General features: G+C 56.6%; 7 protein-coding genes and 6 long non-coding RNA genes across 17 annotated transcripts; 6 read left to right on the forward strand and 7 right to left on the reverse strand.

Annotated features, from left to right (window-relative positions):
* Positions 1 to 1,314: 1,314 nt before the first annotated feature.
* LOC132661848 (uncharacterized) lies at positions 1,315 to 7,591 on the reverse strand. Its single transcript, XR_009602433.3, has 2 exons — positions 4,368 to 7,591; positions 1,315 to 4,226 (listed from the first exon to the last, which is right to left on the reverse strand). It is a non-coding gene; the product is annotated as an uncharacterized LOC132661848 (long non-coding RNA).
* Positions 7,592 to 7,826: 235 nt separating this feature from the next.
* Positions 7,827 to 21,310, forward strand: SLC15A3 (solute carrier family 15 member 3). The gene is made up of 8 exons (XM_060606837.3): positions 7,827 to 8,564; positions 11,731 to 12,020; positions 13,877 to 14,024; positions 15,693 to 15,803; positions 16,501 to 16,669; positions 18,992 to 19,150; positions 20,389 to 20,544; positions 21,005 to 21,310. Exons 1-8 carry the CDS (start codon positions 8,025 to 8,027, stop codon positions 21,157 to 21,159), a joined length of 1,728 nt encoding a protein of 575 aa, XP_060462820.3. The 5' UTR covers positions 7,827 to 8,024; the 3' UTR covers positions 21,160 to 21,310.
* TMEM132A (transmembrane protein 132A) lies at positions 21,228 to 33,358 on the reverse strand. 2 transcript variants are annotated; one of them, XM_060606836.3, is made up of 11 exons: positions 33,096 to 33,358; positions 30,504 to 30,718; positions 30,061 to 30,279; positions 28,951 to 29,282; positions 27,478 to 27,627; positions 26,009 to 26,204; positions 25,780 to 25,923; positions 24,481 to 24,683; positions 23,469 to 23,748; positions 22,916 to 23,107; positions 21,228 to 22,504 (listed from the first exon to the last, which is right to left on the reverse strand). In XM_060606836.3, exons 1-11 carry the CDS (start codon positions 33,193 to 33,195, stop codon positions 21,476 to 21,478), a joined length of 3,060 nt encoding a protein of 1,019 aa, XP_060462819.3. In that variant the 5' UTR covers positions 33,196 to 33,358; the 3' UTR covers positions 21,228 to 21,475. The 2 variants fall into 2 exon arrangements, with proteins under 2 accessions (XP_060462819.3, XP_060462818.3); XM_060606835.3 differs by having other exon boundaries at positions 26,009 to 26,207.
* Positions 33,359 to 34,459: 1,101 nt separating this feature from the next.
* On the reverse strand, positions 34,460 to 42,657 carry TMEM109 (transmembrane protein 109). 2 transcript variants are annotated; one of them, XM_060606839.3, is made up of 4 exons: positions 42,548 to 42,657; positions 37,591 to 37,823; positions 36,592 to 36,694; positions 34,460 to 36,135 (listed from the first exon to the last, which is right to left on the reverse strand). In XM_060606839.3, exons 2-4 carry the CDS (start codon positions 37,813 to 37,815, stop codon positions 35,744 to 35,746), a joined length of 720 nt encoding a protein of 239 aa, XP_060462822.1. In that variant the 5' UTR covers positions 37,816 to 37,823; positions 42,548 to 42,657; the 3' UTR covers positions 34,460 to 35,743. The 2 variants fall into 2 exon arrangements, with proteins under 2 accessions (XP_060462822.1, XP_060462823.1); XM_060606840.3 differs by having other exon boundaries at positions 42,482 to 42,600.
* Positions 42,658 to 46,039: 3,382 nt separating this feature from the next.
* PRPF19 (pre-mRNA processing factor 19) lies at positions 46,040 to 56,586 on the forward strand. Its single transcript, XM_060606834.3, has 16 exons — positions 46,040 to 46,284; positions 47,964 to 48,113; positions 48,302 to 48,378; positions 49,110 to 49,251; positions 49,335 to 49,408; positions 49,528 to 49,590; positions 50,459 to 50,500; positions 50,625 to 50,699; positions 51,032 to 51,107; positions 51,267 to 51,376; positions 52,694 to 52,849; positions 52,975 to 53,044; positions 53,275 to 53,360; positions 53,724 to 53,894; positions 54,038 to 54,143; positions 56,067 to 56,586. The coding sequence occupies exons 1-16, from the start codon at positions 46,266 to 46,268 to the stop codon at positions 56,162 to 56,164; spliced, it is 1,515 nt and encodes a 504-aa protein (XP_060462817.1). The 5' UTR covers positions 46,040 to 46,265; the 3' UTR covers positions 56,165 to 56,586.
* A 2,683-nt stretch (positions 56,587 to 59,269) lies between these two features.
* LOC132661841 (uncharacterized) lies at positions 59,270 to 61,142 on the reverse strand. The gene is made up of 3 exons (XR_009602430.3): positions 60,432 to 61,142; positions 60,141 to 60,236; positions 59,270 to 59,737 (listed from the first exon to the last, which is right to left on the reverse strand). It is a non-coding gene; the product is annotated as an uncharacterized LOC132661841 (long non-coding RNA).
* Positions 61,143 to 61,165: 23 nt separating this feature from the next.
* On the forward strand, positions 61,166 to 65,770 carry LOC132661842 (uncharacterized). The gene is made up of 2 exons (XR_009602431.3): positions 61,166 to 61,343; positions 63,678 to 65,770. It is a non-coding gene; the product is annotated as an uncharacterized LOC132661842 (long non-coding RNA).
* A 1,061-nt stretch (positions 65,771 to 66,831) lies between these two features.
* Positions 66,832 to 81,419, reverse strand: ZP1 (zona pellucida glycoprotein 1). 2 transcript variants are annotated; one of them, XM_060606827.3, is made up of 13 exons: positions 81,300 to 81,419; positions 80,535 to 80,650; positions 72,614 to 72,735; positions 72,080 to 72,392; positions 71,769 to 71,912; positions 70,755 to 70,942; positions 70,578 to 70,675; positions 69,184 to 69,311; positions 68,912 to 69,101; positions 68,674 to 68,818; positions 67,496 to 67,577; positions 67,268 to 67,387; positions 66,832 to 67,040 (listed from the first exon to the last, which is right to left on the reverse strand). In XM_060606827.3, exons 2-13 carry the CDS (start codon positions 80,599 to 80,601, stop codon positions 66,886 to 66,888), a joined length of 1,752 nt encoding a protein of 583 aa, XP_060462810.3. In that variant the 5' UTR covers positions 80,602 to 80,650; positions 81,300 to 81,419; the 3' UTR covers positions 66,832 to 66,885. The 2 variants fall into 2 exon arrangements, with proteins under 2 accessions (XP_060462810.3, XP_060462808.3); XM_060606825.3 differs by lacking the exons at positions 80,535 to 80,650; positions 81,300 to 81,419 and adding an exon at positions 74,022 to 74,343.
* LOC132661840 (uncharacterized) lies at positions 73,471 to 77,475 on the forward strand. Its single transcript, XR_013550246.2, has 4 exons — positions 73,471 to 73,881; positions 75,383 to 75,486; positions 77,001 to 77,145; positions 77,248 to 77,475. It is a non-coding gene; the product is annotated as an uncharacterized LOC132661840 (long non-coding RNA).
* A 71-nt stretch (positions 81,420 to 81,490) lies between the features above and the next one.
* On the forward strand, positions 81,491 to 85,883 carry PTGDR2 (prostaglandin D2 receptor 2). 2 transcript variants are annotated; one of them, XM_078433534.2, is made up of 3 exons: positions 81,567 to 81,667; positions 82,404 to 82,470; positions 83,744 to 85,883. In XM_078433534.2, exon 3 carries the CDS (start codon positions 83,752 to 83,754, stop codon positions 84,934 to 84,936), a length of 1,185 nt encoding a protein of 394 aa, XP_078289660.1. In that variant the 5' UTR covers positions 81,567 to 81,667; positions 82,404 to 82,470; positions 83,744 to 83,751; the 3' UTR covers positions 84,937 to 85,883. The 2 variants fall into 2 exon arrangements, with proteins under 2 accessions (XP_060462814.2, XP_078289660.1); XM_060606831.3 differs by lacking the exon at positions 82,404 to 82,470 and having other exon boundaries at positions 81,491 to 81,667.
* Positions 81,554 to 83,192, reverse strand: LOC145712462 (uncharacterized). Its single transcript, XR_014135285.1, has 2 exons — positions 82,069 to 83,192; positions 81,554 to 81,790 (listed from the first exon to the last, which is right to left on the reverse strand). It is a non-coding gene; the product is annotated as an uncharacterized LOC145712462 (long non-coding RNA).
* An 849-nt stretch (positions 85,884 to 86,732) lies between the features above and the next one.
* Positions 86,733 to 92,750, reverse strand: CCDC86 (coiled-coil domain containing 86). Its single transcript, XM_060606832.3, has 4 exons — positions 91,817 to 92,750; positions 88,967 to 89,096; positions 87,224 to 87,298; positions 86,733 to 87,029 (listed from the first exon to the last, which is right to left on the reverse strand). Exons 1-4 carry the CDS (start codon positions 92,620 to 92,622, stop codon positions 86,910 to 86,912), a joined length of 1,131 nt encoding a protein of 376 aa, XP_060462815.3. The 5' UTR covers positions 92,623 to 92,750; the 3' UTR covers positions 86,733 to 86,909.
* A 342-nt stretch (positions 92,751 to 93,092) lies between these two features.
* LOC132661839 (uncharacterized) lies at positions 93,093 to 100,663 on the forward strand. The gene is made up of 2 exons (XR_009602428.3): positions 93,093 to 98,337; positions 98,419 to 100,663. It is a non-coding gene; the product is annotated as an uncharacterized LOC132661839 (long non-coding RNA).
* Positions 100,664 to 109,954: the final 9,291 nt, after the last annotated feature.

Here is a 109,954-nt window from a genome sequence, read left to right on the forward strand (position 1 = left end):
TGCAAATGAGATCACCCTCATCCAACATCAGCAACCCCTTTCATAAATTCTCCATGTGGCAACTTGAACCTTAGATTAGAACATTCGATGTTGAGAAACACTCACTGATGATGTATGTCCTCTGTTTTCGTTTCCTGGGGCTGCTGTTAACAAAGGACCACAAATCAGGTGACAGACAACAGAAATGTATGCTCTCACGGTTCAGGAGGCCAGGAGTCTGACATCAAGACGTTGGTAGGGACGCACTCCCTCCAGAGGCCCTCACAAAGTGTGTCCCTTGGGTGCCTGGGTGGCTCAGTTAGTTAAATGTCCGACTTGGCTCAGATCATGATCTCTGATCTCGCCATTCGTGGGTTCAAGCCCTGCATCGGACTCTGTGCTGACAGCTTAGAGCCTGGAGCCTGCTTCGGATCCTGTGTCTCCCTCTCTCTGCCCCTCCTCGCTTGCACTCTGTCTCTGTCTCTCTCTCAAAAGTAAATACAAACATTAAAAAAAACACAAAAAACAAAGTCTGTCCCTTGCCCCCTCCCTGTCTCATGGTGGCAGGAGTTCCTTGGCATTCCTGGATTTGTGGCCACATCATTCCACTCTCAGCCTCTGTCTTCCCAGTGCCTTCTTTTCTGTGTGGCCCTGTCTCACCTCCCTCCGCCCTGCTCTTACGAGGACACTTGTCGATGGCATTTAGGGCCACCGGGATAACCCAGGATAAGCACCCCCTCTCAAGATCCTTAATTTGCTGACATCTTTTGTCATATCAGACAATATTCATAGATTCCAGGGATTAGGATGTGGACACATTTGGGGGGGGGCCACCCATCAGCCCGCCATACCCTTTAACCGCAGACATTTGCATATTGGCAGTTCTCAACCAGGAGATGTTTGGTAATGTCCGGGGACAGTTTGATTGTTACAACTGAGGGGGAGGAGGACAGCTAGCATCTTGTTGACAGAGGCCAGGGATACTGCTAACTACCCCCCCCCCCCAATGCATAGGACAGGCCCCGCAGCAAAGAAGCATCTGGTCCGAAGCGTCAATAGTGGCAAGGTTGAGAAAAGACTTTATAATAAATTATTATTTTCTACCCCGTCTAAGAAGCCTCCACTGTCATCCCTGTGTCTTGCTGCAACTTTATGTTTCACTGCAGCCTTTGTTACATGTGACATTAAATGCACCCCGTTCTGACTCCCTTCTCTTCGCCTGCTCCCTGTCTGTCTCCCCCAGCACTGGAGCATCCCCACTGTCTCCATTTGCTTCCCTGTTGTATCCTCAGCCCCGTGAACAGCACTCAGCACATAGTAAACGATCTCTACACATTTGTTTTTATTTATTTATTAGTTCATTAAGGTGCAGACATTTCCTGAGCTCTTACGATATGCCAGCCGCCGGGCTGGGTTATCTCATTTGGATACTCGAAGAAAAACCCGTACGGTTAAGTATTTTCATTCTCCATTTTGCAGATAAAGAAACCGAAGAGGTTAAGGGACTCGATGAAGATCACTTAGCTCTCGAGAGGTCAAGACAAGGCCTTTTGTCGGGCATCCAGCCTCAGGGTGGATCCCCTTGGGGAGGGTAGACCTACTCTACGCCCAGCACGGTGGCAGGCCCTGGGACACAGATGAAGACACAACCCCTGTCCTCAGACGGTACTGGTCCAGTGGGGGAAATAGCTAAGTAAGCAAGGCCTTTGTGACATGAGTCCCTGCAGGGGACTCTGGGGGCTAACCTGAACATGGGAAACCGGGGGAGACTTCTCGGAAGAGGTGACAGCTCAGTCAAGTCCTGGGGGAGCAGGATTCGTTAGTCATGGGAGGCAATAGGCTGGGGGAGCAGCCTGTGGCAAGTTCCAGATGACAGACAGGACTGGAAGCTGACAGCGGCCGCGCGGCATCATGGGAGCAGGAGGTACGGAGAGGGAGATGCCAGGGATAAGGCTCAGGGACTGGCAGGGGAAGGGACTGAGGAGTTTGGACAACGGGGGACCCCCCCCCTCCCACCGCAGGGTTTCAAGCACTCTGTCCTCAGTGGTCCGTGCACTGAAAGGTGCTGCTGCGGTGGTCCAGGCAGGGCAGGATGGCTTCCTGGATGGGACAGAAGTGGGTGGACACGAGAGACAGTTGCCAGGCAAGACCAATGACTTGGGGGCAGGACCCTCGGGGATTCTGGAACAACGGCAGGCATGCCGGCCAGCCATTTTTCTAAAAGGTTGGTGGGCGTGGGCATTTAGTAAAAGGAAATAATATGTAACAACGATCGCTGGTGGCACATTACCACCCCACGGCCATCCCCAATCTGCGGATGTTCTCACTCCTGGCTGCTAAGGGGGCAGGGAAGGCAATGTGGAACACGTCCCCTACTGCCATCTCCCCCTGCGGCCCGTCCACAGTCATGCCCCACATTCTGCTGGGGCCCTGGGAGTGTCCTGCTCATTCATTCTGGCCTCATAGGCTTGGAAAGGTGTCTGCTCTGTTCCTCGCCTTTAAAGGCACCCGGCTTCCCTGGAATGAAACAGAACAGCCGTGTCCTGCAACAACACGGCCGAGGAAGGGCACTGCGCGTGCGGCCGCCCGCCTCCTCAAGCACGGGGGTCCAGCACGGACATTTCAGCCACCCGGATGTGCAGTTCCCGGCCACCTGCACACACCAGCATGTGCCCGGACTGGCCGCCCTTGGCACAGAAGACTGCCGCGGACGGCCACCTGCACAGTGGTGCGGGGTTGCCCTGGGCTGTCCTTGTCCCTCCCTCTGCTAGGTCCCTTTCCACTCCATGGCTGTCATAGCTTTCGTCCAAGCGGCTCTATGTCGTGGTTTCCCCCTATCTCCAAGCCCAGGAGCCCCTACAAGTACAGGGAGTAGGTTGGCCACGTATAAGAGAAACCCACGTTGTCCCACATGTTCGAGGCAGGACTTGGGTAGACCTGGGAGATCAGCCGGTGCCACTTCAGGGGCCACGCCGTGGCCATCCTTAACGAACTTGCAGGGAGAGGCTGTACCTGTACACTGTTGACAGAGACCCTGCGGTCTGTGGGCCATGTGACAGGACGGCCCTGGGGCGTTACTGAGAAACGGTACCTGGAAACTAGGAGCGAGATCTAGGTGTCACTGCCCGGTGACAAGTAATTTAGAAGGTGAGGCTGGGGGCCTGAGGGGTTAGGTAGGGACTTCCCACAGCCTGGCACCTCTCGCTGGCCCTGCAGGGTGCTGTCCAGAGGATCGAGGAGAAGCCACTGCCAGCAGACGTCCCTAGCTCGCTCCCAGGACAGCCCTTGCGTTTCTCGAACTCAGCGGTAGCAAATGTGTAGGCGAAAAGACTCATTTCACCAGCTCTGAAGGAGGCGTCTACAGGGCCACTTCAGCACATGTCCTACTAGACGGGGCGGCTGCTACTCGGCTCCGTGTAAGGGTGCCAGCCCAGAGTTCCCAGACCCCCTGCCACCCCCCCCCCCCCCCGATTTCAAAAGTAGCTGGAAATCTAGATTTTCACGTGAACATTTCTTTTTTTTTTTTTTTTTAATGTTTATTTATTTTTGAGAGAGAGAGAGCAGGGAAGGGGCAGAGAACGGGGGGCAGGGTACAGAGGATCTGAAGCAGGCTCTGAGCTGACAGCAAAGAGCCTATGCGGGGCTCGAACTCATGAACCATGAGATCATGACTTGAGCTGAAGTTGGACCCTCAACCGACTGAGCCACCCAGGATCCCCCACACGAACATTTCTTAATGTTTAAAGGAGATAATTAAAATTATTTTATTTTTTCAAAAAATTTTTTGAGCATTTATTTATTTTTGAGAGACACAGTGAGACAGAGCATGAGCGGGGGAGGGGCACAGAAAGAGGGAGACACAGAATCCAAAGCAGGCTCCAGGCTCTGAGCTGTCTGCACAGAGCCTGATGCAGGGCTCGAACCCACGGACTGTGAGATCATGACCTGAGCCGGAGTCCGACGCTTAACCGACTGAGCCACCCAGGCGCCCCAGGAGATAAATAATTTTTAAAAACGTTTTGAATGAAAAAACAATAATGGAAACAAAGACAAAAACTTCACGCCATGTGGCCAAATTCTCTCTGGACCCAGCTGCCTCTGTTTGTGGGTCATGGTCATGGGCCGCCAGCTCTGGGTCTCCTCAGTACTGAAAGTCTACTCTCCAGCTCCCTTAAACACGGGTGATCGATGTTTAACCCGTGTTCAGGTGACAGTCATGTCTCTGTTCAGAATGCTGCTTCCTCTGCCTGCAAGAAGCAGTTTGTCCCCACGGTCTCCCTAAGTAAGCAGGTCCCGGGACCTTCTCTAGTCACCCCACCCCCACTCCCCAGTTCCTGGCCCCCAGGCACCTCGGGAGCAGGGACTGGACAGAAAGGAAGAAACTTCACCTGTCTCTTCTTTGATGCTTCCTTCTCTTGGCTCTTCTCTGCTGGCCACATTGCTTGCGGGGGACTTGCCCTTCATCCTCCAGTGCCTGAAGGTCACTGACAGCAGATCAGTACTCTCGTCTGCAAAGCTCAGCCCCCTGGGGCTGATGCTTGTCAGATCCGCCACCCTAGTGACCTTGCCAAGAAAGGTCACAGCTGAGTCTGATGTGACATGCGCTTTCTCATCACACCCTGACGATCCCAAGCTTCCTCCACGTAGAGGCAGAGGCAGCTTCACTGGAGCCTCGGGAAGAGGCTAGGAGACCCCGGGGTCTGGCCGCCCCATCCAAAGCACCTGTCCCTGACCGCAGGGGCTGAAAGAGAATCCCGGGTGAAGAGCGCTGTCTTTTCTCTGCCACCCTGCATCACACCTTACCCTGTGTGGACTTGTCCATCCATCCCAGCGTGGCTTGTCGCCTGATAGGAAGCTTAAGAACCCAGTCTTCGGTGGCCATCTACAGCTGTTTACTTTGGCTTTCAGCCTTTCTGATGCTATTCTTACAAATCTTGGCTTGGGAGCCTCTTTCCATTCCTCCATTCAACCAGTGTTTATTGAGCACCTACTAGGGGCCAAACACTAGACACTCACGGGGAATAAAACAGTGAAAGACTAGGCAAGCTCAGGAGGTTAAGTGGCCGACTCTTGATTTCAGCTCGCGTCATGATCTCACGATTTGTGAGTTCGAGTCCCGCGTCGGGCTCTGTGCCGATAGTGGGGAGTCTACTTGGAATTCTCTCTCTCCCTCTCTCGGTCTCTCTCGAGATAAATAATAAATAAACATTTAAAAAATGAATCCAGACGCACACTTTACGTACTTCACAAAAATTAACTCAAAATGGATCATAGGCTTAAATGTAAAACACAAGACTATGACATTCCCGGAAGATAACAGGAGAAAGCCTGCATGACCTCGAGTATGGTGATGACTTTTTAGATGCAACGCCAAAGATGCGATCCACAGAATAAATCATTGATAAGCTGGATTTCATCAAACCAACAGCTTCCGCTCTGTGCAAGACCACATCAAGAGAATTAGACGACAATCACAGTGTGGGGGAAAATATTTGCAAAAGACACATCTGATGCAGGACTGTTGTCCAAAATATACCAAGAACTCTTAAAACTCAACAATGAGAAAACAAGCAACCTGATTAAAAAAAAAAATCCAAGGACCTTAACAGACATTTTGCCAAAGAGAAACAGATCAGAAATAAGCATATGAGAGGCGCCTGGGGGGGGTTCAGTTGGTTCAGTGTCCAACTCTTGGTTTCAGCTCAGGTCACGATCTCATGGTTTCGGGAGTTTGAGCCCCATGTCAGGCTCTGCGCTGACAGTGCGAAGCCTGCTTGGGATTCTCTCTCTTTCTCTCTCCCTCTCTCCCCCTCTCTCTGCCCCTCCCAACTCACGCTGTCTCTGTCTCTCTCAAAATAAATGAATAGTCTTTTAAAAAAAATAAAAAGCAAGCAAGCCAGCAAGCACAGGAAAAGGCGCTTCAGATCCTGTCATCAGGGAAATGCAAATCAAAGCAACAATGAGATGCCACTACACGCCCATTAAAATGGCCAAAATCCAGAACACTGGCAATACCAAACGCCAGCAAGAACTGGGAGCAACAGGAGCTCCCCTTCATCCCCGGGGAGAATGCAAAACGGCACAGCCGCTTTCGAAGACAGTTTGGCAAGTTTCTCGCACAACTCTGCATACTCTTACCATATGATCCAGCAATCGCGCTCTTTGGGATTTACCCAAAGGAGTTGAAAAATGACATCCACGTGAAAACCTGCTTAAAGATGCTCAAAGCAGCTTTATTCATAATGGCCCAAACTTGGAAGCATCCAGGGCGCCTGGGTGGCTCAGTCCGTTAAGCGTCGGACTTCGGCTCAGGTCGTGATCTCGTGGTGCATGGGTTCGAGGCCCGCGTCGGGCTCGGTGCTGACAGCTCGGAGCCTGGAGCCTGCTTCAAGTTGTGTCTTCCTCTCTCTCTCTCTCTGCCCCTCACCCACTCATGCTCTCTGTCTCTCTCAAAAATGAACGAACATTTAAAAAAAATTTTTTTTAATTAATTCTTTAAAAAAAAAAAAGACAATGTCCTTGACCGAATGGAACTTCTACTCTATTGGGGAAGACAATAAACCAGTAATGGAACAAGTATTCTGTGCTCTGAAGACAGGAAAACAAGACGGTGTGACAGATGGAGGGTGCTGGGGATCCAGCAGGCAACTACTGAGGACCGTCAGGAAGGTCTCTATGAAGAGGAGACATTTCAGCTGAAATCCAAATAAAGAGAAGAGGCCGGCCATGCAGAGCTCCGGAGGGAGAGCAGTTCTGGCAGGAAGCAGAGCTCAGCAGTTGGGGGGAATGGAAAGAAGGTCCCCGGGGCTGTTGTGAGATTGGAGGAGGGCGGGAGTGAGAACTCTCTGGGCTTTTAGGCTGCACCTGAGGGCCAGCTCTTAATCTCAGTGCATCGCAGGTCTCTGAGCAGGCCGTGCTGAGGCCCGGTTTGGATTTGGTCTGAGGTCCAGACCACTCTAAATCTCGACTCACTCGTGGGCCCTCTGTGGCACCACATGCTTCCTGAAGGTGTCCCCGCTTCCTTCCTCCTGATGGCAGTTACACAATCTGAATTGCATTCCGAGAGCTTCCCCTGTCACTCACGAGCCCCTACAGTGGTTCACCCTTGGTTCAGTTAGCACGAGCCGAGCTGGTAATCCCCACCCTCTCTGCCTACAGGTCCTCCCTCTGGGTCTCTGGTCTCTGCATCTGTAAAGTGGGCGGGGGCAGGGGTGGGGACCACATGACGCAAATGGCTTTGGTAGTTCCCTCACTGTAGCTTTGGATAGTGACTGAAAGAGGATGCAGCCAAAGTGGGTTCCAGGGAAGAAGCGAAAGTGAAAGATGGAAAAGAGTCCTCCGGGCTCCCGGGCTCCCGAGGTGGGGGTGGGAAGAGTGGTCTGGAGAAGGAGGGAGGTTTTTAGAAAGCCAGGCCGGCAGAGACCCTGTGACCCAGGCTTTCATTTCTCCCAAGCACCCCCAGCACCATGTGACCCAGCCTGGCCAGAGAAAGGGGAAGCGAGAAGAGCCCAGAATTTCTCAAGAAGCACAAAGCTGGTCGGAGGCGGCCTCAGCCGAGCAGGGAGCCAGAGCCAGAGGGGGCCAAGGAGGAGGGGAGGCAGGGAGGGAGGGGGCAAGGAGGAGGTGGAGGAGACAGCAAGGCCGGTGGGGGCAGAGCGAGCCCTGTGCGAGGGCCACCTCCCCCAGAGGACACGCCAGGTGTCACAGGGGGAAGGGACGACAATTCAGACGGGGCGAACGACTGGGAGACCCACAGGAGAGGAGGAGGAGGGGCGGAGAAGTGGGGCGAAAAGGGGTCGGCAGGGGGGCCTGAGGGGTGGAGAGGAGGGGGAAAAAGAGCCGCGGGAGGAAGGAGGGAGAGTCAAGGGTGGGTGGAGGGGACAGGGGGAGAGTTGAGGGTCAGGGACGGGGAGGCAGAGACCGGGTAGCCGCAGAGGCGGCAAGGGGAAAACCAGGCAGAGGGGTCAGGGAGACAGAGGGGGAGAGGGGGTGAGCCACAGCGGGTGAGAAGGGAGGGCCGCCCGTTCGGGGGCCGCAGGTGGAGGATGCCCCCGCCGCGCGCCCGGGAGGAGCGCCGGCCGCTGCTGGCGCGCAGGCCGCGGGGGCCCCGACGGTGGCGGCGGACGGCGGCGGCCGCGGTGCTGCTGGTGGAGGCGCTGGAGCGCGCCGCCTTCTTCGGCGTCTCGGCCAACCTGGTGCTCTACCTCAACAGCGCCCGCTTCCACTGGGACGGGCAGCAGGCGTCCCGCGCGGCGCTCGTCTTCCTGGGCGCGTCCTACCTGCTGGCGCCCGTGGGCGGCTGGCTGGCCGACGCCTACCTGGGCCGCCACCGCGCCATCGCGCTCAGCCTGCTGCTCTACCTGTCCGCCTCCAGCCTGCTGGCCGCCACCGCCTTCCTCGACGGCCGCCGCTCCTTCTGCGGGGAGGTGCCCGAGTCGCCGCTGGGGCCCGCCTGCCCGTCGCCGGACTGCCCGCGCGCCTCGCCCACCCTGTACTGCGCGCCCACGCTCTACTCGGGGCTGCTGCTGCTCGCCCTGGCCGCCAGCTCCATCCGGAGCAACCTCACCTCCTTCGGGGCCGACCAGGTGAGTGGCGGCGGGCGGAGGCCCAGGCGACGCGCGGGGCCCGCGGGGTTCGTGGGGGCTGAGACCGGGAGCCAGGGGAGACCTCGGGCAAACCACTTCCCCACTCTGCGCCCGGTTTCCTTATTCGAAAGAAAAGGGGCGGGGGGAGCCAACTCTAACAGTCACGATGGCCACGATGGCGATAACCGTAGCGGGTAGTTGCTTTTCTCCACGAGCCACCTTCACTGTTGTAACTCCTTTAATTCTCTTAACTATCCCGGAGGTAGGTGGTATTATTGTGTCCATTTTACAGGTGAGGACACTGAGGTTTGGGGATATTGATCAACCTGTCCAAGGTCACACAGAGAGCAGATCAAAGAGTGGGAAGCTGGACTTCAGGCCCCACCATGAGCCCCATATTTTTTTAAAGTTTATTTATTTATTTTGAGGGGCGGGGGGAAGGGCAGAGAGAGAGGGAGAGAGAGAATCCCAAGTGGGCTCTGTGCTGTCAGCGCACCCTCCGTTATGGGGCTCGAACCTACGAAGCTGTGAGATCATGACCTGAACAGAAACCAAGAGTGGGAGGCTTAACAGACTGAGCCACCCAGGCGCCCCCATGAGCCCCATCTTTATGTGTTATAGGGGTGGGGGGGGGGGTTAGGGAAGGAGAAAGCCTCTACCTCACCAGCAGTGCAAAGGTTGGTTCAAGCCAGTTTGTCCAGATCCCAGCTCTGCTACTCACTACCCAGGAGCATTGGGGCAAATATTTTAACTGATGAGTGTTTCTCTGTATGCTTTTGGACAGAGCATGGCACATAGGAGAAATTCAGTAAATATTTACTAAACAAATGAGTAAATGCCTAACCACGTGGCTATGTTTTCATAGCTTTCCTCAGTAGGATGTTAGACAATAATTTTAAGTAATATGTAATATGATTAAACCAGCTATGGTGTTAGTGAGCCAAATCGAGGCAGAACTGCATGCAGAATGTGATTATAGCCCGGAGGGCAGCCTTCCAGCCCTTCCATAGGAAAAAAGACCAGGAATCAGCTAAAATGGGAAACAGGAAAAAAAACTGTAGCAGTGGTCAGGCCACTGGGCTAATTGTACTTTTCCCTCATTGTCTCTGTTTTTCAAATGTTCTTTCATTGTATGTATTCACCACCATAAAGGGTGACATTTTAAAAAGAATCATTGCATCCAGCTGGCATCCACAATTCCAGTGTCCTTGCCAAGGACTTCCTCATCCGGCCTGTTTGGATTCTTTGGTGATGGGGGACTCAGTGCCCCCTGGGCAGCCTGTCCAGTCCTTGGATGCTGTCGACCTGCCTTCAGACTAGGAGATCCCCAACATCGACCAATAGGAATCCCTCTTCTTCCCTTCGTTGTACTCTTTCACTGACATCTGGTATACTGCCAGGGGCCCTTAATCTGTGCCCTTGACCTCACTGACCTCCAGAGAGCCTCAGCCATCCAGTGCCCCCTGTCTCTCCTTCCACCTGGTGGCAGAACTCCAGTGACATCAACAGTGATAACTGCTCTCGAACATTCTCCTGTTTTCTGAGCTTGGCCTTTGGGTGGGGCAAAGCCAGACTGGGAGGCTGCCCCCTGGGGTCCAAACCTGACGTAGGACAGGCTGGAAACACTGAAATGGTTTCAGGCAGGGGTGGACCTCACTGGATTTGAGTTCTTTAAAAATGTCTCTGGCTGCGGTGGAGAGTGGATGGGGGTGACAGGAGTAGGTACATCAGAGCGGTAAGGGGCTGCTGCAGAATTTAGGGGGGCGGTCAGATGAAGGATGTGTGGGTGGGAAAAGTTGGCAGCATCTGGCAGACAGCCATACCCAGGAGCTGCGGTTTGAACACCCTTGCTGATTTCAGAAAGGGCCATCCATCATTCTTGACAAAGTGCTCATTTTGGGAGAGCTCATTTATATCCTGAATGGGCTGCTGGTCTTCCCCTTAGAGTTGCAATTGTCGTATTCATTTACTTCCAATGACTAAATGGAAGTGGCTGCACGTAATAGGACTTATTTAATTTTCTGCTTGAAAGTCGACAGCAAAAATTCTCGTTGAGTGGACAGGCCCCTCCTTCTCCATTGCCGAGAGGACCCCTCAGAACCTCCGAGGGGATGCATCCGTATGGACTCTAATTTTATATTTGGAAAAGGAACAAAATACATACTTTTTCCCCCCACGCAGTTACAGAAAGTAAAGCTTGACAAAAAGAGCTTTTTTTTGGGTTTTGAGATGTGGCGGTTTGTTGAAAGGGCGACGGGTATAATGTGCACAGAATCACCTAGAGAACTGACCTCTAGTCCTCACTGCCTTTTAGAAATGCAGACGCCTGGTCCCTGCCCCAGATCTACAGAGTCAGAACTGGGACCGGGGTCTGGGAGAGGTGGGATCAGTCAGTGCAGCTGACCCGAGCCAGCAGACCGGAAGGGGGCCTGGGGCCTGACTGTTGCAGATTGATCCAAATCCTGGGTAAAGACTTTCAGTCCTTCTGCCCTTGCTGGGGGGCCTGGTTTTGTTTTTTTGTTTTGTTTTGTTTTGTTTTCTCACCAGGCCAGAACCCTCTGTTGGGGCTGTGTCCAAGCCCACCTCTGTTTTCGCTGATATGCCAACCTTGTTTGACTGCCCGTATACCAGAGGGAGCGAGTCGAGGGGAAGGGATGAGCCAGAATAGAAAACTCTGCATCTCCAAGTTGCAGAGGAGATTCTCAATTAGACTTTTAACTGTTTTTTCAGTAAGATGCGTACATCATATTTAATAATGCGGAACAGACCTGATCTTTATTGGCCTTCTTCCGATTACAAAGGTGATGCGTATAAAGGTTGTTCAGTCAAAGACAAAGGGAGAAATCAACCGGAAACGAGCAAAGTGGCATCAGACATCTGTTGTGTGCACTACTTGGTGAACATAAAAAGGCGCCGTGAGCCGTGAGCATGAAAAAACAGCTGTGCCAAATGTCCTGGTCATTAACAAGTGACTCCCAAGGGAAAGGTTTATTCATTCAATGCATAGATATTTATTGAGTGTCTAGTTAGTGATCCGGGGGTAGGAAAGTGCTGGAATGTTCACCCACTGACCCAGGAAGTGCCTCTGTGGGAAAGGGGGCGCAGGCACATCGTGGTGGGGTGCCCCTGGACCTCCTGGGCCCTTACCCTCACGCCTGCCCAGCAGGTGATGGATCTTGGCCGCCATGCCAGTCGCCGCTTCTTCAACTGGCTTTATTGGAGTATCAACGTGGGTGCCGTGATGTCGCTGCTGGTGGTGGCCTTTATCCAACAGAACGTCAACTTCCTGCTGGGCTACGGCATCACCGTGGGCTGCGTGGGCCTGGCCTTCTTCATCTTCCTCTTTGCCACCCCCATCTTCGTCACCAAGCCCCCCACAGGCAGCCAAGTGTCCTCCATGCTTAAACTTGCTCTCCAAAACTGCTGTCCCCGGTTGTGGCACCGACACTCCACCAGGTGAGGAGAGGGCTCGTGGCGAAGGGGGCCGCGGAGCCTGGGGAAGGGCGGGGCTTCTCCCGGGGAGGCGCAGTCCAGTTGGAAGAACATTCCGCTCCACCTCCCACGGTAACCCTTTATGACAACCTGCTCTCCGGGGACCAGAGCTGCCCACTGTGACGGAGGTCAAGGTGCTGGGTGGTGATACTGCAGTGGGTGAACTGTAGAAAGTGAGAGGATGTTAATGGTCCTGACGGTGACGGTGCCTGTGAAGGTAGAGGTGGCGGTGTTTGTTAGCGAATCAATGGCGACCGACCGTGGCAGTGGAGGCGGTGATGACGGAGATAGTATCAGCAAAGGCTGTTGGGATACAACACCACCCTGACATTAGGTATGAGAACGTCTAAGAAGTCAGCCAAACTTGCTCCTACTCCACTAGCCGGCATCCCAGGGAGGGAGGTTCTTGATCTTGCAAATGCACGATGCCTTCCTTTTGCTCTTCTCCTTCCTAAGTTAATTGGCTGCTTACGCCAAGCCGACTTGGAGGCCTTGGAGCCAGTTACAGATCCTGTCGGTGGGATCGAGGCGGGAAAGGTGCGGAACATGTTTTTCCAAGCTGGTGCATTGCTGTGGGGTTTTGTTTTAAAATTAAAAAAAAAAAAAATTAACGTTTATTTTATTTATTTTAGAAAGGAGGGGTGGGGCAGAGAGAGAGGGAGGCACAGAATCCGAAGCAGGCTCCAGGCTCTGAGGTGTCAGCACAGACATGGGGCCTCACGCCTGTGGCTGGAGCTTGCCACAACAAGGTGTCTGGGTTGCCAGAGGAGGGAGCTTTCCAAGAGAGAATGTTCCAAAGGGAAGGAAGCAGGAGCTGTTGGTCCTTCAGGAGGCTTGAAATCCCAGAGCATCACCTCTGCTCATTCCTTTGGTCAGCACAGCTACACGGCTGGCCCAGATTCAAGGGCAGGGGAACTAATCACCCATTAGTGGAAGAGTGTCATCACATACTGGGAGGGGAGAAGGTGATGGTGGCCCTTCTTTGGAAATGACCACACTGGTGTTATCCCTTTTGGCATCTCAAAGGCTCAGATCTTGCGGTTCGTGGGTTCGAGTCCCGTGTCAGGCTCTGTGCTGACAGCTCAGAGCCTGACCCGGCTTCGGGTTCTCTGTCTCCCTCTCTCTTTGCCCCTCTCCACCCCCCCCCCCAAATAAATAAGCATTAAGGAAAAGTTTTAATTTTCAAAGGATGCGGCAAAGGGCAAAGGTCATAGCAGTGGTTGATCTATCCTGTTTCCCCGATCACTTCCCTTGCACCCCTACCTCTCTGCTCCCTCCCTCCTCATCCGGTAGGGAGAGGGCTGTAATGTTGCCTGTGGAGGAGTCTGGACTTGGAGACAGCAAGCAGGGGGTTTTGGGGGGCGTATCAAACCTGGGCCAGCCTCTCTGAGTCAGGCTTGGACAGGGACTTCCCTGCTTCCCACTGAAAACTGATGCTGCGAGCCAAAAATCCCCCAAGACTCCGCTCGCCACAGTCACTGGTCTACTTTCTCCGGGACCACGGGGCCACGGCTCGGGTGGGATGGGTCTTGATCAGCCACCTGCGCGAGAGAGGAGGTAATAGGGAGGACGGTGACTGGGAGTGTAGTGAGCACTGCGGGAGGCTGGCTCTGCTGGGCGATCGTCTCCCTAATGACGATAATGGTGAGGATGCTGAGGCTGGGGAAGGTGGTGCTCCTGGTGGAGGGAGGAGATGGGTCATTTTGGAGGTGATGGCTACGGTCACTGGTGAGAGGGGAGCAAGATTAAATTAGGGGCTGGTGATGGCCGTGGCGGTGGTGATGACGGCTGCTATTTTATTTGCTGCCATGGCCCCACAGAGACTCTCAAGGCACCCAAACGCTGCCTGCGCAGAGGTCTCCCCAGCCCAGCCCCACCCCGCAAGAGGACATGGCCAACTTCCAGGTTCTGGTGAAGATCTTGCCCGTCATGGTGACCCTGGTGCCCTACTGGATGGTGTACTTCCAGGTGAGTGTCCTGACCTTTCGTCCTGGCGACACTGGCTCCCCAGTCCCCCAACTGGGCTCGGCTCTCACGGAGCATGTGAAAAGGGGGTCAGGGGTTCACAGAGTGAACTGGGGCTACGTGTGGCCTGGCGCAAAGCCATCTTGATAATTTTTAAATGTTTATTTTTGAGAGAGAGAGAGAGAGAGAGAGAGAGGGGCAGAGAGAGAGGTGGGGACAGAGGATCCAAAGTGGGCTCTGTGCTGACAGCAGAGAACCTGATGTGGGGCTCGAACTCACAAACCACAAGATCATGACCTGGGCCGAAGTCAGATGCTCAACCAACTGAACCGCCCAGGTGCCCCCCCCCCCCGGGCCCACCATCCTGATAATTAATAGCATGAGGAACTCTGGAGACAGGTCTGAGGCCCCATGACGCGAATGTCACCCCCATCTGTCTGGGCCTCATGTATAAAACAGGTGGCTTCGAGGCTGTAACAGCTCTACGGCATTCAGATTCTCGGCCGTGGCATCTGAGGCCCAGAGAAGGTGTGCCCGTTGCTCAATGCCTCCCGGCCAGCTAGGGGCGAAGGTTGAATACATGGCAGCAGTGATCCCCCACCCCAGTGGTCTCACAACCACCTGCAGAGCTTTAAAAAAACGGATTCCATGTCCTACCCCAGACCCCTGAAAGAGAACCGCTGGGGGAAGTCTCTAGAATAAGAAACTGATGCTGGTACTCAGCCAGGTTAGAGAGCTACTACTCCCCACCATTTCCTGAGGGGAAGGTTAGCAGTGTGTGTGTGTGTGTGTGTGTGTGTGTGTGTGTGCATGTGTGTGCGCACAGGGCGGACAGCAGCCTACCCCAGCCTCTACCCTCCAGACCACAAGGTCATCGCCTTCCATATCCCCTTCGTAAGAAGCTTGTTTTGAGTTACAGAAGATGGGGGCTGTGCAGGGCCAGCCTGCTACTTGGGGGTGGCACAGAGAAGGTGTCCATGATGGGACAGGACATGGGGTGCAGGTGCCCGTGGCTGACTGTCAGTCATACTGGTTGTCAGAATATTGACATCCTACATACCACCAGGTAAATAGCCGCGGTCCTGAGCGACCCAAGTGCCCTCCCCTGCCCCTCCTGTGGGATTGTGTGTTATACAATCCCCTGTGTTATATGGCAACCAAAGGGGTGATACCTGTGGGTATCAGTGGGCGGTGGGCCCCCCCCGGGAGCCTGCTCCTGCACCCGTGTCCAGTGCCATTCTGGTGGGTTTGTGCCTATGCGGCGTCTGTGCTGTGTCAGCCTGTGGGACTCAGCCTGGCCTCGGTGTCAAATGCCAGCTCCCCGCGGGGACAGCCATGTCATTATCTTCCCTACGTCAACAACCACTTATCCACGCCCGCTCTGTGCCAGGCCCTGGAGACACAAATGTGAGTCGGACCAGCTGTGCCCAGGCTCTGGGACAAGGCTGCACACGCAACGCACAGGCCTGGGAGCAGAGCGCAGGAAGGCAGGAAGCTCCCCTACGGGACCTGGCTCCCCGAGGAGGATGGAGGGGAGGGAGATCAGCTCCCCGCTCCCCTCCCCCCAACCCAGGCTGGGGGAGGGGACCGCGGGGAGCTCGGCTGCAGAATGGCCATCTGGGAGCTGGGAGTCTCCCGGCCTGAAGGTGAGGCCTCCACCTCTCTTGGCAGATGCAGTCCACGTATGTCCTGCAAGGTCTTCACCTCCACATCCCGAACATTTTCCCTGAGTACCCGTCTAACAGTTCCGTGGCTCTGAGAGCCGAGGGCAGCAGCTACAAGGTAAGAGACCACGTGGGCGTCCAGCCCCCCACTTCAGGCCCCGCTGGGTGCCTCCTCCTCCGAGAAGAGAAGGAAACGAAGCAGCTTCCACACCCAGGGTGCAGGGGGTCCTCAGGGAACGGGAAAAGCGCCTGGGGGATGGGTAAAGCTGTGCCCCAGCCCAGGCATCCTGCCAAGATGCTCAACTGCTCGGAAGAATTCAGGCCGGCTTTGCTCCCACCCGTCTCCGCCAGGCCCTCAGACGCGCCGGGGACCCTCAGTTCTATCCTGAGTCCCCTCACTCTCGGGGACCCCCGGATGCCCAGATGTCTGCCTTCTACCGGGACTTTCCAAACCAGTTCTTTGGCATCCCAAAGACTCATCAAAGGTCCTAGGAACTGGCAGCTAAATGACATTGGCCGCTATACCTTTGTTCCCTGCCCAGGGAAGACATCACTGATGAACCTTGACATGTTTTCGTGCTGGGCCCAAGAATGTACCAGGCAGCCGCTCCCCATTGGTAGACTTAGAGGAACCCATCTGCCCTCCCTGATCTAACCCCATCAGCGATTTCCACAGCTGAGGAATGTGCATTTCAGAGAGGGGAGAGGGCCGACCCTGGCCCACCCAGGGACAGTCTGGAGGCCAGTTCTCCCAACTCCGGCCCAGAGCCCTTTCTGCTCCGCTAGCCTGCCTTGCTTGGCTCCCTCTCGCCCAGATCCCGGAAGCCTGGCTCCTCCTGGCCAACGTCGTGGTGGTGCTGATCCTGGTGCCCGTGAAGGATCATTTGCTCGACCCTTTACTGCTGCGTTGCAAGCTGTTGCCCTCGGCCCTGCAGAAGATGGCACTGGGGATGTTCTTTGGTTTTGCCTCCGTGGTTGTGGCAGGTGAGTGGAGGGACTCTGGGAGGGAAGCTGGCCTTTGTCTGGGGTCGGGGGAGGCTGGCTCCATTTCGGGCTAATGCTGGAGCCGTGGGCCCGGGGCCAAGAACACCTTCCTGCCACGGATGCCACCTTGGCTTCCCAGAGGGCGTGAGCTGAAGGGGACCCTCCTCCTCCAGTCCAGCCTCCCCTCGTCCTGACGAGTGAAGAAACTCAGGCCAAGAGAGGGAATAAGGTGTTCAGTGGGATGGAAGTTCCCTAAAGCCAGGGTTCTTTCTTTCTTTTTCATTTGGTGCCCATGGGCACCCAGTCAATGGGCTCGATGAATGTTTCAGACACTCAGCCACTTAAAAAAAAAAAGAAAGAATTTATCATTTATTCTCTCCTTTCCTCCAGTTCTAAAGGATTTGCAGCCATTTATAAAATGGTCAAGAAGCCTTTTGTGCTACTGCACAAACCTGAGTCCTTTTCAATTAGAAACTGAATGGTTCTGAAGTTACTTAGCGTCTGTGAGTGCCATCTTCTCAATGGGGATACAATGGGGATTCAGCCCTGGTGCAGGACCGGGCCTCCGCCCTCACGGAATGTAGTCTAGCAGGAGTGTTCTGGGGAAACCCCCAGTACTGTGCCTGGGTCACAGGTAGGAGGCAGGGGGGAATTCAAGCTCGATAAACAGTATCGTGTTAACAAGGATGAAAACCAAACCACGTTTCTTTTCGGTGCCGTGCTTTAATGCACCCTGTCCTGTTTCATCGTCAAAGCAACCCCGGGAATTTTGTTCTCACTCCTTGCACGTGAGCACTGGGTCTCAGAGAGCTTACGTGGTTTACCCAAGGTCACACAGCTAGCCAGCGTGGCAGGGCCAGGATTGGAACCTGAGTCACCCAACACCACATCCAGCGTTCGTTCCACTACAGCACAGCTGCCTCCTAAGCAGAGAAGGGGAAGGAGAGAAAATGAAGCTTTGCAAGCCAGGTTAGAAAACCATTCTGTAACACTTGATCCTGCAAGTGGACACAAGTTGTGTGGTCGCACGGAAACGGGGCCAGCAGCGAAATCAGACACACCGGGGCTCTCAAATCCAGCCCTAGCTACTCATTAGCTGCGTAACTGTGGGCTGGGTGCTTAACCTCCTTTTTTTTAAATTTTATTTTTTATTTAATTAATTTTATTTTATCTCATATGCAAGACTGCATATTATTTTTTTTAATACGAAATTTATTGTCAAATTGGTTTCCATACAACACCCAGGGCTCATCCCAACAGGTGCCCTCCTCAATGCCCATCACCCACCCTCCCCTCCCTCCCACCCCCCATCAACCCTCAGTTTATTCTCAGTATTTAAGCATCTCTTATGCTTTGCCTCCTTCCCTCTCTGTAACATTTTTCCCCCTCGTTCTCCTCACCCCCGGGTCTTCTGTTGAGTTTCTCAGGATCCACATATGAGTGAAAACGTATGGTATCTGTCTTTCTCTGCCTGACTTATTTCACTTAGCATAATACTCTCCAGTTCCATCCGTGTTGCTACAAAAGGCCAGATTTCACTTTCTCATTGCCAAGTAGTATACCATTGTATATATAAACCAAACTTCTTTATCCATTTGTCAGTTGATGGACATTTAGGCTTTTTCCATGAATTGGCTATTGTTGAGAGTGCTGCTATAAACGTTGGGGTACAAGTGCCCCTATGCATCAGCACTCCTGTATCCCTCGGGTAAATTCCTAGCAGTGCTATTGCTGGGTCATAGGGTGGATCTATTTTTAATTTTTTGAGGAACCTCCACACTGTTTTCCAGAGCGGCTGCACCAGTTTGCATTCCCACCAACAGGGCAAGAGGGTTCCCGTTTCTCCACATCCTCACCAGCATCTATAGTCTCCTGATTTGTTCATTTTAGCCACTCCGATCAGGGTGAGGTGATATCTCAGTGTGGTTTTGATTTGTATTTCCCCGATGAGGAGTGATGTTGAGCATCGTTTCATGTGCCTGTTGGCCATCTGGATGTCTTCTTTAGAAAAGTGTCTATTCATGACTTCTGCCCATTTCTTCACTGGATTATGCCTAGCACATAACAGGCTCTCAATTAATGCAAGTTGTCCCTGTGAATGACTACAAAACCTCTTCTGAGCTTCCTAGCAGCCAAGGCAAAAATCAAAGGGTTGAAACTCAGATCTGGGACCTCCACCCTGCCCCTGGGCCAGTATCCTCTTCCTTACCTGCTGCTCAGTCTTCGGCTACCTAGTGAATACCTACTACATGCCAAGCTCTGCCATGGGCTAAGCTGCCCACAGTGGGCCTGACTCCAGTCCCCCCCTTCCCCCCACTCCAGGAGGCCTAGAGATGGAGCGTTTACAGTACATCCATCGGAACGAGACGGTGTCCCAGCAGATCGGGAAGAATGTGTACTACGCAGCACCTCTGTCCATCTGGTGGCAGGTCCCTCAGTACCTGCTCATCGGGATCAGTGAGATTTTTGCCAGTATCCCAGGTATGCTGGACCCCTCCCCCTGCTCTCGCACCAGTGATGGGCTCTGCCTGGTGCCGCCTCGGGCCAAGTCAGCGGCCTCACGGCCACAGCTTCTCGGGTTCGTGTGGGTGGAGGAAGGCCAGGTTCCCTAAGTGGGGCTGCCTTCACCCAGTGGGGACTTCCCAGCACCTGGTTTGTGCCGGGCACCGTGATGGGCACTGCAGATTTGGAGGGGATTAAGACGCTCCCGTAAGGACTTCCCACACGGTCCCTGGTGCCGTGTTCCTCATCCCCCGGGTCTGCGCATTTGCTGTTCCCTCTGCCTCAGGTTCACAGTGAACAACCGTTTCCCCTTCCCTTCTAAGCCTAAATGCCAGTTTCTCCGTATGGCCTTTTCCGAGGCCCCCCAGGCAGAGGGAGTCGTTCTCTCCTCCTGTTGCCAATGTCTGTCCCGGCACATGGGGTGCTGCGTTGTCAGAAAGGCAGCACGTGTTTGTCTCCCCGGCCGGGCTGTGAGCCAGAGCCGTAGGGTGGGTGTGGGCTCTTCACTCAGCCAGGGAGCAGCTTACTCAGCTGCCGGCCAGGGCTAGGCTCGGGGAGGGGACTCAGAATTGGGAGGCATCACCCAGACGGTAAACCCAGTGGAGGACTGTGGAAGGGACCCTAGGGTGTTGGGAAAGCCCGGGGACGAGGTGGGGAGGAGGCAGGTGGGCAGCGGGGGCAGGACTCAGCAGGTGGCAGGAAGGAGGTCACAGGCAGGGGAACAGCATTGGCAAAGAGCTGAGCTTTGTGGGGAGTATCCGGAAGGCTGGGAGGTGCAGGGCCAAACCTGGATGTTGAAGTTTCTTCTGGGGGCCATAGTCTCACACACACACACCCAGTGTAGGAGACTTTTGCAGGGAAAGGATCCCATTAGACGTGTTTTAGACCCATCTGAGTGTGTGAGGAGGAAGATAGGAGGCAGGGGAGTTTAAGAGGCGTTTGCAGAGGCTGGGCAGGAAATAACCATGTCTGCAGTTTGGTCCAGGGCAGAGGGAAGAGGAGGAGGGGAGACAGAGCAATGTGGGGGCGTCCAGGTGGAGGGGAACAGACGAGCAGGGCGGAGGCAAGGGGTCGGTGGTGCATGGGTGTCGTCCTAGCCACGTAGGGGGCGGTCCTGCCAGGGAGGCCAGGGTGGGGGCTTGTTGAGTGTGGGCTGGGGGCCTCGGACCCCGTCTCTGCCTCTCCACCGGCCTGATCCCACCCCCCTCCCTCTGCAGGCCTGGAGTTTGCCTACTCGGAGGCTCCTCGCTCCATGCAGGGTGCCATCATGGGCATCTTCTTCTGCCTGTCAGGAGTGGGCTCACTCTTGGGCTCCAGCCTCGTGGCACTCCTGTCACTGCCAGGGGGCTGGCTGTACTGCCCCAAGGACTTCGGTGAGTGTGGGGCCCTCCCTGGGGGTGGGAGGCTCAGAAGGGTCGTGGCAGCTGCTAAGTGACTTGACCCCGGGCAGAATGAAAATTCGCAGGCTGGACTCGGGAGAACCGGGTTCTAGCCCAGACTTGGCCAGTCGCCCACGATGTGGCTTCCCCACGTTGGGCCTCAGTTTCCCTAACTGTCAAAAAGGAACCCGTGTACTCAGCAGGCCTCCAAGGCTCCTTCCTGCATCTGGAAGTCTGTCATTCTGGCTGAAGGGCCACCTTTACCTTTCCCTGTTGTGTTGGTGTTTTAAGCCCCGTAAAGAATAGCTAGCAACCAGGGAGTTACAGAAGCCACAGGAAACAGGCCAGATGCTAGAGGGCTGTCTGCCCGCCCACTGCCCGCACCTTCTCAGCGGCCAGTCCCAGGGGAGCCCTGCCCGACCCAACCCAAATGCCAACCCCTCCTTTTCCCCAGGGAACATCAACAATTGCCGAATGGACCTCTACTTTTTCCTCCTGGCCAGCATTCAGGCTGCCACGGCCCTCCTGTTTATCTGGATCGCTGGTCGCTACGAGAGGGCAGCTCAGGGCCCAGTCTCTCAAAGCTGTCCCAGCAGGGATAGGGGCTGAGCACGCCGCCCCCCTCCCCCCCGACCCCTCGCTTCTCTCCCCAGGACACAGACAGCAGCAGTCCCAGGTGGGGGTTCCTTGAGTTTATTCTGTACCCGACATTAGGATGAAATGGTTCCCATAAATAAGGGGCATAAGCCCTTCCTCACGAGCATGGTCCATGATGGGGGGGCAGGGCAGAGGGGGCCTGGGTGGGAGTCCATTCGAGTGACCAGGCGGGGGACTTGGATCAGCGAGCACCAGAGGGTGGGCAGGAGGCTGCCGGGGCTGGCGGCCGATGGTGCTGGGCCGGGCAGGCCGGGCAGGCGGGGAGGGGTCAGGAGCTGCCCCGGATCCTCTCCATGTAGCTGCGCAGCTCCTCGGGGTCCTTCAGTCCCATGTCCTCACATACCCAGCGGATGTCCTCCTCGCCGGCCACCAGGATGGACTGCACGGCAGGGACCCCCACGGGCTCCTCAGGCGGCTGGGCTGGGGGGGCTGGCGCAAACGTCACAAACTCCACGCGCTTCCGCCGCCCCCCGGCTTCCTTCCGGGCCAGGGTGCTCGAGGAGCCGGCGGTGCCCCCGGAGGGGGCCTGGGCCAGGATCAGGGCCTCCCCTCCTCCCCCACTCTCGCAGGGGCAGCCCCCCTCCCCCTTGGGCAGGCCGGGGGACTGCCGGTCCAGCTGGCGGCTCAGTTCCTCCTGGTCAGTGCCCAGCCAGACCCAGTTGTGGGGCTGGGGGGAGGCGGGGTCGGCGGCGCCGTCGGGGGGCTCCTTGCGCTGGTAGCGCAGCACGAAGACCACACCGTTGACCAGGAAGATGAGGATGGCCAGACAGAAGATGCCCAGCAGAGCGTACATGCCCAGCTCTAGGTCGGTGACCCGCTGAGGGGCGGGGACCATCTCCTCCGCTTCCTCCTCCTCCTCCTCCTCCCCTCTGGCCTCCTCCTCTGCCAGCTCAAACTTGCCCCTCACGCCCCCCCTGTCCCCAACACCGCCCGCCTCCCATCGTTTACGGCCCGTGCTGGCCTCCGTGGCTGGAGAGCTCCGGGCAGGGCTGGATGGGAGGGCGGGGGCCAGGGTGGGAGCAGGGGGCAGCCCCAGCCAGGCGGTGCCGGAGGCCAGCGGCACACGGTGGCGGCCCCGGCGGCAGGGCTCCGGCGGGTGCAGAGCCACGTGCAGGGGCAGCCCCTCGGCACCCGCCCCACTCACCACCACCCCGAGCAGGGCGCCCCGCTCCTCGGCTGGCAGGATGGCACCGGGCTCCTCAGCTGAGACAGACAGTCCCAGGTCATGGTGGTCGTAGAGCTCAGCGGGGGCCAGGGTGCGGTCAGAGAAGGACAGCCAAAGGGAGAGGGCCACCTCCTGTGGGGCACACGGACACAGGCAGAGACATGCGAGGGCACGCACGCATGCACACAGAGACCACTCCCACAGAGACAGGCCACACGGAGGAGAGATCAGAGAGAAAACAGACACAGGCAAATGGACAAAACACAGGGAGAGAGGGGACGTGCGTCAATCACCTGTCTGCCACTCAGCCCTGGGGTCTGAGTCATCGGGAGGGTCCTCAGAGCCATCTAATCAACCTCCCACTGCCACACTCCAGCCAGCCACTGCTTGGTCACCTCCAGCTGCAGAGAGCTCACTACCTTATAGGGCAGTCAGACCTCATTCTGAAAATGCTAAGGTGAGGGGTCCAGGTACCTCCCACCCCCCTGTCATTAGCCCCCATCTGGAGATGTTGACCTCATCCCCCTGACCCCCAGCTGTCACCTGCTTTGGGGCGGGAAAGGCTGACTGTGCCCAGCACGTGGCTGTGACCTCCCCGGGGTGGGCAGTGCCTCGGCTCAGGGCCAGTGAGATGCCCATCACCGGCTGCACCCGCAGCTCCAGCACCGAGACCTTGTCATCCGTCACGGCCAATGCCTGCTCCCCCAGGATGGAGTCAGACAGTGGGGAACGCACCTGAGGGTGAGAGGGAGCTACAAGTTGTGGGGGGTGGTAGGTACACAGACAGGTCTGAGTCAACGGAGGGTCCTCCCTGGGCCCTCCGCCCTGGGCCCAGCATCTGCACGGGCTGCTTTTCCCCACCCTTTGCACTCCATATGCCCTATACATACCTGGACCCCAATCCCATGCCCAGGGACAGTTTCCTCCTCTCTCAAGACCTGGCCCCCACATACCCACCCCTAGCCCTTCATTCTTGGAGGATATCCCCCATTACAGGGCCACCCTATTTTCCCCCAGCCCCCAATCCCACTGGGCTCATACCTGCCCATGAACACTCCCGGGGGGCACCTCCACCCTTGCCAGGGGGTCTGCTCACCTCGATGGAGGTGACACCGGGCTCCCGGCCCACCAGGACGCGTCCGCCCTCCAGTGAGGCTACACGCGGGTCCTGCACGCGCGCGTGCGGCGCCACAAGGTGGGACACGTCCAGCAGCCAATCGGGGCCGAGCAGGTAGGTGAGGCGGCGGCCGCCGTCCAGCGGATGGGCCGCAAAGGGGACAAGGAAGCGCACGCCTGCGCGCTGGTACTGCAGGCGGCAGCCTCGGGCGCGCCGCTCCGCCTCCTCTGCAACCGCGGGAGCTTCGGGCTCCGGCACCCTGTGGGGAGGGGAGGGCCCGGGGGCGGGGCGTCAGCTCGGGCTCCGCCCCCAGCCTCTGAGGGCCCCGCCCACTGGAGAGCAAGAGAGGGACAGAGCGAGACACACACACACACACACACACACACACACACACACACACACTGGTGGCACCATTCTTCGAGCACAGCCACACTTCTCCCCGCTGGCGAGGCGCCACAACCCCGTTCCTAACTGGTGCCTGTGCCTGTCCATCAAGCCACTCTTGCCCTCTTGCTCCTAACTGGAACTCTTGGCTCCTGGGGAGGCGAGGAGGAGCCTCACCTTTGGCTCTGGCGGGACTCTCAGTATTCACTGAGCTAGGGGCCATCTCAGGCTTTGAGGACACAACAGTGAACGGGCTAGACAAAAACCTTTGCCTTCAAGTCTTAATCGCGGGGAGGAGCGTGAAGGGGGTGGACAGACCACAAACAGATGAACGAGGTTCTACAGTCATTAGAAAGTGATAAATCCTTCAGAGAAGTGAGGCGTGGAAGAGGGAGAGGGAGGCAAGGAGGGTGGAGGTCTGCAACTACAAATGAAGTGGTGAGAGGCTGGGTGGTGAAAGGCGGGTGGGTAGGAGGAACCGGAAGCAACCGGGTAGTTTTTTAGACACCCCCCCCCCCCCCCCCCCCGCCCCGGTGCGTGGGACCAAGGCCACATTCCCTACAACCTCTCTCGGTCCCAGAGCGACTTCGCCAAGGCCTCCACTCACCCTTCGGCTGGGCCGGGGACCCTCCAGCCTCGGACCTGCTCCAGGGTGGTGTCGGTCAGCTCGATGCGCAGGGGCAGCAGCGGGGCCCATACCGTCAGCCGCAGCGAGGCCCGCAGCCGGCGCCACCAGAAGTCCACCCGCACCCCGCGAGCGCCTTGGCTCTCTTTGCCAGCCACAAACACAGCGTCGCAGGTCTCGGACACCTACGGGAGGGCAGGAGCTGGGCTAAGTCGTGGGAGACAGGTGTGGACCACAGAGGGCTGCCCTGACCCCTCGCCGTGAGAAGGGGCAGGGCTGAAATTCGTGGTGCATGTCACTGGCATGTTTTAAGATTACGAAGATTTCGCCATGCAGTCAAGATCCGCTCTGGAGGAACCAGCCATCCCCCAAGTTCACCCCGGGGGTTCAGCTGGGGAAACTGGCTATCCGCGTATAACAAAGTCTTTCTCCTGGCCGAGGAGCATTGGAGCCCACAGATTTGGCTCCTCATTAGTGCTGGCCTCTGGCTTTCCTGCTGGAGCCACCTGGCAACCCACCACAGGAAGGAAGGCAGAGAGCCAGGCCAGACCTACCCACCCCAGAGCCCTCAGGAAGGAACCGCACACAGGGCCAAAGCGGCGTCATAAATGGCAAGACGCCTTTTCCAGGCAGGCAGCAAGGAGTTAGGAAACACGGGCTCTGGGCTTCTCCTCTTTGAACTTCAAAGTGTGGAAAGTCACCCTCCCCTTTTTGTCTTTTTACCTCATGGATCGTTACCAGGCTCTAATAATTATCACTGATGCTTTTAATTCTTGCAACGGAATAACATATTCCCGTTTTAAAGCTTAGAAAACCGAGGCTCAGAGAGGTTAAGAGACTTGTCCACGATCACACAGCTAACCGATCACACAGCTAACTGATAACAAAAATGGCTTTCAAACTAAAATCTGTCGATCTCAAGGTATATACTCTTTAAGTGGGCTTTATGTAGAACGCGGCTAAAATTCACACACCTGGGATCGAGAGTCGCGTGTTCTACTGACTGAGCCAGCCAGGCGCCCCCAAAGTGCTCTGAGCTCTCCCAGCTCAGTTCATCTGTCAGTGCAGTAATGAACGAGAAGGTGCCTAAGCTGGGGCTGCTGGGGTTACACAGCTCCCACCTGACTGTGCACAGAGGCAGTGGGAACAAAGGAAGTTGAATCTGGGGTTCCCCCGCTGAGGTTTCTGGTGTCACTAAGAAACTTCTCTCGGGGACCTGAGTGGGGAAGGCGTAGGTCCATCACTGGGCACACTCACACGGGGTCGGCGTGTGCCACTCACCTGCAGGACCTGTGTGTTGGCCGACTCGCAGCCGATGTGCTCGGTCACCTCCACCAGGGCACCCCCACCGTCCACAGTGACGAGGCGCACAGGCACACGCTGCGGCTCTCCGGTCAACGGAGCCGTGTTCACCAGCTCCTCAGCCTGGGGGTGCGGGAGGAGCTTAGCCCCAGCCTCTTTGCCTCACTTGGCCGCGGGCCTGGCCAAGCACGGGTGGGGGACTCCTTACCTTGGCCAGTGGGACAAGGGCTCTTATGTCCCGCTCCGACACCAGGATCTCCCACACCATTTTGTCCTTCTCTGCTTCGGGGGCCTGGCCTGGGTACTCCAGCTGCCATGTGACAGGGCGAGTGACCCCCACACCCCCACTAGTGCCATTCTCCACCAGAAAGTCCACCGACAGGAACTCGGATAGTTCAAGGGGGCTGCTGGCCAGAAGAGGGGGAGAGAGAGAGAGAGACAGACAGACAGACAGACTGAGTGCTTGCTAGTGGCCACACGCTATTGTAAGCACTTGCTATATTCATGAGGTGGGTCCTAAGACAATCCCCGATTTACAGATGAGAAAACTTAAGTACAGAAGTTCTAGAACTTGCCCAAAGTCACAGAGTGAAAGGCGGCAGGGCTGGGATTAAACTCAAGCATCCTGGCTCCAGGGCCCAAGCTCTTACATGCTCTTGGCTTCTGGAAGGTCCGTGTAATCACTTCACCACCCCCCTGGAAAGCTTGCTTGCTCTCCTGCCTTCCTGGGCCCTCTCCACTCAGACTTCTGCTTTCCATGGCCATTCAGGTGGCAACAGCACCTGTGTCAATTTCTACCAAGCAGGAAGAGTCACTTCGAAGCCCCAGGACCGGCACTCGACCCCCTGAATAATAACCCTCACAGCTTCCTTCGACCAAACGCTTGCTGGGGAGCCTGGGTGGCTCAGTCGGTTGGGCGCCTGACTTCGGCTCAGGTCATGATCTCACGGTTCGTGAGCTTGAGCCCTGCGTGGGGCTCTCTGCTGTCCGCGCAGTGCCCACTTCAGATCCTCTCTTCCCCTCTTTCTCTGCCCCTCCCAGCTTGTGCTCTCTCAAAAATAAAGAACACATTAAAAAAACAGACAAAAAAACCACTTGCTGGATGCTTGCCATAGAGGATCTTATTTCATGTTCACAAACCCCGAGGGATGCATTATTAGCCCCATTTTGCAGGTGAGGAACCTGAGGCTTGGGGGGGGGGGGGGTGGTAAAGGCGGAAGTGAACTGGCTTGCCCGTGATTATTCACCCAAAAGTGTCAGAACCAGGACTCAAACAGGCGTTACCATGCTGACGGCCTCGGCCCAGGCTCAGAGAGTAAATCAGAGATCATGTTAACCACAGCTGAGCTTTTTTGGAACTATCAATGGCCCAGAAAAAGGGCCCCACTTGGTGGTTGCGGGAGGCAGGGTAGGGGCTGTGAGGGCTGGAACTGAGTGGCCGGGATAGGCTGGCATCACGTGACTAAGACTCACGGACACTCACTGCAGGTAGCTGCAGCTAGACACGGATACGTAGGAGCTCGACGAATGACTGTCTGCTTTGTGCTGCTTCCTTGAAGGAGTCTGTTCTGTGCTTGCTCCCGTGGGGCTACGGAGGCGGCGTGGCAGCCCCCTTCCCTTGGGCCCCAGAAACCCGCTCACTCCTTCCCCTGCTCCTCCGGGGAGGGAGTTGCCCACCTGGAGTCTGGCCCCGTGGGCCCGGCACGGTGGCTGGTGATGAGAGTCGTGTGGTGCTTGGAGGCCTTGAAGCGGTCCAGCTTGGCAGTCCACAGGCTGGGCTGGGCGGGGCGGGCAGCCGTCACGTGCAGCCCCTTCTTCACCTTGATCCTGGGGAGAGGACGCAGGCCCAGTGTGTCGAGGCGGGTGCCAGACTATGGACCGAACGAGGAGCAACTCAAGGGGCTCCAGGCACCGGCCTCCTGTCTGGCCTCCCTGACTCCCGTCGGAACCTCCTGCTCACCATCCTCCCATCCACAAGGACCCCATCTCGATGCGCGTCATGCCACACAGCTCTCCCCAGCACCCAAAGACCCCAGCACCCAAAGACCCGCTGCCCCCAGCGTCAAGTCTAATCCCGGCATCGAGGCCCTCCAGGATCTGCTCTGGTTTTGTCTTGGCCTGTAACATCTCTGTCACCCTGCCCCAGCTACACCGAAAGTTCTTCCCCCACCCACAGCCCATTTATGCCCGAGTCTTTGCTCAGGCGGTGCGTTCAGCCTTCTACCTCTGCTCGTTCTTCAAGCCTCCAGCAACTCGAATAGTTTCCTTTAGGAAGCTCTTCCGGGGGCAGGATGGATTTCTCCCTTGCTCCGCCCCTAATGCAGGCCCCCACCGCGCCTTGTGCCTCCACCAGAGCATATCCCCCAGCGCATGCCGTACAGCTCCCTTCCCTACCCGTTGGTCCCCTTAGTGCCAGGTGGGGACCGGGCCTTGCTACTCTCTGTAGCTCCAGAGTGGAGACACAGGGCTTGCATATTTTAAGTGTCTACGAAAGATCTAACGAGTGTGCAGGTGAGCACAGGACAGTGTGACAGACGGGGATGGGACAGGCACTTGGGAGACGCACAGGGACAGGACACACACAAACCCAAATATGAGAGAGAGGCACGTCATACTCTGCAAATCCTCATCAGTGGAATGGGGGTGGGGGGGGCTACTTTGGGGAACTTCCTGTAGAAGGGGACACAAAAAGGAGAGCCTTTCTGTGGGGGAGGAGCAGGCTCTGTCCAAAGGTGAGGGGCAGGCAGGAGAACATGCAGATGAACGTGACTGGGGCAAACATCCCATTAGAGCATTAACCACCCCCAGGCACCGCACTTTCCAGTTTCCAAGTCGTCTCCTGTTTTCCCTCCCTAAAGCCCTCACAGCTGCCCTGTGAAGAAGGCATCGTCAGCCCCACTGGACAAGGAGTCTCAAGGAGGTGACAGGGGAAGGGGAGCTTCCTATTCTGACTCCAAGTTCAGGGCTGTGCCCGCTGCTGGGTCCTGCCTGCTGCCAGGACAATCACGGCTCTTGGCCTGGAGGGGTTTTGGTGGGCTCGTGTTTGCAGAGATCAAGGGTTCCAGTAAGGACCCCAGAAGGAGAAGGCACCTGCCCTGTCTTCCTGCAGAGGCCCCTGCCTCCAGCCCACCCCAGGAGCCCCGTTCTCACCGCAGGGTCAGGACACTGGCTGTGAAGTTGTGCCGGAGCAGGAGGGTGGCACTGAAGAGCTGGCCGGGCCGCACGGGCACGTCGGGCACCCGCAGAGTCACCGCCTCATCCAGGGGCACCTCCTGGTACCGCGGGGGGTCCGCGGGGCGCAGCTCCACGCTGCCCACCGGAAGAGCCTGCTCCCTGGCGTCCTCCTCCCCGCCGGGGCCACAGCCCCCAGAGCCCTCAGCTGCGGGCTCCAGCGTGTAGGCCAGCTCGGCCCGCGTGCTGGAGCCCTGGGAGAACCAGTGGGAGGGAAACTCCAGCTCCACCACGCAGGCGCCTAGGGATGGCTGCAAACACACAACAGCCAACGGTTGGCATGGCGGGGGCTGGGGGGGGGGGGGGGGCGGGGCGAGTCCCAGCATCCACGATAGGAGATGCAGAGCTAGAGGGGTCCTCCTGCTGCAGGACCAGCAGCGGCCACAGTGACACAGCCAACCAGTCACGTGACTGGGGCCAGGTCTCGGAACTCATTCAAGAGCCACGCTTCTGCCTGTGGGAACAGCCTCATTCCAAAGTGAGCCAATCCCAGTGCCTCCCCCCTAATTACGCCCTGGGACCACCCTGACTACACCCCAGCCTTCTAAGAATCCCAAAGCCCTCAAAATACCTCTTTCCAGTGGATCCCTGTGCTAGACCCCCCCAAAACAGTGGAAGTTGCCATTATAAAAGTGATATTAACAACAGCGTGAACGCTTGCTGGGTGATCACGCTGTGCCAGGCGCTGGCGCTGGGCTAAAAGCTATTCTTGCGTTCATTTCATTCATTCTTTATTCTAGCTCCGCACGAGGTAGGCATCGTTATTACTCCATTTTATAGACGGGGAAGCTGAGTCCCAAGAAAATTAAGTTACTTGCCCAAAGGCATCACCAACGGACTGACTTCCTTAAGGGTCCCTAAACCACCCTCTCAAAGGGTCCCCATGAAAGCTAGCGGAGCAGGAAGGGAGTCAGGTGGTCTGTGACTCCCACACCAGCCGGGGGTGGTAAGCCCTCTCTTCCCTACCCCAGGGCCGTCCTCTGGTCGGCACAGCAGGCCGGGCAGCTTAGGCAGGGCCCGCCCACTCACCTGGAAGTGGCAGGCTCGGTGAGCAGTGCCTGCAGGGTGAATGGCGTGGAGCCGGGCACAGGGCAGGCTGCCAGGCCCCGGCGGCCAATCCTGCCCTTTGAGGTGGAAGAGGACGCGGGCGTGGGGCTCTGCTGGGGTCACAGCCGCTTCCACTGACACAGCCCGCACATCCCACGGCACTGGCCGTTGGTGGGGCTCAGTGACCCGTGGAGGGACCACCTGGAGGGAGAGAATAAGGGTGTTCACAAAGCAGGGGGTTGAGGGAAGCAAGATCTGGAAAGATGGGATGCCAGGCCTCCAGCCCCAGCTTGGCAGGAGAGGGCATTTGCAGGCCTCCGGATGATGGGGAGCACAGCTGGGGCTGGGGGGACTCCGGAGCCACATACAGCAGCCCTCAGCTCTGAATCCTTTTAGCCGGGGAGTCCCTGGTGCCGTCTCCTTACCTGCTGCGTCGCAAAGGGCGGGTAGGAGGCCCGGAGAAGTGGCTGGGCCCTGGGCCACGGCTGCAGGAGCAGGAAGGTCTCAGATCTGGAGCCCAGAGAGGAGTTGGCAGGTGGATAGCGGTCCACCTGCTGCACCCGGAAGTGCTCAGGGGCATCAAGGAGCTCTAGGGCCGCAGGCAGGTAGACAGGATCCAAGGGGTCCTGTTCACAGTCCACTGAGGAAGAAGGGATAGGGATGGTGACAGCTCCAGAGCTGGCAGGGCTGAACTGAGCTCCGTTCTGGGGCACAGTTGTCCCATTTCACAGATGAGGAAACTGGGGGCTCAAAGAACCTCACACAGGTAGCACGTGACAGGGCCAGGATTTGAAGGTATATCCCAGACAGGATGCCAGCTTCCAAACCATTCCTCCTTCTACCTTCCATAGACTCAGACCTTCCTCCCTTGAGCAGAACCTTCTCAGCATTTCACCCTCATTCCTGCCCCCTTACCTACTTGCCTCTGATATCGAGGCATCTGTAGGGTACAGTTCTCCCTAGACAGAGCCTGCGCAGTAAAAGGTGGCGACAAGGTGGACTTTGTAGAAGCAGAGATGCTGTCTGTCCCTGAGCCCTTGGCCAGACTTGTCTGGGCATCCACCCAGCCTTCCCCTCCATCATCACCATGGCAACCCTGCACGGGTTGCCTCTGTACCCAGTACTGGGTACTGGAGTGCAAAAGTAGGATTGGGGCGGGGGCAGGGGGCCCATGAGCCTGGGGAGAGAGTCAAAATATTCAGTGACTAGAGGGGCAAAGGACCCCGGAGACCATATTGGGTTTGTACCGACTATTAGTCAGCCCCAATAAGAATAAATATTTTTGTACACTAACTACATGCAGACTACTATTTAAAACGTTTTACGTATATTAACTCTTCAGTTTGTGTACTAACTCTGAGACCCAAGCCCTGTCACTATTATTTCCACGTTACGGGTGTGGGAGATGAGGCTGAGGTCGAGGGACTTGCCTTGGGGTCACCCGGCTGGAGACAGGTGTTGCCGGGAGTCAGAGCTCAGGCATTACACCCAGAGGGATACTTCACCTCCGCTCCCTGTGCTGCTTGCAAGGGTGACCACTGCCGGCTGTGCTCCCTGGACTGTGGGTCTCTCCCTCCTCCCTTAGAGTCCGGGGTGAATGTTGCCTCCTCCTTCAAGGAAGCCCTTCTTGATTGCGGGACCTCTCACCAGTACCCTCAGTCTTTCCCCGGCTAGTCGCCTCATCTGAATTAGTTGTCTTCCTGTCTATTCACAGGGGGACTTGTTCTACTCATTCCAGAATCCCCCAAGCTGGGCAGCTCTCCCTGGAGATGATGCTCTGGGAGCCTGGAGGACTGCGTGTACATCTTAATTCTGACTCCGTGAAGCTTGGGTCCATCATTTAACATCTCAGAGCCTGAGTTTCCTCACCTGTAGAATGAGCATTTAGTGACACCGTGAAGAGGGGAGGGCTTTGTAAAGTGCGGAGTGCTGTCTGGGGGGAGAGGGGTTATTGCTACTGAATAATGGATGTGACAAGGCCTTCCTCATCTCTTAGAAGGGGTTATTAGGGCTCCTGCTGGGTCCCCTGGGGAGGGGAGCAGGTGGCTGAAAGCAGCCCCGGAGCCAGCTTCCTCCGTGCCCCATCCTGGGCTTGAAAGATGGTTTCAACCTCTCTCCAGACCCTCCCCACCAAGGAGCGTGTGTCTGAGAGGCTCCAGCCGTCCTGCCCCCAAGTGTAACAGGTAAGTGACTAGGGCTTCCCGGGGGGCAGCCCCTGACCTCCAGTCCTCCTCCTATTTCACTGCCAGGATAATTATAAGATGCTATGTGGCCTGACTCCCACGGACTTCCAGCACCCAGAGCTCAGCTCTCACGGGGAGGGTGAGGGGGGTAGTGAATGCCTCACTATCCCTCCCCCACCTCCACTCTTCTGTGGTGTCATCCACCTAGCAGCCACAGCCCTGCCAAGGGCAGTCTGACCCCCCACCCCGGGCACAGGAGAGTCGCTGCTCCTTCCTTCAGTGATAGGGATCGCCGCAGGATTCAGGAAGGCACGGATGGGGCAATCCCTGGAGACTCCAAGGTCAGCTTGCTCTTTGGGGCAAGGGGAGGGCGGCTGCGCACCTCGCAGGTCCCAGGCATAGGGGCTGCTCCCCGTTCCCGTGGGGGCTGGGTTGGTGGGGGGAGGAGGGTAGGAGCCACTGGGGTGCAGCCGTGGGCACCGCAGATTAGGGAGCCGGCGCGCCTGGGTCAGGGGCAGCCGGGTTAAAAGCCCGGGCGGCAGGGGAGCTCGCGGAAGGTGCGGGGACCCGGCGGGGGTGGGAGGGCTGGCGGTGAGCGCCCGGGGCCCGGCCGATCCCGGGTCAGGAAGAGTTGCCGGGTTCCGCGAGTGCGGGAAGCCACAGAGGAGCGCGGCTGGGGGGGCAAGATCCTGGGGGTGAGACCTCCAGCCCTCAGGGCACAATGTGGGGCGACCCGGCTCGGGGCTCAGTCCGGGAACCCGCAGCTCCGGGCTCTCCGCATCCCTCCAGCCCGGCCCCGGCCGCCCCTCGCCCCGCCCCTCCCCTCCCGCTGACCTCTCACGACGTCCAGGGCCAGGGCCACCAGGAGGCAGAGCCAGGGGCCGCCGGGCCCCCGGGGAGCAGCTGCCGCGCGCCCCGCCATCCCGGCGCACATCCGTCCCGTGGAGGGCGGGCACTAGGCGGGCGGCTCAGGTGGCCCCCGCCCGCCCGGCATCTCCCGCGCCCGCTCCGCACCGCCCCAACCCGGCCGGCTGGGTCCTCGCCGCCGCCCGCCCGGCCGCCCGCCCGCGGCCGCAGCTCCCAGACAATGGAGCGGGAGCTGGATGGAGCAGCAGGGTGGGAGGGAGCGAGCGCGGCACATGGGCTGCCCCTCCGCCCCGCCGGGTCCTAGTGCCCTACGGATCCCCAAGCCCCGAGCGCCCCCGTGCACCAGGTCGGGGAGAAGGCCGCTTCCCTGGGGGACGGAGCCACAGGGGCTGACCCGCCGCTACCGAGAGGGACTCGAGGCGTTCCGGTCGCTCCCTCTCGGAAGCTCCTGCCCGTGGGGGAAACGGCCACTTCCTCCGCCTCACGCCCGCCCCACAAGCAACTCACCTGTAGAGGCATCCACACCTGAATCAGGAATTCAGGGATGTGCGGAACTGAGCTGCAAGGGTGGAAAGGGGGAGAGAGGGGCCAACAAGGCCCAGGTGACCATCACCTGGGCCTTCGCTGCTAGAGCCCTGGACCACTCCTGTGGAAGAAGTTCTCAGGGGCGGACAGCTGGAGTTTCCTGCCTAGCCCCAGCTCTGGGAGGGGTCTGTGGGCCTCAGGAAGGGCGAGGGCCCCTCTGCTCCTGAAGGAAGTCCTTCCTCCCAGGTCCTGGCCTCCTGGCCCAGCCTTGCCTGCCAGGCAGTTAGGAGAGGTCCAGACCAGAGCACCTGGCTGCACATTAGCATCTCCCGGACAGCTTAAGAAACCGGGGGGGGGGGGGGGGGGGGGGGCAGAAACGACATGCCTGTAACCCTCTACAAAACAACTGATCTAACATAGGCCAGGTTGAGAACCATAGTGCAGGAAAATCCCATCTGATGAGGGGAGGAGGGAGGACAGGCAAATCTCCTGGCTGCCAGCCCACCAGCCTTTCCTATTCTTACACTCAATGGGGGAAGGGGTATCTTCATGGCCCTCCCCCACATCCACGCTATTCCACCCGAGCGGTTGGTCAGTTCCCGGAAGTTTTGTAAAGGGCGCATGCCTTCCTCAGGAAGGAATGGTCTACGAGGGAAGGGTACCCAGTACTAACAATTCTGTTTTGCCCCCCTCCTCTCCCTCCTTCTCTACCAGCTTCACACTGCCCCTGCAGGGACAAGTCAAGAACACGGAGCGGCTCTACAGGAATGGATTTAGCCCGAGGGAGAAATGAAAGCAATCCAGACTTTGAGTAAATACATTTTATATGGAACAAGATAATAAAATAGCGTGCATTTTATTTAAAACCAACCAAGCGCTGATAAAAATATATCTCACTGCAGCGGTGATTCCACATCAAACCTTAACAGTTAAGAACTGGGCGTTTAATTCATTCTTCACATCACGTGCTGGGCCTGGCGGAGGACACCCACCTCCCCCGGAACCTCAGAGAGGAAGAATGAGAGCCCTGGAAGAGAGGGCTCGGGTGGCAGGCTCACGCTGCCCCTCTCAGAGCTTGTGAAGGGAAGAGGCCCCGATGTGCGGCTCTAGTGTGTCTGCTCCGCACGCCTCCGGGGCCACCAGGGTGGACCCTGATCGGCAAGTCCTTAGTGGCAGGAGTGGAGGGAGAGGGAGGGGTGGAGAACAGTCTGGAGCTGTGCAGACAGGTGAGTCCTCCTTTCTCCTCCAGTGTCTCTGAAATCCCCACAGGGGATCTGATGGCCACCGCAGGGTCCAACTTGCAGGCACAGGCCTATGAAGCAGTCACCTTTTGCTTTGGCTGAAGGGGAATCAAGAATCTGAGAGGGAAAACTCTCTTCTTGACACAAAGCAGCCACAGTGCACTTTCCTACATACAGTACAGTGGCGGGCAGGCAAAGGGCCCTGCTGGCTCGGATTAAGGCACTTAGAACAGACTCCATGTACATCCTTGCTCCCAGCCCCGGGTGGGAACTTCCCCCTTGCCTTCCCCTCAGGTCCCACATGCCCTGCCTCTTCCCCAGAGCTAGGCAATGAAGAGCATGCCTGGAGGGATTGTGGTTTGGGTGGAGCGCAGGGCCGGAAGGAGACACACGAGGAAGGAAGCTTGGGGACTTGGCAAAGGAGGAGCTAGGAGAGTATCAGGAGGAAGGCAAGGCAGCAGCAGAGGGGAGCCAGCTGAGTCACAGGGGACCGGGGCAGTGATGTTCACTGAGAGCAGACGCACAAGCCATGGGGAGGCTGTTCCAACCTGCCCCGACTGAGGCAGGCTGGGAGCAACGAAAGGGTTAAGAGACAGACAGAGAACCCAATCCCAGACAGAGAACCTCAGAAGGCAGGGCCCCCGGGACATGCATGGGGAATGGTCTTCCTCTTTCTCAGCCGGGGGTGGGGGGTGGGGGGTGGGGTCCGGTGAAGACAGGAAGGTTCTGACAGTTCAGAGACGGGGCAGGAAAGGGGCAGGGTACTGGAAGGGGGGCTGTGCGATCCAGAAGCAGTGCAGCTCTTTGGTACGACGAGGACGACGCAGGCGGCCTTGTCCCGGCGCCCCCTCACTCCTCCTCCACACCCCGGGGCCCCTTGGCCGCCCGTCTCTGTCGCCAGCGCAGCTCTTCCACCTGGCGCTCCAGGCCTCGAACCTTGGCCTCCAGTTGGGCCCCTGAGGCCCGGGTGCCAGTGAGTCGGCTCAGCAAGGCGTAGAGGGTCAGCAAGGCCAGGAGGAGCAAGGCCCGGGTGGAAGGGTCGGGCACTGACCTCACCAGGGCCACAAAGCCGGCCAGGAAGAGGACAAGCTTCAGGCCCCACAGGATCCGCCCCAGCAAGGCCAACACCAAGCCAAGGAGCAGGGACAGAAGCCAATAGACAACTAGGGCCCCTGCTCCCCACAGCAGGAAGGTCTGGACCTGGCTGGGACTGAGCTTCAGGCCCTGGGTGAGGTGATCTCCTGGAAGAGGGAGAACCACAGAATCAGCCAATCTGGAATGGTGAGGGCACGGGGTGGGGGGGGGGGGGGAACCAAAAAAGGAGCTAAAACTCCCTGCAAAGGAAAAATCCTTCCTCACAGGGTCACAAAGGTAGGAGCTTGAATGTCAGTCCGCTCCTGTTCCTGCTGGCTGGGGGCAGATTACTTCCCTCGCCTGGAACCCGGTTCATCTACAAAATGGGAGTGATGCTCTGGGCCGCGGGTAACAATTAAATGAGATACTATGGCTTAGCCAGACAGGAAGCAAACACCTGGTAAGTAGGGGCAACCATTAGCCTGCTCTTATGTTTGCCTCTGGGGACACCTGGCAGGGGTTAAGCACCTGGGGAAAAGTCTGCGCCCTGAAAAGATAAGCTCCCACAAATAGGAAGTGACAGGCTAAGCTCCAGGGGACCGAACCAGTACTCTGCCACTCACCATCTAGCCCCAAGGCATTCAGCAACTGCGCAGCAATCCCAGACAGCGCGAAGAAGGCCACCGAGATGGCTGATGAGATGGCCCACATCACCTGAGACAAGGTCTGTGGAAAGAGCGGGGCAAGGAGATAAGCTTATAATCAATCATGCCCTTCTCCTTTAAGCCTCCAACCACTGCGCAGGCAAGGCCAGGAGGGAACGTCCCTCACCTCCTTCTCAGCCAGAGGTCTGCGAACCAAGCCTGGACGGCAGGCCGTGTCTCCTTCCAAAACTGGAACTCAGGACATCTGGGCCCTAATTCAACCGATTTGCTAGAATATTTTGGTGATGGTAGTAGGTGAATGTGTGTGTATGGGGGGGGGGGGGGGTGGTCGTCAAATCTCTATAGTTGTCACCCTGTAGAACAGGGTCCTCCCACGGAATCATGAAGTCGTGGAAGCAACATCTGTGAAGGGCTAGGATGTTTCAACGGAGGAGGAGTCCCTCAGGTCTACTAGATCATGGATTTTATAAATGATCGTCTCAAGTGTTTAGAATGACCTATCAAAAGCATGTGATGCCACACCTAGGATGTCATTAGCTGGCAAAGACAGCTCTGTCTTAAGCCCCTGAGTCAGGCCTACCTCTACCTCTAGAGGGGAAGGAATTTTCAGGTCTTGACATTTTGCCAATTTAAGACTTTAGGTCAGATTTAGACCAAAGTCAGACTATGTCGTCATCCAGTGACATGGGTTTATAAAGACTGGCCCGTTTCCTAGTCTTTCTGACAAGAGAGGGCAGGAATAAGGGAAAGGGAGAGCTACAGGCCCTAGGGTAGGAATCGAACAATGGGATTGCGAAAAAGCGAGAACTCTCTGGCTGCATCTTGTACAATGTGGGGCTCTCTGCAGCAGGGATTATGACACAGAGAGGATGTGGACCCAAGACGGGGTGGCCATGAATGTCTCCTCCTTTGTCTTTCTTCGGTGTGTGTAGTCACAGCAGGAAGCACCTTCCTTACCTCTGAAACCAGGTGAATGGTCTCTGGCCCGAGCCAGGCCTCCAGCGTTCCCCGCACAGATCGACCTATCTGGCTCAAGAGATCAACCGGGGCCTCCCTCTTCTGCTGGCCTGGTGGCGCGAAGTCTGCGTGGGACTGGGATGATGCCGAGTGGAGGAGGATGAGGGCCACCAGGACCGTCAGGATGACTTTGAACACATGCTTGCCCCGCGGTGGGCCTGCCATGGCTGGGTCTGTTGGGAGAGCAGCACAGGGTGAGCGGAGCACCAGAACGGGCACGGACACCCCCGAAAGCCCTCCTCTAACCCCACCCTGTTAGGCGAGAAAGGCAGAAGTGGGCCTTTTAACTTCAGCTGAGCTCGACCTTTTGATTCACCGGTTCCTCTTTCACATTCTTTACCACTTGCACGTTCGTTAACCGGCAAGTATTCTCCAATGCCTTAGGGGAGACTAGATCTAGGATTGTTCCAGTTCTAAAAATCTGAAGGCCCGTCTCTGGGTCTTAGGTGTTACGGGCATAAAACAAATATAAGGCTTTGTCCCCAGGGAGGTTATAATCTACTTAAGATCAAGCAGACATAAAAAACAACTTAGGAAATAGCACACAAATAAGATTCCTGCCGTGTAAAGATGTAAAGAGAAGTGCTCAGGTATGTGCTCAAGCAAGAGAAAACTGCATATGTGCCTCCTGTCCTGCAGGACCATCACAGGAGGTGGTATTAACCTCCTACTGGTAACAGATGAGAAGAAACAGACTCAGGGGTTAGGCACTGCCCCAGGTCACTGGGCTAAGTAGAAAGGTCAGGGTTTGAAGCCAGGCTTCTACTTCCAAATCGCACACTTATTTGGGAGAGAAGGTTAACACCGTGGATCTCAACTGTGGCTGCTCTTTGGAGCCACCGGGGAGCTTCACAAACTATTGATGCCTCTGTCCCAAGTTCAGACTTTCTGGTGTCACTGTCTGGGAGTGGTTTAGGCTTGAACCTGCAAAAGCTCCCCGGGTAATTTCGCTGTGCCGAGCTGAGACCCACTGACACAGAATGACCTCAATCAACTCCCCAGCCCCCAATGCAGGCAAAGGGTTAGAGCACAGCCTTTAGGGAAAGATATTATTAATAAAAAGCTAACCATGTGCCCCCTATCTCATACAATCGCCACCATCAGGTAGGCATTGTTACTGTTCTCCATTTTACTGAAGAAGAAACCAAGGTAGGATAAGCAATAAGGGGGGGGGGGGGGGGGGGAAGCCAGGATTTGAACCCAGGTGCGTCCGATATCAGACCCCTCACACATACTGCCCTGCCGTATCATCTCCGAAGTCAGTTTCAAAAGTGATTTAGGGGGCGCCTGGATGGCTCAGTCAGTTAAGCGTCTGACTCTTGATTTCGGCTCAGGTCATGATCTCACAGTCGTGAGATAGATCCCGAGTTGGGCTCCGTGCTGGGCATGGAGCCTGCTTAAGATTCTCTCTCTCCCTCTGCCTCTCCCCTGCTCACTCAAGAGTACTCGCTTGCTCACTCAAAAAAAAAAAAAAAAAAAAAAAAGGGATTTAGAGAGTCACACAATAGATTATTCATGGGCTAAAATAAACTTGGCATCTAGCAATCATCTCCGTGAATGACTCCTGGTGACAATTCACTTACCCACTTTGTGTTTTGTACTCTGAGCTCATCTGTAATATGATGCCACAGGCAAGTTAAGACCCAACACGCACAGATTCATTGAAGCAGGTGTGGACCAGCCAAAAAAAATGTTTGCAAGTTCGCTATTTACCACTGTGCTTGAGAAATGTCAAACAGCACCAGCAAATCCCCTGTTCTCTCCCAGGGTCAGAAATGAACCTGTAGCTCCAGGGAGTTTCCATGATTCAGACCCAATGATCAGAGGCTAAGCCATGCCCCTGATGTAGGAGCAGCCAGGCGTTTGAAGTTTTTGCAGGTTACCAGATCACTCTGGGAGTTACCCAGAAATCAGAGCCATCAGGGTGGAGAGGGATTCTTACTTTGTAGAAAGGAGAAGAGTCCAAGAAAGAGTTATAAAAATATCCTATCCGGGGTACTTTCTGGCCTAGAAACACCTGCCCTGAGTTCCTCTTGAGGTCTGTGGAATCAAGCAGGGCTGCAAAACCATGCATTCATGTGGAGCGGCCTCAGGCTGGGAAGGCTTTTACTCTTCTCCCCTCTTTGGCAGAAATCAAGAACCAGATGGTTCCTGCCTGCCAGTGGTCAGACAGGAGGGAAGCACAGGTCAGTTCCTGAGCTATCTGGGTCATAACCACACTGGGGACTTAAAGAGCAGGGTTGCTATCTTAGGTTGGATCCTATATCCGAGGACCTCCACCAGGAGGGATCAGATGTCGTCTCCTCGGTTCTAGAAGGTCAGGGTGATGTGAGCTGCTCCCCCCACGGCGGCCTCCTGCATTCTGTGCCAGCCTCGACTTTCAAGCAGACATCTGCCTCAGTCAACAGGAGCTGGGGGACCTTGGAATAAACCCTCCACAGTGAGGCCATCACTGGCTCCCCAGCTGACCTTCTGAAGTGCACCAGAAACCAAATCTAACAGGATTCTAGAGGGTGCCCTTTGCAGAGGAGACTGAAGATCATTGGCTGGTCCGTTTCTTCAAATTGTTTTATTTAACAGGATCCCTTCTCATTTCTTCCAGGTTCTTTCTGCGCAGCAGGAACCAGACTCACTGTCATCACACCTCCTCACTGCAGCCCAACCAAATACTTTTCATAAAGAGAAACCATGGCAGTCAAGAGCCTGAGCAGCCTTGAGCTCTGAGAGGAAGTAGGTCTTAAACATATTCACCTCCCGCAGTGTCTGGCCTCAAATGGTGGCACTCAACAAATTGTGTGTGTGTGTGTTCATATTCACACATACAAGCAGCCATCTGCCCCGGTTCAGTGTGTATGTGAATGATGTGAAGCATAGACGTTTATTTCTTGCACGTGTGTGGTGCTTTATAATTTACAAAATGCCTGTTACTTCGCTCTCTCACTGAACTCTTCCAACAATCTTACAAGGTACTACTATTCTACATTTTACTCAGAAAACCATGGCTTAGAGAGGTCAGGGGAGTTGTTCAAGCTCGCACGGCTGAACTGGGTGAGACTTGCCTCCAGAACCCAGGATCTAAATCTCGCCCTTCTGCTTGTTCCAACCCCTGTGCTGCCTCAGAAACACATGGCCCTCAAGGCACTTAAGAGTTCCACCAAGTATGAATGAGCTCAAAGTGAGAGGATATGCAGAGTCCCGCCAGGAGCTGACCCACCTGCGGCACGTGGTTTTGTACCAAGAGGTATGAGGACAGCAAAAGATTGGGGCCAGCCCTGCCACTTCCGTCCAGGTACCTGGAAGATGGCTCGGGCAGGGCCAAGAGAACCCGGCTCAGCTGGGGAAACTGCTCCACTTAACTATGGTAGTGAGAAGGCACTATATGTTTAGCTGTGGTTTGCCAAGAGGGCAGGGTGGGGCAGTCCATACACCCCCTGCCAAGGCTCCTTCCTCGGGATAGCTTCCTTTCCCACCGTGAATCACTACGTGGCAGGAGGGGCAGCTGACTTAGTGCCCTCTGCTGGCCCTGATTTCCCCCATCATTGCTCAGAGCTGCCCCAGTGGAGCAGTGGTTCTCGGCTCTGGTCGCCCAGCAGAAAAGTCTGTAGAGCCTGTTTAAGCAAGGATGTCTGTCCCAATCGGGGCCATCTTAGACGCTCCCAAATAGGGGCTCAGGATTTTGTTTGTAGAGCCCCTTGAGGATTTCTGATGCATAACCAGACAGCTGCCAGAAATGATCAGCAGCAAAGGAAAAAGTCTATTCTAGGCAAAGTCTCTAAAGTGTGGCAGCGCGCGTAGGGACCTAGACTTCCATCCCAGGCTCCATTCTGCCACAAACTAGAAGCCACCGCCTTATGCCTATGACTTAACCTGAGTTTCAGTCTCCTCAGTGTCAAATGGGGTTAAGCAGGCTTAAGAATCATTACGTGTTTCTGCAAGAACTTTCTAAACCTTAAGCGTCAGTAGGAATGTTGCCGTTCACAAACTGCCAATACACCGTTCATTACATTGTAGCATAATTCAGCAGGTTTACACGCCGGCCTACCCCACCAGACTTCCCGCGCCTCCGGTTGAACTTCACTTTTTTTGGAATCCCCAGTGCCTAGCGCAGAACGATGACTAATGGGTGCTTGTTAAATGAATATTAGAAACTCGCCAAGGTAGCAAGGGAGAAGCGGGGAGAGGAGGCTTATTTTAAAGTTGATCCAAATACGCAGCGGCCGCCGGAGCAGCACAGCTGCGTCGAAAGGAAGCTCCTTGACCGGGCGAAGCTGCCACTGAGGAAAATGAAGTCAGCGTCCCGGCAGGTGGGGGCAGCCCCCGCTAAACCCCTGGCAGCTGCTGCCCAGCAACTGTTTGGGGGCAGGGCGACGGGCAAAGGGGCAGCTTCCTCCCCAGGGCCCAGCCTCCCCCCAGACAGGGTGTCAGTCGCATGTGCTATTTCGAACAGCAAGTCCCCTGCCAAGCCCTGCTGGGTGGCGTCGCTGGCAAGGGACGCGGCGCGGCCCAGGGGTTCGAGGTACCCCAAGGGGCTCGGGATACCCCAAGGGGCTCAAAGCGAGGCCGCGGGAAGCTGGGCCGTGGGGCGGGGGCGACCCGTTCAGCGCTAGCCTCCTACCCCAGCCTGACAGCCGCCCCGCCCCTGCCGGACCTCTGAGCAGCGCTCGGAACCCTCTTCACCCCGGAAACGCGCGCCTCCCCTGTTACCTAGTAACGACGCCCCCTGTTGCATAGCAACGAGGATTCGGGTCCCCCGTTTGTTTCCCCCGCTGGGGGCCGTCGGACCCCTCCCCACCCGTGTCCGTCAGGCCTCGCGACTCCGCCCTGCTCCCACCTGCAGCGGCTGCCGCCTCCCCGTCCCGCGTTCTGTCCCCGAGCCCCGGTCTCGACTGGCACTCACCAGGCTCCGGCCACTACTGCCCTTCACGTGCGACTTCGCTAAAACGCGCCACCAAACCCGCGCCTCAACTCCGGGGCGTTGGTTTATCGTCTGCGCACGCGCAAGGCGGGAGGAGCCCGGGGACCTGCCGGTCCCCCTCCCCGCCCAAACACCGTGCCGTGGGCGCATGCGCCCTACCCTCTTGATCACGTTTCTCCCCCCACTGTCCACCCCCACCGAGCATTCCCACCAAAAAAGAGTGGGATCAGAAGTTCGAGCTGGGAACGGAAGTTTCTGGCAGGAAAGGGGGAAGAAGCGGCTATATCTGAGCTGTGCAGTAAGTAAACCGAATCTTTGAAATTCGGAGTCGAAGCCGGGCCGTCTCTTCAAGCCCTCAGCATGTCGGTCCACGTAGTTTCAAGCTACCCAGTACCTCCCGGGCATTGTGGGAAATGTAGTTCTAACCAAGAGGCACCTGGTCTTTTTGAGGAAATTTCGCGCTAAAAAGGCACAAAGGAAAAAGGTATTAGGGGAGCAGTAAGAGGTACCAGCTATGGAAGGATGCGTCCGCGCCCTCTAAGAGCAATTATGCACCCGAACCCTGCTGATGGCTCTCGAATGTTCATTCAGTTACAGAGAAGGAAAGGAGCCAACTTCCAGACCCCATTTCCACACACACAAAAGCAAGATTGTGAGTGATCCCTTGGCTGGTTTGTGATTCTAGGCACTTTTTTCTTCATCCCTCTTGACCTCAGCTGTTTCAACTTTACTATCCAGTCCTACAAGTTCTAAAATACCATTTCACTTCACGGTGGGGTGTGCAGCCATCTTCCTCTGGACCCTCATTACTCCCTGCATCAGCTAAGGGTCTCTTCCAGAACAGGCTCTAGCAGCACCCTGGGCCTCACCTTGTAGCTTTTCTAACAGTTGCAATTTTACATTTGCTTGTGAGATGTTTCTGATCTGTAAGGACTGCCAATCTCCCAGACTCCTGTGCAAGAAATGTAACATTTTGGGGCACCTGGGTGGCTCAGTTGGTTAAGTGTCCAACTTCGGCTCAGGTCACGATCTTGCAGTTCAGGGGTTTGAGCCCCATGTCAGCTCTGTGCTGACACCCCAGAGCGTGGAGCCTGCTTTAGATTCTCTGTCTCCCTCTCTCTCTGCTCCTTTGAAATTCACAAGGCTTGAAAGGCCTTTGAAATTCACAAGGCTTGAAAGGATTCCCTGTTTTCTCCATTCTTCAGCTACAGCCGTAAGTTCTCCAATATAGGGACAGCTCTGCCTCTGCTCACAGTGGTATCTCTAAGACCTAGTAGTGTGCCTTCCTGGCACACGGTAGGCACTCAGTAAGGATCGTTACTGGCTCTCTCTTTCTCCAGTCTGCCCTCCTCCAACCCGTCCAGTAAGTGTCTTCCAGAGGAATCTTTTGGAAGTGTAGTTATCACTCTGCAACTCAGCTGCTGGTCAGCTGCCAGCCCCAAGTAACTGCCTCTGGTTCATGGTCCTGCCTGAAAGGATCCATTTTATTTCCTACCACATCCAAAGATGCAGGATGCTTGGCTTGACGGGCAGCCTGTCATTCAACCAAGGACAGTTATGAAGTTCCTGCTGTGTGTCAGGGGCTGTGTTAGACTCTGAGGAACAACGGTGACCAGAACAATGACGGTTCCTGATATCACAGCATTTGCTGTCTAGTGGAGAACACAGATATCAAACAGATACTTGTAAACAATGATATAAGTAAGTGATTATAGCTACCAGAATAGCTTGGAGAATTACAGAGTACTGTGGGGGACTAAACTTGAGTCAAGGGTCAAGAAAAAGGCTCCAGAGGAAGTGCCATTTAAAATGAGACTGAGGTTTCCTTTGGAGGCAATAGGAGGGGAGGAGAGAGGAGGGAGGTGTGCCAGGCACAAGTAGTGAAACCAGCCAGAGGGAGTAAGTTTGAGGACTTGAAAGGGAAGCTGGAGAGAAGATCAGGTGGTGGAGGTCAGTAGGGGCTAGATGGTACAGGACTTGGGGGCCAGTTTTCTCTGCCAGGAATACTCTCCCTCATTTAGGTCTCAGCAAAAATGTCACCTCCTCAGACATGCCCTCCCTGAATACCCCTCGTAATGCAGCCCATCTCTCCCATCCACACCACTTCCCATCCATCTTTCTCTGATTTGTGTTATTCTTGGCCCTTACCACTCTCTGGAATTTTCTTCTTAGAGTTGATTGTCTATGCCACCCCCCTCCCCCAAAGAACGTAAGCTCCAAGACAGCAGAAACCTTGTTGGCCATCACCATTTGTATCTCCAGTTACCAGAGCGGAGTCTGGCATGGAGGCATCCAATCAATATTTGTTGAATGAATGAAAAGCCTGAGGAATAGCAGAAATAGATTTTTCATGGAAAGGGGATCACTGGCTGTTCTATAAAAAGTGGATTAGAAGGAGGCTAGGCTGGAAACAAGACCAATTAGGATGCTATTTTACTGCTTCAAGGGAGAGGTCATAGTGGTTTGGACAATCTTGCTTGGCTTCAGGGATAATGGTAACAAACACGAACGCGTGTATCATACTTATGTGTCAAAGTACAAAGCACTTTTTAATATTAACTCCTCATAACAACCCTGTGAGTTCAACCTTTGTTATTTTACAGATGAGGAAATTAAGGAGAGAATGTCATACAGTTTGCTAGCTGGGTGAGCTGGGATTAGAGCACCCACAGGCTGGCTTCAGAGTCCATGCTCTTGACCACTATGCCTTACTGCCCTATATACCTGCAGCCGTGCTTCTCTCCAAGCCTATGTGCATGCTCTTCCTCCTCTTGGGATGCCCTCTGCTCTCTCCTATCTGAATATTGCCCACCTGTCAAAATCCAGCTCATTCACACCTCTTCGGCCAAGAAGACTTCACTGATCACACCCGTCTGTCCTGCTTTGTCTGGATCCCTTACAGTCCACACCACGTGTTCTGTACATGATTCCTTAATCCTATCCTACAGGTATCCACTTAGAACCGACAGATCTGAGCTCTTCCAGCCTAGCTAAGTCGTGCAGGAAAGGGGCAGAAAAGGTGATGACTTGCCCAAGATCACAGCGCGAATTGGTAGTAGGGGCAGGACCAGAACCATTTCTTGGCCAGTGCTAGTTTCTCTGTCCCTCTGTATCTGCGCTTTCTTCCCCGGTCACCTAGCAGTGTCTTTCAAAGGGCAGTCCTAGATACACCTGCCTCAGAATCACGTGGAGTACGCCCTGAAAATACATACTGTCTAAGGCAGACCCCGGGAATATGCATTTTAACAAGTTCATCAGGAAATTCTCATACGCTAAGAAGTTTGCAAGACGACGGTCCCACGGACCAGCGCAGCGCCGGTCTCGACAAAACCTCGTTCCTCGCATTGGCTTTAAATTCCCACTGCATTGTGGGAAATGTAGTTCCGACTTCGTGTCCGCCCCCGGGAGCGCTTTACGGAAGGAGCCGAGCCTGTCCGGAAATGGCCGAGTATTCCCTGGCGGGCCCTTTCCTGCCCGGCTGCATTGTGGGAAAGGGCAGTTTCCGTTAGGTGCTGGAGGCTGAGGCGCGCGACCGGCCGCAGCCCCACGTGAAGCTCTACGCGAGCATCGCTCGGCGGGGCCGCTCCCCGCCAGCCGCGGAGCGTCCCGGAAACAGCGGGGGACCGGAAGCGGCCCGCGGCGGCGCAGAAGCGAATCCCGGAGCCCGGTGCCAGGCGCCTCGGAGCGCAGCGACGGCGCCATGTCCCTGATCTGCTCGAGTGAGTGTCGGCTGCGGCCGATCGCGGGTCGCAGGGGGCCGGAGCGCGGAGCGGGAGGAGCTGCGGGCCGCTGCGGTGCCGGGGTCGGGGCGGAGGCGACGGCAGGGCTCCCGGGGGGCAGGGCGGCGGCTTGTCAGCGCGGGGGTCCTCCTCCTCCTCAGCGTGGGGTGCATTTGCGCAGCGCTTCACAGTTTACATAACGCCTCAAGTTTATTGTCGCAGACGTCACTGAGGCCAGCCACCTCGTTTACGCAGTGAACTGAGGCCTGGATGGAGGGAGCTTGGTGCAGGGAGACAGCTGTGGTGTAGGAATCGGGCTTGTGCAGGACCTCCCTTCCCGATTGGCTTTGTGATCTGGCGCAGGCTCTGGGCCTCAGTTTCCTCATCTGCAGAAAGAGGGCATTCATTTGCACGGGCTGACGCCGGAGGTCCCGCGCGGGTAGTCAGAGATTCTGCAGTTTGCGAAGGTCACACAGTGAGTTGGAGGCAGTGACAGGGCTGGAATCCAGGCCCCTGGCTCCCAGCCTCAGGCTGCACGGCCACCAAACACAGCGCACATTTATAAAACCTTTTGGTCTACGCCCCGCTTCCAAGTCTGTGATCTCATTTTATTCTCACAAGAATTCTCCAGAACAGACGTGACGATCCGGGTTTTACAGATGAGGATGCAAGGCTCAAGGAGAGTGTCGCATGGGCGGTGGGGCTAGTTTCTCTGCCCCCTGAATCCATGCCTTTTTCGTGCCTTGCGCAGTCTTTCCTTTTGGTATTTTAATGCGGCGCGCATCGGTTTTGCATTCTCATTGTTCCGTCAGGTTACGAGATCATCCCCTTCTCTGTTTGCTTCCAGCTCTCCAGCCGCCCCCCCCCCCTCCCCGCCCTGCTCTTCTCGGAACCCCTCCATAAATCCAAAAACAGGGAGGAAGGGAAATGAGGGCTAGAAAAAGGAATCTTTCATATTGAAGAGATTGCAGCTTGCAGAGTGTTTTCTCGTTGGTTGTCCCCTCTCTCAATCTTGCGGAAGGTTTCCCCCCCCCCCCCCATTCCCAGCACCATCCTTCCTTTAGATGTTTACACGAGATGTTTACTGGGTGCCTGCTGGGCATCTGCATTGTACTGGAAGTCAGAGACCAGCCATAATCCCTATCCTCAAGGGGTGCATCGTCTACTGGGGCCGGCATGTAAATGATACCTCTGTTGGGGGTTGTGAGGATGAGTTAATCAATGGAAAGCGTTTACAGTCATGCGTGGCACCTGAGAAACACCACGTAAATGTTTCTTCTTGTTATAACGCTTGTCACGTTGCTGTGTGATTTCTTTGTCTATTAATCCACCGAGGCTCTAGGTAGCGATTTGAGTGGCCGTCTGTATCTGTGTCATAGAGCATAATGGGTGCCGAAGCATCTTTGTTCCAAACGGAGATGGGTGGGGATTATCGACTGCTCTGTAGGTGCGTGACACATCGTAGTCGCGCAGAATCATTTGTTGACTGCCTGTCAGGAGAGCGATGGAGAAGCTAGTCGTGTAGCCGTACAGATACGGGGGCGCCACAAAACTGGTTGTCACGTCCTGCTTTCTGTTGAGTGTGGGGACATGTTTTGGGGCCAGTAGCCTGTCAGGCGTCCCCTTGTCCCGAGGTCCCTTTCACCACCCCAAGCTCACTGCCTGCCTTTTCTCCACAGTCTCCAATGAAGTGCCCGAGCACCCATGCGTGTCCCCTGTCTCTAATCATGTTTATGAGCGGCGGCTCATTGAGAAGTATATTGCGGAGAATGGCACAGACCCCATCAACAACCAGCCCCTGTCCGAGGAGCAGCTCATCGACATCAAAGGTGCCTGGCGGCTGGCCTCCGTCCAGGGCTGTTGTAACTCCAAGCTTGACAGGGTGGGAGGTGGCCCCGGCCCCCAGAGAGGGAGACAGTGCTCTGTTCACGCAGGCTGAAGGGGAAGGGGGGGGGGACGGGGAGAGGGAGAGTCCCCGCCTTACGGTTCTTCGCATCCGCTCTCCCTCTCTTGGCAGTTGCTCACCCCATCCGGCCCAAGCCTCCCTCTGCCACCAGCATCCCAGCCATCCTGAAAGCCTTGCAGGATGAGTGGGTGAGTCCCTGGAAGGGAACCGGCAGCTCCCTACTTGAGGAGGGTGGACCACGGCACTAGGACTCGGGTGGGAAGGACGGAGCCTCGTGTTTTGTTTGGAGGGGCGGGACGATCGTGGAGGAGGCGGCGGCCGGTTGTCGAAGTCGCACAGGTCCGGGGTCCAGGTTTAGCTCCCTTGCTCACTTGCCACGTGTCCTTGGGCACCTCGCTCAGACGTGAGTGCTGGGTTTCCTGACCGTGACAAGAACTTGGGCCGATCTCTCCGGGTTTGGGGAGAATTAGAATAAGGTTAGAGTGTCACCCTCGTGACATCACGGACTTGTCTCATTTGTGGGTGTATCTGCAGCGCCAGGAGCAGCACCTGGTACGTAGTAGGTGCTCTGCAAGATGAAGGAATGAATACGTCTTGAGCGACTGTCTTGCACTGCACCCGACACAATGAGGGCAGTCCTAAATGTCGGCAGTGGCATTATTACCCTGACACGGGGTGGGGGGCGGCCGCGTGGCACTGAGATTTGCCAGTAAATCAGTGGAGACGGGGGTGGGAGAGAGCCGGCTGCCACTCCTCTCGGCGCCCCGTGTTGGCATGGGGCAGGAGCTCCGGAGCGGCTGCCAGCGCGCGCACGGTCCCGGCCGTGGAAGGAGGCGGCCGTGTCCTCCTAACCTGGCCTCTCCTGCTGGGTGCTCCCTGACCCTCCCCACCCCTCACGGTGGCGTGTCCCTCCCCCCAGGATGCAGTCATGCTGCACAGCTTCACTCTGCGCCAGCAGCTGCAGACGACCCGCCAGGAGCTGTCCCACGCGCTCTACCAGCACGACGCCGCCTGCCGTGTCATTGCCCGTCTCACCAAGGAAGTTACTGCTGCCCGAGAAGGTGCAGCCTCCGCCCCGCCACTCCCCCCTCTGGGCCGGTCCTGCTTTGTAATGCCCCGTTTCTAACGTGTTCTTCTCTCCCAGCTCTGGCTACCCTGAAACCCCAGGCCGGTCTCATCGTGCCCCAGGCCGTGCCGAGCTCGCAGCCGAGTGTCGCGGTGAGTGTCCACCCCTCCCCGCCCGTCAGCAGCCCCTGGTGTGTGGGGTCTCACGCGGCTCTCCTGCAGGAGTCTTTGGCGTTCTGTGCCCTCCTCACCTCTACCTCTCTTGTCTTCAGGGTGCAGGCGAGCCGATGGATTTGGGCGAGCTGGTGGGAATGACCCCCGAGATTATCCAGAAGGTGAGTTGCTGGAGGTCACTTTGTGGGGATGCTGGTCAGCCCTCGGTCCCCCCCGCCATCCGCCTTGAGTGCGGTGTGACTAGAAACACTGCTCCGTGTCCGGTCACTCAGCAGAGCGGTGCTGAGCGCGGGCTCGGCCTGCACTGCCTGCGTTCGTGCTCTGAGGTCACCGCTGACAAGCCCAGGACCTTGGGCCGACTCAACCGACTCCATGTCCCGTTTCCCTTCCAGAACGAGAGTAAACGGTGTCTATTTTCTAGGCTCGTGGAATTTACAAGATTGTAGTTACTGGTAGTGCAGCTTGGAGCTCTTACTGTTATCGGGGTTCTTTGCAGGTCGTAGAACGCTTTGTTACACGTTTTCGAGGGAGACAGGACAGATGGAGAACCTGAGGCTCGGATTCAAAGGCAGGCTCCCAAGAGGCCGAGCGGGCCCGATTCCAGGGCCAGCGCCTCTGTCGTACTCACGGCCTCTCCTTTTGTCGGAGCTGCTCGTTTGTGTCTTGTCCGAGCGCTTTCCCTGCTCGGCTTGCAACCTCCTGGTGCACACGTGTGAACTCGGTCTGGGAGCCCTGCACTGCTGGCTCAGGTGCTCACTCAGCCATTTGTCCCCTCTGAGGCCTTGGGCGAGTGACCTCACTCCCCTGAGGCTCAGTGTCCTCCTGTGTGAAGTAAGGTCATTGCACCTCCTCATCAGGTTGGGGGGGAAAGTAAGCGGAGGTAACGCACGTGAGCCTTTAGCACAGAACTCGGCAGATCGCAGGTGTGGGTGGCACTTGTGAAGGCCTAGATGTGACCGGCGTCCGGCGTGCCGCTGGCCTGGCAGAGTGCTTGGTCTCACGTTGCGCCCGTTCCCCTCTCTTCCCCAGCTCCAAGACAAGGCCACCGTGCTGACCACGGAGCGTAAGAAGGTGAGTCCTCCAGAGCCAGGAGAGGGCTGGCCGGGGGAGGCGGCTGACGCCTTAGGGGAAAGGGGGCTCGCCGAATCCTGCACTCAATGCTGCTTTTGTGGGGGGCGCTTTTCCTTTTTCTCAGAGAGGGAAGACTGTGCCTGAGGAGCTGGTGAAGCCGGAGGAGCTGAGCAAATACCGGCAGGTGGCATCCCACGTGGTGAGTGGCCAGGTCCCCGCTAACTGGGAGGCGGGGTGTTGCAGCTGTTGCTGGGCTGGGCGGGCCAGCGTGGGGGGGGGGCCGGGGGGCTGTAGAGCTGCCTGGGGGCCCCGGCCGCTGCGTCCCAGGGCTTGTCTTCTTGCCCGGGGCTGGCTTTGCCAGGAGTGCGGCGAGGGACGTGCCGCCTCCAGGCAGAAGGCCAAGCGCGGCGGATAAGGAACAGAAGTCACTCTTGTTCCCCTGGGCCCGGGGCGGAAGTGGGGGCGTCGCGTGGCTTCGTGGCTGGCCTCGGTTCGGCCGTGACTGGGTTTGGTGTTGCGCCCTCCGCTCAGGGCTTGCACAGTGCCAGCATTCCTGGGATCCTCGCCCTGGACCTCTGCCCTGCCGACACCAACAAGATCCTCACTGGTGAGAGCCGGTCTGGCCCCGCGGGCCGAGGCGGGGAGGGCGGCAGGGTAGGGGCACGCTCCTGTCCTCTGCATGGGCCTGGGGGCCAAAGTACCGTCTTCGGCCGAGGGGTGCGGGTGGGCACGACTCACTGTTGGATCTCGTTTGGGTCCTTTCCAGGAGGGGCGGATAAAAATGTTGTCGTCTTCGACAAGAGTTCTGAGCAAATCCTGGCCACCCTCAAAGGCCATACCAAGAAAGTCACCAGTGTGGTGTTCCACCCTTCCCAGGTAAAGGGTCCTGCCGGTCACCCTGGGTCCCTCATTCCTGTGCCCTGGTTTCGGTGGTTTAGGGTTGCAGACCCAGTCACCCAGCGCCGTGCCGTGTCCTTGTGAAGTGAAGTGGGCCCGAGGAGGAGCACTGAGCCTCCAGAGTGGGCCCTTCGAGGCCTTTGTTTACAGCCGTGGGTCGCCCTGTCCTCCGTGCAGAAGCCCCTAAAGCAGTGGCCTTCAGCCCAGGGAAAGGGAGGAAATGAGAGCTGGAATAAGCAGACTCATAGGCACGTGGCGTGGTAGGAAAAGGAAGAAAGTCCTGTAGTGTTTATAGTACAGACTATGGAAAACAAAGCTGAGCAAAATCTTAACATACCTGGGAAGGACAGGTGCGTCCACATTCCCATGGTCCTGCGGGGTCGGGGGGAACTTGACATCAACCGTTGAACATGGTGCGGGCTAAAATTGATGGAGTTGCTGGCTTAGATGGTACAGGCAGCCTTCAGACCAGATTAGTGACATTGTGGGATTTGACTCTTTAGGTCTGGGACGGTTTGGGTCTAAGACTGTAGGATTGTGGCTGGGTTTCTGCTTCCCAATTAGCCTCTTCCCTGTCCCTTAAGGAAATTAGAAATAGGTGAATACTGTGGATTTTTCCTAAAACTAAATGTTTTTAAAATGGGAGGCACTCCTTTCCTGCGGCCAGGTGTGGATAAGTTGTTTCTCTTAGGAAATCGTGTCAATGAAAGATGGTAGTTGTTTTTACCTTATGGTGTTTAATGTCCTAACCCAAATAATTGGTGCGTGTACACGGTAGAAGTTCTCTCTCTGCCCCAAATCTTTCCGAGGATTAACTTGCTCCTGAAATCCTGGAGTCTGTGATGCAGCAAAATAGGCCCTTGCAGACCCTCACAGACCCTCTGCTGTTCAGAAGTACGCTGTTCCTGACAGTAGCCATTAGCTAGCTACATGTGTCTATTTGAACAGAGTGAAATAAACTAAAATTAAAAAAACTCAGTTTCTCAGTTGCACCGGTCAGCTTTCTCTCTCTGGTACTAGAAACAGGGCGTGGGAGATTGCTCTCTGCTACAGTTACCCTTCTTACCACTAGACAGTGAAGCCTTCTCTTCTAGGCCAATGCTGTTTGAGTTACCATTTTAAATGGCGTTTACCATTGGCTCTCACGCATCACCAGTTGGATGGATGGTTCTGGGCAGGACAGGCCTGAAAGAGAAGCAGTTGTTGGGCTCATGGCCATCCCCACCCCCCTTTTGTAAGACTGTTGGGGTCGATCTCTTCTGCCTCTGATATTTTGCCTCTTGTTTTTCCTTTTAGGAGCTGGTGTTTTCTGCCTCCCCAGATGCTACTATCAGGATTTGGTCGGTGCCGAATGCCTCTTGTGTGCAGGTTGTTCGGGCCCATGAGAGCGCAGTGACGGGCCTCAGCCTCCATGCCACTGGGGACTATCTCCTGAGCTCCTCCGATGACCAGGTGCGGTCCCAGCCCAGACCCTGCAGAGCCCTGCTGGTCTCCAAGCTTGAACATCTGGGGAGGAGGGAACACCTTCCTGTTGGGCACCCACTTTGTTAACTGGCTCGCTGTCTCTATTTTTTCAGTACTGGGCCTTCTCTGACATCCAGACAGGGCGTGTGCTCACCAAGGTGACCGATGAGACCTCTGGCTGCTGTAAGTTGTCATAGAGGCACTGGGCTCTGTCTGTTCTTTTGCTGCTTATCATTTATTTATATGTTTTACTTAATCATTTGCTCCTTTGTTCTTAAGATTTATTTACCACCAGTGCCGGCCGGGTGCCAGGCGTTTTACCGGGCACGGTGAACAATGTGAAGAGAGGCCCCTTTTGCTGTGCTGGCCTCTCCTGTGGGCTCTGACCACAGCTCCCTGTCCCTCCTCCACAGCTCTCACCTGTGCACAGTTCCACCCTGATGGACTCATCTTCGGAACAGGCACCATGGACTCGCAGATTAAGATCTGGGACTTGAAGGTGGGACATGGCAGCCTCTATCTGAGGCCCAGGGTGTGAGCTCGTGACCTGTGCGGTGTGATAAGTGCCAGTGGCACCCGTCCCTTGGGTGTCCCAAGGGCAGAGACACGGTGGCTGTGCGTGCGTGCGTGTGTGTGCGTGTGTGTGTGTGTGTGTGTGTGCGTGCGCATGTGCACGCCTGTGTGTGATGTGATGGATGTGGCCCGGGTCTTGGGCCGGGCCATCTACCTCTGCGATTCCTGTTAGTTGCCCTTCCCTAAAGGATGGTGGAGGATGGCTCAGAGGTAGGCATCTGGCGAACTCCCCATTTTCTCTGGGTCGTGACCAGTGGGTGACGTTGTACCACTCGTCCTCCGCCTGTAGGAGCGCACCAACGTGGCCAACTTCCCTGGCCACTCGGGCCCCATCACCAGCATTGCCTTCTCAGAGAATGGCTATTATCTGGCTACGGCGGCCGATGACTCCTCTGTCAAGCTCTGGGATCTGCGCAAACTTAAGAACTTTAAGACACTGCAGCTGGATAACAATTTTGAGGTGCGCCCCCTCCCTTCCCCAGCTCTGTCGGTTGCCTCTCCTCACTTGTTGATTCTTCAGTGAATCAGTCTAAACTGCTTCTGTGCATCCCTAATTGTCCCATAATTTCTGTTCTCGTGTGACGTCTCTCCTGGTTCTGGCAGGTGAAGTCACTGATCTTCGATCAGAGTGGTACCTACCTGGCCCTTGGGGGCACAGACGTCCAGATCTACATCTGCAAGCAGTGGACAGAGATCCTTCATTTCACAGGTAGGGTCTGACTCTGGGATCCTGAGGTCTCTGAGTGTCCTGGCCCAGAAGGAAGAGGGTAAATACCACGAGGTTAGGAATTTCCAGGGAGTAGGCCTGAGTTTGCCTAGGCAGCTTTTAATCCCTTCCTGGGGCGATAGAGTTTAGTGGCTAAGAAACTGCACTCAGGAGTCAGACTGCTGGGCTTTAAAGGCTAGCTCTACCCCTGCAAGCTGTGCGTCCTTGGACAAGTTACTTAGTCTCTCTGGGGAACGATAATAGGGCACACTCAGTGCGGTGTGTGAGGTTTAGCTGAGTTTATATATATATATAGATATATATGTATGAAGTCATGTTTATGCACATAAACGTATAAACAGATGAAATAGCTGTGTACTTACACACGTACACATGTGCATAAATAATTAGAACCGTGTTTGGCACGGTTGTTTTGGATTTGCCATTGTTCAGCATTGTGTCTTTGTCTTCTGTGGGATTGGAGCAGTGACTAAGATCTAGGCTTTGCACTAATGGAATTTCCAGTCAGTTGAGGAGGGTAGATGTGGGATGAGTTCACAGATAATTACTTGATTGCAATTTGTTTCTGAAGTTCATTTATTTTGGAGGAGAGAGCGCTTGTGCGGGTGCGAGCGGGGGAGGGGCAGAGCGCGAGGAGAGGGGATCCTTAGCAGGCTCCACGCTTAGCACGGAGTCCGACACGGGGCTCGATCCCACCACTGTGAGATCATGACCTGATCCGAAGTCAGGAGTGGACACTTCAACCAACCGAGGCCACCCAGGCGCCCCTACTTACTTGCGATTGTAAATGTCAGAGAAGAAAAGCATAAAATGCTGAGACTGCGGATAGTAGGGCTACTAACCTCCTGATGGTTGCGTGGCCCTGGGTACGTGACGTCCTCTTTGAGAGCCGTAGCTTTTTCATTTTTTAAACTGGTCACGTTGGCACTGCTTTGCAGATGGTGCCAGCTGGTGACACAGAAATGGCTTGCGTGGTGACAGAGTGCCTGCTGCACACTTGGGTGCTGAGTGAATGGCAGCTGTTAGCTGTCTTTGTTGATGAAATTCTCATCCTTGTTAGCACGTTGTGGGCAAGACCCAAGATGCTTCTCCCACCCCCGTGTTCTCCTGAGCCCGGCTTGGTGTGTGTTCCAGGGGTCCAGGCCTAACTGGAACCCTTCGTTGGGCTCCGGTGTTTCGGAGTTGAGCGGGGTGCAGCGGTGGGCCGGAACCACAGCCTGAGCTGTAGTGGGGGCTCCAGGCGTTGTCCTAAGCCTTCAAGGAATTTGCTCTGATGCTCCTGAGCTACCCCAATCCAGCAAGGCACGTCACCCAGCCCCTTCTGCCCTTGCTACAGCCCTGCCCTGTGCCGGGGGCCCAGGTTCCCTAAGTCGGAACCCCCTGAGCCAGAACAAGCCAACGGACGGTTCCGATTATCATATAAGCAAGGAGTTGGAACTAAATATATACTATAAATATATGCGAGTCAGCTGAGCACTGAGGTTTTAAACCGAACTGAAAACTCAGCCCAATTTTTAAAAATAAGGTGGTGAGAAGTGGAAGAACAAGACCATGTCTGCTTCGTCTGTCTCGCCCTCTGCCGGCTCCCAGTCAGTTCTAGGACTTGAACTGCGCAGAATTGCAGTTGCCCCAAAAGCTCAGGCAAGGAGGAGTGACGTTCCTCTGTTCACTCACCCCACAACAAAAACCTGAGTTGTCGCTGTGTGCCAGGCGCCGAGGAAGGCCCTGGGGATGGATGTTATGCAGGCTGGACTAGCGCCCTGCTCTGGGCAGCGTGAGTCCACTGGGAAGTAGCGAGCACTGACCCAGGGAGGGCTGGACAGACTGGGAGTAGATCATCAGGATCCGCACTCAGACCCGAGGGGGAGAAGCCTTCTCACCTTTGCCTCTCGTCTCTCTCCTCAGAGCATAGCGGCCTGACCACAGGGGTGGCCTTTGGGCACCACGCCAAGTTCATCGCTTCAACGGGCATGGACAGGAGCCTCAAGTTCTACAGCCTGTAGGCCCTGGCCCTTCTGATCTGGGAGCTGGGCCTCATCTCAGTAGAGGGGTAGAATTAGGGTGGGGGGGTGGGGGGAGGAAGGGGAGAGACTAGCGGGGGAGGGGGGGGGGGGTCTCTGGGGCGGGACATTCACATCATTTCACTCTGGTCCGGGTGGTGACCTGAGAGTCACGGCGGCGGGGACCACCCTCATCCATGCAACCTCCAGGCCTGACAGGAAGGATCATGGGAGGTAGAACTGTCACTCTCTGAAGGCTCGGGTCGGAGCCCAGGGCCTCTCCCCTCGTGGCGTTCATGGAGTGTTCCAGTTCCTGGGAGATGGGGAGAGGCTGAGCCAAGGGACGTGTGAAGGGATGGGCATGAGGGCTCTTGAAGGTTTTTGTAAGCAGTGATTTAGTTTCATTAAAAAAAGGAAACAATAAACCTAGCACCTTCCTGTGTGTGTCTGTAAAAGGAGCCTTAAGCCGGGACAGTCAGGGGGAGGAAGCACGTTTGCCAGAAGGATTCTTTCATGCCCCTGCAGGCCTTGACCTTGGGCTTCAGAGGATCTCCTGTCACTGGCACCGCCACATCTTTTCTTTGTGGGACTGGCTTCCACAGCAGCCCAGAAGGGAGGGAGAAACAGCCTTTTCTTGCTGGTGAGGAACTGTGAGCATCCAGGAAGGACTCCCTCCGCTGTGGGGGCTGCGAAACCTGTCCCAGGCTGGCTTCAATCAGACATTCCAAGCTCTGGCTTTTGAATGTTTGAAGTAGGGCTGATTCCAGGGGAGATCTCCAGAGCATAAGTAAACACGGAAGATCAGATAGTGAAGGTGAAGGCTGCTGTAGGGGGTGAGAGTAGGATTCTTGCTGCTGAAGGTTGTGTGGCCTCTCTCGCATGATAAAGAAGCTTACAGTCTTCTTGCTTAGGACCTAAAAGCGGGGGAAGGGTGCTGCTGGGAGGCCAGGTTTCCCAGGGGGAGTGAAGAAGGCCCGGGGAGGGGCAGGAGGGAGGCCAGGGTGTGTGACCTGGGGTGGCCCAGAGAGGTCTTCTGGACCCTGGATGAGAGCCGTCCCGTGACCTGATGGGAGCCAGTAAGGGAATACGAGGTGAGAAAGAGGGGGTCCGTGGCTGTAGATGAGGGTATGTTCTGGGGCCGGGGGCCTGGGTCGAAACACAGGGTCCGTGTCGATGCCACCCAAGAACTCCATGTGTGTTTTGCCGGGCCCCTGTTCCCTGTTCGAGAAAGTTGGGGCATGCTGTTTTCTCCTTTGGAGGGTCCCGATGCTTCTTGGCCAGTAAAACCTTTGAAAACTGCAAGAAAAGAAACCCTTTAACTTTTTAACCCACCTTGCTCATCTGACTTGGACAGCGTGTGTGTGTGTGTGTGTGTGTGTGTGTGTGTGTGTGTGTGTGTGTGTGTGTGAGAGATTGTCCACGGAACCCCCCCTTTGGAGAATGCACCACAGCTGTAGTTTGCACATAGTGCAGCTGTGGGCATCTTCGAGCGCACAGCCTCTTGGGTTAGTTCTTACAGGAGACTCCCAGGAGGGGAGAGAGGAGGCGGCGCTCAGAACACCTAGAGGTTTTGCAACGTTAGCCAAAGTAACTCCAATCTTGGGTTTGAAGAGGGTGGGATTCTATCCCTTGTTAAGAAGCATCGAGCCCTTCTCCTGAGGCGGGACAGACCTCAAAAGGAGGAAGTGTAGAGCTGTGGTTTGCAGGTGTTAGAGCAGCGGTGTTGAAGGCGGGGACGGGTGGAAGGCAGGGGGCATCCTGGGCCTGAGCTTGACCATGGTGCTAGCCCAGCACTGCGCCATCTGTTGGTTTCTAGCCAGATATTAATATGCGGGGTTAGGTCGGCTTTGTTTCCAGGAAAACTTTCAGAGATGAAGACACAGCTTCTTGGAGGATCCCTGGGTTAGGAGGGGACACTGGCCGTGCTCCGATGGTATGAAGCATGTGTTATGTCCGTGCTCGGGGGGCAGTTCTCAGCAGGGTGGGGCTGGGAATACATCTCGAAGGATCTCCGAGGGACTGCAGTCCCCGCCCCCCCCAGTCAGTTCCAGACCACTGCCCTAAAACCCGGCCTTAACCCCTGCTGTCCTGGCCTCGGGGAGCCTCGCGTTTGGGTTTTAAGTCCTGGGATGTTATTTCCTTCCTGCCAGCTTGTCTACTCGTATCAAGTGAGTGCTGGACGCCGTACTTACTTTGTCTCATTTTATTCTTTGAAGCAGCCTTGCCCTTAGCCGCCCGCCATCTGAGTAGCTGCCCTGCATCCCCCTGTGGCTTCAGGCCTCTTCCTTTGGGGTCCAGGGGACGAGGTGAGAGCGCCAAATCCCAGCCCTGCCCTCACTAGGGTGCGACCCTTGGGCATATTGCTAACTTCTCTCTGATCCGGTTTCTTCATAAGCTGGGGATATTGTACTTATTAGGGATGTTGTAAGGCTTAAGTGAGTTAGGACGGACGAAAGATCGTCGGATGGGGGTGCACGGGATACATACTGCGTATGTGGTGTCTGGTGCTGCCGCTTCAACTGTGACCACTCCTGCTGCTGTCCCTCCTGCTGCTGTCCCTCCTCCTGCTGCTCTCCCTCCTGCTGCTGTCCCTCCTCCTGCTCCTCTCCCTCCTCCTGCTGCTGTCCCTCCTCCTGCTGCTCTCCCTCCTCCTGCTCCTCTCCCTCCTCCTGCTGCTGTCCCTCCTCCTGCTGCTCTCCCTCCTGCTGCTGTCCCTCCTCCTGCTGCTCTCCCTCCTGCTGCTGTCCCTCCTCCTGCTGCTGTCCCTCCTCCTGCTGCTCTCCCTCCTCCTGCTGCTCTCCCTCCTCCTGCTTCTCTCCCTCCTCCTGCTTCTCCCCTCCTCCTGCTCCCTTCCTCCTACTGCTTCTCCCCTCCTACTGCTGCTCCCCTCCTCCTGCTCCCCTCCTCCTCCTGCTACACTCCTACTGCTGCTCCCCTCCTCCTCTGGCTCTCTCCTCCTGCTCCCCTCCTCCTCCTACTCCCCTCCCCCTCCTCCTGCTCCCCTCCTCCTACAGCTTCTCCCCTCCTCCTCCTGCTCCCCTCCCCCTCCTCCCCTCTCCCTCCTGCTCCGCTCCTCCTCCTCCCCTCCTCCTCCTCCAGCTACCTGTAGTGCTCCTACCCTCCTAGCACTTCTACCACCCCCACTGCTCCTACCACCTGCGGCTACCATTTCTGCCTCTGCCGCCACTTTTGCTCCTGTCAGCCCTCCTACCATTCCAGCTCCTGCCGCTGATACTCGTCCCACTTCTACTGCCGCCGCCAGTTCTATTGCCGTTGCTTCTCCTGCCTTTGCTTCTGCCACCCCTGCCCCCACTCGTCGTCCTCCTCCTCCTAGTTTACTACTAGCTTAACGACCCCAGTGGTGCAGGTGCATTCACACGCAGACTTCTTTTCGGTGAACACAGTGCGGTGCCCTACGCGTATTTTCTCTTACAATCTTCCGAGTACCGTTTTCCATGGTTGACTTCATTGTCAGAGGAAGGTATACAATACGTGGACGTGTGCATTTGCGATACGCTATGATGAAGACGCGTCTGCGTCAGCTTCGGTGTTACCGTGAGGCTTCCGCTCGATAGGCTGTGAGTAGTTAAATCCCGGAAGTCAGACTTACACACGGATGTTCAACTCCCCGGGGGCTGGTACCCTAACCTCTGCGTTGTTCAAGGGTCCCCCGTAACGCTTGTATTCCCAAGTGGGGGCGCTGTCCCCACTGCCTGACCGCTTGCCCGGCACTGCGACTCCCACGCCACTGCTGGTACTGCCCCCGTTACTCCTCCGCCAGCTACCTCCGCCCTCCCGCCCTGCGTGCTCTTCTCCGGGTCCCTCCCCAGAGATGGGCTCGCTCCAGGAAGCCCCGCAGGGGAGCGACCTCACCGGGCCACGGTGCCCGGCTCTAGCACAGCTCTGTGATCTCGCGGGTGTCCGTGCGTTTGTCTTTCTCAGCTAGATTTTCATTCCGAGGGCGGGGCCGTGTGCTCACTGCTGTCACGCCCCCTTTCCTGTATGTCACGTTGCTGCTCAGTGACAGGCGGACTCAACTCGGGGGGCTCAGTCCAGAGCCCAGGCTCTGACACTCCTAGGACACAGAAGCAGGGGGATGACAGACTTGGTTATTTCGGCCAAAATGGAATGGAGAGTTGCCCCCCACCCCCACCCCCCGCCCTCCTGCCGTTCTCTCTCCATTGTGGGCTCAGCCGCCTTGTAGGTGAACCTTCTGGCAATAGTTCTCGGCCGGGTGGGTTGGGTTCTGGTGGATTCTAAGAGGGCTCACCTCTTCTGGACTCGTGTTGTCAGGCTCCTGAGTTTTGTGTTCAGGATCGAGTTGTTAGTCCAGGTGTCTGAAGGGAAATGGTTTGTGGTGTAATCGGCGCTCACTGCAGCCAGCATGAACTTTGGCCCCTCGGCAATCCACGCCTGGGCTCGTGCCTGGGGACCAAGTGTGTCCAAACCCCATGTTCCTCCGCCCTTGGAGGTTGCTTGGCCTTGGGGCGCTGGCCAGGGAGGCCACCTGGGGGCGCTGTGGTTACGTTAGTCTCTCCGGCAACACGGGCACCGGGATGGCTTGGCACCAGAGGACAACAGTGCCGGGCAGGTGCCGTTACCCCCATTGTACAGACGGAAACAAGCTCTCGGGGTGCCTGGGCCTCAGGCCGCCCAGCGAGTCATGGAGCTGGGACTTGAAGCCATCCGGCTGCAGAGACCGAGCTGACTACCCCGTCATCTGTGACGACAGGCACGGGGAGCTGACAGCCCGCTCCGGTTTTCTAGGAGTGCAGAGTCGTGGTTAAGTGTGGGCTCTGGGGTCCAGCCCGGTTTGGATCCCGGCTCATCAGGTTTCTGTGCCCGCGTCCGTGTCTCAGTTTCCTCATCTGAAAACCTGGCCAACGGGTGCCCGCTTCAGAGGGTGGCCGAGGGTCAATGGCGCGAACGCACGTGGAGAGCACACGTTGTTGGCTGCTGTTTTCCCTGCTTCTGTCTGCGCTGGCATCCAGTGACACTCTCGGGGTCGCGGTGGCCCCTGACGCTCGACGGCTGTGTCACAAAGATTAAGGCTCTGGAGACACAGAGTGACCGGGGACATAGGCCAGTCGGGGAGGCGGCAGCGTGCGGATGACCACGGCCACGGGACGAGTTCTGAGAGGCGCAGACGTGGAGGAGGGGTTGTGGCCGTTCCGCGAGTCAGGTAGGTCTGAGGAGAGGTGACAGGCAGGTTTGGGACACGGAGCAGAGGAGCAGAGTGGGGGTGGCCGGCGAAGGAGAGGACGCGGCTGCCCACCGCCTGGCTGAAGCGAGGAGGGGCGGGGGAGCGGGCCCACGGACGAGCCGGGAGGGGAGAGCAGACAGTGTGGACAGCCGGGCGATGAGAATCCTGGAGAAACGCCCAGCAGACTGGAGTCTCAACCAGCAGCCTGAAGTCGAAGATCTCACCGGGAGGTTTGCAGCCGTGGGAACAGGCCTTTGACATTTTTGAAATTGCTTATGGTGAAACATTGGCTCAAAAGGGCCTCGAACATACCTTTTCAGTTTAAAGAATACTAAACACCCTTGCATCCAGTGCCCAGCTTAAGGACAGTAGTAGGGGCCCTCTGTTCTTCTGTGACTGCAGAAGAAACCACTCCCCTGAAACGGGTGGACCCTTCTTCCACTTTTCCCTTTAATTTTACCACGATATTGTGAGTATGGGGGGGGGGGGGGATGCTTAATTTTGAACTTCTTAGACCTGAAATCGTTCAGCTTGCTCTGACTTCATTTGCTTCACGTTGTTCTCGAGATTTACCCGCGTTGACGCGTGTGGTTATGGTTCACTCGCTGTTGTGCAAACAAAGGCAGCGGCCAGACAGAACTCCCGCCAGGCTTCTGGAACCGCGCTCCTTGGAGAGGGGAGCAGCCCCGCAGGGCGGGTCCCACGTGGCCCGTCCCTCGCAGGGCAGTGCGCTGTGTGCGGGAGGTGCCCACGTGGGGCTGCGGTGCATTTGAGCTGCATGGTCACGAGGCTCAGCTCTGCCATGGTCACCAGGGGAGGGGACACGGGAGCCGTGACGCAGCAGAACCTTTGTTCCAGCCCTAACCTGCCAGCTCACCGTCTGGGGGCTGCACCGACCCTGCCCCGATACAGTCGCGGATCTAGGGTCCACACTGTTCTTGCAGCTGGCCGTGGTGGCCAGCCCGCGTGGCGGGAGTTACCTGATGAGTGCCGCCTCCATCCTCAGGAAAGTGTCTCATCAGGGGGCTGGGGTCCCAGCTTTGTAATTGATCGGTGCCTTAGGCACTTGGCAATGGCCGGGCTCCACGGAGCCTTGTAAGAGGACAGTTCCCTTTTCAGGGAGGCCAGCCTGCGAGTGATAAACCCGAACAGATAAACCCTCTCGTTCACTGTGGGACTCGGTCATAGGTTCACACCCACAATGAATTGCTACGGCCTCCTGTTGACACCTGACATGGGTTGTTTCCAATTTGCCTATCACAAACAACGTTTCTGTGAACATTCTGTCGCAAGGGTCTTTCCTAGGCTATTAGTTAACCTAGGAGGGGACACGTATAGATGGCACCATAGGTAACGACGAGCCCTTTAGCCACACGGCGTTATCAGTCTGCACTCTCGTTAACCATGTGGAGGAGTGTTCGAGCCTTCATACCCTTCACCACCCCTTCGTGTTTTCCGATTTTTAAATTTTGCTAGTCTCGTGGGTATGTGATAGTACCTTGAAGTTTAATTTTCACATCCGTGATTACTGATGGGGTGGAGCCTCTTTTCATCCACGTCCAGGCCCACACACACACACACACATTTCTGTGTTTGATCATTTTGTCAAGGTGTTACCTATCTTCCCAGTGTGTGCCTTATCTTTTCACTCTATAGTATCTCATGAGTTTGGAAGTTATTATGAGAATTCTTTGAGACTGGCTGAAACCACATTCTGCACCCCCCCCCCCCCACCTCCCCGACAGGATTTGCATTTATTTGCTCTTGCCTGAAGCCCGGGGATCACTTCAAATTAAATTTAGCCACTGAGCTTTTTTTCAACTGAAACTTTGAGCATTCCCTAGACCCCTACCCTCGTCTAAGAACTTGGCCTGCACACCCTAGAGAAGACGGAATTGTCACTCTCGGGGAGTGCTTTTTGTTGTTTGTGTCTGTCTATCCAGCACGGAGTTGAAAATAGGCAAGGCCCCTTGCTGCCCCTGTCTGTGCAAGGGGTTCATTTCTCCTTCAGTCTTGCATCGAGGATGAAGCCCTCTCCAGTCCCAGCTTCCATAGGAGGCCCAGCTCGAGATGCCCCACATTTGGCAGGCTCTGGGCTTGACCTGTGCTCCCCTGGACTTGTTAAAACAGAACATCAAGGTCTCCAGGGTTCTGCAGAAACCCCAGAATAGAAATTGGTTTTACTTCTCAGAGTTTTTGCTTTTATTTTTGGCCTATCTGCATGTTTCCCCCCTGTCTCCTGTTTGCGATGATGTAAACAGGTTTTTAACAGATGTGCATATCATCTGACAGTTTAGTGGTTTCCTTCCGAAGGTTGATCGGGCATCTAGTCTTCCTGCTGCTGGGACAGAAGTGGCACTCTTCTAGGAAAAGCTCTTACAGAAATGCCTGGGCACGCGGCCACTCTTCAGGGAGTCAGAGGTTGCTGAAGTCGAGGCGACAGGCTGTGAGGTGTCGTCCCCCTTTAAGGCAGAGCACGTGGCTTTGCTCTCTGCCAACGTGGAAGCATGAGGGAGCCCGGGGGCAGGCGAAGTAGGGGAGTCCGTGGGATCTTCACCCAGCTCCAACCTTAGCCCTTACCCCCTCCCTAAAGGGACAGGAAGAGAGAACCTGAGAGGCCCCTGAGCCGCTCTGCTTCCTGCCACAGGTCAGCACAAGTGGTTTGTTATCAACCCCATCAGGTCTGACCCAACTGTTGTCAAGGCTCGAGTTCCGGCTCCGGCTCAGAGGTGGTTTAGGGGAGGGAAGAAGTTCTACGTTGGGCAGAATTTGGATGGGGTTTTGAGATCCGGGAAAGCCAAAGCCGGGATTGCCCCTCTCCGGGGAAAGCAAGGGAACCTCGTGCCGCAGCGACCCTCACTGCTCACGTACATCCGCTCCTGTCAACGGAGCCCTTGGACACAGGAGTGTTGACAAACTCCGCGGACAAGTACCGATTGCCAAAGTTGTCAAAATCCCCACACCTGCATACACTTGACAGTGGGTGAGAAACACCTCAAGCGCCACGTTGGGACATCCAGAGAGCAAATGGATCCTTTCGTGATTACATAGGGTAATAAGGTTCTGGCCACATTCGAAGATACAAATAGGAGGGAAAAACGACAGCTGCATAATCCTCTCGAACAGCAAGATAGAAGGACTGCACCGAGGAAGGGAGCAGGGGCGGACTTGGTGGGAAAGAAGATGGAGACCCTGCCTGCCCCCTGACGTGGGGAAGCTCTCTGCAGACAGGGAGAGAAGTTCAGGAGGGCAGAGACACAAAGAGAAAGTTCATAAGACCCCGAGGCTATAAAGATGCTTGTCCTCTAATCAAAGAGGTACATTTTATTTAAAAATTTTAATATGTATTTGAGAGAGAGAGAAGGGGCAGAAGAGGAAGAGAATCTCAAGCAGGCTCCACGCCTAGTATGGACTTGATCTCATGCCCAGGAGATCATGACCCGAGCTGAAATCGAGAGTGGGACTCTTAACCGACTGAGCCACCCGGGTGCCCCCAAAGAGTTACATTTTAGGCCAGCAACGCTATCTGCCTTAGGCAGCGCGGGTGGCAAAGCTTTAGAACGATACTGATCTGGGGTAGCAAGGTGGAGTGGGGTGCGGGTGGGGGGGGGGCAGACTACTGGCACCCCCTGTGTTCCCCCAGAGCCTGACAGAAGGCGCACAGCTTTTGATCCAGCGGTTCTGAGAACTTCTGAGAGAACTGTATACAAAGAATCACATGCTTAGATAACAAGGGTTCACATTCATAGATTTGAATTCTACCCAAAGGAGATCAAATGTATCAGTTTAACGGGGATATGGAAGAGACGGCGGCTATCAAAATAGGGAATAATTCAAGAGGTCTACCTTTGTGGTAAGAAAACACACACGACACCCTTAAAGTTACATAATGTGATTCCATGTGGTATCTATAGAATCGTGTTTAAGCACAGCATCGATGCCATTCATAGAACCCTTCTGTGCCATTTGAAATGCCTACGTGAGCCTGGATGATGAAGGCCGTGGTAAGAAAGAAGAGTCAGTCCTGGATGGAAGAACCAGAACCTTGACCCCTTCAGACCAAGTCAGTCTGGCTCCTTCACCCAACACCAAAGCTACGAATCCTCATAATTTCACCCTGGCCCCCGAGTACAGGCCAGGAGGTCGGACAGCACTGGCCATCCCTGGTCACAGCGGGAAGGCAGCCCCAGACAAGGGAAGTTCCTTGGCTAACTCCCACGGCAAGTGTCTAGAACACTCGGACCCGAAGATCCATGCTGCCACCCCCAGCTAACCTTTTCCCCAGCCCCTCCTCCTCTGGGCTATAAACTGGTCTTCAGAGTTTAAGCAAAGCATGAAGCTTGGGGCAGAGAAGAAAAAGTCTAGTAGTTTACGGCATTCAGTAAATGTTGTCATATGCTCCTTGAGGGATTCTTCTGTTAATTTACCTAACACCCCTGTGGGGGTGGGAGTGGGGATCACCCCCATTTTCCAGAGGGGGAAACAGGCTCCCAAAAGTTCAGTAACTCAGTATTACAGCTAGTAAGAGACAGAACTGGGGTTGTAACAAAGCAGCTTGATTTTGGAGTCCCTCTATTTGACCAGTATCCCCCGACACAGAAGGTGGAGTGGGCCAGAAAGGAGGAGCCCCTGCCTAGTGTCAAGGCCCCCGGCCTGACTTGTGTGGTTCCCTGTCACAGCTCATGCCCCACCAAGGCCTTTAGAAAAAAGATCGAAAGTCAAGTTTGGACCCACCTACCAGATTATTCTCTCCTGGCACCAGAGGCTGAACCCTACCCCACCCCCCCAACCCCTCCCAACTGCTACCCCTTCCCAGCCTAGATCTACAGGTCAGTCTGGAAAGGTCTTTGTGGCCAAGTCAGAGATGAAGGCCTAGGTCCTAGAGGGGCACACGAAAGTCAGCCACACAACCAGCGCTGGTACTGAGCTGTGGGGGGGGCCAGGCTCGCTGTGGCAGCCAGCATCAGGGCCAAGAGGCTGCAGTGTCAGCCCGGGAGTGGACTAGTCTGGTGGGGAGGGGGGGGGGGGGTGTGTGCTGAAGGAAGGGAGAGGGAGGCTGGCGGGCCCCAGCATCCTTTAGCAGGAAGCTGAGGCTCAGAGCAAGACTGAAGAGTTCCTTCAAGGCCCCAGGAGCTCTGGGTGCCCCTTCCCCACAGGGAGCTGAGCAGCGTGCTGTGAGAAAGAACTCCCACGTCTGGGCGACGGGGTCAGGCCTTCATGGGCCATTTCACCCTCGGGGCTCCCCATTCCTACCTACTGGGGCTCGGACTCTGCTGTGATTGTACCCTCCTCTTCCCTCGCTTATCTGGTTCTCTCTGGAATGCCGTCTCTCCTTGCTGAAAGGCAAAGTCTCCCAAATCAACCGGACTCTGCCCAGGGTGCGGCCCGTATTAAGTATTTGTCGAAGAGGCCATGGTTCTGACAGGACAGAACTGACACGAAGGAACAACGCTTCTGAGACCAAATCTTTCTAGTCGCCACGAATAGCTTTCCACACCCGCTAGGCAGGCTGGACACTGCTTTATTGAGCCCAGTCGCCCTCTGTCACCCTCCTGGAGCTTCTAGGCTTGGCTTGGCTCAGGCCCGCGAAAACCCCGACCCCAAGGACCAGGGCCACAGCCACCAGCAGAAGGACCACCCAGAGGAGAGGCCTCTGGTTAGCGTTCCCGGGGGAGCCTGCGTGAGAGAAGGGGTTTGAAGGCTTGCAGGGCTGAGCGAGGCGCCTCCGACCGTCTCCACCCACCAGACCTTTGTGATGACACCCGGCAGAGCTGAGGCTGCCCTCCCCCCACCCCGGGTCAGGTGGACTGTCTTTGCACAGTTCCCTGCCCCCAGTGCTGTCACACCCTTTCCCACCTGCACCGTGGCCGAGCATCCCCCGGCAGCAACATGCCTGCCGGTACCTGTGGGCCCCAGCGGAGGCTCCTGCCCAGAGGAATCCTCAAAGTCCACTGGCCCTGGAGAGCTCACGAGGTTCTGCGGCCTGGTGGCCTCGCTGTGTGGAGTGTAGGATCGCCGCTGTCCTGGGTGGGGGAGGGGTGGCATCATGGGCTGGTCTCTGGCCCAGAAGCCAGGAACAGGCCTGTGGCCAGAAGAACGAAGACCGCCCCTCCGCCCCACCCCGGACTCACTAGCGGGCCTAGAGCTGCACGTGGCCGAGCACGTCTCCAGCCCCGAGGGGGAGCAGGCAGAGGAGTGGCAGAAGAAGTAAACCTGGTGGGAAGAGAATACGGTCAAGAGCACGGGGCCAGCTTGGAGCCACGGGCAGGAAGCACCAGACCTAGGAAGCACCCAGAATCCAGGACCTAGGCGGAGTCCACACTGCTGCCAGCTGTCCGGCCGCCAGGCGGGCTGAGGTCTGGCTATGTAGACCAAAACCACAGCCTCGCCTGCTGAGGGTCAGCGCCAGAACCGTTGTTTCCTAATTTGGAAGCTGTGCCTCCCGTCCTTCCCGGTGGCCCAAGTCTGCAGCCGGGTTCCTTGCGGGCAGGGAGCTCAGCCTGGGAGTTGGCCCCAGCCCTCAGCTTCTCCAGTGTGGCCCCGACTGCTGAGTCCCCCGGCAGTGCTGGCCTCCGAGGAGGTGGGGCTCCGCCAGGCAGCCGGGGGACGGGCTATCCCCGCTTCCAGAAACAAAGCCAGGGGCAGCTCCCAGGAGGAGGAGAAGAAGCCGGAGGAGCGGAGCGGAGCGGAGCTGAGCCAGCCCCCGGGGGCCCAGCCAGCAGATACGCCTTCATCCAGCAGGCGAGAGGCTCTTGGCTCCCGAGAGGCAGGTGGTAAAGAGGAGAATGAAGCCACCCTCACAGTGCTAACCGGCGACGTCTGTCTGCACCTGGGCTAATAACGTGCGGCTACTTCGAGATACAGAGTTGGCTGTATGTAGTCTTTGCGAGGGCATCTTTCAGTAGAACAAGTTCCATGGAAGCCTAGGGCCTACGGGGTCACTTGTGCATTCTGCAGAAAACCTAAGTATGCCCTAAGTGGACCCATTTACCTCCCGGAGAAGTTGAGAGATTATAAACATTCCAAGCAGAATTGAAACGCACGCTTTCTAGAGTCAGAAGCAAAGTCACTCTAGAACACCGTGAACAGGGTGCAGATTCAGGGTTGGTGGCATCCATACTCCCGGTTTCCCTTCCTCCCTCTTGAGTGGTCTGGAGGTGGCCAGGACCTGGCTCACCACCCTCCACAAAGCCCCGTCCGGGGACCTCTGGGGACCTCCGGGGACCCATAGCTTGCAGGGTGCAGGACTTCGGGGGCCAGCTTATCCCACGGAACATTTGGGGAGCAGGAATTCCGAGGCACTTCTCACCTGTCCCCTGAGGGCCCTCTGGGAGCCAGGGTCCAGGAGGGCGAAGGTGGTGACAGTGAAGCGCTGATGGTGTGATGGGAAGGACAGCCCCGCCCCGTCTGAGGCTACCATTCGGGTCCTGTAGCTGTCACCGTCGAAAGGACACCTGAGAAGGAAAGAGGCCAAGGAAGCCGCAGAGGGACCAGGGAGGGGGATGGAGGGAGCCCCCAGGGCAGCCCCAGCCCCCAGTGCCGCTCACCCCTCTGACAGGATGGGCCACTGAGGCTGCTGGAAGGGGCTGGCACTGGGAGTGGCCCAGCACCGGTGCAGCAGCAGGACCAGACCGGGGTCTGTCCTGTCCAGGAGCCGGACCTCCACGGACACAGGCTCGCGGAGCAGCCTCACGATGGGGTAGTCCACCTCCTCGTAGAAGGAGCGGAAAGTCTCATCTGCAGGGCGAGGGACTCGTGAGCCTTGGAGGGCTGTGCGTGGGGACGCCGGGCAGGAAGAGGAGGGCTCCGGGGACTGTACCCGTGGCGATCCGCAGCTGGAACCGCAGGGGGCCGGACTGGATCACGGGGGCCGGCGAGGGGGGTGGGAAGATAGATGCCCGGAGCGGCAGGAAGTCACTGGCATTGACGGTACAGCGCACGTGAAGCCTGAAGTCCAAGTGCAAGAGCACGGGGTGGAGAGAAGACCCAGCGTCAGCATGGCCTGCTCACTTAGTAAACCAGCCTCCAGCTACGTGGATGCAACAACCAGGGCGCGCGGCCCAGCAGGGTGGCCGGACCCCACCCAGCAAGCCGCTAGGGGGCCCTGCGCCCCCCGCCCCACTCACCTGCCCAGGACAGCACAAGCTGGTCACAGGTAGCGCCCCAGTGTCACCACTGTGCTTGCAGTGGTAGATGGTGGGCCCTGGGGACTCTCTCTGGCCTAAGTGACACCACACGCTCCCAGTGGGGGGCCCACGTCCGGCCCCCTGGTGTTCCGCTAGGGAAGCGGACCCCACCCTACCCCACCCCCCTTCACCTCCAGCTCCTAGGCGCTCTCCCTTTACTTCTGAGAGCGAGGCCCGCACTCGAGTTGCAGACCCTGTCTGACCACCTGCCTGTTCCCACCGGCTACAGCTGTTCCCCCTCACGGCCCCCTTCCTCTGGGAATCCCTGGAGCCCTGCTGGGTTCCGACTAGCTCCCACCACTTGTAGACCAAGGGTCTACAGCACAGCCGATCTATCCCCACCCCCAACTACCCCCTGGCCTGTAGAGGCACTTAGAGTTTTAAAGCAAAAGACACTTGGACCCTCACACCAGCACCCTTCCCTGGCCCTCAGGGCGGGTGGGGTGGGGAGAAAGACACCTGGGCTTCTGCTCTGTGCCAAGCCCAGGATTTTATGCACAGATGTATTGGCCCCATAAGTTCAAGGGCAGGTGTGACAAGCCCAGCTCCCTCGGGGTGCCCACCCTGGCCTCCCGGGCTCGTTCTGCCACCGGAGCCTGCAGGTCCCAGGGGCCCATTTCAACAAGAGGTAACCCTCGGCTCCTCCCTCCACCCCAGCACACCCTCCAAGAGGTCCCCCCCACCCTGCCGCCCAGGTATCTTCTGCCTCATCTGTGGCTTTGTGACCTCGGAAATGGGGAGGTAGCAACAGCCACACTCATGGCCTCCCCTTTTTCCAGGGGCCTCGATGAGGATGCTTGCAGCTTAGCTCCTGAGTTTAGTTCTTGGAGGAAAAAAGGCAAGTGCTGCTGAGGACCCTGGGGCTGGTGGGGGAGGCTGGGATGAGCCCAGGGGCTCTCCTGAGATCACACAGCAGGGAACAGCATGGACAGGAGCCCAGGTGGCTCTGCAGCTCGTCCTAAGCTCACCCGTGCTCCCCTCACACCCAAGCCCACAGCCCAGCCTGTGCAAGAAAGGCTGCCCTCACCGGAAGGCGCCATCCCGTGTGATGGAGCCCTGTGGCCCCATTTGGACGTCGATGTCTGACACCAGCTGGTTCTCATAGAGGAGCTGGTTGCCAACCACCTGTGGGAGAGGAAGGACAGCTGGGTGAGGCCCTCCCAGGGGGGTGGTCCTGGGCACCAGGCCATAGCCCCACTCCTACCTGGACGGTGGTCCCACAGTGGGTCAGAGGGAATTGGAAGACCACGAAGGACCCCGTGTCCTGAGTCGGGGAGCACCTGGTGGGGGCATAGGCCACATGGATATTGGCCAGCGTGATCCCATGTGCCAAGGCTGTTTCTTGGGACACCACCAGGACGAAATGGCCATTTCTGAAGCACTGGACAGTTGCTAGGACAAAGGCAGATCAAAGAGGCCGACCAGGACCTCGGGGTTAGTGTCTGTGCCGCAGACATGGGGGGTGGACTGGGAGACAGTACTTAGGTGTTGCCCTGAGAGTCGGGAGACCTGGCTTCTCTTACTCTCTGTGCCTGTGTTGGCTTGAGCAAACCCTTTACAGACCCAGATTTTCTTGTGCATGGAAATAAACTACGAAAGTAGGGGCACTGTTGAATTTGTCATCTAAACTGGGATGCCCTAGGGGTGTCTGGCTCAGCTGGACGAACATGGGACTCTATCTTGGAGTCATGAGTTCGAGGCCCACGTTGGGTTGTGGCGATTACTTAAATAAACTTAAAAAAATAAATTGGAATGTTCTAGATCTAAGAGGTAGGGGTACATGCAAAGACAGATCTATTAGGGGGGCGCCTGGGTGGCTCAGTCGGTTAAGTGTCTGACTTCGGCTCAGGTCGTGATCTCATGGTTCGTGGGTTTGAGGCCCGCGTCAGGCTCTGTGCTGACAGCTCGGAGCCTGGAGCCTGCTTTGGATTCTGTGTCTCCCTCTCGCTCTGCCCCTCCCCTCCTTGCACTGTCTCTCAATAAATAAATGTTAAAAAAAAAAAAAAGATCTGCTACTAGTTCCTTGGGACAACGGTTATCAGGCAAGCTGGGACCTGTGGTCCCCCCATCTAAAGGTCCCTTCTGTGGCCCATTCTCCATTCGGGAGCTCGGGCTCTCCTAGGGACTAGGTGTGAAGCAGTTGCAGTGTTGGGGGAGGGGCAGGGGAGGAAGCCCTCCCGTCCTCATGGCTTCTGGTTTCAGGTGTAGAAAGGCCTACCTGTGTTGCCATAGTAACAGGGAATCGCTCTGCTGTTGTCATAGCAGCAGCCAGCCTTCTGACAGGCTTCCTTCGAACCTCTTCTCACCACACAGGGGATGTGCCCAGAGGGCACCTGGCACTGCTCCCAGGTCAGAGGTGCACCTGGGGAGGGGACAGAGCGGTGAGGACACAAGAAAGGGCCACACTGGGCAGGAGACTTCCAAGGGAAACAGAGGCAGCTGGCTTCCTGGGCCCAGTCAAGGGCGATCAGGCAGTTCGCTGCTCCAGAAGGCCCAGACACAGTACACGCATGGAGAAGTCCTACGTACCTGGCTGAAGGGGCTCGTCAACCCCCCAGTGTTCCAAGATGTCCCACGGGGGCGGAGTCAGGGTGGGACGGGTGGCTCCAGGTCTAAGGGGCAGAAGGGCAGGGGTCGGACGGGTGAAGCTGTGCTCCCGGGTGGGGCGGAGGGGCCGGGTATGAGGGGTAGGCAGGGAGAAGCCTGTGCGTGAGGCCAGGTGGGACTCCGGAGTCCAGGTGTGGCCAGGTTTAGGACAGATCAGGGTGACCTCTCCTGCCGCGTCAACTCGACCGTCGCGCAGCACGGCTTCTACAAACACCCTCAGGTGGAAGCGCCCGTCCTGCAGGTGAGAAGGTGACCAGAGAGCAGCTAGGTGAGGCCACCGGGCCTCCCAGGCAGAGGAGGGCGTCAGCAGGGAGCTGGATTTGTGGGCTAGCCCCGGTCACCAGACCACAGGCGGGCGTGACCAGCACAGCGATCCCGAGCTCCCTCTCGGGCTTGTGTGAGGTCAAGCTGGCTCCCAGCCGTGGGGCCTGCCCCGGGCTCAGCAGCGATCCCTACCTTCTCCAGCACGTGGCAACCTCTGTAGTCAGCAGAGAAGACGGCGGGTCCCAGGGGCCTGGCGGTGACCCAGTGGTAGCAGACAGAGCAGTTGTGGACCTCGAATTGGTTCCCAAATTCATCTGAGGCAAGGGAGACAGGGATGGAAGTTTGGGAGGGCCAGCAGTGCTGAAGGGTGAAGCCAGGGGCTGCTGGTGACCGCTGAGAAAACCCCACTCGGGAGCGGGAGACCCCAGCTTCAGCCTTAGCTTGGCGACTCGCTGCCGGTGTGTTCTTGGCCAGGCCCCTCCCCTCTGGTCTCAGTTTGCCCATCTGTAAGGGAATAGCTTCAGCTGGTCTTAGGCTCCTTCCCGCTGTGGTTCCCCGTTAACAGTACTGGACGGCAAGCAGGAATGAAAACTTGGAGGAGAAAAGGTTAGTACAGTCCCAGGCAGCAGGCTGGGTATTTGTTTTATTTAAAAAAGTTTTTTTTAATGTTTCTTTATTCTTGAGAGAGATAGAATGTGAGTGGGGGCACAGAGAGAGAGAGAGAGGGAGACACAGAATCGGAAGCAGGCTCCAGGCTCTGAGCTGTCAGCACAGAGCCCGATATCGGGCTCAAACCCACGAACCGTGAGATCATGACCTGAGCCGAAGTCAGTCGCTTTACCGACTGAGCCACCCGGGTGCCCCTGGGCTGGGGATTTTAGACCCGTTCTTGTAAAGTCGGGGATCCCCGTTCTGTGGCTGAGGCGCTGAGTGTGAGTCTTCTCAGCTGCACACAATGAGGGGCAGAAGGATTTGGAACTGGGATCTTGTGACCCGTCTGCCAGGTTCACTGGCCGTTGCAGTCATGGCCGGGGGGGGGGGGGGGGGGGGGGGGGGGGCAACACCTGCTGGGTGTCCACCCACCTTGCCCGCCCAGAGCACCAGGGCACCCCTCGGGGGCGGGCATGACCCCTGAACTCCTGTTCAGGGCACATGGCGAGGCTGGGGTCACCGTTCCCATCTTACAGTTAAGGAAACAGGGGTTCAGAGAGGTCAGGTCACTTGTTCAAGAACACAAAGTTGAGAAGCTGTAGATTCAAATCCCACCTCAAAACCCACTCCCGTTTTCTCCGTACCAGGCCACAACCACCGGGGCCCTGCCCCTCGGAGGGGCCTGGGGGCCAGTAGCCTGGGCATCAGCTGCCCGTGGTCACCGACACAGAGCCTGGGCCCTAGTGAAACCAACACCTGCCTCTCAGCAAGATGGTCGTGAACACTCGCCGTGGGAAAAGAGGCCCTAGGTGACCAGGGAAACTGAGGCTGGCAACTCACCTTCCTCCCTCCTCCTCCCCCTCCCCAGTGTGGTGACAGAGTGGGGGCCGAGGGGCCTCTCCTCGTCCTGCTGCACGGGAGGTGGGGACCCGCGTTCGGCCACGCTCACCTACGACCTTGAAGCGGACGGTCTGGCCCGGCCGGGGGAACACCAGCAGCTGCATGCCCTTGATCCCACAGTCAGAGCTGTGCCGCAGGCCCCGGAGACCAGGCTCAGGGTGCGGCCGCTGCCCCAGCCCCAGAGCGGCCACCAGCAGCAGCAGCAGCAACGCCACGCAGCCATCCCAGACCATGGCCAAGGCTCTTGTCGTCAAATACACCACAGCCACCATAACACTCCCCACTCACTCATGGCCCGGTGACGCCCAGGCCTTATATGGGGGAGGTGGTGACTGGAAACTTCTAGGGGCAAAGGGGGCCCACCTGGAGGAGCCTGGCCACCAGGGGCTCTGGTGAAATTCCCTCCCTGAAGGCCAAAGAAGGCACCCTCCCAGGCCCGGGCCCTGAAGGTGCTCTGAAAATTGCCCCTCACCCTGACTTCCTGCCTTCCAGCTGGGGGTTGATGCTGTCTCCGCTGAGTGATCCTGGCTGGGAGGTGGGGAGGAGGGAATCTTCTGGTACGGTTGAGGCTGCAGGCAGGCAGAGGGGGTGGTTCCAAGTCCCTCATCATCCCTTCCCTGCCCAGTCTGGCTCTCCAGGGCCTCCTGTCTGCACTGGGGCCTCCAGGCCACCGAGAGCTGCGGGGGCCGTGGGGGCGGGCAGCAGGCTGGGTTAATTTACTAACCGGGCCCTCGGATGGCTGTGCAGGCCCCAGAGGCCGAGACACTGCCCCTGCCCTAAGAGTGCGCAGATGGATGGTGGGCGGACAGGTTGGTAAACAGACTAGTGGCCCCTCACGGGGCTGTCCTGAGGGTCAGGACATCAATGGGACCGTGGCTGTTACTAATGGAAAATAACAAGGACGGACAATAAATAAACGGGGCCTCCTGGATGGGATCCTGGCGCAGAACAAGGACATTAGGTAGAGGCCAAGGAAATGGACTTAGGTTCGTATCAGTGGATCAACAGTGGTTCATCAACCGATAAACGTACTGCCCCAGTGTGAGACGGTAACTGTACGGGGCCCTGGGTGCGGGGAACCTGGGACCTCTGTGCTAAATCCTGGGCAGTTCAGAGAAGTAAAGTCTGTTAACCACAAGCAGACTGGCTCACAGGTGGCAGGGCTCCCCACGTGCCAGGCTGTCCCAAAGCCTCATTACTGCCATCCTCATGACGGGGGAGTGCCTCGCCCCGGCCCCACCAGCCTTAGCCAATGCCGCTGAGTGTGGGCCACGGCAGCTGGCACGTGGTGGCTCGGTCCTTAAGAGTCAGGCTCCAACCCAGCCCCTGCTTCTTTCTAGCTGAGCCACGTCACTTTTCTCTGCTTCCTTTTCCGGCTTGTGAATTGGGGATGATAATCCAACCTCGCAGTGTGGACAGAAAGACGGACAGCGACGAAGAACGGGCGGGACAAGTTCTCTGTGCTTGGTGGTGACGAGGTTTGCCGTGACGAGAGCTTACGTGGGGGAAGCTTGGTGGGTCACCCGGGGTACAGAGCGGGTTAAGGGATGGGCCAGGCCGGGGTAGGGGTGGTCAGAAGTGTGGGGGGCACAGGGGATGGTGGCGGGGGTACTGTGTTGAGGCAGAGGGAATTGGGGGAGATAAAGGCATAGGGCTGCAAACGTGGACTTCAGGCTGGTCTGGGCCCCTGGAGGGGGCGGGGCTGGTGAGGGGGGTTTTTCCTGAAGGACAAGGGAAGGCTTTAAAGTTAGTTTGAAAGAATTTCAGACTTACTGAAAAGAATCTCCCTATACCCTTCACACAGATTCCTTGAACATTAGCTGTTGTTAAAAACAAGACAAAAGGGGGTGCCTGGGTGGCTCAGTCAGTTAAGCATCTGACTTCGGTATAGGGCATGATCTCATGGTTTGTGAGTTCGAGTCCCACATCAGGTGAGCTCAAGCCCCGCTTCCGGTGAACACGAGCCCTTGCTCCCTTCTGCCTAGAAAAGTCTTTTTGGACGGCTCCTCAGGGCGCCTTCCTGTTAGACTGGATGTTGCCTGATTCATCAATGGTCGCAGAAAGCCAAGGGGACGTTTAAAACGTACTCAGTTGCACTTTATTTTTTAACGCTGTGTCTCTTCACGTTTGTTTTAGCTCTTCCTCTTAGCTCTTTCTGTTATGTACACAGACACCCACATCCACACTTTCTCCCTTCTCATCTGAGAGCTGGTTGCAGATGGTCCTCCTTTACCCCCAAACACTGCAGACGGTACTTCCTGAAACACAAGGAAAATGATCCAAACCAGATCAACACTGGCATAACACCAGTGTCTCACGTACAAACCTTATGCAGCTCCCCACCTGTCCTAATCGTGACTTTTATAGCAAAGGGCAAAGTTTGTTTTTCCTCGACTAGGGTCCAATACAAGGCCAAGATGGTGCTGCTTTAGGCTTTTCCAACCTGGCACAGTCCGTGATTCTTTGTTCTTCATACCCTTGATGTTTTGAGGAGTACAGGCCAATTTCTTTACAGAATGGCCCTCCCTCGGCTTTGTCTGGCATTTCCTCCTGCTTAGATTCAGGCTACGCATTTTTGGCGGTGTATTAGTTTGCTGGGTCTGCTGTAACAAAATACAGCCACGTAGGCGGCTTCAACAATAGAAATTTATTCTCTCACAGTTCTGGAGGTTGCAAGTACAAGGCCAGGGTGTTGGCAGGTCTGGTTTCTCCTGCAGCCGCTCTCCTTGGCTTGCCGATGGCTGCCTCCTCGCCGTGTCCTCAAGTGGTCTTCTCTTGGCTCTCTGTGGGTCCAGATTTCCTCTTCTTATAAGGACACCAGTCAGACTGGATTAGAGCCCACCCTCACAGGCTTATTTTAACCTAATCACCCCCTAAAGGCCCTGTCTCCAAATACAGCTACATTCCAAGGTGCTGGGGGGTTGGGCTTCCACATACAAACGGGGGTGGGGGGGAGCGGGGGGGGGGGGGGAACAATTCAGCCCGTAACGGGCAGGAATAGCCTAGAAGTGACATTGTGTCTCCTCAGGGCATTCTGTCAGGAGGCTCATCATGCTGGTTTGTCCTATCGCTGCTGATATAAATCCGAACACTTGGGTGGGATGTGGTCTGCCAGGTGCCTCTGCGGTCAAGTTACTGTTTCTCTTTGAACATAGGAGACACCTTGAGACTGGGTATGTGATCACCTTGCTCCTTAGCCAACAGTCACCCACGGGTGCGGTGGTTTCCTGCCTCCATCATTCCTTCCACGTGTATCTGCTTTTCTGCCATAACAGAGCGGTATCCCTGCAAGGAAACAGGGCTCAGGTGGTGGAGAAACCCCACCCCCGCCCCAACCCCCGCCAGAGGAGCGGAGAACCTGGATTCTGTCCTGTGCTCACTGCTCAGGGGCAAAGGGACCTGCTCCCACCAGTAAAGTAGAAATGGGAATGATTGGGGCGCCTGGGTGGCTCAGTCGGTTGAGCGCCGACTTCGGCTCAGGTCACGATCTCGCGGTCCGTGAGTTCGAGCCCCGCGTCGGGCCCCTGTGCTGACGGCTCAGAGCCCGGAGCCTGTTTCGGATTCTGTGTCTCCCTCTCTCTCTGACCCTCCCCCGTTCATGCTCTGTCTCTCTCTGTCTCAAAAATGAATAAAAACGTTAAAAAAAAAAAAATTAAAAAAAAAAAAAAAAGAAATGGGAATGATTACGGTAGGGATGGAATCTGATATACAGAAAGGTCCCTGCACACGAAGGCAATGTGTCTCCCGAGGCCCTGGAAAGGCAGGAAAAGAGCAAGGGAACTTCCTCACGGCAAGGGCGGAAGGATGCCTTTGAGAAAAGTTGTGCCAAGTTGTCCTGGAGAGGGGGAGCCCTGAACCCTTGGTTAGGATTCCAATTCTTGCAAAGGCTCACGGGCACCACAGCTCATCAGCCTAGGAAGGATGTCAGCTCCTCTGCTGACATTGGAGACCGTGTTGCCTTGATTTCCTCATCTGTGTAATGGGGCCAATAACTACCTAACTCGTAGGCTGGCCGTGAAGGTGAAATGAAAAGACCCACGTGCGGCGTTGAGAGCAAAGCCTGAATCACTTGAACACAGTGGCAATAAAAGCCACCACTGTTCTTACTGCGGAGGAAAGAGGGTCAGATCAGAGTGACCAGACTTGGGATTTTGGCTTCCCACTTGGCCTCTTTCTAAACCTCAGTTTGCTCATCTCTTCTTACCATTCTATTTTCTTCTTACCGTTTTACATTTCATTTTTTAAAACGGGGCTTCACTTACTTAATCTGTAAAATGGAATTAAGAATAAGATCCACCTAGGGGCGCCTGGGTGGCCCAGTCGGCTAAGCGTCCGACTCTCGGTTTCGGCTCAGGTCATGGTCTCACGGTTTGTGAGATCGAGCCCCGCGTTGGGTTCTGCACTGACCACTCAGAGCCTGGAGCCGGCTTGGGATTCTTTCTCCTTCTCTCTCTGCCCCTTCCCTGCTTGTGCTCTCTTTCTCTCTCTCTCAAAATAAAGAAATAAACTTAAAAAAAAAAGAAAAAAATAAAGATCAACCTCGCTGGGGTGCCGTGAGCCAGACGGGCTCACTGAGTTCTCCGTCCTGTCTCTCCTGCTCATGAAAGCCAGGGACAGAAGGAGGGTGCCAGGGGAGGATGGGGCCTCTCCAGGCTGGCGGGACGATACATGTGAAGTGCCGAGCGGGGTGCCTGACACGTAGTGGGTACCCCATAAATGTTAGCTAGTGCTATCGGTAGTGGGTTGGGTGGTGACCCCTCAAAAAATAGGTCTGCGACGAAAGCCCTGGAAACGGGGAACACAGCCACAGCAGGTAATAACAATACCGACTTTGACGGTCTCTGGAGCACAGGGCTTGACTTCTCTTTCACAGAGATCTTGTGGTTCACCGCTTACGGTGTGGCCTTCGGTTGCTTCCAGAATGAGGTTCTCAGCCACTATGTGAGTGGGAAAGGCAAATGCAATCCGCCTGGAGTCAGGAAGAGACTGAGATCAAAGCACACGGCACTGAAAATAACTAAATGGCAGCTGGTTTGTGCATCCCTGCCCCGTGGGGGCCGTGAGCTGAGCAGTTGGCTCGTTGTTTCCTCTGATCCTCGAAGCAGGAGGGAGGGAGGTCACCGAAGGCCCTCCGCTAATACCAGACCCCAAGGACCCTGATTCTCCTTTCCAGTGGGTCAGCGATCTCTGTGGTCCCCCTGAACCAGCAGCCCCGGCATCTCTCAGGGCACCTGATGGAAATGCAACCTGCTGGACCGGACGCTCTGGGGGTAAGGCTCAGCGTCCTGGGTTCAACAAGCCCTCTGGGAGATGTACACTCAGCTGCACATTACTGGTCTCTGCTATTTATTTCAGGCCCTCGCCAAAGGCCTGGGTCACCCTCCTCCAGACCCTGCTCTCCGTGAGGGCCCTTGGCACTCTTTCTTTTTTAAAATTTTTTCTTTAATGTTTATTTTTGAGAGAGACAGAGAGAGAAAGAGAGAGAGAGAATGGGGGAGAGGCAGAGAGAGAATCTGAAGCAGGTTCCGGGCTCTGAGCCATCAGCACAGAGCTGGACTCGGGGCTCGAACTTATGAATCGCAAGATCATGACCTGAGCTGAAGTTGGACGCTTAACTGACTGAGGCCCCCAGCCTGTGCTCTTGACACTTGTCGCTGGAGGCTCCTGTCCTCTGCTTCCAGCCAGCGAGGCCCCGCCCCAGGCCCCCTCTGCTCCCGAGGCTTTCTCTCAGAGGGGCAGACACAGGCTGTTGGTTCCTGCAACCAGCCGGGAGGAGGCTCGTCGCACCCTAGCATCGTACACGTAGAGACTGCGGCTGGCACACGGGCTCTGGGAATATGTTCCCAGAGATCTGTCTCCACCGTGGGAGTGCAGCCGAGGGGCCCCACGGGGACAAACGTCACTGCCTCCTTCTTTAGAAAATGCCTTAGGGCCCTGTTCATCTGGAGTACTTTTTTGTTTGTTTTAGCAGCTTTTAAGTTGTCCTCAGGGAGGAGGGTTGGGAGATGAGCCACTTGGAAACAAGGGTTGGGGGAAAGGTCTGAGGAATGCAACTTTCAGGTACGAAGCCCCTTAGCGGGGCTGCCCTGAGAGATTGTGCAAGATGTTCACTGCACTAGGGGGCAAGGGAGGGCAGAGATCCAGTGGGGAGGGAGGGGGATGAGGGGGGGGGGATTCTTTTTTAGCCCCCAAAGCAATTTGTGCACCGACTTTTGCACTTTGGGGAAGGGGCTGGGCAGGAGTCCTTTGTAAAAATTCTACTGCCGTGAAGTTACTTGCCCAAGTCACACAGCCAGGGAGTGGCAGTGTCGGATCCAAACACAAGCGGTCGGGCCCCAGAGTCCCTGAGCTTACCCACCACCCTCCACTGCATGACCTTAGAGGATGTTCATGGGTCAGCAGGGCAGGGGTGGGGTGGGTGCTCCTTTCCCCAAAGCAGAATGGAGGCACCTGCCTATTTTCTTGGGAGGGCTGTAAGCACTTGCCTCCAAGACCAAGCCCCCTGTGACCTACAGGAAGGGACGCCTCCCAGGGCTCATATTTTGGATAATCAGGCTCTTACCGATCTGCCACCTTGGGCTGCAGCGAGAAATATTATCCCCATCACACGGTCCTGGTATTTTATACATTCTTCACTCAGGATCGCAGGCTCTCAGCAAGCTCGTGAAGCTCCAGGCCCTGAAATTAAGCCTGTGTCTAAGTGGAAGATTCCTGTACACTCAATCCCGTGGGAGGGGGTGCCTTGCCCTGATACGGGGGACACTGGGGTTTTAAACATGTTTTACTGAGTCCCTCCGACGTGCTGGGACGCTGGGTTTGAAGGAACGGTTCCTGACCCCGGGAAGCTTGGTCAGCAAGGACCTGGAAAGCAATTAAATGCAAATTTATAAAGCTCTGTCAGCTCACAGCCCACTTTAAATAAAAGCTGTATTGCCCTCGCCCTATAGCCTCTACCCATTTCCTCCCTGGAGGGGACAAGGACTGACTTCTAAGAGCACCTCCCGTGTGCGGGGCGCTCTGTGAACGGAGGCACCTCGCTGCCAAGCCTTCGAGGTAGACGCCGTCGCTCTGCTCACGGATGGCAAAACCCGGCCTGGCAAGCGGAAGTGGCTCACCTCCCAGCTGCGGCTGCAGGGCTGGCCTGGCCCCGCTCTGCCCACTGCCGCGCCCTGCCTTCCTGAGAATTCTGGGGTGAGGAGAGGGCAGCCAGGACGGTGGACATGTGCCCAAGATGTCCTCTTCCTCATGCCTCTCTCCCACACAGCGGTCGCTCGAAAATGCAGCCCCTGATGCACACTCCCATTCCCCTACGGGCACGCGTACCGACCTGGGGTTTCTGCCAAATCTCCTGTGTAAAGGGAGGGGGTTGAGCACGGGCTGCCGGCAGTTACATCCCTTTCCCATTGATGGAGATAAATGTTATTGGAATACCAGTGTAACAAGTCAGCCTCCGCTGTCCCCGCCTCCCCAGATCCCACCCCTAAACACACACACACACACACACACACACACGCGCGCGCGCGCGCACACACATGCACGCACGCACACACACGCACACACACACTCCGGAGCTGATAGCTATTTCCTCCCTCAGCCCCACTCCCCTGCCTCTGCCTGCCGGTGACTCGGTGACTCGTCTGGCTGCCACCAGAAGCTGTCTCTGGGGCTGGAATCCTGTGCTCCTTCTGTGCCCAGGTAAGGAAGCAATAATAGCCCAGGGGCTCGGCAGCCTTAGTGCCCTCTCTGGATCCACGAAGGCACAGTTTTAACAGTCAGGATGGCAGAGGGCTGGATTTCCCAAAGACTGGAGGGGACACACTGCTCAGAGAAGCAAAGGGCACAGGGGTAAGCACAAAAGCCTCTCTTTCCAGACTCACAGCAGTCTGGGTGGGAGGAAGACAGGGGCAGTTTTAGGGTAACTGACTCTAAAAGCTCGCATTCCCTGCCCCTAACCCCCGCCCAAAGCGGGACCCTGGCTGCTGGGCTCCACAAGACTCCCGGGAGGCTGGGGGCCGACTCCATGCAGCCAGAAAGACTGATCCCGATGGGTCCCCAGGGTGTAGCAGGACTGTGCTCTCTGAGCATCCCCATGAGACCTGGCAAGAGGCTGCTGTGCTGAAGGGAATGTTCCAGTGCGGAGAGGGGATGGCATTCATCTGTCTGCAGGGTGGAGTCCCAGCTGTACCACTGCAGCTGAGGAATGGTGGGCAAGTTGCTATGCTTCTCTGGACCTCAGTGTTCTCTTCTGAAAAATGGGGTCTCACAGGGTCACCGCGAGTGTAATTGTTCTGCAAACTGTAAAGCTTGAGAAGCGTAAGCATTCTTGGGGAGCACGGGCCCAACTGCTGCCCCCCACCCCGACCTGCCTGTGATCCTGGGGCTCATCTGCTTGGAAAAGTCTAGTCTGATCTCTTGGGGCCTCGCCTTCCAGAGGCCCGTGCTACCTGGAGAAGACTGTGGGTTTTCTCATCCCGGCCAACAGTGTTACCCCTGGAAATGTGACTACTGAAGACCACCCCCTGCTTCCTTCTCTTCTTGCTTACGGCAGAGGTGGAGGAAAGAGAACACACTGAGCCTTAAACTGTTGCTTCCCCGCTTGTCTGTTATTTGGGTGGCTTGAGCCTCGGCTTCCACGCCTATAAAATGGAATGGAGTGAAGGTCTAGTGCCTTTTTTCTAGAGTCCTGAGCAAGACAGTGCTTATGTAAAGGACCTACTGGAATCTCTGGCGCATAGTGGGGCCTCAGGACAATCTGAATTCCCAATCCCTGCCAGCCATCCTATGCCTCCTGCCGGCAGCCTCCCCCCCCGCCCCCCCCGCCCCCCTGCCCTCGTGGATCTCAACCAGCCTCACATCAGGAAGTCTTGGGGTTTTGATGAAGCTGTGGGTGTGCACATCTGGGGTGTCCGCACATCTGCCAGGGGCTGGCTTCCCCAGCGCTTACCTGAGTAGCTTCTCAATCACTACCTGCTGAATGAATGCGTGAGTCAGTAAAGGAATGGGTTTCCTGGGGCAGGAGGGTGGCCCGGCGCCCTTGGGCAGATGGCAGTCTTTCAGCCCCATTGGGCCTCCAGAGCCCCAGTCTGGTAGTTCTCATGCCTAGCTCTCTCCCTCCTCTTATCTTATTTCCTCTCCAACTATGAGAGGAGGGGCTGGCTCCACCGGTCAAAGTCAACATACCCCACACGCCACGGTTGTGGGAGCAAAGGGCTGCACAGAGAAGCTGCAGAGAGGCAAGATCTGGGGGTGCTGTGGATAGGGAGGGCGCATGTCTTAAAGGCACAGCCTCTTCCTTCCACTCCCATCCCCCAGGCCAGCTGAGCCACCCCTGTCCTTCAGGTGGGGCCTTGTTTGTGCCCCAGTGGCCCCGGGGGATTGGGAGTCCTGCATGGCCTGGCCTCGCGTGTGACCTTAGGGGACCTGCTAACAACAGTCACAATACTGACGCAGTGCTTCCTGTGTGCCAGGCTCCGCTCTAAACGTTTATGTATATTAGCTCATTGAACACTCCCAACAGCCCTATGAGCTAGGTCTTGTTATGACAGATGCCCGTGTCCCAGAGGAGAAAGCAGGCCCAGGAAGGTTAAATGGCTCGCCCAAGGGCGTGCAGCTGGGATGTTATTCCCCCACCTGACTGCCTTGGCTCAATGTCACTGGTCCCCGGTGGCCTCATCTATACCATTCACGGGTCAGGTTCCAATCCTCTGGGGAGGGGGGGTCCCCTGCTGCCCTCGCACTGCCTACCTCAGCACCCCCTCCTCTCCACCGCAGAGCCGGCCATGTCTGCCAACGTCACGCTGAAGCCGCTCTGCCCCATCCTGGAGCAGATGAGCCGCATCCAAAGCCACAGCAACTCCAGCATCCGCTACATGGACCACGTGTCGGTGCTGCTGCACGGGCTGGCCTCGGTGCTGGGCCTGGCGGAGAACGGACTCATCCTCTTCGTGGTGGGCTGCCGCATGCGCCAGACGGTGGTCACCACCTGGGTGCTGCACCTGGCGCTGTCCGACCTACTGGCCACCGCCTCCCTGCCCTTCTTCACTTACTTCCTGGCCGTGGGCCACTCGTGGGAGCTGGGCACCACCTTCTGCAAGCTGCACTCCTCCGTCTTCTTCCTCAACATGTTCGCCAGCGGCTTCCTGCTCAGCGCCATCAGCCTGGACCGCTGCCTGCAGGTGGTGCGGCCCGTGTGGGCGCAGAACCACCGCACGGTGGCCGCGGCCCACAGGGTCTGCCTGGTGCTCTGGGCCCTGGCCGTCCTCAACACGGTGCCCTACTTCGTGTTCCGGGACACCATCCCGCGGCTGGACGGCCGCATCATGTGCTACTACAACGTGCTGCTCCTGAACCCGGGGCCCGACCGCGACGCCACGTGCAACTCGCGCCAGGCGGCCCTGGCCGTCAGCAAGTTCCTGCTGGCCTTCGTCGTGCCGCTGGCCATCATCGCCTCCAGCCACGCGGTCGTGAGCGTGCAGCTGCGCCACCGCGGCCGCCGGCGGCCCAGCCGCTTCGTGCGCCTGGTGGCGGCCGTGGTGGCGGCCTTCGCGCTCTGCTGGGGGCCCTACCACGTGTTCAGCCTGCTGGAGGCGCGCGCGCACGCCGACGCGGAGCTGCGGCCGCTCGTGTGGCGCGGCCTGCCCTTCGTCACCAGCCTGGCCTTCATCAACAGCGTGGTCAACCCGCTGCTCTACGTGCTCACGTGCCCCGACGTGCTGCACAAGCTGCGGCGCTCGCTGCGGAGCGTGCTGGAGAGCGTGCTGCTGGACGACAGCGAGCTGGGCGGCTTGGGGAGCAGCCGCCGCCGCCGCGCCTCCGGCCCCCGCCCCGCCCCCGGCCGCCCGGCCGCCGGGCCCCCGCGCTGGCTCGCCTGGCTGTGCGGCGGCCGCCTGGCGTCCGCGCAGAGGGCCCGGGCCCAGGACGAGAGCGGCCCCCTGAACCGGGCGCTGAGCACCACCTCGGGGTAAGAGGGCGGCCGGGGCTCGCCGGCCCGGGAGGCAAAGGAGGGCGGCGATGCCGAGCGAGAGCGTCCCGAGGGCGACACGTCAGGCAGCGACCCAGGGATCTGCATTTTGCAGCGCCCGGCCTCCTCGGCCTTTCTCAGAATCCTAGGCAGGCGGCAGGCCGGGCGGGACGCCCAGGTTCTGCATTTCTAGCAAGCTCCCTGGAGACGAGGTCGGCGCAGGGGCAACACACAGTGAAAACCACAAGATTTCTCAGACTGGGCAGAGGACTCCCGAGGCACGCAGGACACACTCCCCCTGAAGCTCAACTTTGTCAGATGGTGGGAGGGGGAGGGAGGGGAGCGTTTTCACATGAAACCAGTGACGGGTTTTGGGGTAGAAAACAGAGGGGAAAGGTTTGGGAAGCACTGGCCTGGTCTAACCTCTTCATTTAGTCCCTCAGCCACCGTGTCCTGAGCTAGACGCTTTATCTCACAATCCGGAGGGTAGGTTCCATGGTCAGACTGAGGCACGTGGAGGTTCATCCACGTGCCCCAAGTACAGGGTCTGCACACTGACCATGAACCATTACACGTTCCACTGCCCCAGGTAGAAAAGCAAGGCCTTTTCTATAAGGCTTTTCTTATAAAGTAGCAAAAGCGAGGGCTGTCGTGGTCAACCGGGGCTAACCCAAATGCAACGGGCATCTTTGCTGAAGGTCTTCTCATTGTTTAGTATTTCAACGTGTACGGCAGCCTCGGAGACCCCAGCACGGGACATTTCCTTGTGAATCTGACACCTGTATAGGCCTGGTATTCCATGGGATGCCCTGTGGGCAATGCTGGTGATCCCCACATCTTTGCAACCCACCTCCCGACTAGCAGCCACTGGGCAGCTGTGCCTTCCAATTTGCAGATGTAAGGGGTAGCTCGTCCCTCCCTTGTAGCACACCCACTGTGCCATGTGCTTCCTCTGCCACCATGGACTGGAGGACAACGATCGCTGCGCTTAGGTCTGTCCCGAGGCCAGGCACAGAGTTGCTGCCAGTAACTGGTGGATGAAACGTCTGTGGGAGAGCAGAGAGAGAAACCCTCTTGGGCTCTCGGTCCAGTGCTGCCTGTGCCGCTCCTGGCTGGGGTCCTGGAGACTGGGCTGGCCAGCTTACCGTTTGCCACGGTGCTGGGCCTTGCCCACAGTAAGTGCTCAGCAAACGGATAGTAGATGCACAGCTGGCTGAACAGACACCCCTCTTAACACCTCGCCACGCGCCCTGCCAGCCTCCCCTCACTTGTCGCCGCCTGACGCACAATGCCGTTTTCTTATTAGATTTTCTCTGTCAGAATGAAAGCTCCTTGTGAGCAGGGGCCTTTATATTCCCCGATACCTAGAATTGAGCCTGTATACAGCAGTGTTTCAATAAATATCTTTGATGCAGACTGCGTGGCGTGAATCCAATCTCTGGGGCTTCTGCAGCATCCGGTACAGGCGAGAGGGAGCTGGGGGAACCTGGCTCTCTGCAACCTCCCTTAATCTTTCAGTGTGGAAAAGGAAGGGGAGCTGGGTTCAGGCTGCCGGGCGACAGGGTCAGTGGGCTGCAGAGGGACCCAGAGCAGTCACTGGGATGGTGTGAGAGGAACCGGTTCCCGACTGCAGCCTCCTGGCCTGGGTTGGACCCATGACCTTGAGACAGAAACACACATTTGGGGAATCGCCCTCCAGATGTTAGCTCCCCGAGGAACCAGAGAATTTACTCTTCTTGGTGGCAAGGCACTTGAAGAAGGAGGGGGAAGGAGGCGGGGGGTGCTGACCCTCTTCCCTCCTCTAGTCTCTGCCGGGCCCCAGAGTCCTCAAAGGCTCAGAGCCCCTCTGGGGTGGGGTGGGGTGGAGTGGGGCTAGAGTTGCAGGGCCGAGACCCGCAGAGGCACGTGACCAGCGGCCGGAGAAGTGCGGTGTCTGACACAGTGGTGGGCCACAGACGGCCTCTAAGTGTCCCGGACTCAGACCTGGGCTGCTGTCCGCTGGGGGGGCTGCTTCTGCAGCAGCGCCAGCGTGTCCCGCTTCTCGATGGAGCGAAGCTGCTTCTTCTTTGCCCGCTTGAGTTTGGCAGGGTTTCGGATCTGGGGGTGGGGTGAGGAGAAGGCGTCAGTGCGGTTGTAGTCTCTGCCCTGCGCCCCGGGAAGAGAGGCCTCCCCACAGGGGCCTGGGTCATACGCAGCAGGAGTGGAGGCCGCGAGGCAGGGCTGCCGAGGTCTCTCGAACACAGTGCCCAGCCTGGCCGTGGTTCAGGTCCCCCGAGCCAGACAACACTCACCACTTGGACGACCTCTGCCCTCCGCTCATTTTCCAGGCGGCGTTTCAGGTTCTCGGCCCGGCGCTGTTTCTTCTCCTGGAAGACACAGAGGACGGGGATTTGGGTCTAGGAGCTGAGGCAGCCCCGGTCTCTTAGGCCCCAGAGTGAGAGCTGGCTGAGTTCCCAGGGAGGAGGAAAGGCCCTCTCACCCCGGCCCGACTGTCGCTGGTGGTGTGGCGGGGGGAGGGCCAGCGAAGAGGTATGCCCGTGGGACGAGAGGCCCACGACGGCGGGAAGTTCCTGACTGCAGCGGACAAGGCAGGTGCCTGGTTATGCGGCTTAGATAGGAGGATGGTCGGGGGAGGGAAGACACCGGTGGTTCCCTACCTGGAAACTCGGGCATGTGCACCACGGCCCCTGGCACCAGCCCCTCATCAAATGCCAGGGAAGAGGGGTGGCCTGGCCCTCTCCCTCACTCCCACCTCCTCAGGGTCTCCCCTAAGGTTCGTCCAGGCGTGGGGCTGGGAAGGGTGGAGGCTATGGAGAAGAGGCTCCTGAGCTATCTGGCCCCGGCTCAAATCTCGACTCTGCTACTTCCAGATGGGTGACCTTGGCCAACTTGTTTAACCTCTCTGTGCCTCAACGCACCATCTTCAACGTGAGGAGGGTTACATAGGATTGTCCTGAGGAATAAATGAATGAGTACATGCACCAGCCCTGGAATGGTACCCGGCCTCCTGGGAGCACTTCAAAGATGAATCTAGTTGGAGTCTGTCTTGGGAATGGGGAGTCCAGTGCCTTCTGGCTGTGGTGACTGCTGTCCCTGGTGGGGCCCGAGGGGATGTCGGCCCCGAGGCCGCTGTATGGTCAGCAGCCTCGCCTGGCCTCTCAGCAGAACAGGGGTGGCCTGGGCCCCCGGGGAGAAAGGAGAAGTGAGACTTGGGCTCCCATCAGGGGACCGGCCGGGCTGAGGGCTGGGCAGGGGCGTTCCCGAGGGGCGGTGACAAGAAGGCCTGTGTTGCTCAAGAGGGAGTCAGGGCCACACAGGAAGTGAGACAAGGACTTGGCACACGGCAGCCGCTTCAGTATCTGCAGGGCCTCGGCCACGGGATTAGCTGGGGCGGCTCGAAGCAGGCGACGGATGACGGAATGACTGGCTCAGCCCTTTCCCTCAGTGAGCAGACTCGGGGTGAGGTGCTTCACTCCTCCCGTGACCCTGGGATCACTAGGCAAGTGACATTCCTCCAGTAATGCCAGTCCTGGTGTGATGGTCCCTGACCCATATTCTCTGTGTGCCACCCTGGGGCTTCCCAGAGATCGGGAACCTCTGAGAGGGCATTTCTGGCCTGGGGAACAACGTCCGGGAGACAGCCGGAGGAACGTGTGGGGTATCCACTTTGCTGACGCATGGTGGCTGCTTCTTGGAGAACGATGGGAACGATTCCGGGGATGAAGCTTTTCCACCTGAGCAAGGAACCTAAGCCCATCTCACCAAATGCTTCTATCATCAGTGAGGGCCACTGGGGGGGCCTTGTCCCGGGCTCCTCCGCATCATCGAGTGTCGTATGGAGCGCTGGGCAAAGCTGGACGTCCCACTGGGCTTCCCTACCTGGGGTCCCAGACCCCACTTCTGCTTCTAGCCTGGTGCCCTGCCTCCCTCTGGGCACAGGTGGGAGTCCCCCTCTCCCCCACCCAGGCCTATCACAGCAGTCACCGGATCAGGCCCCTGAGCTCCAGCCTCAGCCCGGCTGGCTGGCCCCTCACCTGCCGGCGTCTCTCCTTCTCCTCCTCCAGGTGCCGAGCAAAGTCCTTGGCCAGCTTCCTCTCTTGCCGGTCCTTCATCTTCTGCTGCCAGGATGTGCGCAGGGGCTTGTCCTGAACCATCTGGGAGAACCTGTGTGGGAGACGACGGGCACTCTTGTAGTCCGTGGGGGGCACCGATGCCCACTCTCTTCTCGGCTCTGGACCTTCTACCCCAGAACCCAGGGAGAATGACATCCCTACCTGCCTGCTTGCCAGGCAGTCAGCCCTCTGGGTCTGCAGAAACTTGGGGCAGGAATGGGCCCCACTCATGCTGGCTGCCATTTCTTAAGCCCTAGTTATGGGTCTCTGGGACAGGTACTTTGTCCTCTCCATTCAACAGAGGAGCAAACCAAGGCTCAAAGAGGTTGAATCATCGCCCAAGGTCACCTTGTACCTGAACGGCAGTCAAGACTGAAGGCTGTCTGTGACCATAGTCCAGACCACACAGCCTTTCTGCAAAGTTCTGCTGCTTCCACCAAGCAAAGTCAGCTTGGGTGCTAATGCTTCTGGAGATAGGGCTCCCTCCCTCCCGGGCCGGCCTGTTCTGTTTCAGAACAGCGCGGGTGGTGAGGGGCCTCTGTAACGAACTCTTCAGAATCTCTCTCCCCAGTAGGGGGAATGTAAAAGGGGCAGTAGCATTAGAAGGTATTGGGGACGTCCTGGTGTTCCTGAGTGTGAGAGTGACATTACAGTCACAGGACAAACGGGATGGTCTCTGTTAGACTGCATACTGCAAGGATGTACACGTGGAATGATCCATCTAGGATGTGCTGGAAAATACTGCAGGAAGAAAAAGAAAGTTGAGCAGGTGATGAGACCATGGGGGTTCACTTAGCTATGCTCTCCCCTTTTCCATAGGTCTTTCTCCTAGAACTATCTAAAGTCTTCCTGGGTGTCCCGTGGGCCTTTTCTCCTTAGCAGATCCTCTCCTAGTGGCCTTTTTGCCTCCCCTACCCCTTTCTTGACTTCTGAAAGAGCTCTTTTTCATCCACTTCCATTATATGGGACCCCAAGTGGTCACAGGAGGTCGGCGGGCCCGCCCCAGCCTCTGAAGGCTGTGGTGCACACAGGGCAGAGCCCACTCCCCACCGTGGGGAAGGGTCAATCAATTCTGCTCTCCTGGGTCATCTCCCCGCCTTCTTGCTCCACAGGAGTCTGGTACGCACAGCCTGGACCTTGACCCCAGGCCTGTCCGCCTTCGGCCGAGTTCTGACTCGAGAACACCCCCTGCCCCTCCACACAGACACACACACACACAGACTGCTCCTTCGCCCTCTCCCCAAGGACCCGGTGCTGAAGACCTTCCTAAGCCCAAAAGGATGGGGCTGAGCACAAACTTCCTCCCTACCCCAGTTGCGAGAAACCCAAAGGGACAAGGAAGTGGGGACTTGGACGCACACAGAGCCCCGGGACACAATGCTGCATGTTTCTAGAGCAGCACAGCCCGGCAGAACTGTCTGTAATGCTGCAAATGCTCTGTATTGACGTTGTCCTGTAAGGTGGCCTCCAGTCGCTCTGTCAGCTGAGCACGTGAAATGTGGTTGGTGTGACGGAGGAATCGGAATTTGGGGGTTCTTAAATTTTAATCCACTTAAATTTAAATCGCCACATGTGCCCGGCGGCTTAGCTACTGGGGCGGTGCGGTTCCAGAGCACTGGCTTTACCTGGAGGTTGAAGGCAGGCAGGCAGGCCGGCCTGGGTTTCAGGGCCTGAATCTACTGCCTACTACTTGAGTGACCTTGGGCGAAGCAGCCTGGGTTTCAGCGACTTCCCACGTTATACGGAGACGAGAATGGCTCCTGTTCCGAAGGGTGTGGGATGATCAACGGAGACAAGGCTGGAGAAGCATTGAGCGCATGGTATGTACCCAATAAACGCCACCCTTCAGAGAAGGAAGACGGCACACCCAAGGAGCCCTGTGCAGGTGCCATTTGACATCAGCCTGGAAGGTGGGGCTGCCACCAGGCCTTCCCAGCTGACTGCCTCCCTCTGCAGGCCTCGTTTCGGATACCTCCTGCTGCAGATACTACCTCGCCGGTCTCTGGGCCCACTCACCACCCGCCGAAGCTGCTTCCTCAAAGACCCCAGACATCAATTCAACGGCCCTCTGGCTCTTATCCACAAGCCCGGCCTGCAGCTTCTGAACCTGTTTTATTTCTGCTACAACCGCCTCCTTACTGGTCTCTCGGCTTTCACTCCTGACCCATCGTCTGATATCCCCTCCCCCCCCCCCCATTTCTCCCCACAGCCTTGATTTCCTCATATGTAAAACGAGCAGAATCTTAACACCAGCTGCTTCACCGTACTGATGTGCAGACTAAATGGCACGACGCGTGCCGGTCCCTCTCTTTGCAAGGCCTTTGCCCTGGCCAACCCTCACCAAGATGCTTAGCAGTATTCTATATGCTCAGGGCTTGGTAATACTTCTTATCACAGAGACAAATAACTGTTAACAGATACAAGGGGGTGAAGGCCTCCCGGCTTTTTATCAAGTTATGGCTGCTTTACTCGCTTCTGCTTCCCTCGCTAGGCAGAGGGCAAAGATAATGCTTGCTGAAGGGAAACACAAATAAGGTGTTACAGGAGAGGTCCACAGGTACTCTGAGGAGGAAAGCCTCACATAACCTTCCAGGGCACGGTCTCACCCTCCCTGGGTTTCCGGGGCGTTTTACCACATTCTGATTATAATTAGCTGTTTGTGTGAGACCCCCAAACTGTGAGCTCTCTCCAACCCAGGGCCCGTCTCCAGGCGGCACTGGCACCCCAACACCACAGAGAACGACACCCCTGCCCCGCGGTCTCCAACTTCACCTTTTCTTGGAGCGGTCCTTCCACACCCGCCCCGATTTGGGCTTTCCCTTAGGTATTACGGGAACCTCCTCCACCTCCTTCAACTTCTTGGACGCTGGGGCCTGGGCTGAAGAGCTCGTCCGCTTCTTTGCCCCGAGGTCGCTTCTCACCGTCTCGCCAGCCGGAGGTGGCTTGCTCGGCTCATGCTGACCCCGGGGGGAGCCGGGTGGCTGCGCTGTCAGCTCCTGTGGTGGCCGCGAGGGCTCCGGACCCGGCGCTTGCTGACCCTGGTAAGGCTCTGGTGATGCTGGGCCCGGCTGCAGCTGATGTCGGGGAGACCCGGGGGCCAGCTCCTTCTTATTCAGGGCCAACTCCGAGTCCAGTTCTTCTTGGGCCTGGGAGGACTCTGCGGACTCCCCACTTAGCTTTGGCTGAAATCCGGGGGATAGTGGACCCGACTCCGTAAGTATTGGGGGCGTCTCCGGGCCTGGATCTTGCTGGCGCTGGAGGGACTCTGGGCCCGGCTCCGGGCCTGGATCTTGCTGGCGCTGGAGGGACTCTGGGCCCGGCTCTGGCTCCCTTCGGGGGGACCCCAAGCCTGCACCCTGCGGTAGAATAGGCGATTCCGGGCTTGTCTCCGGCTGACGTCGGGGGGACTCCAGGCCGGGTTGCCGCGCACTCCGAGGTGACCCGGGCTCCCTCGTTTCTTCTGGGTCCGACCTGAACTCCACAAGGGCCCGTCTCACCTGTAAAACTGAGCTGGGGGTGTCGGGGGACTCAGGGTTTAGGCCTTCCAGCCGCCGGCTGCGCCTGAGCGGTGTATCCATGGTGGGGCTTGTAAGTTTCCAAATTTCACCCACGTGCAGCCGCGACCGTCTCTGCGGCTACCGGCGCCGTCCTATGACGTCAGGGGCCGCCCTATCAGCGTGGGGCAGGAGGGGCTGTTGCCGGGGAGACCGGGTCGGTGTTGGGCGGAGAGGCGGGATCGACGGCCCGAGGGGGCTGGGCTTACAAGGCGCGTGCGCAAAGCGCTTTGGCGCATTTACCCCCGGGGGATGGCTTGTTCGTGGGCTGCGTTTGCCTTTCGTGCAATCTTACTCCCCCGGGGTGGAGGAAAAGAGTGTGCAGGCAGAGAAGGGAAGGGGGTGGGTGACCCATTCCCGGGGGAGACGAGGATTGGGAAGAGGTCCAGGGCGCCTGTAGGCAAGGCTAGGTGGAAACTTTGCGGCGAACTCACTCCTGTGCCATTAATTGGACAGGGGTCCCACTCCCGGGGCCTCAATTTTCTCGTTTGTAATATGGGTGATTTTGCACGAGCTTAGTGTATCGAGAATCATCCTGACGGAGTACTCATAACCACCAGAGTTAATGCTCTGTAATGAATCCCAGAAGCGGGAAATGTAAGTCTTGAGTTGCATGTTAAACCCTTCCCTTCTCCCATCCCGTGCTTAAGTATCTATGGCTCTCCCTTTTCAACATTTTCAACATTCATGCGTGAAGTTGAGGTGCTGGTAAGATGCACCACCTTTTGTCCTGTGGCCCAATTGCACCTTCAGCCCCAGTTCTGGAAACCGTGCTCAGATCATCACTGAGCTGCTTTTTAGCCAAGGCAGAGGTCCTTGCTGCAAGGTGTGAGCCTGCCTTCTCCCTTCTGCTGCATGAGACCCAAGAGGAAGTTTTGATTCACTCACAGCGTGAGTCTGATGACGAACATCTTGGAAGCTGCCCAGCTGTATCCCAGATCTTCTTCAGTGTTTCCTTAGAACTGCCTGGGGATGGCCCGCAGGGATCCCAGGACCCCTGTCCGGCTGTCCCACTGGCTTCTTTTACAGACCACTCTTTCTCCAGCTGAGGGGTTATGAGAGGGCCTGGGAAGCTGTCCAAGGGTGCTCAGGGGACACAGAGAGAAGGCAGAGCAGAAGTCCAGGCCCTGAGCACTGCCCCCACCCGCTGAGTCACTCCGCTGACACTGGAGCGGGAGTGAGTGTCAGACTGGGCCCAGGGTGTCTTGAGTGCTGATGAAGGAGGAGGTGAGGAGGAGGAAAACCCAGACAAAGGTTTCTGGAGGATGGAAAAGTGGACTGAGAATCCCTTAATACCCGTTGCCCCTTGGCTAGTGCTCCACGGCATCCAAGATGCATCCTGGTGAGTTCGGCCTGTTGAAACCCCCTCCCTAAGGGTTAGGGAGGCTTCTCCACCATCCCTTCATGTCATCAGAAATAGTTGCACTCTTGTGCGGTAATCACGTGTCAGCCTCTTACCTTCCTGGCCCTTCCATCTGTAGGCTCAGCACCCTCCTGTTCCCGGGCCATGGAAGGCCCAGCTCAGCTCCTCACTGCAGAAGCAGCTAGGACCCCTCCTCACCCAGCTCTCCTAGCCGCCGGCTCTTGGTTCCTTAAATTCTTTGCTCCAGCCTGGAGGCCAAATGGCCTGCCATTCAGAATTGAGCGCAGTGTGCATGACCAGGGTGGCTGGTGGAGACTGGACCAGGCCTGCTCCAGGCCAGTTTCTGCTCCCTGCGTCCTGAACTCCTGTCCTCAGCTCGAGGGGTCACTCACAAATGCCAGTTGGATCGGATCCCCACCGTCCCTGCTTAAAATACTTCAGAGGGTGGCGTCAGATCCCTACTAGGGTGGTGTGAGAAAGGGAGATGTTTTACAGAATGTTTTGAATCCGCGTGGAGACCCTTCATCAACCTAGGCATCGAGCGAATTCTGGCCCAGAACCCTCCACTCCCTCCTGAGCTCGGTTTGTCAGTGTCATTATAAATGGTGCTCAGGGGCCCAGGGGAGAGGCCTGAAGTTTTCAGAGAAGCCTGATGCGGTGGTCACTGCTGGGACTCCCTTGCTTCCTACTGCAACCATCCCAGCCTCCTTGCCCTTGGGGGTGGGGAAAGGATGCTGAGGGGTTCTCCCCCCTCCGCAGAGGCCCCCCAGCAGGACTGAGCCCCAGTGGTTTGCAGAGACACCCTCTTTTGGCTTTTTCCTGGTCCCTGCTTTCCCACTCCCTTATAGGTGTTGCTGGGGTCATTTTCTGTTCTTGTTTAAGGTTATTTATTTATTTGGGGGGGGGGGAGGGGCAGAGAGAGAGAGACAGAGAGAGAGAGAGAGAGAGAGAGAGAGAGAGAGAGAGAATCCCAAGCAGGCTCTGCACTGTCAGCGCAGAGCCCGACGTGGGGCTCAAACCCACGAACCGTGAGACCATGCGTGAGCTGAAGCCCACAGTCAGCTGCTTAACCGACTGAGCCACCCAGGTGCCCCTGCTGGGCTCATTTTCTGAATAGACTATTTGCATGTAAGTCCTTGTCTCCAAGTCGGCTGTGGAGGAACGCAGCCTAAAACACTGGGGTGAGCAATTATTGGGCCCGGCGTTCTTTCAAGGGCTTGCTCTATACAAACCTACTTAATCCTCACCCCTGCAAAGCAGGTGCTGTTGATATTACTCCATTTCCCAGAGATAAAGAAACTGAGGCACAGAGAGGGTGGGACACTTATAAAGGTCACACAGCAAATAAGTGGTGGAGGCGGGATCCACACCAGCTGTCTGACCACAGAGCCACAACTCTTAAGAGTAAATCTCCATGGGGGGTGGGGTGCCTGGGTGGCTCAGTTGGTTAAGTGTCTGACTTCAGCTCAAGTCATGATCTTGCGGTTTGTGGGTTCAAGCCCCGAGTTAGGCTGTGTGCCGACAGCTCAGCGCCTGGAACCTGCTTCGGATGCTGTGCCTCCCTCTCTCCCTCTGCCCTTCCCCTGCTCGTGCTCTCTCTCAAAAAATGAATAAACCATTAAAAAAATTTTTTTTTTAAAAGGAGTAAATCTCCCCATTATCTGGCTAAGGAAATCGAGGCACAGGAAGGCTAAGGTGCTTGCCTGAAGTCACACAGCTACACACTGAGGTGCTAGGATTACAGTTCCAGAGCTGGGATTCTTAGCTGCCTTGCTCGCCTCTTCTTCACGCTGATCCTGGTCCGTGCACCGTGGTGCTGGGTGCCTGGTTGCCCCGCGGGCCAGCTGTGGCTCTGTGCACTGCATGCAGCCGGCAGAGCGTGCTCTATCGGCACTATTCGCCTTACTTACGTAACCCGAGATCTGCTGACTGCAGAAAACCGTGTGCCCACAGAGATATGGATCGGGAGTTCTCCTCTGAGCCATCGGTCCCCAGCCAGCCACAGGTGCTGCAGTGAGAGGGCTCGGCCGTCTCCAGATGTCAGGGGCCCGTATCTGTACGGTCCTCTGCTTGGCATCGAGATCAGAGGTGGCCAGGGAACGGGTCCTGTGGTCACCAGCAGCACTAACCGGGCAGTCCCCAAGTGCCAGGCCTCTCCTGGGTGCTTGCTCGGTCCCGTGGGATGTCGGTGCAAGCGGGTGACTGCTAGGACCAGACGAGCACTTGCCAAATGAGGGAACAAAGGGAGAAGCTCACTGCCGCCCTGGGGGGGGGGGTGGGCTGGGACCAGACACCTGAGTCAGGTGGGAGGTGAACGCCCCGGGTTTCCTGACAGGGAAATCCAAGGCTGGAAGGGGTTGTGATTTGGCAGAGGGTGACACTTGGGGAGAGTGACACGGAGGGAAGGACAGGACTGGAGCTTGGGGCTTCCTGATGCCACACCCACACTCTTACTGTCCCATCGCTGAGCCAGGAGTGGAGGCAGGGGGAGCTGAGGACGTGGAAGGGGTTCCTTAGTCGGGGGAGGTGGGTGGGCGGCTGGCCGTGGGACGTGGCCCACTGTGGCTGGAGTGAGGACAGGTGGCAGTGTTGTGGGGCTGGGCCGCCCTTCCACTCAGAGGTCTGTCATGCATTTGAAGGCAGCTTTCCTGTAGTTTCCCCGGGGTTTTCTTCCAGGCCAAATGTCTCCCTCTCCTCCAGCTGTCCTTCTCAGACAACACAGTAAACCTCCGGGAAAGACAGCAGTGCTCTACAACCTTCCAGAATGTGGTGTCCAGTGCTCCCACAGGCCCCCAGGGTTGACTGCCCCATGGAGAGCTGAGTGCATTTGTCACCTCCCTGCTCCACGACTCCCATCAGGGTGGCCGGGTCCCCGTCCTCTTCCTGATGGCCAGCCATCAACGGAGACCCTCAGTCTGGTTCCAGCTGCCGTCCCCTGGATCCTGGACGTGAGCCGTTGGCTCTCCTGGACAGGTGCGGGCTTTGTCACTTGGCCTGGCTGCATTTGGCTTTGACCTGCTGGAGATCCAGCTCTTCCCCTCCTTCAGTGTCTGCTCCCCTCCCCCTTTGCGTGTGTGAACTGCTGCTTCTAGAAACCTTGAATCAGATCCTACTGAGAACGTGCGACAGGACAAAGGTTATGGTGTCAGTTCTTATCAGGGGTGCTTATCTCATGCTCATCTCCTGTGTGTTCCCAGAAGCTTGCACTGACTCTCAGGGCCTCAGGAGGAGCGGGGCAGAGACCTCAGCAGAGGGGCTGGGGAAGAGGGTGTTGGTGGGGGTTGGGGGGAGTAGCACCTGGGACCCTTGGTGTGAGGCCTCCCAGCTGTCCCACGGGGCGTTGCCGGGGGGCAGAGAAGCTGACTGGATGGGGAAGGGGCCGCTCTGCAAAGTTCTTGGGTACCTTCAAAGCTTATCTCCTCATCCCCCATGGCAGCTGCAGGTTCTGCTAAAACAGGAAGGGGCAGACCTACCCCCCCCCCCGCCCCCCCAGAAGACAAGACCTCCTCCCTGCGCCGGCCGCCACAGCATGTCCCCCTGTCTCCAGGCAGGTCCAGGAAGGGGTGGGGGTGGGCTGGGGAATGAACACCTGTGCCAGGTGGGAGGGAGAGTCCCCGGGGAGGGGGGCCACGGCAGCTCGTATCCCACCTCGAGCTCTCCCCGGCAAGCATTGCAAACAGCAATGTTTATCAAATGTCGGGGAGCATCGGAACCCTAGGGAGGTGTTGAAACCCAGTCTGGGCCCTGGTCCCAGAAATTGTTATTCGGTTGGTCTGGAGTAGGCCTGAGAGGCCGCATTTCTCTAAGCTCAGTGGTGCAGGAAGAGCTTTCCTGCTTCACTTTCCCAGACGGGGTGGGGCCAGGCTCACCACCACCCTGTCATTTAGTGATCCACCAAATATTTATTGAGTGTTTGCTCTGTGGCCGGAGCTCTGCGTATAGCAGCGAGCAGGGCAGTCGTGGCCTCTCCCGGGAGGGCGCCTGCATTGTCTTGGGGGCACAGATATTCAACCCTCGAATCTTGAAACTTTCCTCGGAGGAAGGCGGAGCGGGAATCATTTTCCCTAGTGTCCAGGTGAGGAAATAGCATCGCGGAGAGGCCACGTGACCTGCCGGCCCACGCGCAATTGGAAGGTGGCAGAACCTGAACTCAGGACGCGTAAGTCGAAATCTGGCTGCCCGGCCCTGGCCAGGAGCCATCTCTGCTCCAGAAGGTTGTGTCTAGGAGGCAGGGCTACGGGCCTTGGACACGCATCAGCGGGTGACAGCTGGGGGCTTCATCCTTGTGTGGGGATGGAGAACTTGGCGGAGAGATGTTCCCATGTCCCCACCCACGACTCTCAGTTCCGAGATCTGCCTGACTGCAGAGTTTCACAGTGAGTCACCTCCCCTCCCTTCCTCCCCGATGGCTAATTCTTCTCCTTTCATTTCCCCTAAAGTTTTATTTGTCTTTCTAGGCTCTGGCCTTTCCTTGGCGGGATATCTGCTCCAGGGAGGGATGCCTCCCCCAACCAAGATGGCAGCCCTCATCTCCATGGCAACCCCTGGACACCTGGCCTTGGTGACCAAGGAGCAAAGTATGAGGCTCCCTTCCTGAAGCACAGACCAGCGAGGTGGTCCCTGTTTGAAGATGGGGTCTGCAGGCCCCGTGGCCAGGAAATCTCAGTTCTCCCCACCTCTGCACCCTCCAGCTGTGCGCTGTGACCAGCCCCGAATCAGACTGAGCTGACTCACTCAGTGTCAGATTAGTGAGATGAGGTGTCCCCCGAGCCAACGGTCTTGCTTCTTTGTTCTTCTCACGCGCCTTCCAGAACCTCAGACTCCCCAGGTGCAAGATGGAGTCGCTGCCCCTGACGCCCCCGCTGGATCCGCCAGCCTCGTTTTTCTGGATCTCCCACCCCAAGGCTTGTTCTGCGGAACAGCCGTTGTAGAAACAAACAAGTCTGTTTGTTTACAGACGTTTACAGCTTTTAAAAGCATATCGTTTACGGTGAATTTTCAGGACATAAAGATTGTAGCAATTTACGAGAAGGTATTTTATTGCAGTGGATGGAAAATACACAAAACCATACCAATGTCCCTGGAAGTTTATTATTTTTTTTAAACGTTTTATGTTTTCATTTGAGAGAGAGAGAGGAAGCATGGGTGGGGGAGGGGTAGAGAGAGAGGGAGAGAATTCCAAGCAGGCTCTGTGCCGACAGATGTAGGGCTCGACCCCACTGACTGAGACGGTGATGTGAGCCGAAATCAAGAGTTGGATGCTTAACCGACTGAGCCACCCAGGCGCGCCTGGAAATTCAGATGACCGAGATTCTGTCAGAGTGGTTACCAAGCATGGAGGCTGTGGCAACAGCCCCCTCGGGAAGTTGCTCCCACCACCCGGGTTTTTAGAGAAGGAACTTGTCCAGGAACAGGCAGCTGGCAAAAGGCATAGAGAGGATTTGAACGCAGTGCTCCGCCCCCAAAGCGTGTGCGCCTTCACCCGCACCTCCCTGCCCTTGTGTTTTAGCCATTGGACCCACATCAAGAATAAGCCCGGAGGCAGGCATTCTAGGTCATTAAGAAATTGCACACCTTGCATAGAGAGCAGGCTCTGTTACTTTCAGTTCAACATAAAATATCACACAATGCTCAGATAGTATCACTCTCTGCCCGAGTGGTTTTAGCCCTCTACCTGCGAGATGGCTCTGGGCAGATTCGGATACCCCGCTTTTTTTTTTTTTCTTCCTTTTGAGATTAGAGACAGAAGGGGTGGGAGACCGCATTCTCTAAAGTTGGCAGCAACGGTATCTGCCATGCACGTCCTCTTCTTCCAGTGTGACCTCGACACCCCTTCCCTTGAGTAGCGGGGTCTTTGTCTCTCCTACATCCAAACCTAGAAGGACCTTTGTGATGGCTTTGGCCAAAAGAGTATGATGTGTGAATTTTTTTTTTTTTTTTTTTGAGACAGAGAGAGACAGAGCTTGAATGGGGGAGGGGCAGAGAGAGAGGGAGACACAGAATCGGAAGCAGGCTCCAGGCTCTGAGCCATCAGCACAGAGCCCGATGCGGGGCTCGAACTCACAGACTGTGAGATCATGAGCTGAGCCGAAGTCGGACGCTCAACCGACTGAGCCACCCAGGCGCCCCTGGTGTGTGACTTCTGAGGCCAGATGGTAAGAATGTCATGCACGTCTGCCTGGCTCTCGTGGCACGCTCACTCTGGGAACTCAGCTGCCATGTTGTGAGGAAGCCCCCATCGTCCTATGCGCCAACCGCATGGAGAGGCCAGTGAAGGTGTTCCAGCTGACAACCGCATCGTCTGCCAGGCATGAGCCAAGATGTTTCCAGATCATCCTAGCCCCCACCTGTCAGGTGACTCCTGATTTTGCATCTTTCCAGCAGAGGTCCCCGAAATCATGGAGCTGAGGCCACTCTCCCTGCTATGCCAGGTTCTGCACCACAGGACCTATGAGCGTAATAAAATGGATGTTTTACATCACTGGGTTTTGGGGTTGTTTGTTACGAAGCAATGGTAACTGCAACAGAAGGTATTTGCTTACAATCAGGTGTCTACCTCAAGGGGCAACGTCTTGCGCCCTCTCTTGGAGCAGATGTGATTGGCAGGGGTGGTGCCTAATCAGCCTCATGACTTTATTGGAAGCAGATTGGGTGGGCAAGCTTTCCTTGTTCTTTAGTTACAATAAATTAATATGTATTACATGCTTACTTGTTTATTATTTCCCACCAGCTAGCATGCTGGTGCCCTATGGATGGGATTTTTTTCCTATCATGTTTGTTACCATATTCCCAGAGTCCAGACTAATACCTGGTACTTAGTAGTTGCCCAATAAATAATTATTGAATGAATGAGTCAATAAAGATGACACATCAAGCCGGCACAATTTTGGATGATGGTTTCTCAAGAGAGATTTAACTTTACCTGGGATACTTGTTATGATACTGCACCACTATTTTCTGGACAAAGGCCAGCTCACACCCCGGTGGGGATTTCTTGAGAATCATAGTGGAGAATAGAATAGAGAATGATGAGAATCGAGAACATTTAAAATAATTAAGGGTTGGAGCGCCTGGGTGGCTCAGTCAGTTAAGCACCAGACTTTGGCTTAGGTCATGATCTCCCAGTTCGTGGGTTTGAGTCCCGTGTCGGGCTCTGTGCTGACAGCTCAGAGCCTGGAGCCTGCTTCAGATTCTGTCTTGCTCTCTCTCTGCCCTTTCCCCACTCGTGCTCTCTCTCTGTCTTTCAAAAATAAATAAACGTTTAAAAAAACTAAAAAAAAAAAAATAAAAGAAGAGCGAATAGTTAAGAGTCCCAACCTTTTCTCAAAATTAAAAAAAAAAATTGTTAAATGTATGATGAGTGGTAGGGGGTCTTTAGGTGCATACGAAAGGGGTTTGTTCAAGGACTTTGTTCCTGGACACTCTCTAGAGGGATTTAGAATCAGTCAACACATAAGAGATCGATTCCAGCAAACTGTCTTTGCTGCCTGGCATGTTCTGGATGTCACGGGTGCACAAACCAGTGTAAGACAGGGACGCTGTCCTCTAGCTGAGACCAGCTGAAGCCTGTGAGGCAGCCAACCCAAGTAGGCAAGTGAGGCCCAGGGGCAAAACCGATCAGGTTTCACCAGCTGAGGTTCCTGAGGATGAGGGGCTATCAGGGAGGACTTCTTGGAGGAGGCAGGTCCAGGTGGGCAGCTTCCCCAGGCACTGACTCAGAGGAACACTGAAACCTCATAGGGATTTACCAGAAATCTGCTGCCTGTTGACTCAGGTTTCCACCTGTAGGTCCTCATGGAGCTGGTGGAAAGGAAATCCGTGTCCCTTTTGCCAAAATACTCTTAAACAGGTAAGTACATAAGTGGATAATACCCTTAAATAGAAAGCTTTCTCCTCCCTAGCACTGGCACATGTCAGTGGGGGTAGGGGAATATTTTTTGATGTGCATCGCACATTACTGTGTCCACTGGCCTGTCCAGCCATGAGACCAGCCCGCTGGCAGCCCCCGGGGGTTGGGGTGGGCATTGCCAGGCAGCCCAGATTCCGAAACCAATTAATACACAGCAAAGAGGTGTTTACCAAGATCGCATCCGCGAGACTTTAAATGTCTCCACAAAAGTTTTTGGTTGCAAAGAAACTACAGACAGAATAACTATAGAGAGTAAACCATGAACACTTGCAGACAAGTGGAGACTATTTTTGTATTTGAAAAACAATTCTTAATGTTTATTTATTTTTGAGAGAGAGATGGGGAGAGAGAGAGAGAGCGCACGCAAGCAGGGGAGGGGCAGAGAGGGAAGGAGACACAGAATCTGCAGCAGGCTCCAAGCTGTCAGCACAGAGCCCAACGCGGGGCTCGAACCCACAAACCGCGAGATCACGACCTGAGCCGAAGCTGGGCGCTTAACCCACTGAACCACCCAGGCGCCCCCTGGAAACTCTATGTAGAAAGAGACTTGTTTGCTCCCCCGGAAAGTCACTCTGCCGTTGGCAACTGAGTGAGGAAAGACAATTCCAAATAAACCGGAGTTCTGGTCGGTGCATACAACTCCATTTCGACCATGAAGAAAGAGCGTTACAATTTTTATCTATGGGAAAATGATTTTTTCCCACCCCAAGTTAACGTTGCACAAATATTGGGAGATTATTAATTTGAAGGGTACCAAGTAGTTCTGATCTGCACGGCAGGCAGGACTATTGAGAGAGAGCAGGGGAGGGGCAGAGAGAGAGAGAGAGAGGGAGAGAGAGAATCCCAAGCAGGCTCTGCACAGTGTGGAGCCTGATGTGCGGCTCGAACCCACAAACTGTGAGATCACGACCTGAGCCGAAATCAAGAGTTGGATGCTCGACCGACTGAGCCACCCAGGCACCCCAAATAAATATCTTTCTGGGTGCAGCCTTGAGCAGAGCTGATCCACTGGGACAGCAGCCTCAGTGGCTGCCCACGTTCGGTACCTAATTCCACACCACCTCCTGGTGGCCTGTCATCATATGTCTCTGGGGCTGAGGGTTGAGAGCAACTTTCTCGGGGGCTCCTGTGCCCTGATAATTTATCACCCAGATGGGAGCCTTGGTCTGGGTGGCACATCACGAAGACAGGTGTAACTAGACCTGAACTAAGGACACATGGGCACTCTACCTTGGCACGTCCCAGGTACTGGCATGTGCATTCTGCAACCTGCTGTCACCTCTGACGGAGGTGGGCACCAGGAAGCGGCGCGCGTCTGAATGTCTATCAGCAGGTCGACAGTACCTTCTCTGCCAGGGTGAGGCCTCTGGTTCACGCCGGTTCGCCACCGGTCTCGGGTCCTCTGGAATCAGCGACACACGGAGCGTTAGCGCAGCTGGCTGCTGAGTCCGACCGTCTCAGCCGTGGGCAACCAGGCTGTGTGATGGGGGGAGCAGTTACTTTACCTTTCCCAGCCTCCGTGTCCTCTGGTGTGAAATGGGGTGCAGGTTGGCACCCATGTCCCATAGTGGGAGGAGGGACTGAGGTACGCGTGTAGAGACCGGGGGTAGGGCCCTGGCGCCCGGTCGTTGCTGGTGAGTGACGCCCGCTAACCTTACGGAAGACATCTTCGGCATCACTGGACTTGTCAGAGTCCCTGACATCAGACACACGCTCTTTCCCTCGCACTGTTTTCAGACGTAAACCAGGTGAGCCGAACAAACCTGGGTCTGTTTTCTGGAAGGATCGGGGGTATGAATATTTGGGGCAAGGGCTAGCCTCCACCTCTCCCACGTTACCCTCTGATTTGACTGTGCGATCTTCTGTGGGTCCTCAGCACGTGTTCCTCTCCTTCTGAAGGACCCCCGTTTTGCTTTGCCCGGCCAGTTTCCCTTCCTTCCCCAGATGCCAGCTTTAGGATAATTTCCTCTGCACTCCTGTTCCACTCTGGAGTCCCCCGAGGGCCGGGAATGGCTTTCCTGGTGGTCTCAGCTAGATGTCGAGATGTGTGGTGGGGAGACCACTCTGCCTGGCCCTTTCCTGCCTCCCTAGCACCTGCATTGGGGTCTGGCACAGAGCGGGTGCACACGCATTTTGTCCACGAGAATTTGCCCCACAAGGATTCTTCCCCAGCAAATCTGTCAGAGAGCACAGAGTATACCTCCCGAGACTTCTATCGGCTTCTTCTGTGGAGACTGGGGTTTCACCATAGAAGGTGGGTTGCCTTGGCCTGGGGTAAGTGGGGGTTGTGATGATTAATTTTGTGTGTCAGTTGGGCTGGGCCACAGTGCCCAGATATTTGGTCAAACACTTTTCTGGATGTTTCTTTGGAGGTGTTTTTTTTTGGGAGGGGGGAGAGATTAACATTTAATCAGTGGACTTTGAGTAAAGCAAATTGCCCTCCATTATGTGGTGGGCCTTGTCCAATCGGTTGCAGGCCTGAACAGAACAAAGACTGATTTGCCTCTGGCTAGAAGGCACGGATGGGAGCTGCAACTCTTTCTGAATCTCCAGCCTGCTGGTCTACCCCATCAGAGTTTTAGACTCACCAAACTTCCATAATCAAATGAAATTGGTAAAGATGTTGAAGAAGAAATCTCGGGAGGGACTTTCTCCTCCGCCACCCGCCATCTATCTACAACGCTTTCCTTCCTTGGGGTGGGGGGTGGGGATAATGAAACAATTATACTTTTTTTTTTTTTATAAGTGTGTTTACATTCAGGGCTTGCTACCTGTACGCTTGTCTTTACTGAGCATTTTTCTGAGAGTTGCCGGATTTCCTTGGGTGGGAATGGATGGAAGTATCGTAACTTCTCCACTCATGTTCACGAAAATATTTTCCTTTCATGGCTTCTCATTTAGCATCGGGGTCTTGGGAAACAAAATCGGGTCGCCACATGAGGAATGGACAGATAATCCTGCCTGCTTGTCCATCTACCCATGTGGACATGAGATGCCCGGGGTCCCCAGACTTGCACACACAGGTAAGCTATGCAACTTTAGGCACTGCGTCCAGACAGATGTGATCCCAGCTGAGTGCCAACCTTTTATTGATGACAAAGAAGCCACATGGGGGATGTTTCCAAGACACCACGAGCAAGTCTGTCTCCATGCTGGTGTGTGTGTGTGTGTGTGTGTGTGTGTGTGTGTGCGTGCAACTGGGGGACTGATCTATGAAGCTGGGAGTTCCAAACCCCCAGAGACAGGAATGGAGAGACCACAGAGCCTCGGAGAGGCCGGGTGCCAGAGAAGAGTCCTCACAGACCATATTGAGCTCAGCCCCCGGGAACAGCAGGTGCTTTGTGCTCACGCAGCGGCTGGGGGCTCCTGCACCTGGTGAGGTGGGCTTTCAGGAGGCGCTGCTATAGCCATGGGCATGGCCTGGGTCCAGGTGCTAGAGTCGGGAGAGGAAGGAAGAGCCAGGCTAGTTGCCTTTAGCTCGCCCTGAAGCCCCCGCAATCCCATGATCCCTTAAAATCCTTTTGTGTCTGTTCCCCTGCGACCCAGGCCTCCCCACTTGCCAGCCAGGTAGCACTTGCCTGACCCCCAGACCACGGGCTCGGGGCTGAGTTCCTCTTATAGCCCCGGTATCCCCTGGAAAGAAGGTTGCCCACGAGTTATATCTGGGTTCCAGAGCTGGCTGTGACCTCAGCCGGGTTATGTCAACTCTCTGAGCCTCACTTTCTTCTGTGACATGGTACAGAATCCCTTTCCTGCGCCCTGGAAGGCGGGTCGTGAGGGGCCAGGGCAACGAGCTTATCACCAACCTCTACAGGGCAGGCTCAGCTTCAGGCACCAGCCAGGACCCGGAGGTGTCACCCCTCTGCCCTTTCTCCCCATCGCATCTGCTGCCCCAATCTATCTGGCCTTGCCACACGCTCTCGCCCCTCTACCTACCCCTGTCAGTTTTACAGTGGCCCTGGCCTTTAAGCTCCTGTAGACATCTTCTTCCCCAGCCCTCTTCTCCATTCTCAGGGGCTCCCCAGAGCAGCATCCCCGAGCATGGACCCAGAGGGGCTCACCCTGGCCGCTGCACAGGAGCCCCCCAGTGTAGACCAGTGGGGCTCACCCTGGCCACTGCACGTTGGGTGTAGGGGAGAGGCTTCTGTCCCCTCCCCCACCCCAATGTTCTTGTTGTCCCTCCTCCCTTCTGCACCCCTGCTCGGGTCCTGGGAGTCAGTCCAGCAGATCTGACCATGAGGGCACGCACTGGGTACTGGGCTGAAGATTGGTACAGGGACGGGGAAAGGAAGACAAGCTTCCAAGGAGGTGGCAGTCATCAGCCATCCATTGAGCACCTGCTAATCCCTTTATCAGGTCGGTAATATTATTAGCCCCATTTCACAGAGGATGAAACTGAGGTTCAGAAAAACATAGCCACACAGTGGGGGAGCTAAAGCCATCCAGTTCCAAATTCCACAAGATCAGCCACTCAGACAGACTTCCCACAGCAAAAAGTATAGAGAGGTCAAGTAAGAAAATACACAGGAGAGCGTCTAGGATTATTTGGCGTTGGAGCACAGGAGAGCTGGGGGGCAGGTGGGAGGTGAGGAGGTAGAGACGGGAAGAGATGCCTGGCCGTGAAAGGGGAGAGAGGGAGGACCATGGTCTCAGCACTCAGGAAGACGGAAGGCGAGAGCAGTGAACAAGGGTCGGGGTGGGAGGTAGGAGGAACAATTTGGGCTCTACTGGTAAGGACAGCTCAGAGGGGGGCCATGTGAAGATTCAGGTGCACGTGAGGTCATGGGCAGGAAGTGGAGTCTTGGGGGTTTGGGGGAAGGTCTGGAGTCATGGGCAGTAGGGCTGCTGAGGTGGTCAGGACAGAGCGGCAGTGGACGGGACGGTGTGTGTCCGCCCTCCCGTGCCCACGTGGGGTGTTGGACCCCATTGGGAAGAGTGGCACTGGCCCCTCCTGGCCTTCCCCTGGGACGTAAGCAGAAAGGACTCCGACCAGTGTCCTCGCTCCCTGTTCTTGTCACATCGGGGGCCACAGTAGTGACCGCACGATGTGTTTGTGCATCGTCCTGCAGATCGGACCTGGACCCCGGTCAGGAGAGGGTGACACTCACTGGTGAAGCCCAGTTACCTTCAGCCTCACTGTCTTCCCAGCTCTGTATGCTCTCTGGAGGGCGCCCTGCGTAGGAGGTGACGGGCTGGAGCCTCTCGCTCCGTGCAAGCATTCTTTATACCACTCGAAGCAAAAGAGCAGGTCTAGTGGTAAGTCTGGAGGAGGCAGATCTGGGGTCGGGTTCCGCCGCAGTCCCTCTGTAGGTACGTGACTTCGAGCTCATTGAGAAAGCAATTCAGTCACATCCCCTGGCTCCCACTTCGGTAAGTGCGGAATAAGAAGACAGCTCCGGGGAGTCGTTTCCGGGGCTCAAAGGTGTGCAAAAGGGCAGGTGCTGGTTCCCTGGCCCCTCCACTTGCTCTACCTTTTGGGCCCGGGGCACTCACCCGGGGGTACCTGCTCCTGGCAGCCAGCTGCACCACCAAGGCGCACATCCCGAGGCTGGCGCACGGCAAGCTGACCAGGTTCAGCCCTGTGCTGACCTTCACCTGCCCAGGAGATCAGAGAGCATCTGTCACGGCCCAGCCAGCAAGGGAGTGTGCTGGCCTCACACGCTTTGGGAGTCACAGGCTTCCTCCATGGGCTCTTGATCGGGGGAGAATTGTTGACCTTCCCCGGGGGACTAGGAGCTGATTACCAGAGGTAGGAAAGACATTTCTGCTTTGACCGTGGACCCCACGGGCCACAGACCCCAAGAGCTGCTGCTGGTCCTGACTGCTCTGGTGCCGATGGCACAGGTGACGCACATATGGTCCTTCCTTCCTGTGCCACGGCAGACAGCACGCATCAATCCTGGTAATCCACCAGAGCAGGCATCAGTATAAGAGCCGCCCGCCGTCTGCTGTGGGTTTGTGTCCTCCAAAAAGATAGGTTGAATTCCTATGGATGTGAATGGGACCTATTTGGAAATAGGGCCTTTGCAGCCGTAATCAGGTTAAAATGAGGTCTTCCTAGATTAGGGTGGACCCTTAGTCCAATATGACTAATGTCCTTATCAGAAAGGAAGAGACATATGTCATGTGATGAAGGTGGCAGGGGGCGAAGGGTTGCAGCCATAGCGGGGCAAGGGCAGGGACTGCCAACAACCCCCAGAAGCTCAGGAGAAGCAAGGAAAGATTCTGCCCCAGAGCCTTCAGAGAGAACGTGATCCTGCCGCCATCTTGATTTGGGGGTTCTGGCCTCCAGAATTGTGAGGCTATGAGTTTCTGTTTTTTGAAGCACCCCTGGTCTGTGCTAATACATTCTGGCAGCCGGAGATGAACACATCATCTCGCTTCCCTAGATTCAAAATCATCATTGTGGTGTCCTCTGAAATTCTGGCCCAGCAGGGGCAACATGGCGGCCGCGGGAAGGGCTCTGCTGTACGGCAGGCGTGGAGGACTGGGACATTTACTGACAGGCACAGATGCGGGAGGCCCCCACAGGGGAGGAGGGTAATCAGGTGTCCCACAGCAGGCAGGCAGCTTTGAGAACCAAGCCCCCTCTGCACCCTCCCCGCCATCCTGTGGAAAGGTTCCCACAAGGATCCTGTGAGCTTTCCCCAGGATGCCTTGTACCCGGAGGTAGAGACGGTGGCTGAGAAACTCACCCTAGGAGTCGTGCAATTTGCCATGGCCATCAGGGTGGCCGCTCCTGTGATAAAGACCTGCAGAGAGGGGCGGGAAGATTCAGGGTCCCAGGGAGTCCCGGTGGCTCTGCCTCCCGGTAAAACCCCTGCTCTGGAAAGTTTGCTGGAAACTTTGCCATCTGTGAAGGATTTAGCCTGGGGGTGGAGGTCTATGGCTCATCACAATGTGGCCAATTAACAGGGAGGAACAGGGCTATGGCTACAGAGAAGGGCAGGAGGTCTCCCACCGGGCTCTGCAGAACTTGGTAGGACAGAATTCTAGAAGGTGACCACTAAAGACTCCTAGGTGCCTCGCCCACTACTTCTCCAACTATATGAGCATACAAGTAGCCTAGGCACTCCTTAAAATGCAGACTGATTCAGTTGGTCGTGGGAGGGTGGGGGTGGGGGCTGAAATTCTGCATCTCTAACACCCTCCCAAGGGGATGGCCAGCGCTGCTGGTCTGTAGATCACACTTTAAGGAAGGACCAGTCTCTTAATAGGAAGATGAAGAGACTAGGGCGGATTGTTCCCTTGTCTCCGCCTAAGTCACAGGGCTGGCAAGTGATAGATCAGGGTCTAGAAATCAGGTGTCTGACTCTACGTCCTGGGGAGGGGGAGGGTTTCCACCGCAGAGGCTGTTATTTCTTGACTTGTGTGCCAAATGTGGGACCCCCACCCCACCCCACCTCAGGAACCTCACCTTCCTTCTTCCTTGGGCCGAACCTACTGGGCCAGGAGACCCTTGTCCCCTGCTCCCTCCCCCGCCACCCCACGTGCAAGGGAACGGCAGCCTCTGGCTGACCACCCAGAAGCCCAGCTCCCAACCTGGGAGCACCCAGCCCTGCAGGGGGGGTGTGAGGTGGGGTGAATGAGATCTTCCTCTGGAGCTCAGGACAGCTCCTCATCCTGAATCCTTACCCCCATTTCAGACTCAAACTCTCTCCCCCGAGGGCACAGGGAGGGAGGAGGATTCCCAGGTCCCCGTAACCCTCCCTAACTCGGCAGAAAGCCTGCCTCTGGCCACCACCGGGCAGCATCTCCAGGGTACTTACCACCAGTCCGCCGGCCAGCAGGTACCAGTAAGTGGTGGGAGGCGCCACGAGGTTTGGGGCCACAGCCAGGATAACCCCACAGCTGACGTGAAGAAAGCCAATAAGGATCTGCAGGGCCTGTGGGGTGGGGGTGGGGGTGAGCTAAACCCCGGTGGTCTCTGGGGGGGGGGGGGGGCTTCGTCTTTCAAGCACTTAAGTGGCTGGAGCTGAGCAGACGTCTGTCCGGATGTCACTTGCCAAAAGGGATCTTAGGCAAACCTCTTCGTCCACCTCCTGACTTGGCAGTGAGGGAAACAGAGGCCTGGAATGCCTGGC

The sequence above is a fragment of the Panthera onca genome, chromosome D1 (genome assembly GCF_046562875.1).
Source record: "Panthera onca isolate mPanOnc1 chromosome D1, mPanOnc1 haplotype 2, whole genome shotgun sequence".
In the NCBI taxonomy this organism is placed as follows: domain Eukaryota; kingdom Metazoa; phylum Chordata; class Mammalia; order Carnivora; family Felidae; genus Panthera; species Panthera onca.

Coding starts and splice junctions, on each gene's coding strand:
- SLC15A3 (XM_060606837.3), top strand. CDS start 8,025: ATGCCCCCGCCGCGCGCCCGGGAGGAGCGCCGGCCGCTGCTGGCGCGC. Junction 8,565..11,730: donor CCTCCTTCGGGGCCGACCAG/GTGAGTGGCGGC, acceptor CCTGCCCAGCAG/GTGATGGATCTTGGCCGCCA. Junction 16,670..18,991: donor TGCCTCCGTGGTTGTGGCAG/GTGAGTGGAGGG, acceptor CCCCCACTCCAG/GAGGCCTAGAGATGGAGCGT.
- TMEM132A (XM_060606835.3), bottom strand. CDS start 33,195: ATGTGCGCCGGGATGGCGGGGCGCGCGGCAGCTGCTCCCCGGGGGCCC. Junction 30,280..30,503: donor CGCCCTTTGCGACGCAGCAG/GTAAGGAGACGG, acceptor CTCTCCCTCCAG/GTGGTCCCTCCACGGGTCAC. Junction 22,505..22,915: donor CCTTTCCCGCCCCAAAGCAG/GTGACAGCTGGG, acceptor TGTGCCCCACAG/GAGGTGGCCCTCTCCCTTTG.
- TMEM109 (XM_060606839.3), bottom strand. CDS start 37,815: ATGGCAGGCCCACCGCGGGGCAAGCATGTGTTCAAAGTCATCCTGACG. Junction 36,695..37,590: donor CCATTCACCTGGTTTCAGAG/GTAAGGAAGGTG, acceptor CTCTTTCCACAG/ACCTTGTCTCAGGTGATGTG. Junction 36,136..36,591: donor GAATGCCTTGGGGCTAGATG/GTGAGTGGCAGA, acceptor TCCCTCTTCCAG/GAGATCACCTCACCCAGGGC.
- PRPF19 (XM_060606834.3), top strand. Junction 51,377..52,693: donor TGGTGTTCCACCCTTCCCAG/GTAAAGGGTCCT, acceptor TTTTCCTTTTAG/GAGCTGGTGTTTTCTGCCTC. Junction 53,361..53,723: donor TTAAGATCTGGGACTTGAAG/GTGGGACATGGC, acceptor CTCCGCCTGTAG/GAGCGCACCAACGTGGCCAA.
- ZP1 (XM_060606825.3), bottom strand. CDS start 74,244: ATGGTGGCTGTGGTGTATTTGACGACAAGAGCCTTGGCCATGGTCTGG. Junction 72,393..72,613: donor GTTGCCACGTGCTGGAGAAG/GTAGGGATCGCT, acceptor TCTCACCTGCAG/GACGGGCGCTTCCACCTGAG. Junction 67,388..67,495: donor GTGCAGCTCTAGGCCCGCTA/GTGAGTCCGGGG, acceptor TCCCCCACCCAG/GACAGCGGCGATCCTACACT.
- PTGDR2 (XM_060606831.3), top strand. CDS start 81,505: ATGCACGCACGCACACACACGCACACACACACTCCGGAGCTGATAGCT. Junction 81,668..83,743: donor TGTGCTCCTTCTGTGCCCAG/GTAAGGAAGCAA, acceptor TCTCCACCGCAG/AGCCGGCCATGTCTGCCAAC.
- CCDC86 (XM_060606832.3), bottom strand. CDS start 92,622: ATGGATACACCGCTCAGGCGCAGCCGGCGGCTGGAAGGCCTAAACCCT. Junction 87,299..88,966: donor AGAAGGAGAGACGCCGGCAG/GTGAGGGGCCAG, acceptor TGTGTCTTCCAG/GAGAAGAAACAGCGCCGGGC. Junction 87,030..87,223: donor GGGCAGAGGTCGTCCAAGTG/GTGAGTGTTGTC, acceptor CCCCACCCCCAG/ATCCGAAACCCTGCCAAACT.